At 40.7% G+C, this 144,179-nt stretch overlaps 3 protein-coding genes across 4 annotated transcripts; 2 read left to right on the top strand and 1 right to left on the bottom strand.

The window, feature by feature from the left end:
• Nucleotides 1-44,029: 44,029 nt before the first annotated feature.
• On the top strand, nucleotides 44,030-80,124 carry RANBP3L (RAN binding protein 3 like). Its single transcript, XM_082498007.1, is given in 16 exon segments — nucleotides 44,030-44,450; nucleotides 52,894-52,952; nucleotides 53,220-53,256; nucleotides 53,849-53,926; nucleotides 54,959-55,033; nucleotides 56,167-56,241; nucleotides 56,888-57,012; nucleotides 57,536-57,639; nucleotides 63,774-63,858; nucleotides 66,497-66,596; nucleotides 68,176-68,306; nucleotides 69,245-69,365; nucleotides 69,971-70,113; nucleotides 72,920-73,112; nucleotides 79,545-79,576; nucleotides 79,578-80,124. Coding segments are annotated over 16 exon segments (1,689 nt in total). The 5' UTR covers nucleotides 44,030-44,215; the 3' UTR covers nucleotides 79,674-80,124.
• A 5,964-nt stretch (nucleotides 80,125-86,088) lies between these two features.
• NADK2 (NAD kinase 2, mitochondrial) lies at nucleotides 86,089-120,194 on the top strand (the record flags this gene model as incomplete). 2 transcript variants are annotated; one of them, XM_082497824.1, is made up of 12 exons in its annotated part: nucleotides 86,089-86,469; nucleotides 102,564-102,652; nucleotides 103,006-103,094; nucleotides 104,604-104,685; nucleotides 106,027-106,110; nucleotides 110,695-110,831; nucleotides 111,846-111,924; nucleotides 114,241-114,384; nucleotides 116,561-116,616; nucleotides 116,700-116,753; nucleotides 117,221-117,344; nucleotides 120,056-120,194. In XM_082497824.1, the coding sequence occupies 12 exons, from the start codon at nucleotides 86,089-86,091 to the stop codon at nucleotides 120,192-120,194; spliced, it is 1,458 nt and encodes a 485-aa protein (XP_082353950.1). The 2 variants fall into 2 exon arrangements, with proteins under 2 accessions (XP_082353950.1, XP_082353951.1); XM_082497825.1 differs by lacking the exon at nucleotides 86,089-86,469 and having other exon boundaries at nucleotides 102,637-102,652; nucleotides 114,289-114,384.
• Nucleotides 120,195-120,200: 6 nt separating this feature from the next.
• Nucleotides 120,201-134,636, bottom strand: SKP2 (S-phase kinase associated protein 2; the record flags this gene model as incomplete). The annotated part of the gene is made up of 12 exons (XM_082498006.1): nucleotides 120,201-120,245; nucleotides 120,422-120,452; nucleotides 125,402-125,584; nucleotides 126,778-126,885; nucleotides 127,593-127,644; nucleotides 128,413-128,540; nucleotides 130,009-130,107; nucleotides 130,785-130,919; nucleotides 131,501-131,644; nucleotides 131,921-132,032; nucleotides 133,560-133,822; nucleotides 134,335-134,636. 12 exons carry the CDS (start codon nucleotides 134,634-134,636, stop codon nucleotides 120,201-120,203), a joined length of 1,602 nt encoding a protein of 533 aa, XP_082354132.1.
• Between the last annotated feature and the right edge of the window lie 9,543 nt (nucleotides 134,637-144,179).

Here is a 144,179-nt window from a genome sequence, read left to right as displayed (position 1 = left end):
CACAAAATGCTGCATGCAAATCTGAAATAATTATCTTTATACTGTACTAGGTCAGGCCAAAAGTCCATCTAGCCCAGAACCCTGTCTTTGCCAATGGTCAAAAGCGGCTGCTTAGGGGAAGAGTTTGCAAGCAAGACAGGAATATACTGGTGTTTCCTGTGATGTGCCCTTCCAGCTTCAGGCAATATGTGACTTTTCAACGGAATGTATAAATGTAACTTTGTGTTTGGAGGGTTCTAACTGATTTTTTTTTCTTCCATTATTTAGTCTTCTTGCTTTTTAAATTCCATGTATAACGTTTATGTTCAGAGAATCCTGTGGCAGTCATAGAATCATAGAATTATAGAACAGTTTAGGTTGGAAAGGACCTTGAAGATCATCGATTTCCAACCCCCCTGCCATAGGCAGGGACACCTCCCACTAGACCAGGCTGCCCAAGACCACGTCCAGCCTGGCCTTGAACACCTCCAGGGATGGGGCCTCAACAACCTCTCTGGGCAACCTGTTCCAGTGCCTTACCACCCTCAGAGTGAAAAACTTCTTCCTAATGTTTAATCTGAACCTGCCCTCTTCCAGTTCAAAGCCATTCCCCCTCGTCCTATCGCTACATGCCCTGGTAAAAAGTCCTTCCTCAGCTCTCCTGTAGGCCCCCTTTAGGTACTGGAAGGCCACAAGAAGATCTCCCCGGAGCCTTCTCTTCTTCAGGCTGAACAGCCCCAACTCTCTCAGCCTCTCCTTATAGGAGAGGTGCTCCAGCCCTTGGATCATCCTCGTGGCTCTCCTCTGGACACGCTCCAGCAGGTCCATGTCCTTCTTAAGTTGGGGACTCCAGAGCTGGATGCAATTTCGTAGACTGATTTTATTAAATCAAAGTCCCTAAAAATTATGTGAAATGAAATATTACAAAGAGAAAAAACAAAACTTAAACCAAAACCCCATACATATTAGATTTATCTTTATATATAGTCCAAGACTAAGCAGTTTAACATTTACACTCCTTGATCTGTAATGATTCTTTCATTCATGTATCCTTTCAGAGTACACAAAGGTGGTTCTTTATATGCTGCTGTAGATCTGGCTAGACACAGAAACCACCAAAGAGATAATTATTAACTATTACTAACCATAAAGTGATACAGACGGCTCATATGAGAGTTTTAAAATCACTCAGCATTCATTTAACTGTGCTTTTACTGATACCATTGGTAAAACCCTTTTGTTGCAAGATGAATAGAGCTAGATTGATCTCTCTCCTTTTGCATATTTTACACTATTAGCATCTTTGGGAATTCTCAGTATGTGACGAATAGGGTAGGGTAGGGCAGGGTAGAATAGAATAGAATAGAATAGAATAGAATAGAATAGAATAGAATAGAATAGAATAGAATAGAATAGAATAGAATAGAATAGAATAGAATAGAATCTTTCAGTTGGAAGCGACCTACAACAAGCATCTAGTCCTGCTGCCTGACCACTTCAGGGCTGACCAAAAGTTAAAGCATATTATTAAGGGCATTGTCTAAATGCCTCTGAAACACTGACAGGCTTGGGGCATCAACCGCCTCTCTAGGAAGCCTGTTCCAGTGTCTGACCCCCCTCTGGATAAAAAAATGTTTCCTAATGCCCAGTCTAAACCTCCCCTGAGCAGCTTTGAACCATTCCCACACGCCCTGGCACTGGGTACCAGGGAGAACTGCTCAGCACCTCCCGCTGCACGTCCCCTCCTCAGGAAGCTGTAAAGAGCAATGTGGTCGCCCTCAGCCTCCTTTTTTTTGATCTAGACAAGTCCAAAGTCCTCAGCCACTCTGACGTGCGGAAATGAAACTCCAGGGACTCCACAACCGAGAAGGTTGTAAAGTAGGTATATTTATTCAGCGCTGAGCAGCACGGGGGGTCGCCCCACCACAATCGTGCGCACCCAATGCAGTAGCCTTCTCAAATATATATAGTACTTAATTACATAATCATAAGATTTCCCAATACGCCTATACATATGTATAACCTGTCCCCACTTTGTATTAAAATTAGCTCTAAGAAGTCATTTTCATAAACTCCTCCCAACTGCACTTGCGCAATGCCTGCCGGTGGTGGTCGCTGAGGATCGTGATGATCAAGGCTGATGATTCCTCTTCATCACTGCAAGTAACTTTTTGTCCCTGCGCAGACTCAGTTCTTCTTTGGTCTTTGTCCAGACCGCAGGGTTGGTTTCAGCCACTTTTCAAGGCATACTCTTATTCGTTATCAGGAGCTGTCCTTGGCAATGTCTCAAGACTTCTTGCTTCATCCATTTTTTATCAGGCCTGTCCTTTAGGTTATGAATCACTACTAGTCAAGCAGTACACAATGTGTTATTGTCTCTATCATGTAGCCCTGACTCAGCTCTCCACAGCACGTTCCTTCCAGCCCTTTCACCAGCTTTGTTGCCATCCTCTGGATGCATCGAAGGATCTTCACATCCTTCTTAAACTGTGGGGCCCAGAACTACACACAGTGCTCAAGGTGAGGCCGCACCAACGCCGAATGCAGCGGGATAATCCCCTCTTTTGACCAGCGGGTTGTGCTGTGCTTGATGCACCGCAGGATGCAGTTTGCCCTCTCGGCTGCCAGGGCACACTGCTGGCTCACATGGAGCCTGCTGTCAACCAGCACCCCCAGATCCCTTTCAGCAGGGCTGCTCTCCAGCCACTCCTCTCCCCATCTATACTTATGTCTGGCATTACTCCATCCCCGGTGCAGAATCTGGTGTTTGTTCATGTTAAATTTCATGCCCTTAATGATTGCCCAATGCTCTGATCTATCTAGATCCCTCTACAAGGCCACTTGTCCCTCAGGAGAGTCACCTCCCAGATTGGTATCATCAGTAAACTTGCTAATGGCGCATTCAACTCCTGCATCCAGATTGTTGATAAATATATTGAACAGAACTGGCTCTAGAAATGAACCCTGAGGAACGCTGCTGGTGGCTGATCGCCAGCCAGATGAGCCCTGCTGTCCTGTAACTCATGTTACAAATATCTTTGTTTCACAGTTTTTAGGTGTTGCTATAAGGTTATTGTTAAAATTGGTGTTGTGTGCTTAGTGACAGGAACCTTTATTTGTCATGCTAGGACATCCCAAAGATTTGTCTCATCTCAGAGCCTGCCTCCTACTGCAGCTCCACAGCAGCTGCTTGGGGAAGACTCAATGAGAGAAGGCATACCTTCTGCTTGGGCATGCTCCATCTAAGTATTTCCTGAGTCAGAAGCTGTGGAGCTTCACCACTGCTCACTGGATTCACTGCATTTTGTCACTTTTCTTTTGCATCCCTTAAAATATTGACTACGACAACACTTTACAGCAAGAAATACCTCAGTCAACTGCGTTAGGCTGAAATAATACTCTCTTGAGATTATCAAATCTGCTGATGGGTGGTTTCCTTGTTGCCCTCTAGTGTTTAAATTGAGATAAATATTTAAAAAGTATTTTCTATTTACTTTCACTCAAATAATGATTTTGTATCATCTCTGAGATACTGCTTGTTTAAGATGAAAAGTCCTACTCTGCTCAGGATCTCTTCATGTGGAAACCATATCTCCCACCATCCTTGTCACTTAGTTCTTTTATGCCTTTTCTGTTTCCAGCATATTCTCTTTAGTAGTGAGAAAATGATTGTGAGCGGTATTCAGGATTCATTAAACCATAAAATGAATCTATAAGGAAGCATAACCATCTATGTTTTCTTTATTCCCTTCCTAATAACCCAGAGCATTGTGTAATGTTCTGATTCCCACTGAATTAATGCTTTCAGAAAACTATCCGCATTGACTAAGATTTTACTCCCCGAGTGCCAAAAGCTCAATTAAGCCCATATTTTTACATATACTTAGGGACTCTTTTTTACTTTTAACCCTTTCCCGTCTTGTGGTTGTAATTTCATTACCCAAACATGCATTTTTGCAGTTCCTTTGCAGCCAGCTTTACTCTTGACTATTGTGAATAACAATGCAGCCCATATTGTTGCTTCACTATGCGAGGCCTTTTCCAAATCACCGATAAATAAACTTAATACCTCAGATTCCAGTACTGAGCTTCTTGGGACTTTCTAGGTAATTTCTTTCTAAATATTCTTAACTTTCCTCTTGTACCCTGTAACCTTTTACTAGCTTGGAAGCATAGGAATTGCTTTTTTACAGACAGAAGAACAGTTCTTGTCTGCAAAACCATACAGTTTTTCCCATATCCTTAATTAAGTGTTGGTGGTATAGAATTAAAAAAAGGCAAACATTCAACAATAAAAAGGATGACTGACTGAATGGGTGACAGAGACTGGAGGATACTACAAAGAGTACAATGTGCCAGTATGAGAAAACTGTGGAGCAGGCTAAAATAGGATCCTGCAATTTGTTCTTAGGCAAATCATAGAATAGAATCATAGAATGGTTTAGGTTGGAAGGGACCTTGAAGATCATCGAGTTCCAACCCCCCTGCCGTAGGCAGGGACACCTCCCACTAGACCAGGGTGCCCAAGGCCACGTCCAGCCTGGCCTTGAACACCTCCAGGGATGGGGCCTCAACAACCGCTCTGGGCAACCTGTTCAAGTGCATTACCACCCTCAAAGTGAAAAACTTCTTCCTAATGTTTAATCTGAACCTGCCCTCTTCCAGTTTAAAGCCATTCCCCCTCGTCCTATCGCTACATGCCCTAGTAAGAAGTCCCACAAGTTTTAGAGGATCTGTGTATTGTGAGCCCAGAAAACTCAGGAAGACCAAAACCAAAAAGTGGTCAGAAGGCTGGAAGGAAAAATAATGTGACACAGCATTCCAGTGTGTTTATGAAGAGACCACACATTCCCTTCCCCCCCTCCCTCCTTACCATGGGTATGGCTCATTCCTCTGCCAATAAAGCACGCAGTGGAAATTTCCACTGCAAGTTACAGCACATTTCCACCCTTTAACCCTACACATACTGAAGTTTTGCAATTCTTTATGGTAGTTGAAATGTATAACCTTTACTTTACTAAAGATAACGAATCTTCTTTTTTAAATCTAATCTAGTCTTTCTTGTTTAATCAAAAACATCCTTTTTTACAGTTCTAGTGAGAAATATGTAGATTTAATAACTCGAATGATGAGCAGTCATCTTATCAAATAAACATTTGTTTTAAATTGAAATAATTTTAGATAGGTTAGCATTTTTATAGATAAAATTGGCGGTTATATGTATGGCAAACATGAGTATTTTTAGTTTTTAATAATTAATAGTTGTTAATATGTAGTAAGTTTTTTGTGTTATTCACAGAAAATCATTTCCATTCTGAGCATGCTGATCAGCAGGACATTTTGTGAACAGAAGCCAGCTCCGTTGCTGTGTTTGATGGGCAGAGTTTTTTAAACCTGTGCAGCTCAGTACTGCCACTAAATGCATACCCATAAGCCTAAATGTGCATTTGCGAACCACTGAATATGACCATTTTCTTATCCTAAAAGAGTTACTATTTAAAGCAGATAGGATTAAAAGAACATAGCAGATGGGCACAAAAAGGTAAGGAGAAATAATCAGAAAAAGAGCAGAAAGCATTTCTAGGAAAATGTTTTCTAGGTCAAGATATTGAGAAAGTAGAGAATAGAAGAACAAGAAATCAGAACAGGAAGGCAAACAAGGGTGTCCTGGAGCTGCTAAGATGGAAGAAAAAATGATATATGGCTTGTATGTATGAGACAAGAGAAAAGGAAGGAGTACATGTTTTCGAGATACAATGGAGGGATGATAAAACTTTCCGTGATTCTTTCACCTTGTTTGCCTTTTCCTCCACTATTTTGCTAAGAAAACTCCTGGGCCAGCTAAGCTTAACCCCCTCCCCATTTTGAAAAGCTTTCATGTCATGCTTTTGACTGTGTCTGCACTGCAACTTCTCTTGCTGTCTTTCTTTACTGTGCTGCATGAACACAAAGCATAGTAAGGGAGACAGGAGAAGGTGGCAAGGGTGGTAATGCAGGGTCTTACTGTTCCCAGACAAGAGTCCTTTTCCCTGGGGATCTTTGATAGCAGGATTAATTTAGTTCAGATCTAAACTATGCAGATTACATATTTGTAAGCTGCATCCTCCCCAGATGTAACCAATTTGTCTTTTATCTGAACACTAGGGATAGTATTATGTCTCTGCGCAGTGTTATGCATTCAGTGCTTAGTATTTGAAAAGATCTGCAGTTTGCTGGAAATATGATCTCAATTTTGACTCACCTTTGTAAGCCTTCTACACTTCAGCTTTTCTATTTTTGTGTAAACGAGGAGATTTATATTTCTTTTTCCTTGTCTCACATATTAAGGCCATTTGTTGCTGCTTCTGTGCCTTTAGCATCCTTTTTTCTTACCATTCTCAGCTGTATATCTTTAGAGCAAACCTCAATTACACTGTGCATTACCTACTGCAACATCCTTTTCTTGAGCTGATCCTTTGAAAATCCTGTCACTGAAAGCCATCTTCTTGTCCTTCTATTTGAACATGGTCTTCTCATCTTTGCAAACTTTCCACCTGCCATCTCATTAGATTCAAGCTTTTTGTCCTTCATAACTTCTTACAATGCGTCATTTTTTTTCTAGCATGAAGAGATTTCCCTATTTCCCCATGTCAGGAACAACTTTTAGGCACACGGAATTGTATGACCCATGAATTTGCCTCTCAAATCTTACAAAGACTTTGAACCTAGGCAGATTGTTCTTGTCCTTTTTGGGTATACTGAGGAAAATGGAGCTATCTGTGTATTGTGTTACTGTTAGGTTGCAGTGGAGTCGCAAGTCTGTGTTACTATTTGCAGCTTTTTTATTAGCTATCTGATGGCATAATACCAAAACTGGAACTCAAGGCTGTGGCTGGAATCTGACTCGTGCTGATTATCTTTCCCATGCCCAGCAGTTGAAAGAATGGTTTTCACTTGATGGTTTAATTTATAGGTCGTAAGATGAGAAAGTGCTCATTGTGGTAATGTAGTTTGATATACAGCTTCATGATTGGGTGTCTTAAATTGCATACTGTTTGAGTATATCCATTTTATTAAGTGAGCTCATTCTGTACCAGTGACCCATCTTTATCATTCCTTACCAGTCCTCCAAACTGTGTCATCTACAGGATTTAGCAATGATAATTTTACCTTTTCTTCCAGATAACTGATAATGGAAGTTAACAGTCATTAGAGAAAGAATTGATCTTATTCATGTTAAACATCACATTGTTCAAATTAACCAGTTCTTAACCTTTGCAATATTCCTAGTCTTGTATTAGCCAAAATGCTGCACAGTACAGAGTCAATTATCATACAGAAGTGTCAGAAAGAGTACTCCAATCTTGGAGTCAGCAAAACAATGGTCAGTTTGGGTTTTAGGCTCTATTTTCATTTTTTCTACTAATGGGCCATATTTTTAGTACCTTTTAAAAGTTCTGTATTAATTAAGCTGTGTCGGTAATTCATTTTGTTAGAATTAATCTTAAATTGATAAATGCGTAATTATCTGGACTGCTCACCTTTTAAATGTATGTTCAACATTAGCTTTGTTTCCAGTTTTCTGGAACTTTTACAGTGTTCCAACAGTTACTGAAAATCAACAGACATGGTTCAGATAGTTCTGGACTCTCTAGCTCTTTAAAACTTTAAAATGTGAATTACATTGACCTACTGACTTAAAAATTGTGTTTTTTTCTAGTATTTGTATGATATCCTTCTTTAGTTTTCACATGGAAATCGTATAGTTATTTTCCTGGAATATGTAAATCATCTGATTTTTTCCTCTACAGATACAGACCAGAATAACTGTGTGCTGTCTTTTAATAACATTCTACTGTATCTATGTGGCCATGGTCTATATCCAATATTAGGAACCTATTCATTGCTCCAAATGTATGGAAAATCTTGTTATTGTCCTTATCCCTACAGACCACAGATTTCTCCTTAAAGCTGTTGATTTCTTTACTGGTTTTCTAAAGTTTCCAGATTTTAATTTATTTTTCTTGCTGACAGTTTCCTGCTTCTTATTTGTGTATATATTTTTGTATATAGATCCAGACATACATACAGATCCTTGCTGCTCTCACATTCATCCAAAAATGTCTGTTTTTTAAATTTTTTTGGTATCCTCAAAATGTTTTCTACTGGCATTCACATTTTTCTCCCAGGCAGCTGATTAAATGATTTTTAGCAATATAAAATCAGCCTTTTAAAAATGCTGATAGATGTATAAATACATGCATGTATATTAGTGGCTTCAGTTTTGTTATGTTCGCCTATGGAAATCTGCTCAACTTAGAGTACCTTGCCATTTAACTACTCCTACTTTTTCTTTCAATGTCCAGGTCTTCTTTGTCTGTGCAGTGTTTTTAGAGTTACAAAATTGTTACTGATAATTGATGTTATAACAATTATTGTTATCACTATTTCATTAGTGATACTTAGAAATCAAAAAGTTGGAAAGATAAGCATGGATACATTCTGTTCACACTGGGAGCGGGTATACTCCATTACCTGCATTTAGACTTCATGACATTATTCATATTTTTCTCTGAATGAAGTCACCTGAGATAATTCAGCTTTCTAACCTACTCATTACGGACTTACAGTGATGATCATCATGTTCACCAGTGTGATAGGTATCAAGCCCCACACAGTATATTGCTTTGTTTATCCTATAGGACATTGGTCTGTAAGCATTTAATAACTTTTTTGTAACTTCTCAGTGACTTGGAAACAAGTAAAGCCATTTTTTACATAGACTGAGACTCTCCTTCCATTTTTTGCCCGCTCAATTCTTCCTAAATAGTTGACACTGAGTGTGAAGTGGAAAGTTACAGGTATGCCCGAGAGTAAACCTTCCAAATTGCAGGCTGAGGTCAGGCAAACTGTGGGCAGTATCCTAACAGTTCTTTCAAATGAGAGCAAACAAAGCTTCAGACCTTGTAAAATATTTAAAGCTGTGTGAAACTCAGCAGTTTTTGTTGGCAAGAGTTCTGACTTTGTTCTGGCTGCAGTTTGCATAAGGTTTGCATACACTGAGAATTCAAACAAAAATATAAGAGGAAACTCAGCTAAAAGCATCATGGTTTTGATAGAAACCTGAAAGCAAATATTGTTGATGACTTTCGCAAAAAATCCTATTTTGGTATAAAAATTATGCAGACCTTGGTCAGGTTTGTCAGAAAGTTGAGAGTTGTGTTTTCCTTGTCACAGATGTAAGGTCAAAATTCAAGTTGTAAGGAAAACAGAAGAATCCTATTGAACTGTATTAACTTAGAAAATTTGACAGCCCTGAAAATATTGTTGCCTTTTCCTTTGAAAACTGGGACTCCTCGATCACCCTTATGGCACCATGGCAGAGATTCTTCAGTCCCTTACCAGCTCTTAGTTTGATCTGTAGGAAACAGAATCATAGTATTAAATTCTTCTAAGAGTGAATTCATCTGAGAAGGGAATGTCATCTTCCTTTAACTCCTCAGTACAACAGCTTTAAATTGGTGAAGAGTTTAAGTTGAAGTATGTGTATTTAGATTTCAGTCCAAAGAGTTTCATTTATTACAGTAAATGTGGTGCATATAAGACCACTGAATTCAGCAATCTCTGAGACAGTAGAATTAATCATCTCAAGCTAATCCATGTACAACGGAGGGAATGCAAAGATATAATTTGTAAATGAGGTAAAAAATATAGCAGTATCCAAAGACAAAATTAATTGAAGCTTTTTGTCAGGTCTTGGAGCAGTATAAGGTTCTTTGTCATGTGCTTTCTTGCATTCTCAAATACAAATTGACATTTGCTGGGGATGAAACAATGTGGAAATCTGGAGGCATATATTGCATACAGCTTCTTTCTACATATACTAAAACACGTTATTATGATTCGGGGTTCTTTGGGTTCAGTAAACCAGAGCCTTAAAAAAGCTGTGTTTCAGAATGTCAGAATAATCATTATCACCTTCATAATGACAGGTGTAGGAGCAATACAGAATAGCTACCCTGCCTGCTCCAGTTGATGTCACAGTCAAAATTGACACTGACTTCAGTGGGAGCATAATATGTATCTTTAAATTAAAAAATAAGTTTATTATCTTGGCTTCTTTCAGCACAACTTTGCACTGCTCAGACTTTTTATAACATGTTCCTCTCCATGCAGTTGGAGCAACTAATCATCAGGTACAAGATCTACTGCTTACATATCTGAATGTTCTCTTCTTTCCCTTATACCAGCAGAAGGAAACTTTTAAAGGAATTTAAGTAGCAGTTACAGATTGATTGTGGTGTCTTTTTTTCAGGTTGAAGGTCTCTGGATGCTGGGGGGGGGTCACCAATCTCTTCTGGGTTTTTCAAATAAATTCTTGTTAAGACTGATTCAAAAAGCTCCACTGTGTCAATATAGTAGCAAAATGTCCCTTGCAGTATAGCAGATAAATTGTTCATTATTAAAAAAGATTCCATGTAAATTAGTAAAATATCCATAAATCAGAGATTAAAATGAGTGTTCCATTTATAAATCACTGCATACTCAACTTCCTGAAGGAAAACTGCATGGGAAAGCCAGGATGTTTTTCATACAAGAGCATGCTAATTCTTAATGTCAAGTAAAAGATGTATCACACCATGTTTCAGTGAAGCCCAGGAAGACTGTCCTTTATGGAAACTGTTAATATTAAAATAAATCAGTTTCTGTCATTGAACAGTTAAAAATCCAGTCAGTTCTTCACTTCACTCATGATTTTCCTGGCCACTTAACATTCTTTAACTAATCAGGACTTTGTAAATTTTAAAAGATATATGTGGAAGTTAGAATAACATCTGATTAAAACTGATCTTTCTGTAAAATGAGAGGTTCACAGTTGTCTAGCAGGTTGTTATTTGATTTTTTAAAATATTTTCTGATTTTAAGGGACAAGATTATGGTCAGATGAAGAAGGAAAATCAGACGGAGTAAATTATTACAGTTAGAAAGGCTGTTAGAAATCCTGTAATAATTGCAAGAGCAATTTTTTTTAAGGCTTTAAGTCATTTATAATGAAAATGTTGTATAGTTGGTCTTGAACTTTATCATTTTTAAGTCTTTTTAAAACAAAATTTGTAATAAGGGACAGATATCACTGTATTTAAATGTATACATTAAAATGGTATATAATTAATTACATCATATAGTTATGTTTATATTGATAGATTTAGTCTTTTAGTGAGACAAAACACCGCAAAGTGACAGAAGCATAAGGAGTAATTTATAAATAGATATTATGATGTTCAATAAAATAAAGCTTCCTTCTTGCAAGAGAATTTTAAAAGGTTCATCTTCTCAACAGGGCTATTAAAACAAAATGCAAGTAGAATTATTAATTACATGACATTTTAGAAAGACAGCGAACCAAAAGCTGTTTAAAAAAGCTTTACGTCATCAGAAAAAAAAAAACCAAAAAAACAACAACCACACAAGAAACCTAAAACTCTTCTAATATTTACAGCATTTTCAGGTGAAAAGTTTGTAAAAGTCACTATATTCACTGTGCCAAATTTCGGAGTTATGGCTTCATCTGGAGGTGCTCAGTTAGGAGGTATGTACTTAAAGACTGTGATTCTGATGCAGAATTGGCTTCATTCCTTACTCTTGTTGCTTCTTACTTTATGTTTATTGGAAATTGTCCTTACAGGTATCAAGCGACCATTGTCTTGTGAATTTTGGCTGTATTTTAACTGCTTTTCTCCTTTCTGAGCTCTAAAGGACAAAGGCAGTGAAGAAGTTTTTTACAAAGCCATGTTGACATTTCTGTGTTTATAACAATTACTGTAGAAAGGCTCTCCCTTCCCTTCTCCATAAATGTGCATCTGTCTTCATCACATTCTTCTTGCTGCTGGCATCATCTCCCAATTAGTTCTGTTGTCCACTTTGGTTGTGTGCTCAGTTGTACCCTCTCGCGGTATCTATCCATGGTTCAAGAGTTTTTCTAGCAACCACCATTGCATCCTAAGTCTTTTATTTCCCCTGTTGTAATACTCTTGTCTGCTGCTTAGTGACCTTGGACTTCCTGTAGTCAGGGGCTCTGGGCTACATTGCTGTTTTCCTCTCTTTTTTTAATCACCTATGTTGTGATGGCTGCCCAAATGCTCTTAACTTTCTCTTCTCCTTCCCACTCCTTCAGTCTATCCAAAACCACCCTTTCCTTCATATGCAGTATTCAAGTTCCTTTTCTTCTCTTTTCCTGACATCAGTGGATGGTTCACTTTCCATACCACTTTAGCTGATTTAAGCTGTTTTTTAAGCTCAAAGTTGTCTTCCTGCTCATTTGTATATGTGGATAAGTACAGGGCGTATAGATCCAAGCTGTTAAGCTGAGTATTCTCGATGTAGTGTTAAGAAAGAAGAAGCTGTTTTTCATCTAAGTAGAGATCAAACTCTTCAAATGTTATTTCAGTATGAGTGGGAGTTTTAGTCAAACACTTAAAAACAACTAAATATAGAACTATTATTTTAAATTGTGTAGACGAAGAAAATTATTTCACAACTATTGTTGGAGCCAATAGTGTTTTGAAACTTGTGCAAATGACAAACTGTGCAAAATGAAAATTGAACATACTTATTTCTGACAGCTAGCATTGTAAGTCATGTGCTGAAGTTGAAACCTCTGACATAAGTGTGTTGGAAGTGGAGAATCCTATTAAAGGATTGAAAGATTGAAGATTACCTGCTTATCTAGATGTCTTTTATGAATATTTTACAAGGAAACAATTCATCAACAATTGAAACGTAGGCAGTTAAGTTTTTTTCATATGTGCTAAAGCTTATTAATATGTAGTAATATTTTAGATAACTGATTTTTCTTTGTGGTATAACTTGCACCTTTTGACCTTGAAAAATTAGACATAAAATATACTTCAAACAGAGTCAAGGAAACTAAAGCAAATTGTGTAAAATGTCCATGAAACACAGCAAAGAGGTAAACTGAATCTCTCATAACTGTTGTAGACTCTAAAGCTAATATATTTGGAGGCCTGTAAAGCATTACACGTATAGGGTTAGCTATATTATATATAAGGGAGGCAGAAACCAGGAGTCATATTGTCCCAGAAATATCATCTAGTCTGCCAAAAAGCCCTTATGATGGGAACACAGGTAGGGCCTGACACTTTCAGGCAGAATTTAATGCACTACTTGTGATTTTAAGAGATGGTACTGCCAAATTGGACTGAGGCACGTGCAGCATAGTCCTGGTGCAAGCACTGATTCCAAGAGTCGATACTTCACAGTGGCAGACTGAATATTCATGTTTTTAACAAAAATTCCTTTTTAAATTGATCTAATTAAAGAGCAGACAGGAAATATCCAAGCTAACAAGTGCTACGTCACTTCTGAATCTTAAATATCAAATACAACAGGCTGTAGAAGATCAAAATAAACAGTTTGACCACATTTTGGCATTAGAGTTTTAGCAAGTAAATTTTTGGAGAAACTTTTCTTAAATTTTCTTTGAGCATACGATGATGTAAATTTTCCTCTACTTTGGATTCTTCCCTGTTTAAGGGGATGTAATGGTTCTTGCTTCTTTTTATCCTTTACTTTCAGACCTCCTCATGAAAGAACTTAGGTGAATTAAACCAATGGAATAAAAAGCCTTAAAAAAGTATTGAAGTAAAATCACAATCCTGAAAAAATCAAAGTAAAAATAATGCACTTAGCAGTTACACATAAAGAAGACATTTAGAAAATAAGTGTGCATGTGTATTATTACTTTTGAACTTTCTACATATGTAAATTTATCTGGGTATTATAATAAACAAGACGCTAAATTTTTAGCTGGATAAATGGATGTGACTTTACTAACTTCCAGGGGAATTCCCCTAGTAACATACAGCATGTGCGAGGTATGAAAACTTGAAAATTTAGCTAGATCAGAAAAACCTGCAAACCATTACTCTGTCTTGCACACTGCAGCAGAAAATACGAAGTACTCCAAAGAAACCTTGATTTAAAATACTCAACTAATATTGAGGATTTGACAGAAAGAAATTAGATTTCTATCTAGTCACTCAGGATCTCATGGTTTGTCATTTTATGAAACTTTTTAATCAGTTAGAGATGTGAACTTTTTTTCCTTTATGTCATCGCTCTTTATATTGCTGTTAGCAATAAATCTCGCAACAACTTAGTCACAAATGTCAGCAGAAAATTAGAGATTCCTGAGCCATCTTTAAAGATGAACTTTGGAAGCTCAAATTGATGAGGAAAGCTGAAGTTGTAATGTCAATTACTTTATATCATCCTAGATTTTGGCTTTACAAATCAGCTAAGTTAGGGCTGTAATTCAGCAAAGAACTTAAGCATATGCTTAGGCCTTATTCAAATAAATGAGATTTTGGGACAAGCTTATGCTGTGTATATAGAAAAATATGCATTTATAAGGTTTGTCACATAGGGATGATTTGTTGAACTAGAACTAAATCAGCATTCTTTTCTAATGTTCTCCAAATTTTCATTTACATTATATTTTTTCAGAATTAGGTTTTACAAATTATTTTTAGGATGGGTTAATTTTTCGAGCAGTCTTCTAGCAATAGGAGTTAGAATCTGGTATCTTTACTTGCACTGAATAATATCTTTCCTGTGTTATTTATTTTACATATTTTAGATGAAAAAAAGTCTGGCTAGACTAGAAATATTTTTGTATGGTTTAAGACTGCTGCATATTTATCCAAATGCATTCTATTATTCTCTTTCAAAAAAACCCTGTACAACCTATGCAAAATGATTTGTAATTTAAACCTGTTATATACAGAGCAAGAATTTTTTTTTTGCTTTATTAGGAAAAAAAAGAGAATGCCCATAGGAGGGGAAATATATGGCAACTGAACTGCAGTAATTTAGTAATGCAAACTACTTCCATCTTTCATTTTTGTGTTCTGTGGTCAGAAGGCATTTGATGAGGGCATTGACAAATCTTGTTTAGAACTATGACTTTTTATAATGTTAATAGATCATGCAAAGTTATATATTTGAGGGTGAGAAGGGGAGTAAGCCTCAAATATTTACTCCATAAGATGTCCTGTGTTTAGTATTGTTTGTGTAAGAAATGTTTCTGATCCTGTAAACCCTAAACCTGGATTTAAAAAAAAATAAAATACAGTCCCAGTAAATGAGAAAAATCTTTTCATTCCACAATGAGATTATAGCTTTAATTAGTAGTAGTAGAATTGACATTTATAACATATCAAACTACATTTTTGCATTAGACTGTATAAATAAAATATTTTCATCAACTTTACATTTGGCTGCATTGCAGATATGGTGATTATTCTGCACTTGTCTGGAAAAAAACTTCAGAAAGTTGATATGGAGCCAAAATATGCATGGAGACAAGTAAATTGCCATTTGCAACATTTTTTGCCAGCAGCTTCCTTAGTCAAGCAAATCAAGTAGCATTCTATCAGCACTAAAATCAGACAACTTGAGACTCTGCTGCCATTTTAAAACTTTCCTTAAGCAAAGACACTGTAGTGGAAAATCCCCAGCTCAGAGGTGGGGATAGAGAAAAACTAATCATTTACCTGTCACCATGTGTGCCTGTAACCAGCACCAGCTTTCCAGGTACTCCAGCACCCTCTTACAGAATTCAACTGTGGGAAAGGATCAGAAATACATAAAATAGATTAGCAATGAGACTGTTTTTCATAAAAGCTCATAGCTACAGCACAACTACATGGTAGATCTCAGCAAGCAAGGTTTTGTTAATTTTTGTGCAAGGAAAAGAATGATGAGGTTATTGTGCATTCCCCTTTCATTCCCCTCTGTGCTGTGGTCTTCGGGCCCTCTAAAACTATTGAGACAAAGAGAAAAAAACTTTTGGACAAACATCACATCGCATGGCTGACCTCCGTAGTACATTACTGTGACTATGTAGTCTAAATACTTAAAAGATCCATCCTGTTAATGCATTGATTCATTCAGATGAGGGTACACACTCCTCTCCCTTTCTAAGACCACTTTTTATGCTCAAGTGGTTGCCTTAACCTGTGATTCATGGGCTCACAGAACCATAGAGCAGGAAGCATTGCAATGCTACACTGAAGCCAAGGAGCGTTCCTCCAAGCAGGGCTCCATTTCACCATCCTACCCCAGCATTACAGTCCCTTCCCTGTTATCATAGAATCATAGAATGATTTAGGTTGGAAAGGACCTTGAAGATCATCGAGTTCCAACCCCACTGCCATAGGCAGGGACACCTCCCACTAGATCAGGTTGCCCAAGGCCACGTCCAGCCTGGCCTTGAATACCTCCAGGAACGGGGCCTCAACAACCTCTCTGGGAAACCAAGGTTATGTTCCTCCATATGTCATATAGGTACCTGCCCCGTGTTACCAGAAGTGTAGTTTCCACCTGGTGCAATACCTCAGGTCTATTAGTCTCTATGCTCTACTAAAATAAAGATAATATTGAACAAAAGGAGATCCTCAAGGGAAAATTTTTCATATCATCATGGTGTCTCTTATTTCCAGAATTAAATCCCAATATGTATTTTCTTGAGGGATGTTTTGCCTCACTGGGTTTATCTTCACTGCAAAGTTCATTGAAATCATAGTGAGTGTTGTCCCTGCCTTAAATCCATTCACCTAGAAATCCTATCTCTTCTTTCAGCTCAGGTTGGCTGTTTACTATGGGATGAACTGGCTAAGAGCTCAAACCTGTACAACTCACAACGTTCTGTGGAAGAACGCCAACACAACCGTTCTGTGGAAGAGTTACTGGCTCATTCCATTTACCATTGCTAGGCCTTCATCCGTAAGGGCACATGAGATCTTCCACAGTTCACTAGGAAGGATTGTATTGAGTGGTTTGCTTATCTGTAGTGCCGAGAACCTGGGGACTTGTTTCCTGAAAGATAATTTCTATACAAGGGAATGTAGCAGCAGCACAAACACAGCAGCTCAAGCCTTCCAACAATGGTCACAGCCAAACTCAGGTCTGGCAACTGAAGTGATGGGAGTTGCCAGTTTGGCTCTACTGGGCCACCAGAAATCACTGCCTCAGTAGCAGGACTGTTGTTTTTTGCCGAATGGAACTGTTCTATTTGTTTCTTAGCTGCATCAGTCCGTAGGCCACTGTATTAACTTATCACTGACTTAGTTATGCATTAATACATGAGCTCTAGACTGTGGTTGCTATGTTCTAATACCAATTAGTGGCTTCCTGCACGAGGCCTGGGCAGCTTGAAGGGGGTGTTAACCATAGCCGGTAAATCCCTCTGCAGTTATCTGCAGCGCACTTAAGGTGTGCCATCATTGATTTTAGTTTGTTGTAGAACACTGTAATGACATTTAAGTCAGCTGTTTTATGAAACAGTTGTTTCATTAACAGTTCAGGCACCATTGTATCAGGAATAGGCCAAACCAAGCACGGAGATAACTTTGTCAGCTGTCTTCGTTCATTGATTTGGGCCCAAAGGTAGATGAATTAACATGAGGAGATAATCTCATTCTTTTAGTCGTCCTTAATAAGACAGACACAGTGATTGATCTTTTCAAAATATGGACCCTATTAACTGTGTGAATTTGCAGACTTGATTGCTATCCTGAAGATAAGAGCTAAAGAACTGCCTGTATTTGCACTTGTGGCATTTGAAGTTTTGCATACACATGGGTACAGTCAGGATAAAGCCATTAGAAAATCAAAGTTATTAAGTTGGTACTGAGCAGGTGCTTTCCACATAAACCTATCCCATCATATGTTATGCAGGTGCACTATGGAACAAAAAGGGAACTTTCAGTAAGCCTGACTTGTTATCAGAAGTTTATATTAGCCATTTGTAAGTGATTTATCATATGACATTTCCTTCCCAGCTTTGCAGCATCTCAGTCATTTTAGCCTTACTGATGTGTACATCTGTTTAGTTAGTTAATGGCAGAGTGTAAATAAATGAGCATAAGATAGGCTTCACACCTTTCTCTTTATCTTTTTCTGATGCATGCTATGCAGTAGATGCTATAGTCAGTCAGAGAAGCCTGTTATTTCGTAGCAAGGAAGTTTCTCACGTTTCTCAGGCACAACCCACAGAAAGGTCCTATATAAAAAGAAGCCATACAGAAGTCATACAGAAAAGGAGAGGCTTTAGAAATGCTCTGTCAGTTGAATAGTACACAGTAGAACGGCATACATTTGAATTATCTATGTCTCATGGAACCCCTAGTGCTTTCTGTACTATTCACAAAGAATGACTGTGATGGTATGGGAAACGTGTCTAAGGCAGGTTGAAGAATAATAGAACCATTGCACATGAGAAGCTTGAATACATAAATAATAAAATCATTACAGAATCAATCATAGATTTTTTAAATTGCTTTTAACTTTTAGTCAGAACTGAGCACATTTCTATTGCTCCTCTATAGTTCAAGCAAATGTTAAAGCTTTCATGCAGAAATTGGCAGGTGCCATAATAATTTTTACGGCCATTATACAGCATGGCTGGCTATATTATTATAATCATACTGTCAGCATTATGATTCTGTGAAGTTAACAAAGCCTTTCCACCCTTTCTTAATATGGCAGTTTGAGTATGAAATTATGTAAAGAAAGTACATCAGCAAAGATTGCATTTCAAGCTATATATTAGTATTTTAAATATGTGGGTTGTGAATTATTTTGTGTCTGCATCATATACGTCCTCTCAGTTTATTTCTCCTTTGCAGAAACCTACATGGAAACATTATTTGTAACTGTAAATAGCATTATGGGACACTACTTCCACTTAGTCCTGTCTTTTGTTCTTTTAGCCCTGCAGAGAGATGAAGACTTCAGTGGGCAGAATGAAGTGCTGAAGGAAGCAGGTATCATTTTTCTAAAGAAAACAAATGAGGAAAAAGTCCTCAAAGATTATGACATTGAGCAGTTTGCAAGATGCACAATGTACGATGCACATGGGAGTGGCAAACACACACAACCTACCATGATGTCTCCAGCATGGCATGCAGGTAACACAATCATAAACATATTAGAAAGGCACAAAATAGGTCAGGTCAGATAATACTAGTGTAGTTAGATTAAATAATAGGAATAATGTTAAGTAGATCAAATTCCTGATTTGCAACTGCAAATTCATTAAGTTTAATATCTTTCTAGATGCTGTAATGATATGTATTACCCATTTGATATACATGCTGACTTCACTAATAAGATTGAATAAGCTAGTACTTGGCAACTTCTCACCCCCATAGTCAGGAAGACAAGCAATCAGCTAATCAGTTTAAATTGTATACTGCTCCTTTGATCTGCTTAGCAATTCTCAGTCAGGTATTCCTGCACACTTCTAAATACAGACTGTTCGTGTAACATAGTAAACATAGTCAGGAACAACTGTGTGAATTAAATATAATATTCTTTTTACTAAACAGAGTTACTGGCTTCACATATATAGTCACATGTTCATGTTACAGTGTTTTATACAACTCTGATCACACTTTAGAGCCTCTGTAGTAAAGTGAATTAGAAAAAATATTTATATAAAATTTCTTCTCTGTCTTTCATGTTGCAGAATTCTCTCTGAGATTTGGACATAGGGATCTTACATTTTGGAATGTTAGATCCTTCAGCAAAGCGTCATTGCAATGAAGTATCATTTTTCCTTAGTATGGGGGCTATCCTTCAAGCTTGCTAGCTTAATATACATTTATCTCAGAGGAAGCAAAATATACCTTCTCAGCAGCTTCTGGAAAGCAATACCTCACACCATTTTACAACCACTTGATTTAAAAGTGTCAATATGCTCCAAAAGAGTTGTAACCTAACTTTTCTGCCTGGAAAAAAAATCTACCTGTCTTCACAGGTTTTACCACTAAAATAGGTAGGCCAAAGGGCGTATCCCTTCAGTTCTATAAAGACAATCCTATTGCCCATTAGAAAGCAATGTTTGTTCATGAACTCTTTGTTAACAGATTAGATTTGTGTACATGTTTGAACAAGAACAACTGTCATAGGACTTTTACTTTGAATGAGCCCACTGGCTGTAATTGATGTTGTGCCTTATTATTTTTAATCACATGAATCTTTATTTTTCAGTATTTGAAGCAACACAAATAATCCATTGTTTCTAGTAACGTATATTCTGCCACAATATAGCTGTATCAACAGTCACCTATTTCTTTGCTTCTCTGTCTTTCATTTGAGAACACAATTTATTAAAGGAAAACATGGTGTTACAGATACCCAGGACTCTGGGAAGTGGAAGGCCACAAATCAATATGTTAAGTCAGTAGCAGCTAGAACGAGAACTGAGGCTGCTAATTCCCAGTTCTTAGCAAAAGAAAAGTAGTAAAAGAACATTATTAATAAAGATGCCTTTTGAGTTAAATGTATAGGGATATTATGTACCCAAAGTTATGCAATAATCTTGTTGTGAAACAGTGGATCATCCTGAATTCAAGCAAGACTTACAAGAAGTAGAGAAAAGTAAATCTGGTATCAGTTTCTCTTGGTCATTTGAGCACTTATATTTGAAAAATGAGCAATAGCCCAGAAGAAACAGGAAAACTTTGAAGACACTACCTTGGCTCTCTTTATGACTGACATTCTCTGGAATACACAAAGACACTGAAACTACTGATATCATTAAGGAATGTATATTATTCACATTTATAAAGCACTCCAGAACTGAAATCTGTTTCATCAAAAAAGCGAGATATTCCTGATAAATTTATGATTGACAATGAGAACGTACATTCAGCCTTCTAGTTAAACTTGGGCAATACTCACATTCACTCCCTTTAGAAAGGAAGCATAAGAGAGAAGGGGAACTGTGTACCTTAAAGTGATTGAATATGTCTCTGATAGTTGCTACTGAAGAACCCAAATGGACACGTAACATTTAGAACCCCATAAATCTGACTAAATGTGTATGACAGAGGAATGATTAAATGGATTGGAAAATATTAGCAAAGGCACCACAAATGTAAAACTAGTGAAACAGTAATAGTAGGGGAGGTGTATATGAAATCTATTCTCATCTTCCACATTGAAACATAATAAAAGGAAAAAATCGAGGGAATTTTTTAATGACCAAGATTTTTTAAACATATGTATAAAACTAGGTTCTAGAATTTTATCAGGCAACCTAAGTAGTGGTATTTCACAATTAACTGATAAATTGTGGTACCTGTTGATGTCATGATGGATTTTTTCATTGACATCAGGGAGACTTGGATTGCTCCCTAATGCCTAAAACTGCCAAACAAAATGGATGGTGCATATTACTGAATGGCAAAGCATAAAGGGTTGAGCCTAGTAACAATCTTTTTAATGCATGAAGCATAGTTTAGCAGTTGTTTTATAACATATACTTAGAGCAGGTGTTCTATAATAATTTTTTTTCTAATGATTAATGGTTTGGTTAATATCAGACTGCTTTGAAAGTACTAATTAATTAATTATTCAGGTGGTTGTGGAGAAAACTGAATATTCTTTGCATTTTATATATGAGATACTAAGACGGGAAGCTGATTCACAAGTGAAGGCCAAGAACAAATGTCAGAGAGGAGCAGAACATAAAATTGTTTAATTCTATGCAGAGATCTCACTCTATGGGAGTGAGCAAACAAACAAATCCATCCTTGTGGTTTAATCCCAGCCGGCAACTAAGCACCACACAGCCCATTGCTCACTTCCTGCCCCCGGCAGGGTAGGCAGAAGAGAATTGGAAGGGTAAAAGTGAGAAAACTTGTGGGTTGAGATAAAAACAGTTTAATAATTGAAATAAAATTATAATGATGATGATGACAATAATAACAATAAATAAAAAATTGTAAGGAAAAGGAAAATAAGGAGACATTGTGTGACTAACACGTCACAGTTCTTAACATCCTGTAGGGAAGTTACACAGCTTTCCAAATCAAAATGAGTCCACTGGTTCATAAAATGCTTCACACAAGTCTAAATGCAGGACTTTAAAGAAACCAGGCCCTTTTTTAAGGCTGTTACTTTTAGACAGATACGAGATGAATGGTTTGTTATGCTGTCCATGAAAGTAGCTTGAGTCAACTTGAGAGGAAGGTGCAATCCTCTAATACTTCAATGGGAAATTTCTTCACTTCTTGTAAATGCATGTGTGGCTTATGCCTTGGGTCATGAGAATTTATCCCTTACTCATTTACCAGTCTATATAATGTGTTATTCCTGTATATAGTACCTTTTACACTCTTATTACAATATTGCTAAAAATATGTCTTGTGGCAGAGAGTTCTGTTTGTCCATTCTGTAAAGAGTGTTTTTTCTCATTTTTAATGTTTTTATTTTGCAGTTTCAGGATGAGCAGCATCAGGTGCAGTTCCTGCACCTGAGATGGGCTTGGTGCAGGAATACTCAGCTCTGTATTATACATACAGGCAGCTATTCTTTCAACTCAGGACATTTTTGCATTTGGTTGAATAGTCAATTGATTGGTTGAACTACTTTAATGTAGTTGCACAATATGTGTAACACTGGCCAGTTCTCATTTCTCACTAGCTTTACACAAGTAAATTATCTCCGTCATTGTTTCCAATGAAGTTAAGTCTAGTTACGGGGAAGCAAAGGCATGTAGTTACTTGTGCTTTGACAGTATGAAAACACGTTCTATTTTATAGAAACACAAAGGGAGATGTCTGTTATTACATTTCCTGGGGAAAAAAACACAATTACATATTTTACAATGCTGTCTTTTGTTTATCCTCAGTAACTGTGTTTTCGATCATTTGCATTTTTCTGGCAGTTTACCTCCAGTCATACTGAGGAGCTCTGCGATCACTATTAATGAATTAAACTTTTCTGGACTATGGTGAAATCTGTCATTATCCACTATTCTTATTATCTGCATTTAACCAAGGAGGAAATGCATAAAGCATCTGTGAGAAGGAGAGACAAAACTACTTGCCTTTCCATGCTGAACTTGTTCTGCCTCATTTCCTCTCAAAAGAACATATACGCTGCTGTCTTTCTCCCTGATTTTCTTTGAACTTGCTGATCTCTTACACAAAATCCCAAACATTCTTGCAATCCCCGCATTTGCCATCAGTCCCAGGGACTCACTTCAGGCTTTCAGAATTTCTGTTTACTCTAACCTTGAGCAGGAACTTTTGTTTTCGTCCCTTACTCTCTATATTCCCCTGCTTGGCTCTCTGATTTTCCTGGAATAAAGGATAATAAAAAAACAGCATTTATAACTTAGCTCCTGTTTGCTGTTTGTGTTTGTCTAATGATGAAAAACTCACCTGATAACAAGTTAATAGTTTCCACTGAAGCAATGTTAATTATAGTAATTTTAATATGCTGTATAACAAACTATCACACAAAAACTTATTCATGCAAAGCTACTTCCTCTGGGGTCTTGTTTACTCTAAAATAATATGAACTGGCAACTGTGAGTAGTTAGCTACTTGGTCAACTATGTACTAGTACAAACAAAGGTAAAGTAATATAGAGAGGTTGACACTAAAACCAAAACGAAAACCAAAACAAATTACTCATTGATGGGGAGATTATAGTAGCTTTTGTGGGGCTTGATGAAGTTTCTCTGCCCAGTAAAAGACAGTTTATTAAGAAGTTCAAAATGCAGCCTTGATGTGTCTCTTTGTTGGCAAGGTTCATAAGCCACTGTAGGATGCGGGAAGTGACCTTCTTTCTCTCTTTTGTGCTGAACATTATGAAACCCTTCACAGGCAGGCAGAGGAGCCTGGACTCACATGTTGGGGGCTGCAAAGGAAGGAAGACTTCTCATGTTTAGTCCCTGCCAGTATGGTACAGCACTGACTGAAATTCAGTTTCCTTTTTCTGGGAGCTGCCCATTTGTTCAGTGTACACACTGCCGTAGCATACAACACACTCTTGAATTTATCCCAAAACAGGAAGAACATGGGTAGTATCAGTATTTATCAGTGATGTGTAAAATATGACATATTCCACAGGGCTTGTTCAGGCTGTTTTTAGAATTTCACTTGATTTTGGCTTAAACAGACCAAGTTTTACTGTGAGTATCAGCTTCAAATGAACTCCAAAGGGCTTGGACTCCAAAAACATGGAAATATGAATTCCATATAAGGATATCTAGTCCACAGGATAAGTCTGGGGAATTTCATGCTTAAGGAAGTCATCAAAAACAGTGTCTGGATTGTGTATATATGTTTTATTTTTAAAGGACTAGGTAATTAAACTGTATTTCAGCAAGGTAAAAAAGGAATATAAATGAAACCCCATGTTTCACATCACAAAGTAGGCTCATTACCTGCTGAAAGGAAGTGGAGTTTAATACATTTAATAGAATTTAATAAGGGTTTGAACTGGCTCTTGTTGAAATCAAAAGTGTTTCCTTGACTTTAATAGAACTTACATGCTTCTGGCTCCTAGATGCCTACAGTCCAAGTCTAAATTTCTGTGAGGCAGCAGCTGTTGACCATGGCTAGCTACCTGATTTCATGTACAGTGTTACTGACAGACAATTCTTGTGCTTGTCAGTGACAAAAGGAAGACTAGGGAAAATGTGGGTCCACTCAGGAAGGAAATAGAAGACCTGGTCACCAAGGAGATGGAGAAGGCTGAGATACTCAATGACTTCCTTGCCTCGGTCTTCACTGGGAAGCGCTCTAACCATACTACCCAAGTTGCAGAAAGGAAAGGCAGGGATAAGGTATGAATGAAGTACCGCCCACTTTAGGAGAAGACCAGGTGCAAGCCCATCTGAGGAACCTGAAGGTGCACAAGTCCATGGGACCTGATGAGATCTATTCATGGGTCCTGAGGGAACTGGCAGATGAAGTTGCCAAGCCACTATCCATCATATTTGAGAAGTCGTGACAGTCTGGTGAAGTTCCCACTGACTGGAAAAGGGGAAACATTTTTAAAAAGGATGAGAAATAAGACCCGGGGAACTACAGGCCACTCAATCTCACCTCTGTGGCTGGCAAGATCATGGAGCAGATCCTCCTGGAAACTGTGCTAAGGCACATGGAAAACAAGGAGGTGGTTGGTGGCAGCCAACGTGGCTTCACTAACGGCAAATTGTGCCTGAAAAACTTGGCACTGTGCCACACAACATCCTTGTCTCTAAATTGGAGAGACATGGATTTGATCAATGGACCACTTGGTGGATAAAGGACTGGCTGGATGGCCACACTCAAAGAGTTGCGGTCAACAGCTCCATGATGATGAGTGGTGTTCCTCAGGGGTCAGTACTGGGACCAGTGCTGTTTAACGTCTTTGTTGGCAACGTGGACAGTGGGATGGAGTGCACCCTCAGCAAGTTTGCCGATGACACCAAGCTGTGTGGAGTGGTCAGCAAGCTGGAGGGAAGGGATGCCATCTGGAGGGACCTGGACAGGCCTGAGAGGTGGGCCTGTGCAAACTTCATGAAGTCCAACAAGGCCAAGTACAAGGTCCTGCACCTGGATCTGGGCAATGCCATGCATAAATACAGCCTGGGCCGAGAATGGATTGAGGACAGCCCTGAGGAGAAGGACTTGGGGGGTGTTGGTTGATGAGAAACTCAACATGAGCTGGTAATGTGTGCTCGCAGCCCAGAAAGCCAACAGCATTCTTTGAAGATGGAAAGTTCTACAGTTTAATAGAACTAGAGGCTTGTTTGGTGAGCCTCTCATTTCTGTTTTCCAGGATGCCCAAGGAAGGTGGATAACCTGGAGTGAATGCTTTCTTTCAGAAAACAGTTTCTTCAGCTTTAAAAAGCTGACCAAGATAGGTATCTGAAAACAGAAGCTGTGAAATAACAAAAGACATGCTTTGTTTTGTCGTCTTATTTTCAAAGTATCAACATCAATTACATTTACCACTGTCATCCATCAACTGGTAGAACTGCTATTATATTCAATGTCAGTCAGCTTTGGAAGTGTCTCCTTGAATCTTGATAGGGTGTGGGAACTGGGGCATGGTGATGAACAGCCTACGTTTTCCAGGGATGTTCTGGGAGACAAACACCTGTAGAGTGGAAGCATTTTTGGAGTTCAGCTGATAAACAAAAAACCCCTACTTTCACTCAAGATAAAGGTTGCAGAGTTCAAATCAGAAAAGCTAGGAAATGAAAACGTGATGTTTCTAACAAGACCAACAGTACAACTGATTTGCACTTTCTGTTCCTGTTTCCCTGGCTAAATACATAGATTACTGCCTGGGTATACCTTGTTTAATAAATGCCACAAAACATTTAATATGGCCTCTTTTACTTCCTACTCAAGCGTAGATGTTGTTTTTCTAACATAAATGCTACAAAATTAAGGCTGTGGTGAAATAGCTTCTACATGTAATATCTACACCATTTTGAAAGTTGCTTAGGTAAACAGGATTGAAATTATGTCATCAATAACAATACAATTTAAACGGTTTAAATCAGGTGTGAAAGTGCCTGTAGTGTACTAAGAGCATTGAGGGAGGAGCTATAAGAATTTTCACTCTGAAGCAGTTTAGATTTTCTGGACTAGAGTAAGGGAAGGGAAAAAATCATTTTAATTCAAAATTTAAAAAAAAAAAAAAGGCATAACTTGTCTGAAGACTTAAGGGTTTCACTTCTGGCCTTTAGTATTGTTCATTTTCAAATCATCTGCAAAAGCCTCCAAAATTGTTATCTGGATCAGAAGAGAAGACACAAACCTACAGCAAACACTGTTATGGTTTCACTTTAAGACACATTATTCATAATACTCATTATTAAACATAAGTGGCCTGTTAAATTAATGAAGTTCCTGCTACTCAAAAGCAACTTTACATAAATTTCAAAACTTTATAGACATCTAAAATACTCTACAAATTACAGCATAAAAATGAGATTTACATGTGACTCGCAGCATCTTTATTTGATTAGAGGCTTGACAGTAACGAGCCCATTTCCTACCCCAGGAGGAAAGAGAGTATAATACAGAGAAGAGAATGAAAACTCAGTGAAAGAGGGGTGTATTAAGCAGACTCAGACACCAACAGAGAACACAGTGCTTATTAACAGCAAGGCAAAAAATGGATATTTCTAACAAAACACAGCCTTTTATAATCAGTTTCAAGGGCTTAAGCTTCTGTTAAGCTTCTAGCTGGGGAAGGACTTTTTACTAGGACATGTAGTGATAGGACGAGGGGGAAACGCTTTAAACTGGAAGAGGGCAGGTTCATATTAAACATTAGGAAGAAATTTTTCACTTTGAGGGTGGTAAGGCACTGGAACAAGTTGCCCACAGAAGTTGTGGATGCCCCATCCCTGGAGGTGTTCAAGGCCAGGCTGGACGTGGCATTGGGCAACCTGGTCTAGTGGGAGGTGTCCCTGCCTATGGCAGGGGGGTTGGAACTCGATGATCTTCAAGGTCCCTTCGGATCTAAACCATTCTATGATTCTATGACTCTATGATTCTGTTCACTACTAGGCTTATAACATAATTCATTTAACTTCTCTTGGCTTCCTAAATGTTTCTTCTTTACTGCTTTTTGTTCTTTTAGTTCTATCTCTGGACTAGCTTCTACAGAAATCTTTGAGGTGGCTGTTAGCATGGCTTGAGGTCAGCTGACAGAGCAGACAGAGGACCTTTTCAAGTCCTCTTTTTCCCTGGAAGAGCAAACAAGACAGCCCATGCTCTGTTCCTGTCCCATGGAGCACAGCAGAAGTTTTTTTCTCCCATTTCTCCTTCAATTTTCTTTCAATAATTACTGGAGGCAGGTTAATTAAAACTAAGCCTCTTGTACGTAGCATTAAGTAATGTTAACAATGTCCTAGAATATCTATTACAGAAACACTGGAAAGTTGCCAGGGCATTGAATGGAGCTAATTTTGTCATGTGACCTAGAGCAGAACATACAGTATTGTAATAACGACAATGCAGCACAGTATCAGTCAGTCAGATATTACTTTGTAATGCCATGATGCTGTTAACATATTGTAAAATAAATGAGTTGGATGAGGTAGGTAGATAAAGAATAACAATAAATGAACCTTTATACCTTATATTTGCACACAAAGTTATTCCAGTGGTAAATGACTAGCAAATAAAATAAAACAAAACCATAAGAAGGCGGCCTGTTGTAATCTACCTCATTTTATAATGAGAAGGAATGGAAAGCATTTTAATGCATATAAAAGTAGGTATGATTCTACAAATACTTAAAACTCTTGGCTTTTCATGTATTTACATTTATGCATAAGCTATGGCAAAATGTTCCACAGACTTCAGAGGGACAGTTCCCTGAGCGTGGACTACTCAAGATGGTAAAGATTTTCAAGATTTGCGTAGTTTACTATACATCAGCAAAAGAGGACACAAAGAGGACAATCTTTGCAGAGAGAGTCACCTACTAGTTTCAGAATTCTTTTTAAAGAGACCTGACACACACATTCTCCTTGTACCTTAATTCAAACGCTTTTCCAAGTGAGCTGGTTGTTCCTCGTGATGTTACAATGAAGCTTTCTAAAGTTTGGAAACAAAAGATGTTGGCTTGATTTTCATTAACAAGTCTTGGAGATATTACTTGCTAATCAGTTTCCTAAACTGATTTTGAAATGTGTTCTACATAGTGAAATTTTCATGTAGAGGATGGGATCCATTCAACCTAACTGCAGTTGGAGGGCATCTACATTTGGGCAATGTCCCTTCGTTTCTTTTACAGTCACTGCAGGCAAATTTACAACTGTAGGGCATGAGTAATCTGACCTTTTTCAAACCTCTCCCTTTAAATTACTATACACACAGTGCCACCTTTCCTTATTTTGAGTGAGAGCTACCACCGTGGGGCTTTGGTAAGTCTTTATATAATGGCTTTAGAATGCACTGCTCCCAGTAAAGCTACTAACCCTATAGGTACACTTTTTATGTTTTCACTCATCGCAGTTCAGAGTCTGGCATTAAACTCACAGCACTGGCCACCTAAACCAACACACACGAGCCTATTGACTGCCATGCAAGTACAAATTTCCTTCTATTGCAGGACAGTAAACCCTGATGGGTAAAAAGCTGGTAAAACATGAAATTGCCTTCTGAACTAATTTGAAAATACAAGAGCCAAAACTCTAGCTAGCAAAGCAGTTAGCAGCACAGTCATGTCCGCTCTTACAAGCAATGGAATTTTCTTTACCTCTATTATTGTTATGTACAACAATAAAGCCCTGCGCATGCTCTGCTTTCAACACCTGACATTTGGCTCACAGGAAAGGTGTTCACAAGACAAATTCTCAGAGATGGTTTGCTGGAGAGGAGGAGGACAGTAAAGAGAAAGAGAGAAAGTTAACAAACCTTCCTTTCCCTGACATTGCAGGGTATACCTACTGAATTGCTTTTAACTAAGCTTCATCTTATTTTTATCTTTTCATAGATGTGACTTCACCTATCTCACTTTGGAGGTACCCGATGGAAAACCTTGAGAGTCCAGGCTGCTTCTGGAGTCAGTGGAGGGAGAGTGTCTGTCCAGAGGCAGTTCAGATCACAGGAATAAATCACCCTCTCTTAGGTACAATGTAGAAGTGGAGCAACGAGGCTCTTGATTTAGATGCCTTACTTAAGTGCCTAAAATTAGATAGGTGTAATTTCAGGCAATAATGCTTTGGATACAGAGAACTTGAATGTGCTTCCCTTGAGTAACTACAAACATTGACAGTTCTCACAATATTTGTTAAGAATTATTTTCATGATTCCTGTTTGAAACCCAGAAATGTCAGGAGTATTTTGCTAGGTTTTCTACTGTATCGAATGCTTTGTTGGATACTTACTCATGATGTACTCTAAAATGTTAGATCAAAATAAGTATTGTTCTCCTGCAAATTATCACAAGTGATTTAAAATAAAGGTCCGAATATTTAGACTTCAATCATAAAACCAGGCTCTGGAATAAAAGTTTAGTACATCTTTGTTTAGATTAATGATACGGCCCTTATATATTTTCAAATAAAGTTTCGCAATACTTTTGGTTTAGTACTGCATCATATCATGATTAAAAACTTGTACTCTACAATATAAATAGAGCACATATAGAATGAATTAAAAATTGGCTGGTGTTGCTCAAAAAGTAGCTGTCTTTGGGGAATGACCAGTGAACATGTGTGGGTTTTTCTAGAGACTGGAAGCCTGCAGCTGTTCTACATTTGTATCAACAGCACATGGATGGCATAATGATTTTGGTGGGGGTTGTCTAGATGGCTTTGTAACTCAGGCCTATTTAAAGAAAGAACGCTTTAATACGGCAAAATATAAAGTGAAAAGTCTAGCAGTGGGTATGTGTGCATCTGCACAGAGTGGGGAAATGAATTGTGAACAGCCCTAACTCCAGAAGGACTAGAGGTCATACAGGGTGCACTTGTGATGTGGTGTTAAAAGCAGTCCTGCTCTCCTGCCCTGTGTGTTCAGAGGATGTGCTGGAGGGAGATACAGGTCTGTGTCTTAGATGTTCCTGGTATGAAAACAGAGCATATTGGGGGTAGAGAGTGGGAAGAAAGGCATTTCAAGAACAATGCAAATCATCAGGCACTATCAACACAGGTTCACAAAGGGAGAGTCCTGTTCAAATAATTTTATATCCTTCTATGATAAGGTCACCTGCCTAGTGGGTGAAGGGAAGGTGGTGGATGTAGTTTTTCTGGATTTTAGGAAGGCTTTCAATACTGTCCCTCACAGCATCCTTCAGGACAAGTTGCCCAACTATGAGATGAGTGGGTACACAGTGCACTGGGTGAAGAACTGGCATAAGGGCAGGGCTCAAAGTGTTATAGTGAATTTGGCTACATCTGGCTGGTGACCAGCCACCAGCAGCATTCCTCAGGGTTCATTTCTAGAGCCAGTTCTGTTCAACATTTTTATCAACAATCTGGATGCAGGAGTTGAATGCGCCATTAGCAAGTTTACTGATGATACCAAACTGGGAGGTGCTGGTGACTCTCTTGAGGGACAAGAGGCCTTGTAGAGGGATCTAGATAGATCAGAGCATTGGGCAATCATCAAGGGCATGAAATTTAACATGAACAAACACCAGATTCTGCACCGGGGATGGAGTAATGCCAGACATAAGTATAGATTGGGAGAGGAGTGGCTGGAGAGCAGCCCCACTGAAAGGGATCTGGGGGTGCTGGTTGACAGCAGGCTCCATGTGAGCCAGCAGTGTGCCCTGGCAGCCGAGAGGGCAAACTGCATCCTGCGGTGCATCAAGCACAGCACAGCCCGCCGGTCAAAAGAGGGGATTATCCCGCTGCATTCAGCGTTGGTGCAGCCTCACCTTGAGCACTGTGTGCAGTTCTGGGCCCCACAGTTTAAGAAGGATGTGAAGATCCTTCGATGCATCCCGAGGACGGCAACAAAGCTGGTGAGAGTTGGAAGGAATGTCCAGTGGAGAGCGGCTGAGCACTTTGGGCTTGTCTAGTTTGGAGGAAAGGAGGCTGAGGGGTGATCTCATTGCTCTCTGCAGCTTCCTGAGGAGGGGATGTGCAGAGGGAGGTGCCGAGCAGTTCTCCCTGGTACCCAGTGCCAGGGTGTGTGGGAATGGTTCACAGCTGCTCAGGGGATGTTTAGAACTGGACATTAGGAAGCAGTTTTTAACCAGAGGGTGGTCAGACACTGGAACAGGCTTCCTAGAGAGGTGGTCGATGCCCCAAGCCTGTCACTGTTTCAGAGGCATTTGGACAATGCCCTTAATAATATGCTTTAACTTTTGGTCAGCCCTGAAGTGGTCAGGCAGCAGAACTAGATGCTCATTGTAGGTCCCTTCCAACGGAAAGATTCTATTCTGTTCTGTTCTATTCTATTCTAAAGAATAAGGGAAAGAAAGTAAAGACAACAATGATCTTCCAGGTTTTATCAAGACAGGAAGTCAGCATGCAGCCAGAACACACTCACAGCAACTCAAGAGTTTGGTACCACAACATAAATGTAACAGAACTGCTCAGGAAACAGTTTGTAAGCTTGCAGGTTGAAGCTAATAGGTGTTGCAGGCTAAAAAGGCTGCACTTATTTCTTCATAAAATATGGATGACCAGATACTAGATAGTACATATTATTTCATGCATTATTTTATATATTCATAGCATATGAAGAAGAAGATGATTGGCCTAGATAACATAGATGATTATTGCCCCTTACTCAGCATTTGTTAGACTGCATATAGAATATTGCCTTCAGTTTGGGGCCCCACAGTACAAGAAAGACATTGATAAACTGGAGCAAGTTCAGCACAGGCCCAAGAAGGTGATCAGGGGCCTGGAGCACTTGCCCTGTCGTAAGGAGCTGAGGGAGCTGGGCTTGTTCAGCCTGGAGAAACAGCTTTAAGATCTTGTAGCAGCGTTCCAAAACCTCAGAGGAGCTTATTAAGAACTCTTAAGAGTCCTCTCCCAACTCTTGAAGAGCCAAACTCTTCACTGAGGTGCACAGCAAGACAACAAGACAGAGTGGTCATAAATTGAAATGGAGGAGGATCTTACTGAATATAAAGAAAAAAGAACAGGTTGTTCAGAGAAGCTGTGTGATCTCTGTTCATGGAGGTTTTCAAAACTCAACTGAATAAAGCCCTGAGCAATCTGGTCTAATTTCAGTGTCCACCCTGCTTTGAGCAGGAGGTTGGACTAGATGATTCCCCGAGGTCCCTTCTAATCTGAATCGTTCTGTTATTCCATGATTTTGATACATAATTTTTGAGGTGGAAAAACAAAAGAATTTAAAAATCCAAGCTGAGGATTTAAAAACTGAAAAAAAAAGACTTTAACATATATATAGTTCCAGTTCTTTAGTGCAAAATATGTACTATAGATAGATTCAGTAGCGCATATATTGCTTTCACAACTAAGTACACAGGAAGCACTGCATGTGCACATTCACACAAACATCTGTGGAAAATGTATTCTTTTAATAAAATGCATTTGACCAAATCATACATAGCACTGCTTGTAATAATACATTTTATTTTTATAATGTCTTTTATTTTGGACTTCAAAGTACTTGGAGGATGATATAACAATTGTAGAGTTAATTCTAAACTGGTTGGTGTCTCAGTCTTTAATAAGTTTGATTTGGCAGCTCTGGGGATAAAAAAATTAATGTGTATGCCCTGATGAGCAGTATGTCTGGGAAGTCAGTTAATTTTCCTGAGCTGTTGGTTAGCAGACCACCACATGGCCTCAAATTGTTAAAAATACTCGTTTTGCACTGCATGTTTGTTCTGGAATACTATAGTGGAAATTTAAGTAGCAACTTGCTGCCAAACACATCCCTCTCTAGTTTCAACAGTCTTCAGCAAGCTTTGTACCTACTCCTAATCCCTAGTCAGGCAGCTGTGCTAAGTGACCCAGCAGGGCTCAGAGACTTTTCCTTTTCCTTCTGCATGACTCTGCCCAGGTTAGGAGCTAGATCTCACCCACCCTGAGGCTGCCGTAAACTTCTCATCAATAGCTCTCCCCATCTGCACAAGTGTCCTGGTTTGAGAGACACAGGACTAATTTCTCTTCTAATGCTTGGGAAAACTGCACTTTCAGAAGACTCCAGTGTCTGAATTTGTGAAAATATTTACTTTACAGCCAGCTATGGTGTGTGGATCTCAAGGTCTCAGTGTTTTTTGAGCTAGCCAGGTGCAGGGGTGAGGAGGAGAGAGACCCGGGCACTTGACCCAAGCTGGCCAACAGGATTATTTCATACCATCAACGTCACACTCATTATAAATTAGAAAGTTTGCTGCGAAGTTGGCTCTCTCCCTTGATGGCTGCCATCCTGAGAACTTCGTGCCCTGGTGCCGGACCCCTGAGGCCTTCCCTTCCTCCTGAAGCCGTAGCACTCGCAGTGTCCGATATTTGCTGTCCACTGCTGGGAGTGCACAGCTTCCTACTGATATAACTGGCTGAGTATAATCTTTGCATATTCCGTATTGGTGTTGGGATCAATATCAGTTCTTTAGTGCTGTTAATGTTAATTATCTAATCTTATTTCATTAAATCTGTTTATGCTTCAGCTCTCGGGTTTTCTTGTTTTTCCCGATTTCCCTTTCCCAGGTGGGGAGGGGTCATCGGGTGATAGAATGATTGTCTAAATGACAACAAATTGTTATGGGTCTCTCAAACCATAACAACAAGCAGTAACTAGAGCTGGCAGCAACATGGACTCTCTCACTACCTTCATGCCTCCTTCCCATTCAAAGGCCGAGCGTGTTGCAACCCTAGCTCTATCTGTCGTCACCTTTGGGGCAGGAGAAAGGAGAACATCCTGCGAGAACTCACAGAGTAACAAGCATATACTCAGTTACCTCACTGAGCTCCCCTCTGTCCAGCTGTTTTACCCCACAACAGAACAGACAGGCAAGCCAGAAATTCTGGCACACAGACACGTCTGAAAACCAGCATTGGAACAGATCTGAGAAAATAAATGTGGGAAGGGGTTAAAAATCAATAAAATGCACTGCTGCACTAGGCCAAACTGAGCAGACTGTAAATTCTGTGTTATGGGAAATCAGTAAAGGACAATGAATAAATTAGCAAGAAAATAGAGGGTGGAAGCAAGGACAGGTTCAATAAGGGCAAGTGTAAAGTCTGGCACCTCAGAAAACATAATTCAGGAGTGCAGCACAGACTGGGACTTACACGCCTGGGGAGAAGCTTTGTGAAAAGGGAGCTGGGGGTCCTGGTGGACAACAAGCTCACCAGGAGTGAAGAGTGTGCTGCTGCTGCAGCAAAGAAAGCCAACAGGATGCTGGGTTGCATCAACAAGGGTATATCACCAGCAGAGATAAAGAAGACCCAGGGATGGGGAGAATGAAGAACTGCCCACTGTAGGAGAAGACCAGGTGCGAGCCCATCTGCGGAACTTGAAGGTACACAAGTCCATGGGACTTGATGAGATCCATTCATGGATCCTGAGGGAACTGGCAGATGAAGTTGCCAAGCCACTATCCATCATATTTGAAAAGTCGTGGCAGTCTGGTGAAGTTCCCACTGACTGGAAAAGGGGAAACATAAGCCCCATTTTTAAAAAGGGTAAAAAGGAAGACCTGGGGAACTACAGACCACTCAATCTCACCCCTGTGGCCGGCAAGATCATGGAGGAGATCCTCCTGGAATCTGTGCTAAGGCACATGGAAAACAAGGAGGTGGTTGGTGGCAGCCAACGTGGCTTCACTAAGGGCAAATTGTGCCTGAAAAACTTGGTGGCCTTCTACAACGGGGTTACAGTGTTGGTGGATAAGGGAAGAGGAACTGACATCATCTAGCTGGACTTGTGCAAGGCATTTGGCACTGTCCCACATGACATCCTAGTCGCTAAATTGGGGAGACATGGATTTGATCAATGGACCATTTGGTGGATAAGGAATTGGCTAGATGGTTGCACTGAGAGTTGCAGTCAACAGCTTGATGGCCAAGTGGTGAGCAGTGATGAGTGGTGTTCCTCAGGGGTCAGTACTGGGACCAGTGCTGTTTAACTTCTTTGTGAGCCACATGGACAGTGAGATTGAGGGCACCCTCAGCAAGTTTGCCGATGACACCAAGCTGTGTGGAGTGGTCAGCAAGCTGGAGGGAAGGGATGCCATCCGGAGGGACCTGGACAGGCCTGAGAGGTGGGCCTGTGCAAACTTCATGAAGTCCAACAAGGCCAAGTGCAAGGTCCTGCACGTGGGTCAGGGCAATGCCAGGAACAAATACAGGCTGAGGGGTGAAGGGGTAGAGAGCAGCCCTACCCAGGACTTTGGGGTACTGGTGGTTGAAAAGCTGGACGTGAGCTGGCAATGAGTGCTCACAGCCCAGAAAGCCAACTGTATCCTGGGCTGCATCAAAAGAAGCGTGGCCAGCAGGTTGAGGGAGGTGATTCTGCACCTCTACCCCGCTTTCACTGAAAAGACAGAAGGCCATGGCAGAAGAAGGATATGGACATGTTGGATCGAGTCCAGAGGAGGGCCACGAAGATGATCAGAGGGCTGGAGCACTTCTCCTGTGAGGACAGGCTGAGAGAGTTGGGGTTGTTCAGCCTGCAGAAGAGAAGGCTCTGGGAACACCTTTTAGCAGCCTTCCAGTAGTTCAAGGGGGCCTATAGGAAAGATGGGGAGGGACTATTTATCTGGGCATGTAGTGATAGGATGAGGGATAATGGTTTTAAACTGAAAAAGGATAGATTTAGATTAGGTATTAGGAAGAAATTCTCTACTGTGACCATGGTGAGGCACTGTAACAGGTTCCCCAGAGAAGTTATGGGTGCCCCATCCCTGGAAGCGCTCACAGCTAGATGATCTAGTTGAAGATGTCCTCGCTGATTGCAGTGGGCTTGGACTAGATGATTTAAAGGTCCCTTCCAACCTAAAGCATTCCGTGATTCTATGAAAACTGCTTTTTATGTATGCTTGAAACTAGATGTCAGCTGTTACCAAAATCTCAAGTACATTCTTTTGCTCTTTAGATGTGGAGAACAGAACATAACAGTGGCAGCTGCAGGGTGCCATTGTAGACTGTATTTGTTCATCAGGGTCAGGGTCAAGGTGACAGATACTGTGATATGAATAATATTCCCTCCTAAATTTTTAACAAGTGGAGAGTGCTTAGAGCATGGGATACTTGTGGTTGGTTGAGGGATTAATATATCTGAAAATTAAAATGAATGTACTGTGCTTTCTTTATTCATGTTAAACAAGGAATTCTCAGAGGTTATCTTTGGATAAATAGGAGTCTTGTGAGTGAATCATGCTGACATTCACAAAATCTGTGCTATCCTTGGAGGTTCTGTTTAATGAGAGGAACAGTCTGCAGGGGAGAGTGCCAGTGCTGCCAATGACAGCAGGACACATGCAGGCGTTTTCAGGACTTTGACTGAACACTAATTGCAAACACTTGGTTTTGCTTGTTATAATTGAGTGTTCACAAATCTGTTAGACTCATAATTAGATAATAATGCCTTTGGTCTGGACTTCATAGTTACTTTGTCTATAAAAGAACTTTGCACCATTTGGAGGCTTGAAGAAATAAGGAATTTATCTTGTGACATAACTAAGCCTGCAGCACAGATAACTTATCTGCTTTTTATTTTTTTCTCTCTTAATCCAAAAAGAATTTCATCATGATGTGATGGAAAACTACTTACGGAGAAGCTGTTTGTTAATTTACATTTTCATAAATTAAATGTCAAAAGTACAGGATATGTGCATTATGATTTCCAAACAAATTATTTTGCCTTTTTTTTACTTTTAGTTTACAGTTTCAGATGATGTTCTGCACTCACTTGGCTGTCACAGTATATTAAAGACTTTATTATTTGAAGTAGTTCTGCAAGTAAAATGAATATGGTATTAGCACAAGGATATGAGAATGGTGATGCTGGCTTGTACCACAGTATCTTGTCTTCAGCAGTGGCTGGGCCAGCAATGAATGCTGAAGCTGAGAACAGGACAAGGCGATGCAATGCAATGCTTCCCCAGAATACTCTCTCCTTCTCCAGCAATTGTAGTGAGGGACAACTAATGATCCCAAAGAATTCTATAAAATCTGTCATAGGGAATCATAGAGATTCATTTAAAATATCTATATACATCTACATGTGTTGATTATCGGCTGATGCAGCTGGTTTCCCTGCAGACTTTCTGTTGCTGTCAGGGCTGGTGCTTTTTGCAGGCTGAGCTCAGTGCGCTTAATAATCACATGGCTGATGCAGCTGTTCTTTATAGGTTTTATTTCAAAGGTGTCCCTAGATAGTAATAATTGCTTGCATAAAACAGATAAGAATCATGTGTTCTTTGTGACCATTCAAACCCACTGATTTTGGAGGGACTCCTGTCAGTGATACAAAATAGGACACAGGTTCCACGCTGGTCCAACAGGCAATGCCAGGGAAGGTGTAGCAGTGGCGGCAACATGCAGAGCGGGACAGCAGCGCAGGCTGTGGCATGCTTTGCTCTGCTTCCTTTCTCTACACCAACCACATCACTTGGCAGGCAGAAGGACTCTGGCCCTTAGCATTTTTTTTTCTGAATGTTCAATTTAACTGACAAAAATAAGACCTCTAGAAACAAAGCATTCTTCTACCACAGTGGAATGAGACATTGTCATGGTTTTGGCTGGGATGGAGTTGACTTTCTTACTAGCGGCTGGTATAGTGCTCTGTTTTGGATTTGGGATCAGAAATAATTTTGATAATGCACTGGTGGTTTTAGTTGTTGCTAGGCAGTCAAGGCTTTTTCTGCCTTTTTTTATGTTTGTTGTTTCTGTGATTCTAAGGAAGAAACTTAAATATTACATTTGTTGTGCATTTTTTTAACTACTATATAAGTTGTGTTATTTTACATTTTGAAATATCCTGAGCTTTTTGGGATCACTACCTGGAGATATATAAACAAACATACTGACAATTAAACATAGCACCATGTAAATCTTGCCTCTTCTGCAGTTTTACAACATTTTAAACTCATCTAAGTTCATCTAATGCATTATAACATTTGTAATTGTTTTGAACAAGTGTGGGGCAAAAGTTAAGCTAAGCTGGAGCAATGCATAATTTCTAAATTAAGTTAGTAAAACAGAAGTCAAGAAAATGTTTGTGAATTCAGTCATTAAATTATTTAGATTTTTCAGATCTAAATATAAAAATTTAATGTGATCCAACATAGATCACAGAATCACAGAATCTCCTAGATTGGAACAGACCTGTAAGATCATCTAGTCCAAACATTAACCTAACACTGATAAGCCCACCACTAAACCATGTCCCTGAGCACTATATCTACAGGACCCTTAAATACCTCCAGGGATGGGGACTCCACCACTGCCCTGGGTAACACATTCCAATGCCTGATGACTCTTTCAGTAAAGAAATTTTTCCTAATGTCCAATCTAAACTTCCCTTGGCACAACTTGAAGCCATTTCCTCTTGTTCTATCAACTGTTACTTGACAGAACAGGTCAACTCCCACCTCTGTGCAACCTCCTTTCAGATAGTTGTGGAGAGTGATAAGGTCTCCCCTCAGCCTCCTTTTCTCCAGGGTGAAAACCCCCAGTTCCCTCAGCCGCTCCTCATAAGACATGTGCTCCAGACACCACACCAGTTTCGTTACCCTTCTTTGGACGTGCTCCACCACTTCAATGTCCTTCTTGTGGTGAGGGGCCCAAAATTGAACACAGTACTCGAGGTGGGGCCTCACCAGTGCAGAGTACAGGTCACCTCCCTGGTCCTACTGGCTACACTATTCCTGATACAGGCCAGGATACTGACCCTTCCATCCTTACTGGCCCGTGTATCTCCAGCCCCTACTTCCACTGAGACAGAACAACAAGGGCCCTCGCTAGCTCATCATCCTGCAAACCCTGGCGTGCTCCCCCCGGGCTTATTTCTAGCAGGCCCAGTTACATCCCCTTCCCCCTTCCAATGTAGTTTAAAGCTCTTTCAATGAGCCCTGCTAATTCTTGCCCCAGGATCCTTTTCCCCTTCTGAGACAGTTGTACCCCATCTGTTGCCAGTAGGCCCGGTGCTGTATAGACGTCCCCGTGATCAAAAAAAACCAAAACTCCACTGATGGCACCAGCCTCTGAGCCACGTGTTAATCAGTTCTATCTTCCTGTTCCTTTCTCTCCTTACCCCTGAAGGTATTGAGGAAGAAACTACCTGTACACCAGAACCTTCGAGCAGTCATCCCAGTGCCATGAAGTCCTTTTTAATTGCCTTAAGACTTCTGTCCACAACGTCATCACTTCCAAGTTGCATAACCAGTAGCGGGTAATAATCAGTGCATCATACCAGACCAGGGAGTTTCCTGGTGATGTCCCTGACACCAGCCCCAGGGAAGCAGCAGGTGTCCCTGTGGGATGGATCTGGTTGGCATATGGGGCCCTCTGTTCCCCTTAGAAGGGAATCACCTACGACAATTACCCTCCTTTTCTTTTTAACAGTAGAAGTCCTAATGCATGGGGTTGGCTGGCTCGCTCTTGGCAACACCCTAGATGGGCCTTCCTCTATGTCCTCATTCGCCTGCCCCTCAAGTTCCAGAACCTCATACCTGTTGTATAAGGGCAACTGGGAAGGTGAGGGAGGCTGGGGAGGGTTTCACCTGCCTCCCTGAGCAGGGACCTGTTTCCATTCCTCCCCATCTCTTAGATCCCCTTCTTCTGCCTGGTGGCAAGAGTGGAGGGGATCTTCTGCTACTTGTAGAGCCTCAGTCGGCTCCCTTGGCCTCAGGCTGTGGCTTGACCAATCTATCTCTGTCTCACACTCCCTGATAGTCCTCAACCTTTCCACCTCCTCTTTCAGTTCTGCCACCATGCTGAGCAGATCATTCACCTGCTCAAAGGGCACACAGGTGTTGTCTTTGCTGCCCTCCAGTAGGAGGGACAGGCTCAGGCACTCCCTGCAGCCAGAGACCTGCACAGCTGCAGGTTTGTGTGGCAGCTGTGTTTGGGTCGCAACATGCCTGCTAGCAACAGCTTTGGGCCGAGCTGTAACCATGGTTGGGTCCTCCTCTGGGAGGACAATGACTACTGGTTTGCCTCTCAAAACAGGAGGGGTACCAGTTACTACCAGTTGGTCTTACCTCTTGAGCTGGCAGCACTCTCAGCACCCTGCCCACACGCCCTTCTACAGAACAGACGCCTGTTTGCTGCTCTGGCTCTGTGGGCTCTCTCCTGAGGGCTCCCAGGTGACCCTCTGGGTGATGCACACTCGCTGAGTGCTTGCTGAGTGCTTGCTGAGATCATATATGAAGAAAACATTCAGCTGGAAACAAGTCCCATCTGCAAAGCTGAGACCACAATCTGCCTCTGGATCCACGTTTTTAAAATGTTCTGGGATACTAGGGCTTTAGATTACAAATCAAGCTCATGTTTGATATAAAAAAAATCACATTTAATTTCATAAACCTCTAAACTCAGACGTTCGTTTTACTTGGCCACACTTGGTGTTTAAATACACTTGTTTACAGTATTTTAAATTGGTTTTACAGTAATAAGTTGCCATGGGGAAGGTTGATTACACGCTGATCACAACAGAACCCAAAACAATGCTCAACAAGAACAGAATGTTCAGAACCATTAGGTTGGTTTCAGTACATTTTCAGACTCTTGCAAGTTGTTGCTAACCTCTATGACCTTTTATGGATTTTTTAACATAAAGAGGTATCAGTCCCCTCATTTTAAGAGCAAACCCATTTTTTTACACTTAATTTTGATGTCAAATTACAATGTCCTAATTTTCAGATGTACTAAGCAACTGCAATTCAAGTTGAATTCAGAAGTAGCTTGCTCAAAAAAAACCAAGAAAGAAGCTTTTAAAATCACTGCACTCAAAATAAATTAGTTTACCTTTGCTTAGAATTGACCTTCTAAATTGCCCCATAGAATTAAGATTTTGAACTCAGCCAAGTCAGCAATACAACATATGAACCCTTCTCTTTCTAAGCTGTATTAGACACGTTGATTGGGAACAGAAAGTGCTCAGCATCTTCCAACATACGAACAGTCTGTTGATTTATGTCTTTATTCACCATATTATTCAGAATTTTCACCGAAAACATACAGGTCTCGATCCTGTAGTAGAGTACACAGTAAGATTATATGGTACAGCATGCATATATGTAAGCACATTTAAAAATTCTGAGTACCTAGAAAAACTGTAGATCATTATGTATGAATACACAAAAAGAAAATTTATCACCAAATTATTAGCATTCCATTTCTAAGAATTCATTTATTTGGCAGAAATCAATATGTAGTAGATTAAAAAAAGCAGTTATGTTAAGTATTTAGCCATTTGTAAGTCTAAAGCTAGCCCACAACTAAATATTCTTGGGATCAGACCAAGTATTAACATGACTCAAAAGCTACCTAATAGATAGGGAGAGAAGATAGAAAGAAATTATTAGTTTTATTGAGCAGAGTTGAAAATCAGATTTCATATTAAGGCCGGTAGTATAGATGAATCAGAAAGGGGCCAACAACCCAGCAGCACCATATTTAAGTCAGTTAGTTGAGAGATGTTGAAGCAGTTGAGAAGTCTTCCACCCTACTAAATGAATAGTCACTAAAATGGCAAATACTATGACTAATGACATAATACTAATGACAAATAACTGTCTTGAAGAAAAAATCCTTTACAAATACATGTTACAGGACTCTAAATCAATGCTTTGATAATCTCAAAAAATGGGCTTTACTCCAAACAGTCTGATAACAGCCCTGTTCAATCTGTAATAAGACAGAAAAATGACTGAGATGTTAGGAAACACATGGAAGAGAATGCAAAATAATTCTGGAGAAATCAGGCATAGCCCTGTGCCATTGCCTTTTCCACAGTAATGACTCTGGGGCACCTCAGTCTGAAGAAGGATGTTCTGGAATTTGAGGCTCGAGAGCTGCAATGAAAGTAGGAGCAATTCTCAGAGGAATAATGATTTGAACAGTTTTGAACAGTTTATCTCAGAAGATAAATGGAATATGCGATAAAAGTATAAGACAATGAAATGTTGTTCAGAAGCTAGAATAGGACTGTTGCACATACCAGTAACAAGGCAGTATTCAACTTAAACTGAAAATTTGCAAAATCAAGAAAGGCAAACTTCCTTCACACAATACAGTGACTGTGGAATTTGCTGACATGATGCACTCATGAAGTCAAGGGTTTAGTGAGGTTTAGATAGAGGCTGAATATTTGAGTTCACAAAAATAGCTGGTACTAACACTTAAGGCTGAGGGCACCGCACATTGAATACTATGTTCAGTTTTGGGCCTCTCACTACAAGAAAGACATTGAGGTGCTGGAGCGTGTCCAAAAAAGGAGAATGAAGCTGGCGAAGAGTCTGGAGAACAAGCCTTATGAGGAGCAGCTGAGGGAACTGGGGTTGGTCAGCCTGGAGGAGACTGAGGGGAGACCTTATCGCTCCCTACAACTACCTGAAAGGAGGTTGTAGCAAGGTGGGGGTCAGTCTCTTCTCCCAGGTAGCAAGTGATAGGACAGGAGGAAATGGCCTCAAGTTGCACCACGGGAAGTTTAGGGTGGTATTAGGAAAAATTTCTTCACCTTTATCAAGTGTTGGAAAAGGCTGCCCAGGGAAGTTGTAGAGTCACCATCCCTGCAGGCATTTACAAGACATGTAGACATAGTGCTTAGGGACACATTTAAGTGAACAACCAGAGACACAGGCTAGGCTTTATAAACTTGCTGCACAGCGCATCTGCAAGGAGGGGAACTGTAACACCATTTTTTAAGGACATGCATTTGGTTCATGTCAGCATGGGAATAACCATGGTGCTTGGCTGCTTTGCTTGATGTTTTGTCTTCTTTTTGAAAACAAAAAGCCCCCAAAATCAATAGCAGGCGCAGCATCAAAGGAGACAGCTACGAAGCAAAACCTCCAATTCCATTAGACAGAAAAATACAGGTCTTTCGTGATGAAACCACCGATTACAGCAGCAGCACCGCTGTTTCTCAAGGGGCTCGGCTTTACGGGGCGCATTTTAACGCAGCCGGTGTTCCGCCCGTCCGCCCGCCGCCCCTCACCGCAGGCCTCCGTCCGCCGGGCCGCCTCCGAGCCGCCGGCTGCCGGGCCCGCCTTCCCCGCGACATGGCCATCAGAGGCGGCTGCCAGCCTCCCGCCGCCTCCTTCCCGGGCTGGAGGCGGTGGTGGGTAGTTCACCGCGTCGGGAACCCAGCCAGCCCCGGCGGTGCTGCCCCTCCGCCGCCACGGCTGCGCCCGCCGGCAGCCCAGCCCAGCCCACTGCCTCAGCCGCCAACGGGCACTAACGACCCCGTCAGCCGCCACCCGGGGCCCCCGCTCCACAGAGGGGGTGGCGGGCGGCCCCGGCCCTCCCCGCCCGGCACACCCGCGACTGAACCGCCCCCACTTCAGCCTTCGGCCTTCCCTCAGCCGTTGCCGGTACGCCCCACGAACAACCGCTGCGGCCGCTTCCCCGCCCGCCCTCTTATGTTAATCTACCGGGCTTTACATATCCCCTCCCAACGGCCGGCCCCCGCCAAGAGCTTGCCCCGAGCTGTCACTGTGGCACCGGCGCTCCCTCACTCCCCCGCCGGCCGCCGCCGCCGCTGCCGCTCGCTCCGGTGCAGCGCGGCCCGCGGGCGGCGACCCGCAGCGCCCCGGCCGTTGGCCGTTACGGCCCGGCCGTTACCATCCGCTGGCGGCGGCGAGGGCGGCTCCGCGCGGGGCCTCGCCTGACTAGTTTTGAGGGGGGGGGGGTGGCCTAAGGATCAGCTAAGACGCCTAAATTCAAAGTTACAGACCCAACTACGGCCTATATACGTATTTTATATATATATGGTTACATATATATATATAGAAAGGTACTTCAGAGGACCTCATAATGAGAGACCAGCCAACTTCTGCTCGCAAAGGGAATGTTTTATATACAGGTGTGTGGCGCTCTTACGACGTTTCAGTCAGCTCCGGGCACGGTGGGAAGGCGAAGCCTGACCTCCCCAAAAGAGGAGACTGGGCTGGTGACCCTGGGGCTGCTGGCCGGCCAGAACAGATGGCCCGCAGGCCCTGCCACGGCTCCGGTGGTGGCAAGTTAAGTCCCCAGGAGGAATGCCGTACAGGTAGGTTTTGTTGGCAAATGACTTGTGCATGTCTCCTGTGTGCCCCCTGCAAGGAGGGTTCTGGGGAATGGGATGAACATGGAGAATGTGCCTGGTTGGTGATGAGTCGTGGGTGGTGCAAAACAAGAGCTTGGCTGGCTGGGGTTTCTTTATTGCAAGTTTTTAGTGGTAATCTGTCAAGAATCTCCAGTTTGTATTTCAGTTGAAGAAGAAGACGCTAACAGATGGTGTGTGGTTGGGGTTTTGCTTGTAGAGCACCCCACACTGGTCCCTCGGTGTTTCTCCCGTCATTTAAACTTTCTGCAGCTTTCTAAAATGCTGGGCCTGACAGTGAGTGGGAGCAGCGCTGGCTTTGCCGGCTGTCCCTGCCCTGCCTGCCCTGCGCACCCGGGCGCTGACGGCACAACGGGCCCGGTCCCTCTCTGCAGTGAGATGCCTGACTACAGGAGGAACAGCAAAATCCTCTATCATCTAGGTAGTGAGGAGGGCCAAGAACTGAGAATGATTCATACGAAATTGTAATAGTAACATTTTTTAATAGGATGCATAAAGAAACAAGTGCTAATATTAAGGCCATTCTGCAGATGATGCCACCAACCATTTTTTTACCATGCAGGTTCATGAATGAACCCAAAACAGCAAAAGGAACCATGCACTTTCAAGGTCTAAACCTGATGCTATGACTGACGCAGTTTAGAGTGCTTGGGCTAATTTATGAGTCAGCCAGCCTTTCAGTTTGTGCTTAGTGTTGAGCACACACAGTCCAATTTACTTACGTGCCTAAAATTTAAAGGATGTGTGAGTGTTGTTGGATCATGGCCTTAATACCTGTATCATTCAATCTCTACATGAGTGTTACTTCTGTGCTACTTCTGTGCTACTAAAAATGAAATTTAATATTGGTACAATGCCCTAAAAATGGTAAAGCTTTATACACCTATGAATGTTATTGCCCTTGCATTGAGTATTTTACAGGCTTTTATGATAGATTAAAAATGCTGAGCACTGGTGTATTGGAAGTTTCAGTGTTTGTAAAACAATTTTTGGTTACATGCTTTGGCACAGTCCTGCTGGTATAGTGACACAGTTACTGCTGTCATTGCATTACTGCTAGAATTACATTGTAGTGATGAGACTCCCAAAAATATTTTCTTCACTCTAAAGTTTGAAATAAAGCCAACAGGGTTTCATTTCTCTCAGAAACTGTGTTAAAGTATTGCTAGGGTAGGGATTTTTTTTTTGTTATTTTAATGCCTGTTTACGTCTTGCCCATATAAAGATGAAGACTGTGCTCTACAGAGATGAATGGTGTGACATATGCTGTATTTATAAACACTTTTGCAAGCTGTCAGCTGAGTTTCCACGACTAAAGAGAAGTGTGTTAATTTTTAAATCTCATATGGCATGCTTCCACAGTGGAAGCTAGGAGTAGTTAAAGGAACTGTTTGGGTAAAAGAATCCTTTCCACACCGATCAAGAAAACTATATTTAGAATCTGTAGCATTGAGATGAGTGACTGAAGAGAGGTGGAGATGCCTTAAAAAGTTGGGGCCTGATTCTGCACAACTGTGCCTGGATGAAGCATCCTTGCTCTCATAATTGGTCTCAGTGATGACAGTGAAATTATTTATGTGGGTTATCATTTATTTGTATGACAAAGAACGTGCAAGATTGCAGTCTTTAACAGTACAGTAAAGTTGTCCCAGGACAGATCCTTGCAGAAGTTTTATTTTGCAATAGGCAGTTGGATGAACTTTTCCTTTCCTCTTTCTGAGTATGATGAAGTGGAAACTCACTTCTTTGACGATGTACTCCCTGTCTATTCAAACAGGGGTGTGTGAAGTTATTTATCAGTTCCCCGAACTGTATTTACGGGATGCAATCTGAACCCAAGATAAGCAACATACACTTCGCATTTAATATAGAGTGTTTGAACAGCATGTAGTGCTGTGCTGAGCAATCTCTTCATGGGCCACGGAAGAACAGTAACTTCTGCAGCAGGCACAGCCAGGTGGCCAAATATCTGTTCTATATGTTTAAGTTCTCTAGAAATAAAATTCTTAACAATGTTTTCCAAAAAATGAAAGGCGTTGTCCAAAATTTCATCGCAATATGTTTCAAGTACTTTATTTTAATAATGCTGAAAATATTTCTTCTCATAAAACACTTCAGCATGGTTTTGGACCAATTACTTAGAACAATTTGTATTGAACATTTTCCAAAAATCAGGACTCATGAGAACTTGTGGCAAATTTATTGAATCACTGACACTCTTCAATAGAAGAGTAGTCTAAAATAAAAAATTGAATTAGCTTACAAGTCTGGAAGTATGACTGAGATACTGAACTTGAAAATTTGTTGCCTGTATAGCAACATTTGTCTCTGTTACTTCTGAATATAGAAAACTCTTCTGATTATCATTGGAGATTTGACCAGATTTGAATTTCATTTGATTTATGACCCTGTTTTATTTTCCCATTTTGTTTTTAGTGGTTACTGATTAAAAAAAACGCACCACATACATATAATGAATTTAGATGTAAATGAATTAATCAATCTTGTCTTACAATGTCTTAGCAAAAAAAAACCCAAGTAAATTTCCTTAGAAAATTCTGACATCTTGGCATTAAAACTGATGTTAATTTTTACGGGAGTTGTCCTAGAAAGTACTGAATATGCTTCATAAGCAGAAATCAAAAGTGTGAAGGGTAATAAACGAGAATCTGAAAGTAGGCTTCCAGGTCCATATTTAGAGTCTTAAATAAGTGACCTGATTTTTCAAAGGTGCTGAGCAGCCAGCTGTGCGTGTGAATTGCACTGGAGTTCTCAGCTGCTTAGTGAGGTCACTGAGGGACCTGAGATGTTGGCTGGCAGCCTTGTTGCACTCTTGATTGGCTGTGAACTGACTCTATTTTATGTTGGAAAGTTCAGTGAGTATTTATAAAACAGAAGCTGTGGTTCTACTGCAGGTTTGGCAAAACTTAGCTAGCAGGTTTTTACTACTTTTTCACCTCTTTTTAGATGAAAAAACGGACAGATGCCTTTTTGTATCAACAACCAGAAACAATATTTAAATATGAGTCCAAGCTTGGATAGCAAAGTATTTTGTTAATTTATCCTACTGCATGTTTTCACTATATATATTTCTATTCTGCCTGTTATTGCAGTTGTATTATCTGAAGTACAGGTAGTTTTCTGTGGTTTTTTTGTATTAGTAGATAGTTTAACCCGGATGTTCCTTGAGGCAACATGCTAATGGTCAGATCATCAGCTAGCATAGTCAAAATAATTCCTTTTTTTTTTTTTTTAAATGGAACTCTACTAATTTATGGATCCATGTCTCCCACTTACATGCTAGTCCATTGTTGCTTTCTTCTTCTTCACTATATTGCCACAAAATACCAGGCACAATATTTTGCCTTAGTGTTTTTTTCAAGTAATAGCTGTAAACAGCATATATTCATAAATGGCAGAGGCAAAGCTCTCCCGTAGTTTTTTTTTTTTTTGTAGTATTTTAGTAATGTAAAACTATATCTGGGGATGCTGCAACTAAAGTCACAGTAAATCTCTTCTTAACATCTTTGCCAATTACATGTTTCTGTTGAGCTAATTTGCATGTGAAACAAACAAAACGGCAATGTTATGTGCAAGAATTTGTTGTTATTGTTTAACTTCATTTGATTTGAGTTCTATGACTTGGGAACCAGCAATCTAAGCTGTAACATCAAAATGCAGAAGTGTTTCTGCTTTTATTTTTGCAAATTATAGCAGTAACATGCAAAGCTAGTGAAATTCATGCTATAGTGTATCAGAGCGCATAAACTTGCTAATACTATGTCATAGCCTTATCTTTTGATAGGATAAAGTTAGAATCTGGTTATAAATTTTCACGTCATAGTTTTTGTGTGTTGTGTAACATTTACTAGGATGTTGTGAGGGAAAGCTGGATGATTAAAGGTTTTGAAGTCAGTGACATTATTTGGAGATTATACAATTTTCCAGGATCTTATTCTATTTGAGAAAATTACCTTTGATTAAGAGGTTATTTTCTTTTTCTTTACTGTATAAAGTAAAAATTGTAGTTTCTATTTTAGAATTAAAAGTTTTCCTATGAGGTGCAAATGGGATTGCTACTAAAACCAAAAAGGTACAAGTTGTTATCTCAATTTAAGGAATCATGAAAAAAATGTTGTTTTTTACAAGTCAGCTTTTGTTTCCAGTGTTACATCTTTGTTGGCAGTTATGAACTACTGGGTGGGTTTTTTCAGGTTTTGTTTGAAGGATTCTGTTTTGTAGCTAAGCCAATCTGAAATAACTGATTGCAGGATTGGTAGTTATTTGTGAAGAGCTACACATATAATATATAAAGTTGTGGGAACAGTAGAAACTCAGGCAAAATCCAGTGGATTGGCATTAGGCCTTTAAAGAAATTTGCTGCATGAAACTGTTGAAAGAAACAACAGAGACATGAGAATCCTGCCACATAACTGGTCAATGGCACTCAATTGACAAATAGAATAAAAAACACCTATTGCCTGCTTACTGCCAGTTTGATTATTATTTGATGGACACTCACAGTTTCACTGGAGTCAGCCATCCGGAGTGATATAAAACCTTAGAGATTTAAGTTCCTAACTTTAGATACAAAAATGTGAAAGTGTTTGGTATGAATATGAATTAAAATGTTTTCAGACTTCTGGCAAATTTGGTAATGAAGGTACAATAGAAAGTATTTTCTTTGGAATCTGAAAATGTAAAAATTAACTGTTTAAAAGTCAGAAAAAAACTTTTATTGAGATTACAAGTCCCTATCTTACCCTCTTAAAGATTTGAGGGTTTTTTTGCTTCACTTTGGGAGGAACAGAGCAACAGCACTGTCAGCCACTTTTGACGTATGACTTCAGGCATATGACTGCCAGAAAATTGGAGACAGATTTGGGCTCATGTTCTGTCCTCTGTCTTCTTAGCCCTCAAAGGTTAAGGATCATTTATCTGTTCTCTGGGCACGATGGAGCAACAATAATAACACCTCTAATTTTTTTTTAATGCATATATTTTGTGAAGTTTCTACAGCTTTAGGAAAAGCAATAGCAATAAAAGTGAAGAGTGGAATGTCACAGCAAAGGCTGAAGGACCCATATGCTTCAGGGACAATGCTGGCTTTTGGGATACAAACTAAGTTGGTGAAAGCAATTTACATTATTTCTTGAATGTCATCCTGACTTCCTAGGCCTAGGCAGCAGCCAGCAATCATTTTTGCCAAAATGCATCTCTGTATTTTCTTTCAAACGGAATTCTGTAAGTGCAGCCTCCATCTGGGCATGTGAACGATCGTGATTTGTCAGTTGCCTGCTCATACTGTGCTAGGCAGAGCGCCCAGCAGGGTGATGGAGTGGGGGATGCCTATGCTGGAGGAGTGGAGAAGAGCAGAGCAGGCACCATGCCAGAGACCCCGGGTGCCTTCCATGTCAGGGACAGAGCACATCTGATAGTGCTTCTGCGCAGGACAGGAGGCTGGAGCCAGGAGGCTGTGCAGATAAGATCTCAAACAAGGGAACTGGACATTTCTGATTTTGGACTCCGAATGCAGTAAATATTAGGCCAAGACCTTTCTAATTCAGCAGCTTCAGGGGAACTGTAGTGAGGAAAAGAGAGCCCAGTCTGTGGTGATTATTCATGGGCAAGCAGACAGGGTCTGTGTCTGGACTCTTGGCTGAGGCTGGTGGATTATTCCAGTCCCTGCAGCCAGAGGCAGCCCATTTGGCAGTTTTTTCTGGTAACTTTTTCAACAGCCTCTGTTATCTTCAAGTGCCAAGCTGCTGAGGACCGGAGTGGCCCAGTCTTAACAGGCATTAGCCAGCCTGTGTCTGTCTGGGTCTTGTAGGTGCTTAGGAGGAGGGGTGGCTCCAGCCCACCCTGTTCCCATCCCTTCACCTCCACCTGCACCCGGCCTTGGGTGCTGCTGCCTCTTCCCAGGGACAGCCAGGCACTGCTTGGCTGGATGCCCCCCACTGCTGATGAGAGAGGAGGGTGCAGAGGGCTTATCCTTCACCCAGTACATAGCCACCACCCTAGCAGTGGCAACCTTAGTGTAGAAAATGAAGAACAGAAATGCAACGTTGCTCACCAGTGTTAAAATTGGCATGTTGACACAATTGTGGTAGTTCCCCAATGACCTTGTGTTACATCCATGAGTAATTCTGCCTTGCCTTTTCTGTGGGGATCAGCTGCAGATGATTTGTGCTTGAGTATCTGAGAAATTTAAAATGTAACTGGAAATTGATGCATAGGATACATACATAGTTAACACAAATATATTTTTAAAACTGTTATGAATGACCTGATTGAAGAGTGAACATCTTATTGATGAGCTGCATGGAATACTTTTCAGTGATTGCAAAAAGGTTTTCTTGATTTAGGTAGAAGCAATACAGAACCATAAAAATGATAAATAAATGTGGCAGCATCAGCAACCTCTGACTAAATCTATGGACAGCAAGAAAGTTTTCTCTTTGGCTTAAAAGCAGTTGATAGGATATATCTTTTATATTTACTGCAATATCAAAATACACATATTTATCTTTCAGAAGTACCGTTATACCCTAGCTTCACATTTCTGTTGGTAATGAACCAGTTACAAATTTTTCTTCAGGAACTTCTGGGTTTTAAACTATTACTCTAATTTTGTTGTTTAAATTGTAGTGAATGTTCCTAATACCTTCAAACTCCCTACAACCTTTTAGCTCCAGCAAAATTTAACTCTGTGATAGAAAGTCAGTTCCTATTTCACAGCAATTCACTCTGCTAATTCCATGCTTTGGATTTTTAAAGATACATAATACTGCTAGCTTCTGAGTTTGAGAGGTACTGTGGAGAATATGAAGGTTTCTGTAGTCATGGTTTAGTTCTTATATTTTTTCTTCATTCAGTAAACATACAAGACCTGCTTTTTTAAAAAAAGGAGACAGGAAAAAAGCCTATTATATTGAAGAAACCATATTTTAGTAAAATTCTATTGTTTATGTGTGCCACTCCCCTCTAGTGAATAGAAGTGGAATTGCTCCATCTCATGCCATGCTATGGACCCCCAGCTGCAACCAGATTATGGAGATTTTCTTCAACTTTCAACGACAGAGAATTATCTTTTTTGGAGTTAAACAATGTGAACTTTTTTCTGCTTTTTCTATTAAGGACAAACCAGGCCTTCATTGCAAAGCATTCCAAGTTTGCTAAATTCAGTCATTTGCACACACATAATGCCCAAGCAAATAACAAAATTAACTTCAACAACAGCAAGACAGTATTAGTTATTACTGCTGTGTCTGTGTATCACTGGATTTGAGTAATAGGATCATGCTTCTTGCCCCAGTTTACATACACACAGCATTAATTTTAACAATGTTTACTTTTTTCTTGATTGTTGAATATATACTTACTAAGTATTTTTAAAACTTCCATGATAGGTTGATATTTGCTTTATTAAACCTTTAAGTATCTGATACCAATGCTGGAGTGGTTTGGTCACAAATGGGTGTGCAAGGCAAGATAAAGATATCAATCCATATATTTTCACATGGACATTTTTATGTGTGTCTGCTCCTTTGCTCTTTAATTGTGCTGTCTGTTGGCATAATAAATGTGTCATTAATTGGTGGTACTGGTGAAAACAACTGCTTCACACTGACAACCAAAGTTAGTTCATTGGAGTTGCACAGGCTGTGAAGGTCTCATTCTTAGCAAAGTAAATATCCTGAGGAAGTCATGTAAGATGTAGAAGTAGTGAACCCTAAATCAACATTAAATTTGATGTGAGGCAACCGTATGCTGAAATTTGTTCCATTAAAAAAGAAAAAACACACACAACCCCAAAACCCCAAAATATGGATCCAAAGTTTTTCTCAGTCATACCTAAGAAATGCAGAGGTATGCCTGAGAGTAGAATTTGTTCTATAGAACTTCATAGGTTTATATATCATATTCACACATTAAAACTAACACTAGGCATTCACTTACCTGAAGCCTAAAGAATGGGAAGTAGCTGAGAGGCCAAGTGTAACACATTTCCTTTGCTTTCCTTTTGGGATCATTTTTCATTTCACATCCTTGCACTTCTTTGAGAACCAAAGCTGCAGTTCACCCTTGTTCTTGAAGGATGGCAGAAGTTACAAACAAGTCTAAAAGCACTTTTTTTTGTTCTTTTTAACTAAAATAATTGTAAAAAAAAATATGAGGCTAAATCCTGTGGCAAAACTCACTCTGGGATTTGTGGACTCTAGCTTTTTTTTTATTCACAGATTGTGCTGTGCGTCACTGCAGCTCTGTATTTTCTTCCTTTGTGACAAAAAGATAAGGTCCTGTTTGTTATTGCACAGCACTTTGAGAACTGTGGTTGAGAAGTGCTATTATGGAATTGTTAATAAAAATGGTCTCTTCTTTTTTCCAGAGCGACCAGTGCTTGCCCAGCCGATATTTGTTTTTGAAAAGAAGGACCGTCCTTTGAAGGTAAAAAGCTTTTTTTTTTTTTTTTGTAATTGATATAAAAATGCTGAGAAGTGAGGATTATGTAGACAATGATGCTAGCAGTAATAAAAGATTTTAGCCCAGGTTAAGACTTGTAATAAATGGTCTCAAAATAGAACAAGGAAAAGTAGAAACTAGAAACAAGACTGCTTTTAATGCATATATGCTGGATTGATACACTTTGTGTACTGTTCTAGAAAATGGCTGTTCTATTCTCCTTGACCTTTCCACGCTTATATTTTTTTCCAGCGGCCTGCAGAAGATCCAGTTTGCAAAGCTGAAAATGGTAATAACCACCTTATTGAAACAGTATAATAATACACTGGGTTATTCATAGGTCTGACTATTGCCTGTGAAAATAGTGTTTGGACCGCAGGGACAAATCCCTGTTAGTAGACTTAAGACTATGTGAATTGTAGAGCCACCTACTATGTCCCAATATATATGTCTTACCTCAAGAATTCTTCCATCTTACCTCTCATATTTAGCAGAAAGCTGAACTCCAGAAGCTCTGAAAAGTGGCCAAATCCATTCATCATCTGTATGAGCTCCTAGCTGCCCGTTTCTATTTCTTTAAGCTACATTATAATGTAACTTTGCATTCTTAATGTCTTCTGAGCCTGTGGGCTCTTAACTGATACAAAGTGCTTGATTTAGGTTCCCTGAACTTAGTAGAAATAAAGAAGGCTCCCTAGGGATTTGTGCCAGGGGTTGACTGAGATTCCAAAGCCCTCATGCTTTTAGGTACTGCCTTAAAGCTGTTCCTGTAAGTCATTCCTAGAATTTACTGTGTTCATGTTTTAATTCCATATCATAACATTGTGCTGAAATCTCCTGCCAGTCTATCCCTGCAGAACATTATGTTTACTTTTCTCTAGATTTCATTAGTTGTTCCCAAAAGCGTGCAAGATCATCATCTTTTACTTTCCAGAAGTCTGATTCTCAGTCTAACACAGGTATGACGTTTAGCTCCAGTCATGTTTTAATTACTATAGTTCTGTGTTCTCATCTGGTAAAGAGAAGGAATTTTCCTGTACCATAAACATTTCTGCAGTGTAGAGATGCTGCAAGTCATGAAAACCTGAACATTGATATAAACTTGCTGGTAATTTCCAAGAAATCATATTCATATTCCATATTTCCATAGTATTACATAAAGTAGTGAAAAATCTGTATATTTCGTATTGTTTCCTTGAATTACTTGCACAAGGGAGGAGGACGGCTGGAAAGGAATGAGATGCCCTGGTTTGTGGAATAGGTGAGTTCCTTGGGCAATCCCTGAAAATGTAAAGCAGTTTCCAGATGGGCCTCTGCTGACCAGCCAGCTGACATGGAAGTCCCTTTAAGGACTGTGTATTACTTCCATGGGAAATGCATGCAAGTCACTAAGTATAATGTGCGGAAGGACTGATCTGTTTTTTACAGTGTTTATTTAATATACGGACAGGACCAGAAAAATATTTCTGAATTCAGACATTAATACGTGTACACTGTATTTTGTTTTATCTACTCCTGTGACAAACCTGCATGTAGCTAAGAGGATTTAAGATTAGCTAAGTTTGGTTTACTCTGAAAATTATGGTGAGATCATACACAAAATCAGAGATATAGTAGAAATTTTAGGGTATGCCTATACCAAGGAGGAAGCTTGAATATTTGACATCTTGATTGTCCACATTGTTTAACTGGTAGCTCACCCCCTGCTTCTGTTTTGAACCTCTCCAATTGTTGGTCTCCAAGACAGAACTGTTACAGAGTGGACTAGCTGTAAGCAGTGTGCCTGAGACAGGCTGTGCCAGTTGGCCTCAAAGACCTCTCCAATTCAGCAGTATAGGTGAAACCTAACAGTCTACTTCAGAAAACTGGTGGTTAGCAGATAATAATTTATTCTATCACCAATGAAGGCATGACATCAAATTGGCTAACCTTAAAATTAATCTTTTTTTTTTCTCCAAACAAGTGATAATTTCAGTCTCTTATCCTTTCAGATACAACTTTTGCTCAGAAAAGAGGGAGATCATTTTCCTTTACCATCCTTCCTACCTTCCCTCCCTCCCAGCCAGGTAATTAAAAAAAGAAGAAAACAAAACCAGTAAATATTTATACAGAAAACCAGGTATTAGCTAAAATAAAGAGGTGCACAGAAATGCTTTTTCTGCAGGACAGAGCTGGAGTGCATTGGACTAGGCTGGTATTTGAACAGGAGAAAGGAGTGTTTCAGGAGGGGTACTGGCAGTTCAACAGAAGAAATGTTTTTTGCATTTATTGTTAGGGAACCCTGTAGTGCTGGCGAGGAATCTTTGAATAATTTGCAAATAGGCATTTACACAGTGTGGTACAAATTAAACTTGAAAAAACAGAATGGAGTTAAAGTAATTACATTAATTGGTTTGCTTGCAATTTAATGGTCATGGTTCCTGTAGGAATATAATTTTTTATCCTAGAAACCCGTCTTCAACCTAACCAGTGACACTAGGAGTATTCTCCCACTTACCACTAATGGGAACAGAGTGGTCTTAAATCTTAGTCTAAGTCTCTTACCAGAAACAAGTCCTCGAGAGACATTGGCATAAAGGATTTCTAAACAATCTAAACAAAGGACGCAACATTGTTATAGCAACAAACCACACTCTTTCTGCAATGAAAAAGTAGTGATTGTGTGTAGAGTATCAGTTGTGTCGTTTTACATGATTTGGGACACTGTTGCCATGACTTTCTGGCTGATGTTTGGTATCATTATCAAAACAGTGAAAGCATTAGTAGTGCACTGCCATCATTATAGTAAGTTATGAAAATCTTTTTACCAGAACAGCACAGAGCACATTTATTTATTCCAATGTTCTTGGGCCTCATTTACTCATCTTAAAAATGGCCAACACTGGACCAGATAGCATTGCCATTTCAATAGCTTTTGCAAATCAGCAGCACCTGGTTTTCAAAGCTGAAGAAGGATTCTATGAGTTTAAAACATCTGTTAATATCAAAAAGTCTTCTGTCTGACATAGCCAGAAAAACCAAGGTGCTTTCTCCACATGTAAAATGGAGACAGTAACAGTTATCTCAGAGATCTTTTTTAGATGGATAGCTTGAAATATTGCTCAGGTACTAGCAAAATAGGGAGAGGTTACAGAAACATGAATCAATAATTAAAATTTGTTGTTACTCATTATTAAAGTTTAAATTCCTTGTTCTGTAGTAAAGAAGAATAATATATTCATGAGCCCAGCTCTTCTTCAAAGAAACCCTGACTTGATCAAAACCACAAAAGAAGGTAACTCTCATTGCAATATTTGTTCACTGTAGTTCCACAAAGGCATTCTTGACAGATACAGAAGACATAAAAATGACCACTCTTCTCTATGCTGAGTGATAGGCTAAGTATTATTATAAGGTTCAGGAGTTATTTGTTTGACAGTGTAAACATCCTGTGACCTCTGTTGTGAGCCTCTGCTCTGACTACTGAATTCATGAACGGACTGAATATAACCTTGAATAGTGAAATTCCACATTTCTAACTTAATAACTCTGCTACTGGAGAAGGCAATGAGAATGCAAAGAACCTTCTTTGGCATCTGCAGGTGCAGGATTAAATTTGAAATACAGAAGACAGATCTAACAGAAAGTGGTAAATATAAAGATATATTTAAATACATAAATACAAATATATTTTAGAAATATAAATATATGTATTTTTGTATATAACACTTATTCTGATAGGATAACAGGAGTTGGTGTCACTGCAGAGTTGTGTATTTCAGAAGGGATTACATTTTTTCAAAATGTGTAACAAGTAAACAACAATAAATATTATTTAAATATACTTTGAAGCTTTCAGTTAAAGAGGCAAGACACATAGGTATGAATTAGATGTGAAGAAAAAGTCTCCATTTAAATATTTTGTCTTTGTATTTTGCAAGGATCCTCGTCACAAAGTCAATTGCGGAATGTCATTAGACCTGCCGTTTTACAACTCCCACAAGCCCTGACCTGTCCTGAAGATGCTGTAGTATCTCTACTAACTAAGAAAGAAGCACATGTTCAGGTAAAAATAAAAGTAATTTTACTGGCTAATATATGTTTGCAGCTCAACTTAACCTCCCTCCCCCCTTCCTCCCCCCCCCCCCCCCCCCCCCCCCGTGCTGTTTTAAAACATTTAATTATACCACTGCATGATTTTCTAGAAAGTTCCCATATCAGTTTCAGTGGAATTGATGGATCACTGACATGGTGTGAACTGTTAAACTCGTGCTGACTGTGTTTGAAACAACATCTCTTCTCTGCCGGCTGCCTCAGCTGTCAGATATCAGGGTTCTGTAGGCAAATCAGCTTTGGGGATTTTTTGGATTTTGTTCATTTAGGAAGCAACATTTTGGCATTTTGATTAAGGGCATTGGCTTAATACACAGCTGGAGGAAGCTCTGCCGACTACCACATATATATGTGTGTATGTGTATGTGTGTGTACATATATGTGTGTATATATATAGACTCTGGACTTCTAGCAGATCTATTTATAGCAGAAAATAAGCTTGGTCTAATTAATTCATCTGGCTGTATTACTCCTAGCTATCTGAAGACAACTCTTATTCCTCAGCTGAGAGTTCAGTAAGTTCCAAAACAGCAGTGAGGTCATCTACTACCATGAGTCTTTCTAGCTCTAAAACAACACAGTAAGTTTTTATTTATTATATTTCTACACCATTTTGTCACTTGATCTTTGGCCTACCCTTTTGTCCCATGTGTCTACCATGGTACTAAGCCCACACTGTCTACACTCTACACAGTGCTCACTGGTGTTTGTGTGTGGTGCCAGGATTTGTGGGTACTGACATAAGCTCCATATGCTGTAAGAAATGGACTCCTGCCGGGAATTAGTATCTGTGAGACAGTTTGCTTCTCATTAGCAACTCCCAAGCCAGAAACGATTTTGGTTTGACATGTCATGCAGCTTTGGCAGTTCAAAATATGTCCTGGTTTTGAATGTTTACAGTCATGTTTATGTCCCTTTGGAGAACTCTCTTCTGTAGGCATAGCTGCTGCATCTTACAAACAGATACAGAGAAACTCAGGCATTACCAGGCATTACCAGGCTCCTTCTCCCATTCTTCCTTGTTAGCTGTCATTCCCTGAATTCAGTGCCTGTGGTTTGCATCTCCATGGCAATGTCATCCCTGGCACACTGTTCTTGTCCTGCAGCAACATAAGGGTATTGAGGTTTTAATAGGACTTTAAGGCTGGCACTTCCAGTTAACTGTCTGAAAAAAGAAAGATCATGCACTGATTATTTTTCCCTTACATTTCTGAAAATAAGTTAAATCCACTTCCCACATTATTTCTTTGAGACAAGGCTCTAGTTTCTGTTTTTTAGCTTTTTTGGAGTGCTGTCCTTACTAAGTTGCTGCTGGAGCAGCCTAGAAGTAGCAGATGAAATTTCAGTGTGAAAATTGCTCATAATTCAGTGAATTTCAGTAAGGAGTTTTCTTAAGGATAAGAAACTCATTAGTTTAAACACGCTTCAGATTCCCTGTTCATGGCCCAAAGAACGTATGAAAGGCTTCAAGGCTGAAGAGAGACACATTTTCTGATTTCTTCTTATTTGGTCTTAGTCTTAGCAACATATCAAGCATAAGGATGTTAAGGAGTATTTTTTTCCTTAAGTGTAAAATGGAGATAACTTGTACTTGGGAATTCCATCATCCTATGTGAAGAGATTACAAGCACACTGTAGTTGTGAACACAGAAACTAAGTTTTAGAGACAGTCATCAAAGTTCTGGCAGCAAACCCAGCTTAATAACAGGAATATCCTCTGCATGACATGTGCTGTTAAGCCCTCCCAGGGGTGATAAATGATCTGGAAGAGCAGATAAGTGGTGCTGAAGTATGCAGTTTGTGACAGAACGTCAGATTGTCTTCCTGCCAAGTTGTCCTTCTGGAACAGAAAGAGACAAGAACTTGGATGGTTTTGCCTTTGCCAGCAAGAGATGTAGTGATTAAGCTCTACAGAAAGCATGAACAACCTATAAGCCTTTTGTAAAAAACCAACCAAACAAACAAAAACCAGCAGCAGGGATAACTTCCACACAAAGACATTTACAAGGTCTTTTCTAGACACTTGTATAAAAAATGGATCTTGTTAATTTAAAGTGGCTATGTGAAATCACAACTCTCCTTATATTAGAATGTTCTTGAATGTAATCCACAAGTAATGTACATTTTATAACTTGTGACTATGTCACTATTTAAAAACACATTCACCTTCTTCTCTTAAAACCTCCTGAGAGGTAAAGGGCTAACTGAGACAAGTTAAACTCAGGATGGCAATGCAAAAAATAAATTAATGTTTTTTATCTGGAAGCCCTGAGACACTAAGAAGGAAAATGGGACAGACAAGAAGAAGGACAAGTGTTGTTTTAATGTAGCTTCTGACCAAACCAGTCACACTCCAGATCCTAAACGTAAAGTGATTTACCTACTGTATGAAATTTTCTCCCAGATCTCTTTCCCCAACCTATAGTTGGCCAGTATCAAGGGATTGCAAGTATTTAGCTTTCTTTGCTTCTCATTTTAAGTATATCTATGGAACAGGTCATTGAAAAATGGAAAGAAGATCTTTCTTTCCTGTTTTAGCTATGGCTCATCATAAGCCATCTGCTATCTAACCTCTACATTTTTGCAATATTTATGTGAATTGAAAGTGTGTGCATTAGAATACACTGCCTCTGCCTCTTTCCTTCTTGGAAAGCCAAGATGTTAGGTGGATGACCAAGGAGTGCCTGTAAGGCCCTGGGGAGTACGTTATTCTGAAGGGTACCACAGCTGCACCAACACAAAGGGACAATTGTTAATTGTTGGTAGTCTTTTGGTGGAGCAAAAGAAAACAGGTAAACTGTCACAGAAAGAGTGAAGCACTTCACTCATAAAAGAGAAGCACCAATATATTTATTGATATAAACCAGCAATTTAACAAAGTTTCATAGTAAATGCGACAGTGGTTTAACAAGATTCAATGGCAAGGCACACTTGGTTATTTACTGTATAGAGGACAAGGTCAGAAGGGAGACCCTCCCATTGATTCACAAGGTGTGGAAAGGACCCCCTTACTTTCTAAACTCCTTCTCAGAGAGGAGTCTAGGTGCGGCTGGCTCCAATCCTATTCCCAGATTTTGTCAATGGTTTATCTCTAAAGGATTATATCATGGAATCATAGAATCATAAGGGACGTTAAAGATCATCTAGTCCCAAACCTCCTGCCACAGGCAAAGACACCTCCCACTAGCCCAGGTTGCTCAAAGCCACATCCAACCTTGCCTTGAACACTTCCAGGGATGGGGCAGCCACAACTTCCCTGTGCAGTTTGTTCCAGTGCCTCACCACCTTCATCGTGAAAAATTTCTTCCCGATATCTAATCTAAATCTACCCTGTTCCAGTTTGAAGCCATTACCCCTCGTCCTATCAGTACATGCCCTTGTAAAAAGTCCCTCTCCAGCTTTCCTGTAGGCCCCAGTCAGATACTGGAGAGCTGCTATAAGGTCTCTTCAGAGTCTTCTCTTCTCCAGGCTGAACAACTCCAGCTCTCTCAGCCTGTCTTCATATGAGCAGTGCTCCAGCCCTCTGATCATCTTCATCACCATCCTCTGGACACGCTCCAACATGTCCATGTCGTTCTTATGTTGGGGACCCCAGAGTTGGATGTGGTAGTCCAGGTGGGGTCTCAATGAAAGTGGGGTAGAGGGGCAGAATCACTTCCCTCAGCCTGCTGGCCACACTTCTTTTGACGCAGCCCGGGATACAGTTGGCCTTCTGGGCTGCGAGTGCATATTGTGGGCTCATGTTGAGCTTCTCATCAACCAGCACCCCCAAGTCCTTCTCCTTAGGGCTGCTCTCAATCCATTCTCCGCCCAGCGTGTATTTGTGCTTGGGATTGCCCTGACCCATGTGCAGGACCTTGCACTTGGCCGTGTTGAACTTCATGAGGTTTGCATGGGCCTACCTCTCAAGCCTGTCCAGGTCTCTTTGGATGGCATCCCTTCCCTCCAGCATGTCAACCACTCCACACAGCTTGCTGTCATCGGCAAACTTGCAGAGGGTGTACTCAATCCCACTGTGCATGACACCAACAAAGATGTTAAACAGCACCGGTGCCAGTACCGAGCCCGGAGGAATGCCAATTGTCACTGGTTGCCACTTGGACATGGAGCCGTTGACCGCAACCCTTTGAGTGCGACCGTCCAGCCAGCTCCTTATCCTCTGAGTGGTCCATTAATCAAATCTATGTCTCCCCAATTTAGAGACAGGATGTCGTGTGGAACGGTGTGAAATGCTTTGCACAAGTCCACGTAGATGTCATCTGTTACTCTCCCCTTATCCACCATTGATCTAACCCTGTCATAGAAGGCTACCAAGTTTGTCAGACACAATATGCCCGTAATGAAGCCATACTGGCTGTTACCAATCACATCCTTATTTTCCATGTGCCATAGCAGAGTTTCCAGGATGATCTGATCTATGATCTTGGCGGGCATAGAGGTGAGACTGAGTGGCCTGTAGTTCCCTGGGTCTTCCTTTTTTCCCATTTTAAAAATGGGGCTTATGTTTCCCCTTTTCCAGTCAGTGGGAACTTCACCAGACTGTCACGACTTCTCAAATATGATGGATAGTGGCTTGGCAACTTCATCTGCCAGTTCCCTCAGGACCCATGAATGCATCTCATCAGGTCCTATGGACTTGTGCACCTCCAGGTTCCTTAGATGGTCTTGAACCTGATCTTCTCCTACAGTGGTTGGTACCTCATTCTCCCAGTCCCTGGCTTTGCCTTCTGCAACTTGGGTGGTGTGGTTAGAGCCCTTGCCAGTGAAGACTGAGGCAAGAAAGTTGCTGAGTATCTCAGCCTCCTCCATGTCCCAGGTGACCAGGTCTCCCGTTTCCTTCCTGAGTGGGCCCACATTTTCCTTGGTCTTCCTTTTGTCACTGACATACCTATAGAAGCTTTTCTTGTTGCCCCTGTCTTCCCTGGCCAGATTTAACTCTACCTGGGCTTTAGCTTTCCTAACCGGATTCTTCTCTGCTTGGGCAATTTCTGTGTATTCCTCCCAGGGTACCTGTCAGTGCTTCCACCCTCTGTAGGCTTCCTTTTTCTGTATGAGATTGTCCAGGAGCTCCTTGTTCATCCATGCAGGCCTCCTGGCATTTTTGCCTGACTTCCTCTTTGTCGGGGTGCATAGCTCCGGAGCTTGGCGGAGGCAGTCCTTGAATATTTGCCAGCATTCTTGGGCCCCTCTTCCCTCCAGGTGTTTATCCCACAATACTCCACCAAGCATATCCTTGAAGAGGCCAAAGTCTGCTCTCCTGAAGTTCAGGGTAGCGAGCTTACTATGTGTCCTCCTTGCTGCCCTAAGGATCTCGAACTCCACCGCCTCATGGTCACTGCAGCCAAGGCTGCCCTTAAGCATGACATTCCCCACCAGCCCCTCCTTGTTAGTGAGAACAAGGTCCAGCATGGCACCTCTCCTCATTGACTCCACTATCACTTGGAGAAGGAAGTTATTGTCGATGCATTCCAGGAACTTCTTGGGTTGTGATATGTGCACAATGAATCAATCTAAGGTATAATCTTAGTGAAGCTTCAAAGTTTAGCATGCTATTAGTCACTTACCAAGGATCTGTTGTGGCAAGGAATCTCTCAGCCTCGAGGTGTAACCTTGAGAGGCATCCTTATCCAAGGGGACATCCTGGTGTGCAGCCCGCTGCCGCTACCATTCAGGAGAGTTCAAAGGGCTTGTCATGGTTTAACTGCAGCTGGCAACAAAGAACCACATGGCCACTTGCTCACCCTCCTCCCTCTCCAACTGTGGGCTGGGGGGGAGAATCAGAAAAAAAAGGCAAAACTTGTGGTTTGAGTTAAAGGGGGTTTAACAGAATAGCGAAGGAAAGAGGGAAACAACAACAATAATACTGATAGAGGAATGTACAAACACAATTATGGTACGACCAATAACACCTGGACCTGGGAAGCCCAAGCCCCCTCCCAAGCAGTGATTTCCTGCACCCTCCCCCTGGCCAGCTCCAGCTTTAGACTGGCATAGCTCACATAGTATGGAATACCTGTGTGCCAGGCCAGCTCCTTGGGAGAATTAACCCTATCCCTGCCAGAACCGGGACAGGGCTCTTGGGCTGTTTTATGGGGGAAGATGATTGACTTATAATCATATTTGCATCCTGAAAACAAATGTTAGTTTCTTCCAGTCATATTTGCAAACCAACCACAGATGTTAGTTTCTTCTAAATCTGGCTTGAGTACCATTACTGTGGTTAGGTGGATGCATTGCTCAAGTTAGCCCTTGGCTATTGTCTCCCTGGAATTCACATTGATGGATGCAGCCATCATGACCAGACACACCCATTATGACTGCTACTGGTGGTTATGGCTTAGGCAGGGTTACGGGAAATCAAGGTCAGGTTGGGGAGGGGGGGAGCACACCATCACAGAAACAAATAGAACTCATTACAATTTCTGGAGTGAGACACTTCCCTGAGGAGGATGAGGAGGCATGTTGTTTTGCTTGTTTTTAAGGAACATCCTCAATAATCTTCATGAAATGCAGTGTGATACTCTCTGTTCCTTTTGTGAAATGTTATGTAGAGAATAATTTCAGATTCTCTTAAAGAATTTGTCTGATTACTTGGTCATTTATTGTTTGTCTTTAATGTAAGTTGTGGTAAAGTAAATGCATGAACTTACTTATATTTTTTACAAGGTTATAAATAGTTGTAAATCACATTCTTATGTTATTTTATTCCCACAGAAGTCAGCTGTTTGAAGACAGAACTGTACAAAACAGCAGCAATTCTGATTTTGTATTTGGAGAAAACATGGTTGAGAGAGTTTTGGTAAGATCTGTGAATGCTGCCAGTCTTTTTATCCAGGTTAATGTACTTAGATTTTTTTCAGAGATTGATTGTTTTTAGTTCCTCTTGTTCTTTTAAAGATGTGAGTAAATATGATTCCAATGACTGTTGAGGAGAAAATATCTAAATATTTGCTGCAGGAGGGGTAGGCGTTCCTATCTTCCCCATCCTAGATAAGTACTCTAATTACTAACCCATACCAGTATGCACTTCTCTTTTGCTCATTTTTTGACCTGAAAAAGGGGTTTTTGTGTATTCTGTGTAAAGTGGGACAGCCACAATATGAGACAAAAGAATGTGGTCCCCAATGCTCTAACAGTTTCCATCATAACTGTTGAGAGATGGAAGAAATTAGTATGAGGGGAAAATTGAACACCCATCCTAGATAGCGTCCAAATTAAACTATATTGAACATGCTGTGAGACAGCTTAATGGATCAAGCCCTGAAGGAAACTCAGGCAAAAAGGTGGTTCTCAAGCTGAGGACTGCACCATTTCAAATGGAATTGAAATTCAGTATCTAGTAGAAGTAGAATGAGAACAGTATGCATATCTGTCAGTGAAAAAGCTTGGCAACCATAGGTCTGGGTTATGACTTCTGACCAGGATTTAGTTACATGGTAGGAGTTGAGCCACTGAGCATTGTCAGGAGCCGGAAGCATTTATTTAGACCTGCCAAAGAAAGTTTATCAGAAAAAACTGAAGGTCATGGAAGTCTTCAGTTCCTCTGAGGTTAAGTTTGTGGTATCTGGGAATTTTAAACTATTCTTCTCTGGCTTAAGTGCTTAAACTGAAAATTAGCTGGTACTTAAACATCTAAGTCTTTCAGTGGATTTAAAACCTAGCCCAGGATCCATACAAAGAGGCTATTCTTCTTGGGGGAAGAATGATGTATTGATATTATGATAATAAAATGAGATACATCCGTGGGTCCTGAGGGAGCTAGCAGATGAGGTTGCTAAGCCACTAGCCATCATATTTGAGAAGTTGTGGCGGTCTGGTGAGATTCCTGCTGATGGAAAAGGGGAAACATAACCCCTATTTTCAAAAAGGGAAACAAGGAAGACCCAGGAACTACAGGCCTGTCGGTCTCACCTCTGTGCCTGGCAAGATCATGGAGCAGATCGTCCTGGAAACTCTGCTGAGGCACATAGAAAACAAAGAGGTGATTAGTGACAGCCAGCATGGCTTCACCAAGGGCAAGTCATGCCTGACAAATTTGATGGCCTTCTATGAAGGGGTTACAGCGGCAGTGGACAAGGGAAGACCAACTGATGCCATGTACTTGAACTGTGCAAAGCGTTTGACACTGTCCCACACGATATCCTGGTCTCTAAATTGAAGAGACATGGATTCAACAAATGGACCACTCAGTGGATAAAGAACTGGCTGGACGGTCACACTCAAAGAGTTGCGGTCAACGGCTCGATGTCCAAGTGGAGAGCAGTGACGAGTGGCGTTCCTCAGGGGTCGGTACTGGGGCCTGTACTGTTCAACATCTTTGTCGGCGACATGGACAGTGGGGTCGAGTGCACCCTCAGCAAGTTTGCCGATGATACCAAGCTGTTTGGTGAAGTAGACACGCTGGAGGGGAGGGATGCCATCCAGAGGGACCTGGACAGGCTGCAGAGGTGGGCCCAAGCCAACCTCATGCAGTTCAACAAGGCTGAGTGCAAGCTCTTATGTCTGGGTCAGGGCAATCCCACAGACAAATACAGGCTTGGCGGGGAATGGCTGGAGAGCAGCCCTGAGGAGAAGGACCTGGGTGTGCTCATTGATGAGAAGCTCAACATGAGCCAGCAATGTGCGATCGCAGCCTAGAAGGCCAACCGTATCCTGGGCTGCATCAGAAGAAGCGTGGCCAGCAGGTCAGAGGAGGTGATTCGGCCCCTCTACTCTACTCGTGTGAGACCCCACCTGGAGTACTGCATCCAGCTCTGGAGTCACCAACATAAGAAGGACATGGACCTGCTGGAGCGTGTCCAGAGGAGAGCCATAAGGATGATCCGAGGGCTGGAGCACCTCTCCTATGAGGAGAGGCTGAAAGAGTTGGGGCTGTTCAGCCTGGAGAAGAGAAGGCTCTGGGGAGATCTCCTTGCGGCCTTCCAGTACCTAAAGGGGGCCTACAGGAGAGCTGGGGAAGGACTTTTTATTCAGGCATGTAGTGATAGGGCAAGGGGGAATGGCTTTAAACTGGAAGAGGGCAGGTTCCGATTGAACATTAGGAAGAAGTTTTTCACTTTAAGGGTAGTAAGGCACTGGAACAGGTTGCCCAGAGAGGTTGTTGAGGCCCCATTCCTGGACATGTTCAAGGCCAGGCTGGACGTGGCCTTGGGCAGCCTGGTCTAGTGGGAGGTGTCCCTTCCTATGGCAGGGGGGTTGGAACTTGATGATCTTCAAGGTCCTTTCCAGCCTAAACCATTCTATGATTCTATGATTCTATAAAGTTAATTTCACTAGTGACTGGAATTGTATTATCTGAGTCAGTTTTTCCTCTTAAAGTATTACAATTGCTAATGTTCAGCCTGGCATGCATTAAATAATTCTATGTTCTGTTTGATATGAAGTAGCATAGCCATTTTATTTAAATATGAATTCTTATTTGCCCTGTTTTTTTCTAGAGTCCAGAAAAGCCTCCCGTGTCATGTAAGGAAGCTGATTCATACAAAGGAGAAATAACATCCATGTACATAGAATCTTTTCATGTCAGCCCACAAACAAGTAAGCATACTCCACAAACAGATACAGTTAGCTTTTTTATTATATGTTTCTCTGTATCTTAAAGGATTTCAAATAAGCGGTGGTCAGTAATATTTATCTATTCTCAAGTTATCCAGTCACTAGTACACTTGCAGTATGTACCAAAATCTGTGTTCAGAAAGCAGCTACAGTTTCCTTTATGACATTAGAACTGGACTAACTTCAGAATGAATTATCTAAGTTGCTCAGCAAAGGATAGAGTTTTACAGATTATTGTTGTTATTATTGTTATTATTTATTACACATTATTATTATATATTATTTGAAAAAAATGTAATTAACTTTGTGAATGCCTTTTGGACTGCAATTGTGAACTACAGTTTTAAGCTGTTGGCTGCTTGTATTTTGTGACGCTCATATAAATTACTTTGCCATATTTGTATCCTAATTGTAGGACTGAAACTTCTATACAGACAGATTTCAGGGGTTGTTTGTGACTCTGGTGAGGGGTCTGGAGGACAAGTCTTTTGAGGAACGACTGAGGGAACTAGGGTTGTTTAGCCTGGAGAAGAGGAGGCTGAAGGGAGACCTTATTACTCTCTACAACTACCTGAAAGGAGGCTGCAGAGAGGTGGGGGCTGACATCTCCCTGGTGACAAGTGATAGGACAAGAGGAAATGGGTTCAAGTTATGCCAGGTGAGGTTTAGATTGGATATTAGGAAAATTTTTTTCACTGAAAGGGTTATCAAACATTGGAATAGGCTGCCCAGGGAGGTGGTGGATTCACCAACCCTGGAGGTGTTTAAAAAAAGGGTAGACATGGTACTTGGGGACATGGTTTGGAAGTGGTATAGAAGTGGTTTTGTCAGGGTAGGTTAATGGTTGGACTTGATGATCTTAAAGGTCCCTTCCACCCTCAACAATTCTATGATTCTATGATTCTGGTGTGAGCTTTTCTACCAGGCAAGCCACCTAAACTTAGGCTGTGAGGAAATCCCAAGTAGGCTCCTGTCTTGATCCCTCTTGTCAAATTTTGCACCCCTCTTTACTAATGGATGTATTGGATCCTCTTATTTTGTATGAACATTCTTACAAGTAAAAAAAAAAATCCTATGGAACACATATATAGATTATGCAAATACAAATATACAAAATTTTGTAATGATATTGTTCCTTTCAAATCTTGTCCTTTCATATTCCTGTCAAATATTCACTGTATATGTGTTACAATTCTGAATAATGGGACATGTGTCTTTCATTATTTATTAATCTGCACAGCAATATGACAGACCAGTTTAATTTGGAAAATCAGCTTCTAATTATTTAGGGCTTGTTTCTGCAAGTTGTCCCTTGGGGCAAACCTCTGCAAATGCAGAGAGCCATGTTCGATTCAAAATTAAACTAACAAGGTGAGATATTTTGCAGTATCCCAGCCTTTTTCTTTTTCTCTTCCATTTACTACTTTAGCCAAAAAATTATTAATAACGCTAAATAATACCAGATGCCACAGGGATTACTGAGGCCATCCTATGTGCTAGTTTTTTTGTCCTGAAAATATTCCCTGTACAGAAGGGATTTCCTTTTTTTTCCCCCCTACAGGAACAGCTTTGTTGAGGAATGCAACGCTAATTGAATCAGCAGCTGCTGGTATTTCCAAGCCAGTGGAGAAAATTCTGTTAAATAAAGTTGAAGTTATAACTGGAGAAGAAGCAGAACAAAATGTGTTGCAGGTGTGTATTTCATAAAGCCTTTGATGGTGAGCAGTTTTGTTGTTGAAGAGAATGTCCAGGTCTAATACAGATTGCAACAATCTGAAAATTACTTCAGTTTATATTTTAAATTTTCACTTTTTTAAGATATGCCTCTGCTAACACATTTTTCTGTAGGCTGATATTTTATTTTTCATATTATATTTGTTTATTTTGTAGTCCCTTTCAGTAAGTCACTGCTTCAGTACTTCATTCTACAGTTGTATTTTATAAGCATCTACACAGGATACCAGCAGTAACTAAAACTTCAAAATTGGAAGTGATTTGAGTAAATATTTTTTTATGACAAAACTTTCTTGGGAAAAAAGCAATGTGTTGTCAAAGTAGTTTTATAGTTCATCTAAAATATCAATTATCTTTCTGGCCCAGCAGGACATATCTTGCTATTCTTCATCTTCTAACTGTTATTTTCTCAGAAAACAGCAATGATGTATATGATTTTAAAAATCTTAACATTGAAAGTTACATTATTTTATCATTGATTAAATCTTCTGTCTTGTCAGAACATGGAATTTTTACTGTCTTTGGAGTAGTAGTCTCTTAGTTATGGTACTGGGCTGCATAATGTTTCTAATGAGTGAGGGGATAAGATTATAAAATACTTGTAACAAATTCATCTGTGTTAGTGGATATCACAGATGAAGAGTTAATGAAGATGAACTAATTGAAAAAGTAAACTGGGATTCATGCTGAAAGTTTTCCATGACTAGCAGAAAGTTTATCACAGATCCAGGAGCCATTTCATTTTATGTAATAATGGTGATATATCTATGTATCTATCTTTGTACACATGCATATGGATATATTAAAAGCTGTATCAAAAGGTTTAAAAACATAAAGTTTTAGAATCAATAAAATGAACATTGGCTGGCAATTTCCATCATGTGTTTTTCTTTCAGATCAACTGCAAGCTCTTTGTATTTAATAAACTTTCTTTAACCTGGATTGAAAGAGGCAGAGGATCACTGAGGCTTAATGACACTTCCAGCAATAAGCACGGAATGTTGCAGTCAAGGCTAAGTAAGAATTAAATAACCAAATAGCATATACACAAAACACTAAATAACTTGTACTATTTCTGGGCAGAATAAGTTTATTTCAGAACATTTAAAACTGAGTAGCTAGTTTCATTTAAGTCAAGTTGATGAGAATCTTTTTAACATTGCCTGATAAAGTTGTGTTACGGACTGAGGCATTGGGCATTTTTCACTCACAGTTGTACATTCACGCTTGCATATGTTGTTAGGTTCTGTGTATTTCTACTGCAGCATATCTTTAGCACAGTCACCAGTCTGACAGTTTGCTCTTTGTTGACTCTGCTTTTTCAGGGGCACCGTTTCAAGTCACTTCAGGAATGTTGTTTTTACTCTGTTGTCATTTTTTGTACTGTATTGCACAGTTTCAGCAGATTATTTGCATTGGATGTCAGATGTATTGAAAGAAATGAGTATATTTTTGTATTTAAAAACATAATAAAAATAGTAAATCTTACCATGTAAGGTTTAGACCATATTAAAAAGAGTAATTAATAAAAATATTAGTTTTGTATACAAGTGGTAGAGAAAAATGTTGCAGTAAAAATGGTTCTGATGACTTGACTTATCATATTAACCTTCTTATTTTAGTTATGCGAAATCAAGGGAGCTTGAGACTGATTCTCAACACCCGACTCTGGGATCAAATGGTTATACAAAGATCAAACAGAACAAGCCTGTGCTTCACTGCAACAGACCAAGAGAATCACTCCATTCAAGTATTTCTAATTCAGGTAAGTGAGAGAAAAAAAATCACCCAAATTCCCATTTCATCTAGGATTCTGAAGAGTTGCTGAGGCTTTGGTTTTAGCAAATGGCCTTTTCTGCCCTGTCAGGCTATGCTTAGCTTAGCTGTTATATGGCTTTTATTATGAAATTAGTTAGAAGTGCTATCCCTTGGTATTTAAAAAAAAAAGGTGTGAAGATGGGATACAGCCTTAGGAGACATTTCCAGGTTGTTTCTTATTACACTGATAGAATGGATATCATCCCAGAGTCATATGCAGCAATTACTCTTTCTTACGGTAGCAACATTGTAAGAATTTCTGCACAGGTGGTTGCATATTCATAAGTTACGTTGGTACAAAGCAGCAGCTTTCTGCCATGGTTGTCAACACAGTGCTTGCAATAATCCATCCAGTGTAGGACCTCCATTTCTCAGTTGAGGAGAACATAGATTTGTCACCTTAGGTAAGACAATAGTCTTGGGAATCCTGGTTTTCTCTAGCAAGGGCTGAGAAGTTGTGGGTAGAAAAATGGTGGACTTATTTGCAAATAAATAGCACATATTTCCTAGGCTGGGAAGTGAGAGCATCCACGTGAGTTTAAGGATGGCTCTGGTTTCCCCAGTAGACCTTTCTGGGAAGGGTTCAGCCTCCCCAGCAAGAAAAATAAATCACCACTTCCAGGAAGTGTCACATATCATCCACAAGCAAAGAAACGTGCACTGTATATGCAAGCATTGTAAGTCTGTCACTTTCCAAACAGTGATTGACTTAACTATGGCTGTGCTGCACAGCTGGTCTGCATTTGAGAATTAGAAATGTCCTAGATTTCCACACGTGCTGTAGTTTTTCTAGCATATATAGATGTAAACATTCCTGAAATTGTGTCCTCGCACTTGTGGAGAGTAAAAAAGACATGGATTAGGAAACCAAGATAGCTGTATGCATGTGGCAAGGGTTGCAGGAAGCTGCTTCTGCAGTCGTCACTGAAGTGGCTCGTATCCATCCCTATAGCTGGTATCTATCCAAACTAACACGGGGACTCGAGTGTGGAAGGCAAATTGGTCAATGCGTGAGACACCCAGCAGGCATCACCAAAGCCTTGGCAGGTAAATCAGGCTGGTCTAGTAGTCAGTGATGCCCACTCCTCCAAGGCACCAGCAGATATTTTTATCTGCCATTTAAAATTGTTTTTCCTGTGTCACATGAATGATTGATACATTTGGTTCACTGATATTATCCAAAGGACTTCTCATGAGTGAGGGAAAAGAGTCATGTGATGGTGAGTACAAAGGAGGCAGTCCACAAGACTCCATTAAGTTGGTCCTGTAGTACTCACCCAGGTTTGCACAAAGGGCTGACCCTGCCCTCTACCCCCATGCTTGTTTCTCCCTCCTCGCTTTTGGTGGCATTGAAATTAGCTATAAGTGAGGCAGATCAGAGAACTAATCTGTGTGGTTTTGTTCATTTTTGCCAAATTAGTTTTTTTAGCTTGATTTTGTTCACCTGTGACTGCCCTAATGGTGGTACTGGCCCAATGGAGAGGTAGGAATGAAGAGTCAGAGGATGCATGGAGGTGAGTCCACCCCTCTTGGCAGAAGCTGGAGTTCACATTAAAGTGACAGAGGAGCTCTGGCTTTTGAATGAATAAGTAGAAAACTACAGACAGAAATGATAGGACTGAATAGCTGCTTTTTTCATATTTATGACCCTATGTTTTGTGAAAAGTTGCATTATCTTGAGAGCTCAGATTTGTCCACTGAGACTTCCATTTGTAGTTGAGGCATCTGAACAACTGTGAATTGCTTTCTTCTTTGTCTGACTGTAGGGAGAGAATTGTTTGCTGCTGCAAGTCTGGGTACTACAGAAGGCAACCCTGATCTGCTGCTATTTCCTAATTCACATAGCTTTTCCACCTGTACACACTGAAATGTGCCATTCCAATCCAAATAAGAAATATTTCTTCTGTTGCCAAGTGATACAGATAGAAATTACTCCACATTCATTTACCCTCTGGTGGATGATTTGTGTCATAAGAACAAAATAAGTACTCAACTGGCACTTCTGGCAATGCCCAAATGCAGTGCTGTTAGGAAGCACAAGCAAGTATGGCCACATTGTATGGTCTGTTGACCTCATTGACCTCCATCGTCCTTAAGTGTTGTATTAGGCATGTGAGGCCATGGATCCTTACCGTTTCCTTTGCTATCTATTTTATGTGGTGACCAGAACAGACCACAGTGCTCAGGACATGGCTGCTTGAAGGTTTTATGTACTGGCAAAATGCTGCCATGTCTAGTTCTCAATACCCTTCTTGATGATGCTCATCTTCTGTTCTACAGTAGCAGTAGAATTCATAGTATCTTTACATTTTATAATAACAATTAATTTTTCTAGTTATGTTTTAAAATTCTTATTTATTCTGTAAACCAAAACGCAATACATATATTAACATTTCAGTGCTTTATTACTTTTAGAGTCATATTCAGGAATTGTCTGGAATATCAAGTACTTAGTACAAAGCGAGCCATTCTTCAGGAGAAATAATTTTTTAGCTTGTATTTCTTGTAACTACAGAGAAAATAAGCAACAGCTACGTATTAGAAAACTCAAATTACTTCAAAAAACTTGACATTATTTGTATTTAAATTTATTTTCTGAAATTAATTATTAAGTGTGAATCTTAAATGGATTTTTTTTATTAAGAAGGACAAAATACAGCTTTTCCATTACTTTTGAAAATTTCTCAGTGAGATTCTCTGTGAAAAATAGAGATTTTTCTCAGTTTGGACTGTATGCATTTTATGTTCTGCAGGCAAGCTCAAAAGACACTGGATACCTGTATGCAGCAATACATCACCGCCTTGTGGCATTGCGAAGCTTTGCTGAGCAAGAGCCAGATGCTAATCAAGTAGACACAGAGTCAGAAATAACTTTTTGGCCATTAAACTGTGATAGCGATGATGAAGATGATGGAAAAATAACTCAAGTGAGCACCAGTGGATCTGGTAAGCAGAAATTTTCCTGGGAATGCTGTAAACCTTTCAGGGTATTTTCTTGTAGGCACTGAATATAGTACCTTTTATTTTTTTTCTTTTCATGCTGACTATAACTTCCATCTGCTATATATAGCCCTTTTCAGGTAGAAGAAGGTAATTCCTTTTAGTATTTTGACTTACAACTCTTAAAATACAAAGTTTTGCCAGATGTAGTATCTACACGTCTTTGTAGCAGTGGAACACTCTTTTGACAGAAGAAATTTTGACGTAAGAATCTTTTGACATAAGAAATTTCAATATTGTCAGGCTTTACCTAAAGCTTTCTTCAGTATATTTAAGTAGAAATGACTAGAGGGATTGAGATACTAGTTGTTGCATGAGTAAGTGAAAGTTGATACCATTCACATCAGTGGTTAGGTAGTTACTAATGTCTTCAAGCATAATGTGTTTACTAAGATATTTATTACGTAGTGGGTAACTTCACTAAAAACACCAATTCTTGATCAGCTGTAACAACTACTTCACTAGGAAATTTGCAGGTCAAGATTTACACATCATTTCTGCCAGCTTTCTTCAACATAACAAAAATGTAGGCTCCTGAAAGTGAAGCATGCAACTAAAACAAGATATAAGGGGCAAGCTGCTGACTTAATTCTACTGAGAAAGCAAGGCAGAAACAGCTGTCGGACTTCAAAGCTCTTCTATCTTAGCAAAACACAAGTCACATTTCTGGGGCAAATTCACTTGCTTGTGGCAAACTGCTACAGTGGGTACAGAACCTGGTAATTATGTTGTTTTCTAATAGGACTACAGCAGACATGTTTGAGTTGTTGCTCATAGCATTAGTTTCCTTCTTCAACTGAGTAATGTACTGTCCTTATATTATAAAATCTTCCTTTTAACAACTATTCAACAAAAATCAAGTCATGTAGGAGTAACAGCTATGAGTGACGGTTTGCTTAAGGAAACAAGTCTTTTTTCCCCTTTGGGCAAATAGATTGCAGTTTACAGTGCTTGTTTCCATTATTAATTGTTGTTTAACTACATTTCAGTAGCATTCAGTGCTCTAAACAAAGCATGATGTTCTTATACAACATTTTCTCACAAATACCTTTTTTCTGTTTAGGAAATGGGAAAATTGTTAGCTCTGAGAACTCCCTAGATTGCTCCCAGATAATCAAACATTCCCTCTGTAATTCCTAAATAGTCTCTATTGACTTCACAGAGAGTTTCTGGTAACTTGAATACTCTGGATGGAGCTTGATTCCTTTCCAGAACTATTGCTGATAAGAACTCTTTGTTCTTGGGGGGGGGGGGGGGAGGGAGGGCTGGGGAAAGACAGGAAGGGGAATGTCAAAGCAGTGTAGGAGCACAGATTTACAAATTAAATATTTATTTTGATTTGCAGAGACTTGTGATACAAATATTCAGATGGCAGCCAGCAAACAGATTCTGAGATATGAGTGTCAGGTGCTGTTTTTTCTTAACCTTTCGGTTTAAGCATCTTTCTTTTATGTCCAGTTACTAACAGCAGTTCTAACAATCCCTTTCAAGTGCTTTTTAGATGACTTCTAGCATGTCCTACTTATCTTAATCTCTTCTATTATTCTGAGAGTCCTGAGGGTTTAATTTTGCTTAGACTTCAGTTACTGGTATCCAAGTCCCACTTCACATGCAGACATTCACATCTTACACATGCCTGTCCCTGGAACTCCCATTTCCAAACCAGGAAGAAAAATATGCCTCATGGGTTTTGAATGGGGCGAGGTCAGTTTTAAACATCAGCATAGAAACGTCCATTTGGATGCAAGAGATCATATCCTGCGTATTTAAGAGCATTTGTGTAAAGCTTTCATTTTCATGCTTTCATTTTCATTGAAGGACGTGCATGAATAAGTCGTGTTATTTTTATTGTTGTAACTGTTTCAGAGATTACCTCTCCTTAACACTACTATAAAAGTTAAGTTCTCGGTGACTGTTTCATTACAAGAAATATAATTAGAAAGTATGTCTGCATTTTATTTCATTCCATTCTACCTGCTTTGTCTCAAAGAAAACAATAGTTCTTTTCTTAATATAGACAATTTCCTTCTTGTTAAACTGAACTAACACAGTTCCCTAGATTATGCTATATATTTCATGATACTGTTAAAGACATGAAAAAATAGATGAGAATTATCTTTAGTGCTAGAGACTGAAGAAGAAAGCAAATATGATATACAAAGTAAGTGACGCATTATGAACATTAAAGTGATTCTGTATGTTTCCAACACATTTTTGTAAGAAATTTTTACACAGAATTCTTCACTATAACATCCACAGGATGTTAATGCTGTATAAGGACAGTGTTTAAGGTGGTAGAGATATTTCTTCCATTTTACAAATTCAGTATAGTCATTTATTCCATTTTTTTAAAAACTTTTAATTGAATTGCTTTACTTTCAAGTAGAGATACTAATTTCATAAAGTCCATAAAGAATAAGTTGCTGTACCTGATATTTTTATCAGATCATATTTCACCAGTTACAGCTTGGATATTTTTACCAACAAATTACTCTGTAAATCTAAGTGGAGGGAAAGAGAACAATTCATCTTTAAACAGACTTTGAGAGTGATGAGATCAGTATCTCTCTGGGAAGTATTGACCTTTTCCCACTGACTACAAAGTGATCTGAGGAGATGAGGTTAGACTAGACAGCAAACTTCTAGGCTGACCAAAGTCAAGCAAATCTCTTCTTCCATTTCTTTCATTGCTAATTCATTTCTCTGCCAAGTATTGTAACTACATTTGCCTCCAGTTGTCTTTGCAGTATCTAGCTGGGGAAAGATCAGCAGCATTCTTTATTACACATAAGAAAAATTTTCTCACTAAATAATTTAACAAATAAAACAATGAAAAATGCTAATATGGCAATGTGTGAATGATCGGACCAAGAACGCTCTCTTCTGAGGGAAATGCCACTGGCCTCAGACAGTTGCATGACTCTCCCCTTTTGTTTTTCCTCTCCTTGGACTTGTAAACCTTACATTCTTTGCTGTGTGGTAGACCTGCTTCACCAAACAGAAGAGCAAATTACCCTTAGCCAGGCATATAGGATAGCCTAGTAAGGGAGCATGGTCTACTGGTTGGCAACAAGTTGTACCTGACCCCTGTGGATAAAGAGGACCCAGCACCTTATAGGTCTGTCTGGGCGTGTTCTGCAAGGAGTAGCATAATGACAAGCTGTTGCCACTACATCCTCCTGCTTTTCTAATCAATCTCAACCATCAATTTGGGACTTCCCTATATGTTGGCACACCCGTGTTAGGTGTCTGTGCAGACAAAGTCTTCTGACTCCTGTTTTTTAAGCACTTTGATTACAGGCAGTTACAAATTCAGCACATGGGAGTACTGAGTTGCGCTGCTAATACGCATAAATTCCATGTGTAGTTATTGGACAGACAGTTCTCTAATGTAGACACTGTGAAGCTCTTGCAGGGTGCCCCTCTCCTTCCACTGATGGCACAATCAAACAAGGTACCTATTTCAGGCTCAAAAAATCATCCTGCCAGAACATGGATGTGTAGAGCCCCAACACCTAAGCTTGCCATTCGTAGCAGGTGATCTGAAGTCACTACTTAGACACATAACTGACTAAGATGTCTCTGAAAATGTTTCTCCTTGCTTCTGACACTTCTAAGAGATTTTTCCATGTTTGCTTAATAGCCATAAGGAGATTCTGTCCTTGCTGCAAAAGAATGCATTTTGTTTACATTTAGAAACAGGTGCTGTTTCCATCGTGGTCATCAGAAATAGCAGAAGGTCTTTAAAGTGTTGTAACCCCATTAGTATTTAGAAAGAACTGTTATTCCTTAGAGGCATAAGGCATTTCTTTCACAGGGGGTATGAAATGTCAAGTCATAGTAGTAGAATAGTATGGGGGTAAGACTGTTCCTATAATTTCCATCCTTTTCCCTTTTCTGATTTTGCAGGAATTTTTTTATTTTTATCTCTGAGGGGGAACAGAGAAGCTGGAAAAGTACATGTGAGGGACAAGAAAAACAGTATCTTTAGGCAAGGAATGTTTTATGCATTACTTCTTAGACTGCACCTCACCAATCACTCTTTTAAATCTCCTAACTTCATCCTGATAGAGGGAGCTTCTCTTTTGATTGAGGTGTTCTCTCTTTCCTGGCATGGAATTTTCTTTTAGAAGCTATTAGGGTGAATTCAAAGACCCTGGAGTCTAGGACTAGGTAAGTCCCAAGAAGTCTCTCCATACATAGTGATAGGTCTTAAGAGAGAACCATAGTGTGTGAAGACATAGTGTGTCCTATATGGGTCCACCAAGGATTGCATGGATTTTGGAAGCTACTGGTGTTGAGAACTGGACAGTATCATATCACAGAAGTGCAAACTTTGTTTTATTTTAGACACGTTTTCTAGTCCACTATACAGGTACTTCCAATATGGGCCTCATTAGGAATCTGTCATCTGCTGGTGTTTATCAAAATTTAAAATGTTACAAGAGCTTTTTTTATTTTTAAGGTCTTAAAGGAACTACTGTTCAGCAACACCATAGGAACTCCTGAAAAACTGCTTTGTTTGATGTTTATTGTCAATTTAATGTAAATTCTTGCCAGTTGTTAAGGATTCTAAATCATAAATATAACGTGCTCACCTACCCAATAGTGATTAAAACTGAGGTAAAGTTTAACTTCTTTGTTGGACTCCAAGTTTCTGTATTCTTTGCAGCAGATACCAGTAACATCTAAAGCAGAGAATAAAAGACAAGTCTCTGATTGACTTTAAATGCTGACATATCAGGAAAGAAAGGGGGCAAAATCAGATCTAATATTCTGACAAACTCAAGGCCTTTCATTTCACCTGCAAGAAGTTTAAAACTTTTATTAAGTATTTAATGATTGCCAGATGGTAGCAGCAATTTTAAAGCAGATACTGAGATAGTGATATTGTGTCTGCCGTTAGTCAGCTATATCTACTTTTTGCAGATTACTCATAGTCATAGAGATTACACACCAAAACCACCCCTGGGTACTTTATCATGACCAATGAGTTATTTGAAGATATGTTGGATTTCTCAGTTTACTAAGCATCTATTATGAAGTGTTAAAACAGTGTTCCCTTTACAGAGTGGGACGATTTGCAGACACATTGTCCTATCTAGACATCTGAATCCTTAGGGTTACGTGCTTGTCTTTGTTGACATGGGGGGGTCACAGGCTTCATTCACTACTCACATGCTCAAATATTTGTGAATAATCCTGTGTTATCTAGTTAGATATTTACCTTAACCAGGAACTGATCATATCCAGACTTTAACCTACTGCTTTGGTATTATGAAATGCCAGATTGTTTCAAAACATGAATACACTCAAATAAGCAAGATTTTTAAAAATTCTTTTTCAGATCATTCTAGGTGGAACCACAGGCAGTCTGTAGTCTGCTCATGACACCTACCAGAGGTTGAAACAGCATGGCTGGAACTCATCTTCCGAAAGTGTCTAAGCTGACTCATCAGTCCCTGGAGGGAGGAAATCAGATGCATTTTGCTTTATGACTTGTAAGCAAAGATTAATTTTAGGGACAGCTTAAGTTTAATACACTGAGAAATAACTTGAGATGCACTTTTGAGGATTCCAGTCAGCCTGCTTTGCACTGAGATAGGAATGATACAATGGCTTCCAATATTCAAGAAGTGTTCCAAAGGCTTCAGATTTTAGAATTATATTTAGATGCATTATTAAAGTAAGGAATTTTATAGGGAATGTTTATTCATCATATTGATGGATGAAACCACATAACCATGAACTAATAATATACATGAAGAGGTATTTGTTACTTTTCATCTGTTATTTAAAAGATACATTTGGAAAGCTTTAAATTGGGCTTCACTGAAAACATTTATTTAAAATTCTGTGTTAGCGTTCAGCTATCTGTTTGTAAGTAGAATTGGGAGGGGCAGTTAAGCATGACCAAGGCCTACAGAAACCAGCCTTGATAACAATTTTTTTTTTCTGTTTGTTTTGAAAATATCTGGAGTTGTATACTGGTTGTAGAATTTTGTTAAAGGGCAAAGAATCACTATCAGCCTTCACAGCCGTAAGCACCAAGAGAACCCATTATGAAGATCTGCAAGCCAATTCTAGAGAGCATATGAGCTTTAAGATCTAAAAGTGTATCTGCTTGGACTCATGAACACCTTTTCAGTTGCACAAAACAAGCACTTGTACTGTTAATTGCCCATTTGATGCACACAGATAAATGCATGAACAGTGCAACTGGCTATCTGCATAAAAATTTCTCTTAAAAGCATGAGATTATCTGAGATTACTTCAGGTAGCTATCCCTAAACAACACCATTCCTTGAAATAGATGTTACACATGTATGTTGTATAGATGTATGTTACACATCCTAATATATGCAAAAATCCCAACAGTGACAAAGATCCAGTCACTCTGTAAAAGTGATTTCCACAAACTTCTGCCTTCTACCTAACCATTCTCATGAGTTAGAAAAATCAATTCTAATGACACCTGTGAATGAAGACTTACCAGATCGTTCATAAGCCCATGCACAGTACAGACACCATTTATGTTCTGTTTTCCATTCATTCTGTCAAAAGATAAAGAAAATATGCCTGTAATCATTCTGCTGCAACTCTCTGCTGCTTTGTATATTGTTGGTTACCAAATATGGTTTCATTGTCATCCTCAGAGCTGAAACAATGTTCTGAAATATCTGAAATCCTTTTAATGAAACTAATTGTAATGATTTCTCAATCTTTAAAGCAGCATCACATGTGAAGAGTCAAATTACAATTTCATTTTCCTATCTGAACGTATGTATGAAATTGGAGGGATACCAGGTTCTTCCCGAATTCTCAGTGCTCTGTCAACATTAGCATCCACGTGAATCTAAACTAGCATGTGGGTTATGCTGAATCCTAAATAGCTTGCCAAAATTAGCACTTGTCTGGCATTGATTTAGCATCCAGTGGGACTGGATTTTTGCCTTCAGGAAAGGGGGGGGGGGGGGGGGGAAGGGCTTCACCACAGAGCATCTGTGTCAAATAGTGAAGCATGGGGGATTCCCTTGGACTCTTCAATCTGCCAATAACAAAAATGTTCTTTCCATAACTAGCTGTACATTGTGTCCTTTTCTATCAGCCTCACTCCTGACTACAACAATATTTGCACCACCGACCTTCATATTTCATTGCTGCAACTCACGCTCAAGAACAAAGCTCCATGTTATAAAAACTTCAGCAGTTGTAAAACACAGCAGCCCTATGTATTTAGCAACAGGTCATGGTGATAACTTTGCCCTGGAGTTCAACTGGCTATGCACTGAATGCAGAGTTTGATTTCAAAGTCTGTCCTGATAATCAAAGCCTTCTGTGAAACAGGATTTAAGCACCCAAGTGTCACGATATCCCTCTAAATTCTACTACAGCTGTAAAATCCTTGGCAAATGAAGGAGTGTTCTAAGGGAGGCACAACAACTTTTGCAGACACAGGACTTCAACTTTGTCATTTGCTCCCACAGCATAAGGAACAAGGCTTATGATCTTTCACAAATAAACAAACTCTCTTTTGATCTGCCTCTTCCCAAGATTGTTACATATATACAAAAGTATATACACAAACACACACGCTTATGCCAGCACACACACTCTTAAACATGAAGCTACCTCTCCTGAAAGCTGAGGAGGAAAAGAGTTGTTTAACTATTTTGAAGAGTTGGGATACTGTGGTAATAGAGGACATAAATACATATATGTGCAGACATATTTATGGTATGACCTTTTACTCTTGAGATCCTAATTATTTATTCTATTTAGTTTCATTGCACTAAAATGCATTGTTTCTCAAGACTGAAGGTATGCTAATATTTAATATATTAAGCTGGTTTTAAAAATGTAAAGTTTGTCATTTTATGACAGTTGGAGTTGGAGCAACAATTTCTTTGCCTCAACAATAAACAATTTTCTTACTGCTTTAATTTCTGTCTAACCTAGTTGCTTTATATTGTGTCACAGAGCTTCCTGTAGACAGTTCCTTTCCATGCTGCAGAATTTCAAGCCTGTTTTCCTAAGGAAACAAGATTTAAACTCTTAGGAATCAAGATTTAAACTGTTGTGTACTCCATCTATCTATCTGTCAGACCCACTTCAAGCCCATTGTTCAGTTTAAGAATAATTGGATAGGAGGTAGAAAGCTCAAAGACTTAATGAAAAGCTCGAAGTTCTTCATGAAAATTGGCAGTTGTTGAGTGACAGAACTCAGAGGAAAGTATTCTTTGAGGAAGAAGTTTCAGGGTAAGCTTGGTATTTTCTGTGAGGTTTGTGGGGCTGAGTGGTGCATTCCTGCTGCAGAACACACTGCAACATTTGCTGGGAGGGAGGAGAAAGGAAAACCATGGAAGGACGGATACCTGGGACTACTGTGGCCTGAAGAGGGGTGTAGGGTTGTGACCCAAATCCATGTGCAACTAGATATCACTAATTTTGCTGTTTGTGGAGCAACCTGTTCTTCTATGTTTTATTCCAGATGAATGTTATTTATTTATTTATTTCTAATAAATCCCAGTGATTAATTTAAATACATAAGGGATGCAGAGCTGGAAGCTCATATATTGGTGCAGTACTAATTTTCAAAAAGGAGGGAAAACTAACAATTCCTAATATAAGGATGCATATGCAGATATCTGCCACTAAGACGATGAGTTTCTGGCAAAATCTACTTGAAGGGGATAGCCTAAATGGCTTATTTTATGTTCTGGAATTGTTCATATCCCTTCCTAAATCTTGTCACTCAGGTTTTTATGCCACGATCTTTAGTGACCTCTGAATTAGTTTAGGCAAACTGTATGAAGTTAAGTCTCTACTGAATGAATGAATACCAGGAAAACCTTTAGCAAATTTGATACTGCTTTCAGTGCTACTGACAGCCTGTACAACACGGGCAGGGAGGGAAAGAGCATCCTCTTTTCCCTAGGTGGTTTTAGAGGGCCTACCACTGGGGCATGCTGGCATACATTGCCTGTTCTACAGCAGTTGTCTGTCTAAAAAGTGGAGTTCAAATTCAAGCTGTCTTTCACAAACACTAAACTTATTCCTATAAAACAATGTGTCTGCAGCTGTTTGTGCATATTCAAATTGCTTCTGAAATGTTGAAGTCAGTTGTATAAGTCAACTTCAGGGATGGTGTAGTTTGCTTTGCATAAACAAAGATTGGGAAGAAAAGTAGAAAAGTAAATTTCTGTTAATTAAAACATGTTCTAATGAAAGTGTGTTGGCTTTATATGAAAAAAATTCAATAATTTGCATTCAGAAGAATAACTGCATTTATTTGGCTTTTTCTGAATCATTCTCTATTTTGGAATTTAAGTGACTTATATCACCCAACTATGTAATCACAGAATGGCAGGGGTTGGAAGAGACCTTCAGAGATAATCTAGTCCAATGCCCCTGCCAAAGCAGGTTCACCTAGAGCAGGTTGGACAGCAATGCATCCAGGTGGGTTTTGAATATCTCCAGTGAAGGAGAGTCCACAGCCTCTTTGGGCAGCCTGTGCCAGTCCTCTGCCACCCTCAAAGTAAAGAAGTTTTTCCTCATGTTCGGATGGAATTTCCTGATGAGGGTACATATATTGCAAGCAAAATGCACGCACACACAGGTAGAATCTGGGATCAGAAATTCAATCAGACTACACCTGCTAGTGTGTTCATCTTGCTGCTTTTTAAGCATGTTACATGGGTGAGGTGTTCTCCAAGCATTAGTCTGGAGTTTTCCTCTGAATAATCAATTAACAGCTGTGGTCAGCAGGGCTCAGAATCTGCGGACTCAGTTTTGTGAAATGTTACCGTGATGGTCTGTTTACCTCATCTGTGAATGCAACTAACACTGATAGCATTACTGTTTTCAACACAAAGATAGCACTATCATTTTCAAGTACCAGTAGTACTTAGAGGTTTATAAAGAAAGTCTAGAGAATGTAAATGATTGGGATAGTTAATTATATAACTAGTTATTAATTAAATGATCACAAGAATGCACTACTCAGATCTCAATAAGGAGCAGAAATGAACAGTTGTCCTAGATTGTAACTGCACTAGAAGCAATATGTACATTCTTTTGGATGAAAAAAAGCTACATTTGGAGACCTTCTTATGTAAAACTGATGGTACAGTCATGCATTGCCAGTTTTGCTGCTAGTGTAATGACTTAGGAATAATTCAGTTTTTACATAGAAATTTTTCCAGTTACATTGTTTTGTAACACAGAATAGACTATTTTATTACACAGGTTGTTTTTTTTCTTTTTTTTTTAAGTTCACTACATAACTTGAAGAATGTAGAGCTAAGGATGCCTGGTTTTCTATGGATGCGTGTCTTGAAATTTACTTCATGTATTATAACTCCTTGGTGTCTAAGATGGGCATTACGCTGCAGCATTTTCCATACCGCAGGAAGAATTGAGGTGTCAATTTCCAGGAGGAATTGTTTAGTACTCTGTGCCCAAAACAAATCTGGTTGTGCTCAGTCAAGGGTTTAAAAAGTTATTACAGTGGGAATTCACCCCTGCTCCATACTCATATCCTCTAAGAATACCAGACTAAAATGCCTGTGCTTATTAATTTAATTCCGTATGAACAAATCTGTCCCTTAATGCACTGGGTATATAGCCCTGAAGTCACTGAAGATGGGACAAGAAGACACGTCATATTCACAGTTTGTGACATACATCTCAAAATAAGTGTCATTTGACAGATACCTGTGCCTTGTTCCTGTGTACCAGGTGTATGTTCAAATCAAAAGGTTAAGTAAAGGAGAGGTTAAGTAGTGTCTATTGAACATTTTGTAAGTAGGTGCACTTACAAAGTAAAATGCAAAGTATAAGTAACATTCCACAAACTCTCTTTTATGTGTTACTGAAAGTTTAAGCCTTTTTCCACATAGACAATCATGTGTCAGAGGCTCCGAGTAACCTCCAGCTAGTCTGTCAGAGACTTCGTTCTGGGAACCCTGGATGAATCACTTCATGCTCCATGCCTCGGCTCTTCTTCCAGAACATTAAGATATCATCTACTGGTTTGAATTTACATTTTAAAATACATATTTCATATTTTATACTTATAATGCTTGCTTTAGCCATTAATTCACAAGACTGTAACATGATAATTGCATGGCCTCAGAGTAAAATATTGTTCCACATTCAAGCTTGCTTCAGTGGTTGAAGCTGATTTGTTTTTCAAAGATCAAAACAGTTCAGTATAAATAGATAATACACAAAGCACAGAATCCTAGAGGAGCAGCTTAATGGTCAAATAAGTTATAAAATAGATACCATACAGACCACAGCTGTAAATTTTCAAAATCTCTTAAATCCTTTCGGTCTCCAGGATCTTGTATTACCTACTGCTTTGTACAATCCAAAAGTTAATAGTTACACAGAATGAGGCATTTTCTGGTTAGCAAGGGAATTAGTTATGTTTAATTACTCTCTTGGTAACCTGGGTTGTGGTTATTTTCCTTCAAGGCTAAGCTAATCAGCAGATAAAAAATCCTCCTACCCGTCAGTTAAAACTGGCTGGAGCTTTTGTATTGTTACACAAGAGCAGGGAAGGGCTGAATGGCTTTAGCTACTCTCATTTTCTAAGACTCTCGCAGCAAAGCACTGTAGAAGGGTGCTGCACTGACAGGTAAAAGCTGCTGCTTCAATCCCTCCCCACAGTGAGACAACGTGACTTCCCCCAGGGAAAGAACAGGTACAAGGTGAGTAATGAGAAAAACGTGCATAAACGAGGCGGTCAGTGCAGAAGTACTGGCTGTGAGTCAACGCCAGAGAAGGCAGTTAATAATAACGTAAAAACCCCACAGTATTTCCAGATAGCTTGCTTACAATATTACAAAGTAACTCTGGATCGATTCTTTCTTTTTTTTTTTTTTTACCGGACTTGCAAAACACACTCCTAGCGCTGCTGCACAGGTCTTTGCCCGAGCCCGCTGCTGCACACCATGTTGTTTTTTTCTGTGCTTCCTCAGACATGAAGACCAGAATACTCATAAGAGATGGACTTCGCAGAACTACAGTTCTCATCAGGTCCTCACAAAATGCAGCACGTAGACCTTTTAAAACACAGACCCTGTCGTGTTTTTTTAACTCCCAACGTCCTTTTCCTCAGACAAGCTTAACAAGGAAGCAAAGCCAGCTCCCCGGAGAGGCACCTCACCGAGGTCCAGCTCGGGATTTCCACAGTCCGCTCAGCACCAACTCCCGTCTCCACCAGATAACGCTAAGGACACCACTGCCTTTATTTTACAAACCGTCACGGCAGAAGGAAGCTGAGCGAGAGGCGGCAGAAGGGATCCCTTTGGGGCGGGGGAGCCGGGGCGGCCCGCCTGAGGGCACCCGGCCGCTCACGGCGACCGGCGCCGACAGGAGCGCGCGCGCAGACCTACGTGCCTGCAGCCCCGTCCCGCCCGCCGAGCCCGCGAGGAAGCAGGCGGGGGGGGGCGGGCGGGCGAATGAAATCGAGAGCGACCGCGCGCCAGGCGCATGCGCGACTCCTGCTCCGGAGCCGTGGGAGGGCGAGCGCTCGACACCCGCTGTCTCCGCCTTCCCTTCCTCCCTCGGGCCGGCGCGGTTGGTGGAGAAAGGCGCATGCGCAGGCGCCGCCGGGCCCGGCCGGGGAGCGCTCCCGGCCGGGGAGCGCTCCCCGCCTCTCCTGCCCCGCCCCCGCGACCGGTGGGTGTCTCGCGGCCCTCTTCCGTATTGGTGGAGGCGGCGCCTGCGCGCGGGGAGGGGAGGGACGGGGCGGGGCGCCGCGTCGCGGCCGTGCCATGTGTGCCGAGCGCTGCCGGGGCGCGGAGGGTGCCTCAGAGCGGGGGCAGCCGCCGCCGGGCAGCGCCGTACCGCTCCCTTCCGCCCGCCCGCCGGCCGGCTCCCACCCCGTGGGGGGAGCGAGCGAGCCCGGGCCATGTCCTCCGCGCGGGGCTTCCTCTACGGCTACTTCTGCCTCGCCGGCCGGGCGGCCGCCCGCCGTTCCCTGCTGCTCTGCCAGCGGGCGGCGGCAGCTTCCTCCGCCCTGCTGGGGCTGCCGCTGCTCGGCGGTGCCCGCCGCGCCCTCCGCGGGCCAAGCCCCGCCGCCCGCTGCGCGGCCGCAGGGCGGGAGGCGGCGGCGGCGGCGGGGGGGGCCGGGCCGTGCTCGCCGCGGCGGCGGGGCTGCGGCGGGCTGGGGTCGGCGGGCGGCGGGTTCCGGCCGTCGCGGGTGGCGGTGGTGGTGAAGACAACGCGGTACGAGTTCGAGCAGCAGCGGTACCGCTACGCCGGGCTCTCCGAGGAGGACCTCAAGCAGCTGGTGAGCGGCAGGAGGGGGCGGCGGTACCGGCCTCCCCGGGCGCCGCCGGCTGGGCTGTGGGACCGGGACCGGGCGCGGGGAGGCGATGCCCAGGCTCCGGAGGGGCCCGCTGGGCCGGGGTGGCCGCAGTGGGCCGGGGGCTTCCCCTCGCCCTGTTGCGTGGGGCGGCGCCGTGGGCCGGTGCCGGCGGCTGAGGGGGCGCGGTCGCTGTCCCCGCGCTCGGCCGCCGCCCGCCCGACGGTGCCCGTCCCGTCCTGCCGCCCGCCCGCGGTGCCCGTGAGCGGTGCCGGCCGCCGCGGTAGCCTGGCAGAGGAGGTACGGGCAGCGCCGCTGAACCGCCCTTCGTTCATCTGCTGCTGATGGCCGAAGGATTTGCGTAGTAAGCGTGTTTGGGTTTTATCCTGGGAGTGATTCCTGCAGCCTTCAGCAAGCTGCAGGTTTTCCCTTGCAGTGTGTAATATAAAGGCTGTATTTAGAGAAGTGCGTGCTGAGGAAAACACTATGTTGTGAAAATCCCACCCGAGACTTAGAGAGGACTTACTCTCGTTTCTTCCTCCTTTGCTCCATGTCCTTGCCTCGCATTCTCACTTCATCCTTACGCTATTTTTCTAACTCCTCTAGCTAAACACCCAGATCTGTCGTTAACATCCATCTGTCTTGCTGTGGTTTTTAGAAAAGCCTTTTTCTTAGGTCTTTAAGAAACATTCAGTACAAAAGCAGGTGGCTGTTCCATTAATGAAGGCATACTAAGGAAAGCAGGTATCTTTGAGAGTTGATATGTGCACCCAGCATCTAGTGGCTTCATCTCCACCAAGCTTAGTGACCCCGTCCTGTCCTCCACATAACCTGTGACTGTCTGCATCCTGTGCTCATGTGCCACCCGTGGGCTAAAGGGTGGCACCTGCTGGAGTTACTTTGGTTGCCAGCACTGTGCAGACCAGGTCATGAGCTCGTATTACTGTCTTTATTCTGAATAGGGCTATTAATTTCAGTCTGTCTAGTCTTTGGTCTTTTACAACTGGAAATATTTTAGACCTCTCTTCATTTGAAAATTTTGGATTAAACTTGCAAATATGCATAACAGCAGGGACAAATGCTATGGTTGCATAGCCTTGCTTTGTAAAGTGCTAGGACAAAAAGTACATTATCTAGAGCAAGATGGTTCTTATATTTTTCTGATACTTCAGTTGGTCATCCACCTCCTGTGGAATTCCTGTCCAAATATTTTTGCGTTTTTTTGTGAAGTGCTCTAGTCAAATTTCATATGGCACCAACTTTAGCGTGGAAACATAAGTCTGTGTTCTTATTCTCACCCTCTTGTAGGTTCCTGTTGCTGAGTTGTCCCTCTGCTTCCCTTCGTATGGTGGCTATGGAAAAGCAATGTCTCTCACAGCTCATCTGTAAGACTGCTTCTCTCTCTTTGTTTAAGCTTCTCTTGAGGAAGCTTTTCTTGCTGTTAAGTGTCGAGAATCGGGTTGTCCTCTGTGCAGCTAAACCCAAGAAAAGCAAAATGGTGTGTTTGGTCACCTTTCCCTCTAACTGCTTGTGTTCAGGCAGGACTGGGACAGTGAATCAGCTAATGAGCTGTGTCTGTAGTGTTGCACGTCCCTACAGGCACTCTTGACCGAATGTAGTGATAGCTGCCATTTCTCATCTCATGAGAATGCATGTCTTGCATACAGGTAACCTGTATCAGTCTGAAGATGCACTTTAAACAAAGTAAGTGTGAACGCGCAGCGTCTGATTGTAGTTGTTGCAGAAACACCTTAGAGTTTGTTCTTTTGGAGAAGCTTACAGGTGTAAGGCAATTCTCCATGTTTGGGAGAACTCTAGAATTTATATTCTAGGACTGGTGCTTTTTTAATCTAGCTTTCCCCTGAAAGTACCTCCATGTGAGGAATTGCAGCAAAAAGCCTCATAGTGTCGCCAGGTAAACAAGGCTAACTTGCCTAACTATGTGTCTAGAAATATTAAGTTAGGCTCTTGCTGTATGGGTGAGAATAGAAAGATTTGTGCAAGGACGTGCTGAAAAGCTCTTCCAGAATTATATTTTTGAAGTAGGAGGGTGAAGGAATTCTCCTTACTGCCTGTTCCTCAGGTTTTTTAGCTGACCTGTAAGAATTTCTGTATTTATGTTCTGCTGTGACTCTGGTCTCAGATTTCTTCTGAAAGCTTTCTGATCTTATGTCAGCCTCAGTAACTATGTTAGGTGAAGGTTCAGGAGACTCTCCCCCTCTCTGTTGTGGACAGAGATCACTTCTTAGCAGCGTGATTGCTGCAAAGTGTCCTTCTCCACTCTGTGCTGCGTCCTTTGTGGGGCAATTTGGGAATTTGGTGTGTTTTGCTTCCTGAGGTTAGCTGCACTCTGGTTCCAGTGTCCCCGCTTCTCCTGGGGAGACTTCAGAAGCTGGTCCCAAGGCTGCTGGTCTCTGAGAAACGAGACCAGATGCTGCTCTGGAGCGTGCAATGAGTCCCTAGTGCTGCTAACCAAGGGTAATAATGCTCAGTTTATCTTGAAGGTTGTGATTTGAAGCGGTCTTGAGTCTGGCATGGGAGCTCTGTCCTGCCCAGTAGCTGCCCAGAGGGAGCTGGGAGCCAGGGCTGGGGTAGCTACAAATAGTGAAAGCAAAAGTGCACAGGAAAGGTTTGGCTCATCTGATGCTGTAACCTGTTAGATAACCTGGGCAAGGGAGTGGTGGTGAGGGGGATTGCGTTATGTTGCAGGGGCTCAAGCTCAGGTGACCCTGGAGCTGGCTTGTGGTGTGGCAGCGTCCCTGTGTGAGGGAGCCCGTGGACCAGCGGAGGAGCGCAGTGCTGCTGTCATCCATCATGGACCTTCAGACATCCAGACACTGGCTGGCTGAAATACAGAAATTCCATTTCAAGGCAATGTTGGAGGCTTACATTTGAGAAGCTGTACCTGGGCTTGTTGCTTACTGGTTGTGGGTGGAAGAGAAGTTTGCACATTCTTAGAAGATAACTGACATCCCTACTTGTAAGCTTCAGATTTTAGTATAGCACAACTAATGATCTTTGTGAGCTTAAGCAGTTGTGGCTGATGCCCAAGACAGGAGAGCAGACCTGAACTTGCCTGTTGCAATCAGTGTGTTTATGTAGTAAAGCAGAAAATGCAGTAAGTTGCTTAGTACCGAAGTGACACTGTGTGTCAATGTGTGCCCAAAGGCACACATGCTCATTAAGTGGGATTTGTTCCATATTTAAGGAGGCTGAAGATGAGTCATTGGCATATACCAATAGATATTAAATATCATACAGTTCATCATGTGTATCATATATGTGATATACTATATAAATCACGGTATACTCCAGGAAGCAGAATATCTCGGTATTGAAGCTGGCTGTCTGGCACATCCAGTGGGCAATAGAGGCCCTGAGCAGCTGTGGCCTAAATACTTCTGTGGCCTTTCTTTTGGACACATCAAATGAGTTGTACTATACAAACACTGTTAAACGTTGCAAAGTCAAAGCTGCAAGGTCACGATTCCTGAATTCTTTCTCTGTGCAAACAGAGACGGGAGAGGTGAAGCAGCAGTCCAGACAGCAGAAGAGCAGAACAGATCGGGGAGAGGTGGAGAGCAAGGGCAAACACTTGGAAGTGTTCAGTAGGTCTGTGAAAGATTAAAATCTTTCATTGCATCTCTGTGTATGTGTGATGCATGCTTATTCCAGGTAGTTGTTCATACGTATCTTGTGGCAGATGCTCTTACACACTTACAAATGAGTCTTTTAAATCTGTTTATAACTACCTAAACACAGCTGACTATCATAATTACTATTTTTATTCTGAACTGTTCTGAAAATCATAATTAAGTACTCTGAATGCTGTTGTGCGGGGGAGGTTTTCAGAGTCTTTAGTTCAGAAAGGAAATTAGAGACCTATAAAAATGAGAAATTTCTCTTCTAATACCGTAAAAGAAGAATGGCCCCAAATGACCCAGCACTTTAAAAAAAAAAAAAAAAAAAAAAAAAAAGGCGTTGCATCAGTAAATTCTGTGCATCAAATCATACAAGGAATAATTTTGTTTGCCTTCATGAGATTTAAAGAGACTATTGGATTTCCAACACTTGCAGTTACCAGCTTGAAGTTAAATAAAATTACTAGTAATTTTCCTAAGTCCGTACAAACAGTTTGCTTATCACAAATGGCAGCAATTTGAATTTCCTCTGACCTGGTTATTGGGATTGGCATCTAAATATGGCTGGTTATAAAAATGAATGATCCAGTCAACTAATACTGAAGGCTACTGTATGTCGTGACTCTTCATTTCACTCTCAGCAAACCCATGCAGAGCTAGTTTACATAAGGACAACAGCGCTCGGAGAACTTAATATCCCAATAGCAGATAAAGCTCATTTCCTGAGTTCTGTTGTTTTGTTTCATAGCATGATTGAGATGCAGCTGCTGACTTCTCACTGCTGGAAGGTATTTAGAGGAAGATCAACGATTTAGCTGTCCAAACACACTTCATATGCAGTTTTAATTACCTTTGAAAATGTCTTGTTACATCAAAAGTTATATTCTTTTTGGTCTCAACTGGAGGAAAATGATTCAGTGTGGACCAGAGCTGATACTCTGTTGTGGCTGGTTTACGTGTCTTTATTTGGAGCGGGGGGAGGTGGGGAGAGAGCAAGGAGTTGGAGTTTTGGAAGAAGTTTTGCCTGTTTTGGACCACTGCAACAAATTGGCAGGGGTGCTCATCTCAGAAAAGTAAAGTTCATATCGCTTTCTTGAAAACTGGTATCTGGGTAGAGAAAAGGTAACCTGCTAGCAGCATATTACTTCCCCTCAAAGAGGCACAGTGTGAACTCATCTTCAGCACGGGGCACGAAGAACGGACTGAACAGGGCTGGTCAGGAAGGGAGGGAGTGTCTCCCAGCAGGTAGGAGAGCTTCAGTTGGATCTCTTATGTTCTTGTGCACCAAAACAAAACCCACAGAACTGTGGAAGGTGAGTGGTGTGTGCGTGTGTAGAAGAACACCCCCTCCCCAATTCCTAATTTAGATGCTTACAGCACCAGCACTAGGTGTAACTAATCTACGTGTTAAAGTTTTCATGTTTCTTAGAAATTTTTTTTCTGTAATTAAAAAAGATCAATCATTTATCAAGTCACAGGTGAAATAGCACATTTCCCCCAAGAGAGAATGGTTTACCTTCTTTTACATTAAATTGTAGAATAATTTGGGTTGGAAGGGACCTTTAATCTAGTCCATCCGCCCTGTAATGGGCAGGGACAGCTTCAACTAGACCAGGTTGCTCAGAGCCCCATCTAACCTGACCTTGAATGTTTCCAGGGATGGGGCATCTACCACCCCTCTGGGCAACATGTGCCAGTGTTTCACCATACTCATGGTAAAATTCATAGTTTAAAACCATTACCCCTCATCCTATCACTACATGCCCTTGTAAAAAGTCTGTCCCCATCTTTCTTATAAGCCCCCCTTAAGTTCTGAAAGGCCGCAATAAGGTCTCCCCAGAGCTTTCTCTTCTCCAGGCTGAACAACCCCAACTCTCAGCCTGTCCTCATAGCAGAGGTGCTCTAGCCTTCTGACCGTTTTTGTGTCCCTCCACTGGACCCACTCCACCAGGTCCAGGGGAAAGGTGCATTTTTGTATCACTTTTGAATTACCTTTCCTAAGTAGTAGCGTTTCAGGTTTGTGCATTTCACAGCCCCACCCCAAGGTAGGCTTTTGGAAACTAGCCAGGTGTTTAGTTCTTACCTTTCTGTTTTAGAGATCTGCACTTCAGTTCAGATGCCTGTGATCCACTAGAACTGTTTAGGAAATGTTACTCAAATATTTTCAGAATACTAGGATTTTTACAGATGCATGGAAGATAGCAAAAGAAAAAGTAGTATGCTAACTTCAAAGTTCAAATGGTTTCTAATTTTGAAATCATGTAATTCATCAGTCTTTTTTTTCTTCAAAAATTGTGTTTAGTTGTCTAAAGAAAGTTGAGCTATTCTGAAAAGCAGTAAGTATTAAGGGATTATATATGTATGTGTATATGTATGCAGTAAAGTGTGTGTATATACATTATATGTGTTCTCTTGTGGGTCCAAATATACAGTGGTACATTTGAAGGTCGTATCATTAAATGTAAAATTATTTAATGAATGAAGTGGTACTGTGAAGCTTTTCATTGTTCTGATGAATTCAGAGTACCCACCTCTGCCTATTTTTTTATGTGAATTATTTCAGTAGATGTTCTTCTAGGGACCACATAAAGTGGTTAAAAACCTGATAGGACTGCAGTTGGCTCTACCTCACCCTGAAAAGGGGGGGGGTGGGGGGGGGAAATATCATCTCAAGTCTACTGAATTTGAAGCATACAGAATTCAAGACACAGTAACGTTATAGTACATCAAGATTATATAAAGCTAAAGACACTTTTCTCAGAAATAAAATTTTTGAGCTATTCCACTGGAAACTGAGATGGGTGTAAATGTTTTTCAAGTTACACAACCACAGTGTGCATTTGTTTATCTTTACCTTTGAAATTTGATGTACTTGCATCAATGTTAGGTAACTTGAGTTGCATCTGCTTTATAAAAAGTTCCTTCTAGGTGGTTGTTCTGTCAGGAGTGTGCAAAATGATGGAAATAAATAAATGGGACGTAGAAATTCCTTTTTCCGTAGCATTTGTTATTTCCAGCACACTATTCAAGTATACTCAGTCATATGTAGCCAAAACATGCAAAAGTAGGGCATTTTGGTGTACCTAAATTAACCTTCATGGACTATCTTACCAAGCATTTGATACTTTATACAACTGAAAAAGGCTGCTTTTTGGAAGTGACTTTAATAATTGTTTTTACATGCTTATGTCGTTGTGATTTATGACATCATGTTGGTGTCCTGCAGAATAAATGAGAGACTGAATGATTGAATCACCTGGATTGCATTGGGTTTGTAGAAACCTGTTAGTGCTGAAAGTAGTTACTGCTCTGTTTGTAGTTAACAATTTGCTCTGCATTAGCCTTTGAATTATAAACCACTATATGTATTCCTCAGTTGTGGTTAAAATAATACTTCAATGTGGTAGATGAAGAATTGGAAAACAGTTTATGGCATTGTTACTTTTGTTCATGTATAAATCAAACTCTTGCCCCAAAAGAGCATTTCTGTAAAGTTTCAGGAACATAATGTTGCCAGTTTCACTTACCAAGTGAAAAAATTCTTGCAGTCAGCTACTGCAGAAGAAATGGCATACAAAATGCTACAATATGCAAAACACTTCATAATCATTGCTCTATAGCAGATACAAAGGCAGCATTTGAGAGCGTGTCATGACTATGTAACAGAAGTCAGGGGATTAAGTCGCTGAAGAAAACAGTCAGTAACATATAAGGAAAAAAAAATTCCTAGCTAAAGTAGCCCACTGGGCTTCTCCAGCAGAAATGCTGATGTAGGAAACTGGTAGAAACTGAGCAAATGACCAGGAACAATATTAGAAACAATTCTGAGCAATTGACAGCTTGTTAGTACATCAGTCAACAGTAGACAGATCACGTAGGACCAGCCTACTACCTTTCTTTTATGGTTGGTATTGACCTGCTGCATCGGTTAACCTGCCATGTTTTTTTATAAGCAAGAAGTTAATGGCCTGTATAATATCTATAACCCAGACTGGGGAGGGAGGAGGAACTGGGCTTAAAGCCCGTGGCTTGCAACTCAGCAGTAGTTTGTAATTGAAGGTTTGATTAGTGTTTAAAGCTTTATAGGGAGCTTAAACCTGAGCCTATGTATCGCCAATTCTCAGTAGGACTTTGATTTCAGAAGCTGTGTGGTTTCTCTGCTGCTTTAGCTAAGGCAAATGCTCGTTAGTAATGTTGTCCTGTTAACAATACATTGAGTTTGTGGATTGCATTTTTTAACTATTAAATTGCCTGAAACCACTGCAGTTAATGCAGGACCTGCAGATACTTGGTGAAACTGGTTCTCAGGTTCACTTCAGAGAGGGCTTCATAGCATTCCTGATAGTCTGACTGAGCTGGACAGCAGGTCCCGGAAAGAGCTGGGTGTCCCAAAATGTAACACTAGTACCACCAGCATGATTCTGCTGAAACCTGTGCTGTTGTTAGCAAAATGTTGAGCCAGAGACTTACCAAACAAAGTGTCGATTCAATGAGCCTGGAATTTTTCAGTAAAGACTTAAATTTGACTATTTTTCTTTCCAAATGTGGTGACCCTACCACCTCATGTTTTTCTCTAGCAAAACCATGTAAGATGCGGCTTGTTGCATTTAGTGACTCTAGTGCAAAAGCAAGTAGGAGAACACATTTCCCCTTTTAAGAAGTTTGAGAAGTTTAAGTCAAGCAACTTCTGTGAAAGCAGAGCCACAGAATCATAGAATGGTTTGGGTTGGAAGGGACCTTAAAGATCATCTAGTTCCAACGCCCTTGCCATGGGCAGGGACATCTTCCACTAGACCAGGTTGCTCAAATCTGCTTCCAACCTGGCTGAACGCTTCCAGGGATGGGGCATCCACAATTTCTCTGTGCAACCTATTCCAATATCTCACTGCCCTTACAGTAAAGAATTTCTTCCTAATATCTAATTAAATCTACTTTCTTCTAGTTTAAAACTGTTACCCCTCATCCTATCACTACATTCCCTGATAAAGAGTCCCTTCCATCTTTCTTATAGGCCCCCTTTAATTACTGGAAGGCTGCTGTAAGGTATCTCTCGAGCCTTCTCCAGGCTGAACAACCCCAACTCTCTCAGCCTGTCCTCATAGGAGTGGTGCTCCAGCCCTCTGGCCCTCTTGTGGACTCATTCCAACAGGTCCATATCCTTCTTTTGTTGGAGGCCTCAGAGCTGCATGGTGGGTTTCAGTGGGGCAGAGGTGCAGAATCACCCCCGCTCGACCTGCTGGCCACACTTCTTTTGATGCAGCCCAGGATACAGTTGGCTTTTTGGGCTGTGAGCACACATCGCTGGCTCATGTCCACCTTTTCAACCACCAGTACCCCCAAGTCCTTGGCAGGGCTGCTCTCTGTCCCTTCATCCCTCAGCCTGTATTTGTGCATGGGATTGCCGCAATGCATGTGCAGGACCTTGTACTTGGCCTTGTTGGACTTCATGACGTTTACAAAGGCCCACCTCTCCAGCCTATCCAGGTCCCTCTGGATGGCATCCTTTTCCTCCAGTGTGTCAGCCATGCCATGCAACTTGGTGTCATCCACAGACCTACTGTCATTAGTATAAATACAGCAATTGAAGCTCATAAGTGATACTTGTCTTGATAATTCTCCTCTAGTTGGAAGAAGCTGAGGGTGGGCATGCTGTCCTATACTTACTGTGAAAGTTGGCGTCATCCAGACCTGACCATCTGTTGTACACAACCACCAAATTCATCTCCCCCATCGGTTCCAGCTGATGCTAGAAAATCCATTGAAGGTTCAGGATTGTGGTTCAGGATTGCTGTGGCTGTCCTTCCAGCAGACCCTTTTCTGTGGAACACTTGAAATGTGTCTCCAAGATGCAGATTTCTACTGGGCCAGTTCTGCCATGGCTAACTGCTCAGTTTATTTTTATCTCTTTTGTCTTACACAGTTTATTATCTAAGATTGAGAAGATGACTCATGCTTTAATCCTGCTTATTTGTATGTGGATTATTTTTACATTATGAAATAGGAAAGCTTAATACATGATTAGAGTTTTTAAGAAATCAGAAAATTCAGTGTTTGCCTGACCTGTGAGGAAGACTGGGCTTGTTTTTAGTATGACAGATGAAGATTTAACATAACTAGTAGTTAATACTAGAACATAGGGAAGTGACTTGCATGCAGCTATAGATTGCCAGTTGGTACTTAAACAGATTTTGAGTCAGTGTTCCTTATTTGTCACGGAAGCTAAGAGGAGTATATTATTTGAAGCATGTGCTCTATTCAAAGCTGTTTCTAGTCAAAAACTTTTGACACTTTTGGATTATTTTTTTTCCACATTCGTGTCTAAATAAATGTTTATTTCATTTAAAACTGAGAGCAAACCCAAGAGCACTTTGTCTATACCTGTAGATGTGGTTAATCTAGACAGACAATTTCTGAAAATAGAGGACTTTTAATAGTGCTGTGTTCTGCTGAGAAATGGTTAGATGATTATACCCATAGTGGTCATAGTATTTTCCTCTTTGGGTTAAAATTCAAACTCCTCCGTTTAGCTGTTGCTGTTTAAATCCATTTGTTTGGTGGTTCTTCCTGTAGAAATCAAATCAGGTGGATTGGAAAACAGTGATCTGTTCTTGTGTTCCTGCTGGGGTGCATGTGTGGGCAAGTCCATTGTGGAAATTTGAGAGAGTAATCATTTCTAGATTTATGTGGGGTTTTTGGGTTGTTTTTTTTTTGGTTTGTTTAATTCTAGTCAGACATTTAGTTTAACTCCTGAATGAGCAACAGTCATAAAACAACTGACTGGTACACCAAGGCATTAGCTCCACCCCAGTGCAGTGGCAGTTTAAGGCAACGTGAAGGTTATTGCTGTGAATTCAGGATAAGCCTAATAATGAGAATATGGATGTATGTCAGTAGGACTTGTCTATGGCTTTTCTTTTCCCCATTCTCTAAATCAAGGATCGTAATCCACATATGTACACAACAGTGGATATTTGGATGTCGCTTGGCTTCATGTTGCTTCTGTATTTGTGGCTAGAAGCCATGTCCTTGTTGCACAGCGTTGTTCCTGGAGGGCCAGCACTACTCAGGGACAGCAGACCCATGGTTCAGACCAAGTGGGGTGACACTTGCCAGAAGTGAGAGCTAAGACTCTGGAAGGAAGGCAATCAAGCAAATATCTCTTGACTGTAGGTCCTGTTAAAGGACCTCTGTGAAAAATTATCCTTTCATTAAAAAAGGATCAGGCCAAGATGCAAGAACAGCTTTTTTTAGGCATTTTGTCTTGACCTTTTCTCTTTCAGGCTCCAAAGGAAAAATAACTCCATCATAGAACACGTTCTGTGCACCTGAGTGTGTTTTCCAGTGCAAGCTCTTCTGGCAGCCTGCTTTGCATTGCATCTCTGCTGTGAGGTTTAAGAACACTACTGAAGCTCTGCCTGAATGTATTTTTGGCCAGTTTGTCCCCGTTTTCATATGCTAATGCACTTTTAGCTGGAATAGCTCTCATGTATATATTTATGCATTTTATTTTGCAGTCTTGCATGCTGTTGAGGTCAGATTAACAGGCCTAGACAGTTGTACTTGTTTCTTCCCACTGTCCATGAATACTTCTGCTTTTGGGTACTTCTGCTAATGCCACCCGCAGCTGACTACCCTTGTGCTCTGATGTGACATTTCCTGTATGTTTTGCCCTTATTTTTTTCCTGTTCCAGGAGCCTCAGCAAGTGGGACTCAGCAAATGCTGTGTTTCCTGTGTGTTTGTACACCCATAGCCGATAACGTCTATTCATCAGTACTTTTCAATTTCCCTCGCTCTTATTGATCTTTCTAGATAACCGCTGGAAGAAACTACTTAACCTGCAGTGCAGGGCTCCAGACCTGTGTGTGGCCCCTCACGTAGGCTTTTACAACTTCAACACCAAGAAATCCCAAGCAAACTCCAGTTTGAAAGTCCTGAGCTCTGTAGGAACAGTGGTTTTATTTTCTAGCCCGTGTCTAGAAAGTCAGTCCACAGCTTGGCAATTTCTGGACGAATATTGCTACGTTTAAATGTTTTCTGTTTTACAGTATATTCCTTGTACTGTACCAGCAGGCTTCTTAGTATTCTTTGTAATTTTTTAGGGTTTTTTTTGTGTTAGTATGGGTAAGTCTTACAGGAGTATATATTATTACCCCATGACACTTAGTTTAGTTTTTTTAATTTTTTTGATGTTTTCTTCAGTTTCATGGTCCAAATATAGCTGCTTATCCCATGGAAGGAAGTGACTTCATAAAAAGTTAGTGGTGAAATGAAGTAGGATTACTTTGGATGAAAATTTTTCCTGTGAAACATCAGAGCTCTGTTATTTTACTTCATTTAAGTCTTAATGAGGATTTTAAAAAAGAAAACCTGAAGAAACTGCCTTATACAAATTTACTTGCATAAATGTTATCGGGAGTTTGGTATAACTCCGTTTTTCTTCAGGTAGACTTGATACTCAGACCAAATTACTACTCAGTACAGCTTGAAATACCAAATAAAGTCTGGATCTGTCATAGTAGTAATTTTTTTCAAATTTTAGCCAAGAATGTCAATACTTGGCATAGAGATGTCTGCTCTTCAGGGCTGTCACAGTTGCTCTTGGATGTTGAAAGTGGAGAGTGGCCTGCCAAACCCTTTTCTTTTGGAAGGATGACTGTGACAATTGTAAATCAGAGCTTCCTCTGAAGGAATAAGATTTTGCAAGTTGTCTTCATGCAGAAGCTAAAACTTGTGAGCCTTTTTGAGGGATCGGTTGGTAAAACCCAAGCCTGGTGTGGGTTGGTGGGCCTGTCTGATCGGTGGGCTCGGGAGCCAAGCTGTCCTGCAGTCTGGGGTTTTCTGTACAGTGCAAGTTCCTCCCAGGCTCTTCGGGGAGGTGATCATGCACACAGCAACTGGACTGTCTGATCTTTGCCTTCAGCTCTTTTAAAGTAAAAAGGAGGTGGTCTCGGTTTGTCTTGTTCTTTATCCTCGGTGCAGAGCTCTTTTAAGAAGCAGCATTTGACATAGTTTTAGTATGGCGTTAAGGTGCTGGATATAAGGCAGGACCAGAGGCAGTGGGCACAAACTGAAATATGTGGAGGTCTGTCTGAACATTGAGAGACACTTTTTCACTGTGAGGGTGACTGAGCACAGGGACAGGTTGCCCAGGGAGGTGGCGGAGGCTGCATTTGTGAAGATCTTTTGGTCATGGTCCTGGGCAAGAAGGTCCAGGTGGCCCTGCTTGAGCAGGGGTGTTGGACCAGGTGATCTCCAGAGGTCCCTTCCCACTTCAACCACTCTGTGATTCTGTGGCCTCTGACCACAAGTGCTGTAGGCACTTCCCTGGTTCTTTGGAGTAGTTAAATGAACAGCAGCTGATGATAAGCATTTCTGTTTGATATACTTGACTGTTGTTTGGCTCAGGCAGGCTGACCCTCTGTGAGTTCTTAGATGAATGAACTTGTTATTTACCTCTGAGCTAGAGGGATGAGGCTAGAGGTGAGCAGACTGTTTCAATCTCTGGAGCCTTTTGCAAATTGAGATGATTCATTAACTCTGTAGATGTGGCTTAGCCATTTAAATTCAAGGCCCTAACTTTTCATTTGTCTTGTTGCGTGGTGATACCTACTTACTTGTTATAGAGCTAAATTCAAAGAGGAGGCATCTACGTATTACATACCTGTTCTGCAGTGCTGCTTTTAGCAAGAGTAGAAGTATCCATGGAAATTGTTCAGCCAGTCATCAGCATACTGGCAGCTTATTTACCGAGCATCCTCTGCTTTCTGAAGCTGTTGATGAAATATTTTAGCACACCTTTAAGTTACAGAACAAACTGATAAGTTTAACACTTAACTTTAAATTACAGAACAGACTGTATTCCACAGCAATGACATTGCCCGTACTTCTCCTTACTGGTAATGCCAGTGCAATGTTAGCTGTAGGCTCACCACTGATGGTGGCTCAAAAAGCCTGCAAATGGTCGAACAGAGATTCATCGAGCTGTAATTATTCTGACAGAAAGGCTTTCTTCGACCAAGTTGAAAGATTGCATCCTGATAAATAAGCCAAATAAATGAGACGCATGAAATCGCAGGGTGGAGTTGGCAGTTTCTCTTGTGTGTAGAAGTAATAGCCTGTGGAAACAGCAGCCTGAAAAACGTACGCTGCAGCAGCAGTCTGCTCGTCAGGTGCTTGTGTTTCATTCACAGCAGATATTTCGAGAGGATGCATGAATGGGAAACCTGATTTCGGTAACACAGTTGTTTTTTTGAGGTTATTTGCTGTGGATTTCTTGTTCTTTCTGGTGGTAAACCAAGGTCAGTTTGTGCTTCAAACGTGCAATTGAAAATTCCTCATCTAGCAAATTGGACCTGTGGTGCTCAGCAGCAGATGTTGTCTGTGGGAGGCGAATACCTTCTTTTCTCCTTTCCACTTTCTCCTTTCTGCTCCAAATGGATCACGAGGGGCGAACAGCAGACCCTGCAATGGGCAGTGCTGTAACTGGCCATAGGCTTGCATGCTCCTTCCCTCCCCACAGCAGCACCGTTCGGGTTCCCAGTGCAACACCGCGGGCTCTGGAGGAGCAAGGGGAGCGCGGGGGTACGCATTCTAGCTGGGGAGTAGAAAGAAAGGGTTTAAGTGTGTGAGGCAATTAATGGGACGTAACACCTCGTATCCCGGTAAACCACTACTAAGAAGCTTTGTAAAGATGACCTGAAAGGTTTGTTTGGATGTTTCCTGATCACCCACGTGCTTATCTGTGTGTGTGACCAAGCTCAGCTGGTAGCTGCTGCTGCTGTCTGCTGCTGCTGTCTGCTGGTTGGTGGCAACCAGGCAAAGTCCAGGAGCCCCTCTGTTGGAGGTGGTTTCCTGATCTCAGCTGTAAGACCACTTGGAGATTTCGTTCCCACAAGTTAATCACAGATTGTAAATACACAGAGCAGGACAGTGATGCAGTTCTGGAGCAGCCAATTCCATTCTTTTCTGCAGTTTCTTCAGCACCGAGGCTGTCTTTGTACTTAGCTCATGCTTGGATTTCTTGACATCAACAGGTGTCAGATGCAGGAAGATTGTATTTGTTGGGTATTGGATTGCAGTTAACTGTAATTGTCAGACCCTGCCCGTCCTCTCCCCTTTGCTGTGGAGTTCTGTGGTGTGTGAGTCTCTATGGAAATGGGATTGGATGTGGCTGGCTGGCACCACTGTCTCTTGGAAGGGTGTGCAACTTTGAGTAAAGGCACTTGAATAAATTGCTGGAAGTGCCTGTTCAAAGCTTCTGGCACAGATGAATTTCTCTACACAAACTAGGAGAAGTTCTGTTTCTGGGATGGTAATTAGTTTTTAACTGATGGGGGAAAAGGAAGCAATGGCAGAGTAATTGCAGAATAATTCAGGCTAGAAGGAGCCTCAGGAGGTCATCTAATCTAGCCTGCTGCTCAAAGCAGGATCACTTTCGTTATGACTGTATTTATAAACCCCTTCTGCTTAACATCCTTTTTACCCTCTTTCTTCTGCTTGCCATGCAGACACTTATTTGGCAGTACCAGCTCCAGATGAGCACACTAAGTGCAGTGAAGAATGAAAGCATACAGATGGTGACTGAATTACTTGCACAGAAACCTGTTGCAAAAAAATCTAATCTTCAGCCAGCGGCCTCACCTGCCTGTTTATAAGAGTCTGTCTATATGAACTGCAAAATGTTTCCATGGTCTAAAGAGTGTCAAGATTAAGTATTTAAATTCTCCAGCTTCCAAGAAGAATTATGCTAGAATGCAACTGCTAAGTACTGTTTGTCTTGTTATTGGTGTGAATTTATTTGAAAAATCTGGTCTGCAATCCAGGGCACAGTATCAAAGGTAGTAGATAGATTGTCCTTAAGCTTTTTTTGACGCAGGGGAAATGTCACCTTTGTCAACACTTGGCAGTCTTCCATTCTAACTCAAATACAATTTGAAGGTTAATGCTCTAGATATTTCAAAGATCCCTGTTTTATTAGTTATGATTCCTCTTGCTTTTTCTGTTGTCCCCTTCCTCTATAGCACAATAGTTGTAACCCTTAAGGTAATTAGCTAACTGTCTGGGTGCTTTTAGCACATGACAGGTGCATAGTTAGTATAACTTTTATGTAGATTTACCTAGAGTTTAAATTACTTAGCAGATTCAGGGAAAGCAACGTGTCTGAAGTGGCATAGAAGTCAGTGTAGCATACATGTTTGCATATTTGTGTAGAGCCCTTAACAGGTCCGTGATTCTTGGCTGCTGTGGCCATGTAAGTCATTTAATGAACTAGTCAATGTAAGCTGACTGCTATGTATCTAGAGATGTAATTAATGGAATGCTTATAAAAGTGTGTGTCTCTACTGAGATAAAGGACATGGTTTTTTATAGCTTCTATTTGTATTACTCAGAGCACTTACTGTAGTGATTAACTTCTACAAAATCAATTTGTCTTACAGCTTGCCTTGAAGGGATCTAACTATGCTGGTCTGCTGGAACGGCATCGCATTCATACAAAAAACGTGGAGCATGTTGTAGACAGTTTACGGTAAGAATATATGGCTGTTGAGAATTTCAGACACAGTGCAAATATCCATGGATTAGAACAAAAGGAAGCTTTGTGTTACAAGCTGTAATAATATAGGAATACTGAAAACAGGATGGTGCAAATGAACAGTCATTCCTGAAACAATCGTAATGTGGACTAGCTCAGTTCAGTTAACTAACACACTGCGTTATTATCATGAAAACAAAAGAAAAAGTTGTAAAGGATTTGTGTGAGTGTCAAATGACTATAAGCCAAATATCACTGTAATTATTCCTTAATTGCACGTCAGTTTTTCAGAAGGCTGTGACAAGAAGCATTATAGGACACATTCAGGCTTTTTCTGCACTTTATAGGAGTGAGAAGATAGAAGTTCGTCTTGTTAAACGTCGAGAATATAATGAAGAGACAGTTCGGTGGGCAGATGCTGTTATATCAGCAGGAGGTACGACTTTATGGAAGGGAAGTATTTGTTTCAGTATGTTTTCATAGATAACATTTTTCAAAAATATTTTGCAGTGTGTGGAGCATCTGGAGGTGTGCATATTTTGAAAACAAGCTGCTTATCTAATTGTCAGAAAATATGACAAAATGCAATGGTTGTGACCACCCCTTCTACCTCCAGTATCTAAAACTGTAGCACTAGGAAGTGAATCCTGGTGCATGGACACTTTGGAAATGTTTAATTGTCTTGTGTAAAACAGTATAAACTGTTGAATTTACTATAGTTCTCAATTAAAGAGGATGAAGTGCTGTCATGTGATTATACATAGCCCTAAACCTTATTCTTTGTTTTTTGGTATGTGAGGTAGTGGAGATTACTGTACTACCTTTTTCTCCCCTTGCTCAAACTGTCTTTCTTGCTTTCACACTTAATTTCAGTGACTGGTGAGTCTAGGTGGACACTACAGGTAAAAGTGTGCAACTTTAGAGCAGCCTGTGCCACTGATTAGAGCTTTTTAAATGAACCAACAGAGCAACTAACCTGTTTTTTTTTAACATTGGATTGCAGCAGTTCATTCAGTGTTATTTTTTGTGATTTGCTGCAAGTACTGCAGTGTGTTGCTGGGCTCTGACACAATGTTCAATCATGTGGCAGTTAAGGACCACTGCTCTGCCTTTCTCTCCTCCCCACTTGTCTGCTTTACCCTTAGCCCCTGGATACCATGCAATGTGGGTAGAAAGGGATATGTGTACTTTCTGAAGCACCCTAATACACTCTGTAGATTTCAAAGAATTCCTCTAAGCTGAAGATTAAACCACCACTTTGGTTGTGGCAACGTTTGTCATGGTTATGAGGCAAGCAGCTGGGTTTTCAGACCTTATATCTTGGTGCAAAGACTGATCCAGGTCATAGTTGTCCTTCTGTTTAACAGACAGGAAAGAATATCAGTATCTGAAGAAACCAGTGACGCTTAAAAATTTCTACTTCAGCAGTTTTAATCTCGGACTTCTTTTCCAAGCATGCCTATTTGGGGCCAAATAAGACTTAAATTGTGCCTTCTAGGAGAACAACTGAGATGGAATGAAAGTATTTGTTTTCATGTGATTCCCAGTAGAATTTGGTATTGTTTCCTGTCTTCTGTGGCTTTGATTAGCGATACTTTCTAAATTTATTTTCTTAAAGAGTTTCTCTTACCAGCTCATAAACATACAGGAATTTCCATAAATTTCTTTTCAAACTTGCTTCGGCCAAATTCGGTTGCCTCAACATCTATAGCTCTCAGATAAGTCGTATTTTTTCCAATCACATTTGCCATCTTTAATTCACTTGTCACTACTCTGCTTTGAAAGGTGTCATAGTTTTGTGGTCCCATTTTATTTTTGTGCAGCTTACCTCATCGGTTGTTAAGAAAAAAGCAGGTAGAGGTAATGCTGCAGTACACGTGAGATTATTTTGTTTGGGATACTAGAATGTGTAGCGAAACTAACTTTTGGTTTGCTTTTTCTGTAGGTGATGGTACAATGTTGTTGGCAGCCAGTAAGGTCTTTGATAAGTTTAAACCAGTTATTGGAGTGAATACTGATCCAGAAAGGTAAAAACACATTTGGGAAAGCAATGCTTTATTTAATATCAGGCACAATACACATCTGTTTTCATGATACATGAGGCATGCCTGTAGCATTTGGCAGTGTTAATGTCTGTTTTAGTGGATTGTAGATATCAAGCGAACCTGTAGTTTTATTGGAAAAGCTTCCATGTTGAGTTATGCTGTCTCAACTGAGAAGACGTTGAGTAGTATTGGATAAGCGTGGCTGTGTTAAACTGCCACAGCTGTTTTCACACACCAGTGTAACAGCACTTGCAGTTAGTTAACTTGTGTTACTAACCAGAAGTTTGAGGCTAGAGATGGCGGTATAGAACAGAGTTAGGAAAAGAGACTTGCCAAAAGCAACTGAGTGTGGTGCCAGAACACACAGAAGCTTGGTTTCGTTGTGAAGAAGGTGAGTCCTATTGGAAATCCAGTAGGGCCTCAGATGAACAAGTTTGTTCTGGTTTCTTCATGTAAACCACGTCATACCTCAGAGGACGCAGTCTCCTCAGCCAATTAATGGCATTTAGTTGTCCTATTATAAACTCCACACAAGTTGCATCCACCTAGTCATAAGATTGATTTGGGCAGGTGGATACAGTGTATTAGTACTGCCTGGTTGGTATAACCTTCAAATGGATGGCAAGTAAAACTCAGAATTCCCCAAGGATCTTGTCTGCTGAGATTTCCAGATTTAGGTTTCTGCTTTTGATATGACCATTTGCTTTAATGTTGGTGGGTAAGAAAGTGGTGGCTAAAAGTTTTAATTCCTTCCATACCTCACTCCTCTTCCAAAACTTTTCAAATGCTGTGAACAGATATTCTACAGTATGAAGCCTGAATAGCAGGGTTCGAATAACAAGTGCCTTCAAGTTATCAAATATCACTCATGAAAGGGGAGCAGTGTTTAGTCTTCTGGCTTTGACATGAGATTCTTTTGATCTTTGGCATGTTGCTTACCTGTCTCATATCACGAACTTGTGTGTAAATGGAAGAAATTTTCTTTCTAACTTGCAAGGTTTATTAAGCTTGAAATCCTTGCCTAGAACTATGGTGACGGGAATTATATTAGTACCTACATATTCCTGCAGGATTACTAGCTGAACAGCCAGTTTTTAGGGGGAATGTGGGAGAAACATGCTATGTATCACACACATACACCCCAGGAGCTGAAAGGCGTGTATTGTGGTGATGTGCTATTATGTAAGAATAGTATACGTCCATAAAGGTCAAAGTGTAGCTTTGCTTGTGTAACAGAAAGAGATGTTTGTTTTGTTTTGTTTTTTAGAGGTACCAAATCCTAATAGTTATACTGTCATTTTCATTGTCCTTTTTTGCTGCCAGATCGGAGGGTCATTTATGCTTGCCTGTGAGATACACACACTCTTTTCCTGAAGCACTACAGAAGCTTTATCGTGGTGAGTTCAGGTAGGATTCACTGATCTTTGGTTTTCCAAAACATATTTTGGTTGGAAAATACTTACTGATGTATCTTAATGCCTCAAATCATGAATTCTGTGTAGATGTTTACCATGTTGAAATAAGGGTTTGTGGTCAAGAGTGAGATTGGAACACAAAGGATAAAGTTGACTGCAAGTTCCAGCAAAAAGACTTTTGTTAAGACCTTCAGTAGTTTATTTTCTTTTCTGACTTAGCAAATTCATAAATGAGGAACTGCATTCTTGTAAAGGGTGTATTGGTTTACATGTTTTAACACTCGAAAGCATACGTAGTATAGTAATGGGCCATACTAATAGAAACTAATGAAGCCTATACAGTTAGGAAATGGTCACTCTGTTGCATCTAGGGGTTTGGTGATTAAGGTAAAGTGGCTAAAATTTTGTTAACAGATTAGTGTAAGACAAAGCTTTTCTTTATGCTGAAGATAGCTTAATGTTTTCAATACTCGATATTCTTAAAATAGAGGAATCTCACTTGAATTAAGAAGGAAGCAAGCTGAATTTTAAAGGACAGACTAGGGAGGAGTTCTTTAATAACTTTTTAAAAAGAGACATTGTTCTTTGGTGTATTAACATTCCAGAATGCTTTTGTGGTGGTAAACCATCAGACAGAAATGAGTCATCACATGCAAATATATTGTGATCGTGTTTTGTTTATACTTCCAGCATATTTAATTTGTAGCTTGAAGTGTAAGCGTATTTGTGCTGTAGAAAAATTCTGAAATGAGGTGAATATGGTCATTAGGATTGATTAGAAATAACTGGAGGGGTTTCAATAGGTATTGCTAAATTAAAAGGTACTTTCAACTCACATATTCTGAGACTTAGAAAACAGTAGCTTTTGACTCTTCGTCATGCTAAGTTGCTTAGGTAAAGCTTGATAATCTAGGCACTTCTAGTGTTTTGTTGGATGCCACGTCATATTTTTGTTGCTGACACTCCTGTTGTTGCTCATTATGGAGCTGAAGCCTTACCAGAGTGAGAAAGGATCTCCCTGGTAATTTTTCCAGAATAATAGGAACTGATATTCCTAAGCAAGGACCTGAGCAGGTGTTCCACTTGGCAGTTCTTAGATTTATTTGGCCCTAAGGCCAAACTTTAAAATAGGTGGGTAACTGGATCAGCCCATTTGTGATAGCTTCTCGTTCTTTTGGATTTGCATATGGATGGTGTGGTGCCAGAGACTGGAAAAGGGGGATTGTCTTTTCTCCTTATCCTTGAAGCGTCAGCCATTTTAGTGCAACAATCTGTGTAAGCCCTTACCTTGTAGACCCATGAAACAACAACATTACTGATTTACAAAGGACAGACTACATCAGCCTACCCATGTTTCTTTTTTGATGGTCAGTGGTGTAACAGGATCTCAGAATAAGGGTACAATAGAGGTACAGTCCCATTTTCTAATTTTTTAGGGGTTTTGACATGTTGTAGCATGAGTATTGTTAGGAGCGAAGCATAGTGATATTCATTGCATGCTGTCTGCCTGACTAACTAAAATCATACTTGGAATTTAAGGGCAGATAGGGAATTGTACTAAGGATGTGTTGAATCACAGAATCATAGAATCATAGGGTTGGAAGGGACCTCTGGAGATCATCTAGTCCAACCCCCCTGCCAGAGCAGGGACACCTTAGAGCAGGTTGCACAGGAACGTGTCCAGGCGGGTTTTGAATGTCTCCAGAGATGGAGACTCCACCACCTCCCTGGGCAGCCTGTTCCAGTGCTCTGCCACCCTCAAGGTAAAGAAGTTCCTCCTCATGTTTAGGTGGAACTTCCTATACTCGAGTTTGTGCCCGTTACCTCTTGTCCTGTCACTGGGCACCACCAAAAAGAGCCTGGCCCTATCCTCCTGGCACCCACTCTTTCAGTATTTATACGCATGGATCAGGTCCCCCCTCAACCGTCTTTTTTCCAGACTAAAGAGACCCAATTCCCTCAGCCTTTCTTCATAAGAGAGGTGTTCCAGTCCCCTAATCCTCTTGGTAGCCCTATGCTGCACCCTCTCCAGCAGTTCCCTGTCCTTCTTGAGCTTGGGAGCCCAGAACTGGACACAGTACTCCAGGTGCAGCCTCACCAAGGCAGAGTAGAGGGGGAGAATGACCTCCCTCGGCCTGCTGGCCACACTCTTCTTGATGCACCCCAGGATGCCATTGGCCTTCTTGGCCACAAGGGCACATTGCTGGCTCATGGTCATCCTGTTGTCCACCAGGACTCCCAGGTCTCTTTCTACAGAGCTGCTCTCCAGCAGGTCAGCCCCCAACCTGTACTGCTGCATGGGGTTATTCCTCCCCAGGTGCAGTACCCTACACTTACCCTTATTGAATTTCATAAGATTCCTCTCCACCCAACTCTCCAACCTGTCCAGGTCTCTCTGTATGGCAGCACAGCCTTCTGGTGTGTCAGCCACCCCTCCCAGCTTTGTATCATCAGCAAACTTGCTGAGGGTGCACTCTATCCCCTCATCCAAGTCGTTGATGAACGTATTGAACAGGACTGGACCCAGTACTGACCCCTGGGGAACACCACTCGTCACTGACCTCCAACTAGACTCTGCACCCCTAACCACAACCCTCTGAGCTCTGTCTTGCAACCAGTTTTCTATCCACCTTGCTGTCCATTCATCTAACCCACTTTTCCTAAGCTTCCCTATGAGGATGCTGTGGGAGACCGTGTCGAACGCCTTGCTGAAGTCAAGGCAGACCACATCTACTGCTCTTCCCTCATTTATCCATCCAGTCACACCATCATAGAAGGCTATCAGATTAGTCAGGCATGATTTCCCCTTGGTGAATCCATGCTGAGTACTTCTGATAGCCTTCTCTTCCTCCACGTGCCTTGAGATGACACCCAGAAGAAGCTGTTCCATCATCTTTCCAGGGATGGAGGTAAGGCTGACCAGCCTGTAGTTCCCCGGGTCCTTCTTCTTGCCCTTTTTGAAGACCAGAGTGACACTGGCTTTCCTCCAGTCCTCAGGCACCTCACCTGTTCTCCAGGACCTTTCAAAGATGGTGGAGAGTGGCCCAGCAATGACCTCTGCCAGCTCCCTCAGCACTCTTGGGTGCATCCCATCAGGACCCATGGACTTGTGAATATCTAATTGACCTAATTGGTGCCTCACTTGATCCTCCTTAACCCAGGGGAAGTCTTCCTCTTTCCCCGTTACTTTCTCCAAGGCCTGGGACTCCTGAGGGCTCGGCCAGGTAGTAAAGACCGACGCAAAGAAGGCATTCAATAACTCCGCCTTCTCCGCATCCTCCGTCACCATGGCTCCTGTCTCATTCAACAGTGGGCCCACAGCTTCTCTGGTCATCCTTTTGCCTCCAGTATACCTGAAGAAGGCCTTGCTGTTGAGCTTGATATTCCTTGCCAGGTTTAGTTCCAAGGCAGCCTTGGCTTTCCTTGTTTCATCCCTGCACACTCGGGCAGCATTCTTGTAATCTTCCCAAGGGGTTAGGCCATTCTTCCACTGAGTGTAAACTTCCTTCTTCCACTTGAGCTTTTTCAGAAGCTCCCTGCTCAACCAGGCAGGCCTCCTGCATCCCTTGGCCAATTTCTTGCTCTTTGTGATGCATCGATCCTGAGCTTGGAGGAAGTGGTCTTTGAATACCAACCAGCTTTCTTGAGCCCTTTTGCCTTCCAGACCTCTAGTCCACGGGATCTCCGCAAGCAGTTTCTTGAAGACATCAAAGTTGGGGCTCTACAAGGATGACAATGGGGAAAAATTAGTAATGTACTCATATAAAGAGTAAATCTTCCTTGCTGTAATTTCAGGAAACGTAAGTTGGTTACTGCCACCAAGATATCAACAATATGAACTGGGAAAAGATGTGCTCGTAACAATCCATTGTGATTTGCTTTCTTAATCAAAACTACTATTACTGTTTTGTTTTATGTAATCTCTAAATTGTAAGAGGAAAAAGGAATTGATACCTCCTCTTGCAAAAAATAAAAAATCTGAATCTTGTAACAGCTTAAAGACGAATGCCTTCACTTCTTTCTTCATTTGAATTCTACTTAAGCACCCTAAAGTTTCTAGGCTAGGAGAGATTCATAAAATGAGAGGATACTTGTGGCCCTTATGTATAAAGGGGTGGACAGAGCTGCTTTTCTGGACATGTACAAATACAAACAAAAGGTGGTAAAAATACAGCGTGTATTGCTGTATAAATTCCTGAGAGCTTGTTGTTCTCCAAATCATTGCATCAGTCATGAATTCGGAAGTTAGGATCACATGCCAGAAAAGATGAGTTGTTATTATTATAGATAACATTATAGATGTTTGTAGATTACTTTTGGCTGGTGTCCTCTTATTTTACACTTACAAAAAACATTAGATAGCAAATTGGCAAGTGTAAAGTATTTACATTTTAGTATGATTAGCTTGCAAAATTTAGAAATTATAGTGGAAGCTATAAAACTTGAAATGTGTCTTTGAATATATTTAACTTTTAATCTTAAAATGCTCTGCTTTGAGAGTGAAGACTCTCTGATCCTATCTAATTCTGTAATGAATATTTCAGCTACTGATACCAATTTCTTTCTCCTCTCTAAGGTGGCAGTGGCGGCAAAGAATCCGACTGTATCTTGAAGGAACCGGTATCAACCCAACCCCTGTAGATTTACACGAACAGCAGCTAAGCCAAGAGCAACACAGCAGGGCTCACATAAATGAAAGATTCCAGGATCAAAGTAGGTTAAAATCTGACAAGAATGTAATCACTTTGCTATAACTTGGAGGAGCAGATAAAGATTTGTAACACTTGAAGTATTTGAAGTCTGGTTGCTGTATTTAAGAGGCAGGAAGAGACAGGTCTCATTATCTGAAAAGCTGGATTAAGGTTTTTTAGAAGGTAGTATTTTTTGTTTCTGTATGTTTATTCTGGACTGTACACTTTGAACCAGTTTTCAGTATTAACAGTAAATTTGGAGATGTTTTAAATAGTATTATCTGCTGATAAAATACCTGAGCTCTTTTAAAATGCGGTCTCTTAGGGTTACTGTAGACACTTGGGGTTACCACATGAACATTTTTCTATTGTTTAGCTGCTCCATGCTAAATGTGCATGTGTGTGTGCATGCCCTTGTGGTAGGTTACTTCCTGACTGAAAAAGCTGGTCACAGACTGCCAACAAGCAAATGAGAAATTAGAAGTGAGAATCTCTCCCTGGGTAATTCTTTAGTCATCAGACACCTTCAACTGTTTTCTTTATGATGGATTGAAGGTGCATGATTCTATCCTTAAACTGCATCTAGCACTGCATTTCCTCGCTGAGAAGTCCTTAGTTAACGTGAACAATTTGTTAATCCCTCTTAATTACTCTGTGGTATAAAGTCTAATTCTTTGAACTTTATTCAAATTATCTGTTAAGTCACTGTCAGTGAATTTAACTGGGCTGGAAGAGTGACTGACTGAATAGAAGACTTCAATCTGTTTGGTTGCCCATGAGTTTTCAGGGAAAGCAATGTCTGAACATAGGTGTCATTGCTTTATTGACCTTGGTTCAAATATTTGTAATCTCCAGTAAAGGACAGTGACTGGCTACAGACTAAATCAGTAAAAAATTGAGTCCTTGAACAAAATGGGGAACTAGGTCTGGAATACCAACTGAGGCAGCAGAGTATGTCCTCCAATGAGTTGTGAATTGTTTTTGAAACTTGGGTTCTCAGGCCATGATTCAAGTTTGTTATATTCAATATCTGCAGGATCTGACATTTCTGGTCCACATCTTTTACCAGTGAGAGCACTCAATGAGGTCTTCATTGGGGAATCTCTTTCATCCAGGTATGTTTAATTGTTTGTTGCTGTAGCAAGGCGCAATTGACTTAATTTCTTTTTGTGACGTTAGAATGGACAATCATTGATGACATATCTTTCTTGTCAGATTTCAGTTCTAGTCCATGAATGTATAACGCTAATTGTATTATTGCTGATTACAAAGTGTATTTTCAGAGATGTAAGTGCAGTGATGTTAATTTCTGGTTTTCCACATTCCTGTCTGACCATTCTTTCACCTTTCATTATTCCTGGCTGTTTTCTTTCCTCTTCATTGTTTTACTTCTTTCCCAGTTAGTTCTGACGTAACCAAATGCCTTCAGTTGCCAACTTTACAGCAGGTTGAAGGTTTAAATGCCTGTCCTTAAACAGCCTCCTCCCCTGCATCTCTTCTTAAGTATCTTTTCATAAGCTTTTAGCATGACCAAGCAGAAATAGCATTTAGCATGACCAAGTACTCCTTTCCCTGCCACTCCGTCATTAGAGACAAAGGTATCAGCCTGCCTTTGGCAGAAGCTTTGTTATTGTAGGAAAACACTTATTTCCTTGTTTTAAGAAACAGGTTTGTATCAAATTCTAGTACTGCATTTTCCAGGATACCTTTGACTGTCCTTTCTGTCCTGGAGATCAATGCATTTCTGCCAGCCAAATGATAACAAGAAGGGTGTGGGGAATGTGATTGGGGCTGTAGGAAAGGAGTTAAGGCGTGATCCTTAGTCAGGATTTGGCCAAACTTTTACTTGTATTTTACGTCCCTTTTCCTTTTATTCTGTATCTTAAAAAAAAAACCAAACAAACACCACCAAAACCCAACAAACACTTTAGTGTGTACCATCTTCTTGTGTTTGTACAGTGCCTGGGACACTGTGATTGCTGCTGGAAACAGTATATATGTTCCATGTGCGCTTTATCTTCCATCTAGGCTGCAACCTCAGACTGCCAGAAGGAATTAGTCTCAAAGAGATATAAACTTTGCTCTCTACTAAAGCAAACCTAATTTAATCAAGATTCTAAGAAGTTTCTTTAACATACCGTGATAGAGGAACACAAAGCTGCTTTGCAACACTTTATAATAGCCCTCTACTTCTGAGTGTCACAAATACATTGTGCTCTTTGGTTCTAGCATATTTGAGAAGCATTGAGGAACACAACCCCTGTAGGAACAAATCTCTAGTAATAAATATTGTGTAAACAGGGCCTTACACTTTAAGACTTAAATAATGATGTCACACAAATGAATCTTCTGTGAGCTTCAGATGCACGAGTCTGCTGTATATTAAAACAAAATGACTCTAGGTACTTCTTCCAAGGTCTTATTGTGTGTGTAAAGAAGGAAATTGAAGAGAAAAAAAAAAACCTTTCATACCCAACTTGCAAAAATTATCTTAAACTGAATCAAGCTGTGCACCTGTGTTCTTAATTTGCTTCCAGTTCTTTCATCTTCCCATCTTCTCAAAGAGTGAATATACAAAATGCCCTCAGTTGCTAAGAGTCTAAACTCTTTGACACCAAATATTCGAGGTGTATTCCTAGTCGATTCATGCTGAAACATTCATCACCTAAAACAGCTCAGTAAGCTCCTTGTACTAAGAAAGGTGAAACTCAGTCATGCTGAACACAGTGAATGTGCTGTTTTTCTGTTAATCTGAAGACTGTATGTTTGAATATGAACATGAACAACTTTAGTTCATAAATATACCCCTGGATGTTCTGAAGCTTACAGAGAGAGACTGGCTGGTCACTCGACACCTAACATTAGGAATTCCCTGATACATGAATAATCGGATTCATCATGCAGAATGGTGGTTGTGCCCCGAGAGTTACTACATTTGAGTTGTGGGAAGAGTTTGCCCTGGACAGAAACATAAGCTTGCTGACTGTTGTAGAATTAAAACTGTTAGTGAAGCATCACAGTGGATTGGACTGCCTTACCTCTTAGTGTTCCCTAATGTAATTTTATGAGACCAAATCACAGAGTAAACACAGTTTTTTTGTAGGTCAACAATTATGCAAGGAGGGTAATGTATTTGTAGTTTTGTTTGTGAGTCCAGCAAACCCTGCTTGTATATGAAGCTATTCCCAGATGAACCACAGAGTTGTTCTTTGTGCGTAATTTAATATGAAAAGTGGCTGCAGAAAAACTGCCTAAAAGTTCATGCTGCAAATTACCGTTGTCCATTATAAAAACTGCTATAAAACAGTGAATCAAAAGTGGTGCCAAATCAGAAGCATTGTGCAAAGCCTGTGAAATTGTCATCCAGATTTGAAACTAGCCCTTCTAAATTTTTATGTGCCTGATAAGGCTGTGTGTTCTGTCTTATTCAGGGAGAACTTTAAGTCCTGCAAACCCAGTTTTAAATTCTCGCTTCATAGGGCCTCCTATTATGAGATATCAGTTGATGATGGTCCTTGGGAAAAACAGAAGAGTTCAGGGCTTAATGTGTGTACTGGAACAGGATCAAAAGCCTGGTAAGTACATGTTGCTGGTTTGATATAAAATACTGCTTCAGATAAGCTAAATGGACCTATTTTATTTGAACATTTTGTCCATACTGGGACTGTCTTGGGCTATGGGTAAGTCAATGCATGACAGTTGTGTCCAAATATTCTCACGGTCGATATGGTTCAAAGCTGTCTCAGGTGTATGAGGAGAACAGAGCACCCCTCACTTGTGGGTATGGAGAAGAGTTGAAAGAGTGAGGAACTGAGGCACTGAGAGAAAAGTTTACCTTAGGTGTAATTTTGGTGAATGAGGTTGCATGCCACATGAGGAGATGAATGGTTGGGGGTGATAGAAGGAGATTCTGCTCTGACTTGTGGAGCGTATTGCGGGGTGAATTGAACTACTTGTTGGCTAAAATTGAAATGCTTAGATGAAGTACCTCAGAAAACTTAGAAAAATCTAAGCTCTAATAAGAATGGGAATACATGTACTTGGAAACAGTGTTAAGTTTCTCTGGCACATCTACTGTCCATTCTCCTTCCAAGCCTCTTGCCTCTTTCAAACTTAATTGAAAGGGCACAGTCTCTTTGCCAAAATATTCCTCTTAATCAAAGATGGGCATATCTAAGCAGAGCTGTGCTAGCTTAATCAAAGGGGTAAATTCTCTTAGCTTCAGTTTAAACAAGCTGCAGTACTGCATGTAACTCTAATCAATTTAGTTTTGAGATGTGTACAGCGAGAGCCTCTTTCATTTGGAAATGTGGCTGTGCTTATAGTTTAAAGTTGTACAACAGGCCTTGGATTTATGTGGCAGGCTAAGATGAACTAAAAGTGAAGCTTTTAATGAAATTCAGAAATGAATATTCATGCTGCTACCATGGTTACTGGGTTTTACTCTTCATTGTAATTCAGAATTTTGTATTCAGTCAGCATAACTTGGTCCTGGAGGCTGCCAAGGATGAAATTGGCAGACTGCTAGGGAAGCTTTCCTAGCGTTCAGTACCTTGGGAATGTACAGTCTTAGTTCAAAGCTGTTCTCATGAATTTCATTTGCTTATACACTCTGTACTGAGCAATCCCAGAACCAGGGACAAAACTCCAGGATTGCCTGTCTCCATTGCTTAAATCAGTGTGTACTGCTGGACTTCTCTAAACTGAGGCCAAGCCTCAGTGGAGTGATCTTCCTCAGCCTGTGGTTTAGGGGCTCTCCTGGGATTTCAGACCTCCTTGGACTGAGAGGCATTTAAATGACCAAGTGCTTCCTTCAGCTGCCAAAACTTGCATAAAATCATATCTAGTTGAGAGAGAGAACAATTTCAAACTATGCATGTCAGTTTCTTGGTACCATCTACTCAGGCTTGCAGGTACGCAATATGTATAAGAGAAGGAGTCTTGAACAACCACCCTCAACAGCTCTGTAGCCTGTTAGATGTATAGTGGATGCCTGTTGCGGTCTGAGGTGTTTTACTGCCGTGACAGAAGTGCTGGACTGAGGATTTCATGCTATATTGAGACCTGGGCAACTGAGATGTTCACAATACTGCTGCACAGAGGCTGTGATTAGTACCTAATCCCTTTTGATCCTGGGCACAGGATGGAGACTTTTATTGGAGTTAGGCTTGTTTCAGACTGATGCTTTATGCTGACTTGTCATGCATCTAAATCTGGCAAATGCAAAACTGTCTGATCTGAGTGTTCCTTTTCTGTATACTTTGATTCTTGTGAGATTCAAGCACAAACCTTAGGGTATGGACAAAGAGACATAATACTTGTAAAGAAAGTATTGGGAGAGAACAGAAGGAATTAATTAGCAAGAGGTGGATAGAAGGGATAAGAACACACACAATCTGTAGAACTGTCATGCTTCAGTTTTTTTAATGCAGACTTAAATCAGCAATTATTGGGGTTTAAAGGCAGAAGGGTTATTGATAAGGAGACTACAAACTGTATCGTGCTCTTCTTTCCTGAAGCCTTCACTTAATGGATTACTAAAGTTTACAAAGCCACAGGTAGATTTCAAACCAAGAGTTTATTTAAGACATTTTTTTAGGAAACTAATGTCAGCTCACACTTAATAGCATTCCTTATTTTTTTTTCTTCCTGTTGTTGAACATAGTTCTTTATCTGTATGCAAGATTTTTTGTTTTGTTTTTCTCTCAAGTTGTATTGCTTAGCAAACAAGACTTCTGCTTCTCTGCCTAGGTCCTATAATATTAACAAGGTAGCACATCAAGCTGTTGAAGAGATCCTTAAGATTGGTGAGTGAACAAGGTGTCATTAACTGGCCAAGTTTATATAAAGATACACCTTTCTAATTGGGCTCTTTCTCTTGGCTCAACAGCTAAAAAGCATGGAAGTTTGAATATGCCATTGAACACGGAACTAGTACAAAAAGGTTAGTGAAAAAGGCAAGATTTCTTTAAGGTATGTTAGCTTTGACCAGTTCATTTTGTTTGTACTCTTAATATTCAGTGCTGCTTTAAGTATTTTAGCACTCTTGGAATGTTAGTCTTTCTTATAAACATGATTTAGGCACATTTGGTGAAAAGTGTCCAACTTGATATGAAAGCACTTACTTAGACTTTTGTATCTATATCTTCAGGAGAATTTCAGTTCTCCTAAGATTTGAGACACTTAATATTTAATCACCTGAAGAGAGCTGTTGAGTGTTCATCATGCAATAGAACTGAAAGGAATATTCTGTAAAATTAATTTTTTTTCGCAAGTGAAGGCTATTAAACATCTGGCAAGACTTAATATTCCCTCTCAGTAGGGAAGCTGCTCTTTCCTGGAGGAATGTATGTTTCCGAGAGTAACTAATTTCCTCCAGAAAAAACTAATCAATAATTTTTCTGTTTACAGTAACAAATGATTACAATGAGTCCCTGCTCTACAGTCCAGAAGAACCAAAAATGTTTTTCAGTATTCGAGAACCTATTGTAAACAGAGTTTTCTCAAGTAGCCGGCAGCGTGGCTTCTCTTCAAAGTAAGTGTTGGCTGTAGCAGTCACTGAAGAGTTATCTCATTCTGTGTATTTGTCAAAGTATGAGTAATCCAGGAGTTTCCCTTGAAGTATTTCAACATCCAGTTTGTGTTTTGAGGGGCTTGAGTATTGTTCTCATAACAACAGGAAGAAAATGTTTCCAAGTTGTGTTATGCCTTTTTAATGTTTGATCAATGCACAATCTTACAGAATAAAAGAATCTCACTGTGCCCAGTTTTGGGTATGTGCCATTTCCTTCAATATGAGATGCAGGCATTGACAAACTGCAGTGAAATCAGGAAGGGGCCACTGAGATGATTACGGGGCCAAAACACGTGGTGTATAAAGGAGAGATTCAAACGGTGCCTTTGTTTAGCCCAGAGGGGACAAGACTAAGCAGGGTGGATCCAGTTGCCAGTCAGCAACCGATGGATGGTTACAGAAGACACCGAGTTAAACTCTTTTCAGAGCAGAATATGAGGCAACAGCCATGACTTTATAGGATGTAAGATACCCATAAAAAAAGGAAAAGATTTTCACAGTGAGAATGATCAGGCAGTAGAACAGGTTGCTCAGAGATTGTGCTATCACTGTCCTTGGAGGTACTCAGAACTTGACTGGGCAAGGCCCTAAGCAACTGCATCTGTCTTTGAAGTAAGGCCTGCTTTGAGTGGAAGGTTGGCCTAGATGCCTTTCCAAACGAAATTATTTGGTAATTCAGTCATTTTAACTTTGAGTACTTGTGCCAGGGGAGTTTTAGATTAGATACTATGAAAAATTGCTTCACCAAAAGGGTTGGTCAAGCATTGGAACAGGCTGTCCAGGCAAGCGGTGGAGTCACGAGCCCTGGAGGTATTTAAAAGACATGTAGACGTGGTGCTTAGGGACACAGTTTAATGCTGGACTTGGCAGTGTTAGGTTAATGATTGGACTCGATGATCTTAAAGGTCCTTTCCAAAAGATTCTGTGATTTTTCTGGAGCTTGCCACAATTAAATATAAATACATGCAACTGGTAGTTATATGTTCAGAATAACTGTTGAGAACAGTACAATATCTCATCAATTAAATGTTAATTCAACCTTTTTTAGCAAAACAAATATATAAAGGAGCTCTGACTTGAAAGAGATCCAAATTCTGCTCCTTTTGAGCCACATCAATGTTACAGCAACATTTAATGACCTAGTAATAAAGGACATCTCTGGCTACTGGGAATAAATATTACGATACTATATGCCCACTGTGTACATGTCATGTCTTTTAAACGTATATTGCTTCTTAGTCATTTGGATCTGGGAGTTCTCAAGGGTGAGTAAATCTTAAGAGATGGTAAGAGGAAAGGTTAAAAAAGGAGCAAAACACTGCATTTACATCCATGGGTTCTACAGGACTTGGTCTTGTCTTATTTGGAGTCCTCAGCATGGGATATACTATAAAGACTATACTGGAGCCACAAATGTCTGCATACCTCTGAGATATCTGCCCATTTTTCCTTTTTTAAGTAGAATTTGCTGCCTGTCGCTGTTATCTTTAGCTCTTGATACCGGACATCTTCCCATTGCTCTTCTTTATCTTTTTCGACATAGTAGCTGCCCAGCGTGAAATGGAGGAGTGGGAAATGTCTGCACGTTCTTCTCCAGTGTCCAGAATTGTCTGTGTTTTAGTGATGCACAGGCCAATTAAGCTTTTACACTGTGACTGTGCATCCAAGCTTTTCATATTTGTGAAAGATGTGTCTTCCTGAAAATTTAAGTCACTGGATAATGTTGATTAAATTTTGGATATCAGGACATTGTCTACACCAAGGCCTAAGTCAGAAACAATGAAGGACATGCATGTAAGACTGCAGTCTTGCAGCTGCTCTGGCATAACTATTAGTTCCCATCTAGCAATATGAAGAAAGTTTGGAGAACTCTTTATTTAATGGTGTTCTCGCTTTCTACATATGTGGAGGGATAAATTCCAATAGTTGAGTTAATTTTCCTTTGTAAGTGAAGAGGAAGATGATTAGTAGCTGTATTCAGTCTTGTCCAGCTCTAAAAGAGCTGCCTTAAATCTTACAAGCTTAAATTTAAATTTATTTGCTAAAGATGTAGTAGTCGAATTCTAATATTGGCAGTAATATCCTGCAATACCTATTTATGCTGTTGCCTGGCAAGTATTCTGACCTTGTGTTTAAAATTACTTTCCATTTGCTCTGTGAATGATTCATGTAACAAAATAGACTATGTTCATATCAAAACTATTTGAATCTCAAGGATTGCTAGTTGAAACTGCATATTCCACTTAACATGAACACCATGCATTAGAGTCATAAATTAATTGAAAACTTCTCTGTGAAAGATTTAGTAAAGTGCTATTAAATGGGATCATCAGTAGCTTTCTTTAAAAAATATACCTAAACTGGCAGCTTTTGATATCGAGGATCATGTTATAGGCTGTTCTCAGACTTTTGGGGCAATGGTTTCCATTTGAACAAGTCCTTCATTCCTCTCTGGACTCTTTCCTATGTCTATCCAAAGTACTGGGGTATTCTAGTGCTTAGTACTATGCTATGTTCTTCTCTAAGTATGCTCCTGTGTGATTAAGCATTTACTGACCCATGCAAAAGAATGTCCAAGAACCAGTTTTATTGTTCAGATAAGTGCTTGTGTGAACTACTTAATTTTTTTAAGCTATTTTGTGAAAACTTATTTTTTGGCTTTTTTTTCGCAGAGTCTGTGTCCGTTCCCGTTGTTGGGATGCATGTATGGTTGTAGATGGAGGAACATCTTTTGAGTTCAATGATGGGGCGATAGCTTCAATAATGATCGATACAGAGGATGCACTGTGCACTGTTCTGCTGGAAGAATGAAGGACCCTAGTGTCTTCTGCTGAAACAATTCTGGATCCAGAGAGGGAACTCCTGGGGATAGACAGCACATCACAATGCTGCATTATATTGGAAGTTGGCCTTTCTGGATGCAAGAGCATTTGGAGGAAGCTTGAGATGCTTTTCATTCCTTTGGGTTGGGGAAACCTTAGCCTGATATTTAAGTTCTTTTTGCATCTGGTGTAAAAGAAATACATCTGAAGTCTTACCTCTAACTTCAGTGAAAATTGACATTTTAACCTGTAAAGCAAACATGAAAGAACGTCTTTTTAAACACAGGTAGATGGGTTCAAGTACTAAGTCAGTAGCATTAAATATTCAGATGTACAGTTTTTTAGTAAGAGTTTGCAAATGATGACACTAAATACCTTCATATATATACTTTTGTAGAAAGTATAACTGTCAATCTAGCAATTTCATGCAAGGATATATAGATTTTGGTAAATCCCGATGTTGGCATAATAGAAATGGAAATACAAACTTTTTTTATGTTTTTCAAAAATTTTGCAACTTTGTAGTTTCATACAAATTGTCACAGGTTGTTTTTTTGCTCTTCCAGTATTTTTTCTACTTTGTAGATTTACATCAGAAGTAAAAGTCTGGTTTAATCACATCTTGAATGAGGTAGCTGTTAACCCTTTCTCTTTGGCTAGAGAGGTACTTGAAACCCAAGGGTTTTCTTGAGCCTTTTAAGAGGAATATACAAACTACAGGAAAAGTTGAAGTAAGATATACTCCTTCACTGAATGGATTAGCTGGTTAGCAGGTGTCCCATCACAGTAGCGTATGTAGGTGGGTATCATTAAGAAAGATATTTGGCCTTATTAAGTTGAATGGTTTGAAATTTTAGGTTCTGGGATTCTTTATAATTGAAGAAGAATGAGATGTGCTGGGTGCTAATAGTTGGAGTACAAGTTAATACTTATATGCCTCCCAGTTTTCCAAGTGTGTGTTTTTAACTTCCCCAGAAAGTTTAAATTTCCAATCCTACGCTGAATTCTAATGATACTTAATTGACAACAAATTAATTTTAATTTTACATGCCTCTGATCGTGTAAGGAAGTTGATAATAGGAAAAAAGGTCTGATTATAGAAGAGGAAGTGACTTTTTAGATAATGTTTTAGAGAAACTGTGAACTGTGACTGCCTTTGAAAGTCTGTGCATTACATAGATGAAAGGGCAGAATTTGACAAAATGAAGATTCCTCCAGCAGGAACTCTTCTGCTAAGTGACTTGAAACAAATGTGTATTGTCCTGTCTACTACAGATCTATTTCCAAAAATGTGTTTTCTTCAAACTACTTTTGAATTAAGAGACTTCTGTAACAGATGTTCTCAGGTCTAATGGAAATGTTCTCCACTGTGGCCAATCAGTGTATTTATTGCCAATTACAAAATGTAAACTGATCTTTATAGGTGGAGGAAGTAGATAAGGGACTTGTTCCTTCTACTACTTAGTGTTTGTATTCACTCTAACCCAGAATTTAGAGGAAATTGATTTGCCCAGACCATTCAATTCTAGGAAAATGTGATACTAATGGAGCCTTTTGAATAAGCTATCACTGTATACATTTCACCTTTTAAGTATGCTGCAGATTGAGTTATTTACACTGTCTTCTTGAGTTATCAGGATTGGAGACCAGAAGGGAAAAAATCAAAGTAGCCAAATACTCTTTCAAAACTTGGCAAGTTCAGGAACTATGAGAGTAGAGCTCTTCATGTCTAAAACAATCTGCGAAAGTGTTCTAAAGAAAGATGCAAAAGACTAATCTTTCTTTAGAAAGCCGGCTGCACAGAGACTAGGGTGTTTTAGTTATTCTTAATCCATCTGTAACCAGTTAAGGACAGTTTATGTGCCTCTGTCTCATATACTAGTCACTATGCTGTTAAGATTTAAAAAAAAAAAAAAAAAAACAAAACCAAAACACCACAACCCACCAATGCCATTAATACCAATTTATTACTTCGTAGGACTGTACCACTGCATTAAATCGGAGATTTAGGTATTAAAAGTGTCCTTGAATACCTGCATAGACAAATTACTAGCAGAAACCCTGTCCCCTACTTACTTGAGGCATTTGTGTGCTGTAATGTTTCAGTGAATACAGATTAGTCTGATCAGGGTGATTACCTCTTAAAGATGCCTGTCATTCCTCATTATGAATGCTGAGACTAAAAGGCAGTGTTTTCTAGGCCTTGAAGATCCACAGTATGATCTGTCTTAAGGCTTAGAGATTTCACAGTCAAATTCCTAATTTACTTGGCAAAATGGAAACCTGACCTACTCATGAGCGGCCTCTACTGGTTTTGTCTGTATTTAATTGCACTTCCGTTGAAGCATTTACTGGTGAATGCTTGATTTCCATAACTAGGATGATTCAGAGATCTATAATAAACAGTAAGCAGCTACCTTTTTTTTTTTATTAAAGAAATGTAGAATCTTTTTTAACGATTCTTTATTACAGGGGATTACCATACAGACAACTCACCTGGTAGACAGTATTCTGTGACAGGACTGAGTATTGGTTTAACACGGATTTAATCTGCCTGGACTGGCAGCAAACTCTGCACCTCTTCCACCTGCTGAATCAGACCCATGGTCTTTTCATTTAGTGCCAGTCCACACTGTGTTCTGCTAAACTAGACCTGTCATTCTTTGCTTTTTTAAGAAGTGGTGTTTATACATTATGTAATAAAAATTAATAGATACTTGAAGCTGTCCTGTGCCTTCTTTCAACTTTGAAAAGTGCTTCCTGTGCTCAGCTGCTTCTTACTGTGCAGTTTGTTTTGAATAATGGCTTCTAAGCCTTCATGCTTTAGGTAAAATTCAGACTTACACATGTAGCAGTTTTTGGTATGGATCGCTTGGAGCTACCAAATAACTCTTTTCAGTTAGGAAAAGGTCAGGGGTGCACCTTACCCAGAGGACTCCCATGTGTCTGCTACAGCTGCCATCATAACCAATAAACCTGCAATAGAAATGTTTGTCCTCTTCCAACACTGAAGCTGGTACCTAAAGAAGTTCAGGACTACTCCTTCTAGCTACAGCCATACTACTATCCCAATTCTGTACAAGGTTTTTAAGCATAGTCTACTAAATGCAAAATAACACCCTGTCATTTAAACCACCATTATTTAGACATTGCTGGAGAAAATTTCTCCTTTTATTTTAACCCATGACACAAAGTTGTTGGCAAGTCTGGGAAAGCATTCTCCCATCCATCAGTCATTTTGTACAATATAGAAATTCCTTAGATCTTTATTAAATGCAAGAGAAATTGTATGGGATTACATTGTGAATAGGGAGAAGAATTTACAATAATACTGTGCTGCAAAGATTTACTTTCTTTCTTGAAGTAATTTAAGGCATAAACCTCAGGCTGCAAGCTGTGAAGTAGTACAGTATTGAGTATCTTCCATCCAACATCCAACTTTCACAAGGTATGTTGCTCATTAACTCCTTTGTAAGGGGCACAAGCCCATTAGTGACTCAAGTGTTACTTACACTCTGGTAAATGTAATAAAAATCAAAACAACTTAGAACATATTAACAATTCTGTATTTGCTATACTATAGAAAATAAAGATAAATATAAGATTTTAGTACTCACACAATCTTCCCACAGTAATTAATCTGTTCTGTACTACCAGGTATTCCTGAAATCTTTTCTTCAGATTGAGATGGAAAATCCTATACCTATGCAACAGCCCAACAGTACTGCTGTAGGCTAAGCTTAGACATCCATGAATAAATTCACTACCTGCTTGCTTATTGCCTTCATTGGAACAGCAGCAGCATATCCATACCCTACACAGAGCGCAAGTTTTGCCCTAGTACTATTCAATTAATACTTATACCTGCTGAAACATTCCAGGCTTATGCATGAGGACCCAGATGATCGACCCAGATCAAAGTTTTTTTAAAGTCATTACCTGTCCCCATCCTTATTTTGGTTTGGGTTTGGTTTTTTTTTTTTTTGACACTAAGCTTTTCATATGACTTTAAAAAAACAACACTAGACAGTAGTGGTTAGTGTTACAGATACAAGAAGTGAAATGATACTACAAACATAAGCTATTATCAAAGAGAAATTGATGTCTTAATAACAGCAAAGCATCTCTTCCTTTCAGCATTCTTATGCTGCTGTCCCAGGTTGGTTTTGGTCCATGATCTACAACAATTTGAGCCCTCCTCCTGCAAGATCTCTGCCATTTTATCAGTTTAAGCTGAAAGATCTTATTCTTTAAAGGAATGAAGAGAACAGTTTTAAGAAGTTTTATCTGAGATCAAGCTTACAGGAGGTACATTAAGGTTCTGTAATATTTAATCAGAAAACCTAGTACCGCAGCATGAAACAATTTATAACCAGCATCTACTTTTACAGATGCTTATTCTGAATAGGCTTTTCACACTATATTTTGTGAACAATGAAGAACACTAAAAAAAACAGATGTTGCTTTATGGCCTGCTAAAGAAAAACTTTACTGTAGCTCCTTTATAGTGCTTCTTAACTTGTACAGTATTGAGCTCTTAGCTGCTTTTGTGTAGACATCCCTTCCCCTATTTACGGTTTTCAGTTTTGGTGAATTCAGACTCAGTCCTCTCTCTCACAAACAGTGGGTAGCTTATCATCTTACTGTACATCTTGTTCAATTAAGGATTTGAAAAGATTGAATACCATTATTCATTCTGAGTTCTGCAAACTCAAAGACAATTCCTTAATAAGCCTTAATAAGGTATCTAGCACCTCTACAAGCTGTTTCAGGAGTTGAAGAGCTGGGGGGGTTAACTAAAAGCACCTTCAGAACACTTTAGAGCAACAAAAGCTGCATCAGAACCTGCAACAGTTGCTACCGGCTGACACTGTTTAATTACAATGATTGTGTCATAATTTTTTTTTTAAAAAAAGCTCCCCCACAAGAAAAAAAAAAAAAAAAGAGACTGAAGAAAAATTCTACAATTGCTTATGGATCATCAGGTTTCTAAGACTTGAAGTAAAAATACTGTAAATATTTATGAAACTACATTAAGGCATAAGACGAAGTTAGAATGCTTTTTTACAATAACAGTACTATGATTAAAGGTGCTCCAGCACTCTGCTTCTTAAGGAGCTTCACTACACACAGTGTGTCCGTTGCACCCAGTGCATTGTACATGATCATAAGCCACTAGGATTTTTCAGCATTAGTCTGCATTTGATGCCCCAAATCTCATGGTTTGTTTCACTGCCAACAGTTGGCCTTGCGATATTTGTAAAGCGTGAACAATTGATCTTCACATCAGGAAGTGTTTCCTTGAGGAGCTGTAGGGACCTATCAGTAACTATTCCAAATACCTGAAGAGTCTTTAAAGTTGGAATTTCACCAAGTTCTCTAGAAAGAGAAAAACAGAAAATTAATCATGAACCTGAAAACTCTTTTTTCAGTCTGTACCCAAACTACGTAACTACATTTCTACTGAATTTTTTTTTTTTTTTTTTTTAAGAAGGTAACTACTTGAGCTATTCCCCTTCCTACTTTTTAAAAGCACATATTTGATTGGAACTAGTTCCTCCTATAGTGGTGATTCAGGAAACCAGCTGAATAAATTGCTTCTTGCTTTTCCCTCTCACACAGAGCAAAAACAAAACCAAACTGGTTCCTCCCCTTTCATTTCTCTGGACTTAAATGTTTAGAACAAGTGGAAGGAATTGGCCCTGATGAAGTTTCAGTACATGGCTCAGAGGACAAGGGCCCCTAGGTACTATCAGTCTCCCAGTTTGTTATGATGTTTTGGTGAGTAGCCAGCCCTGGCTTCTTGATTGCTTCAGTCATTTGCCCAGTCACCATGTGAACTGTATATCGGACAAAACTGAAAGGCAGAGACACACAAGCTATCATCAGGACAGCACACACTGCTACAGAACAGGTTCTGCAGATTCCCATTTTGGTAGTACTGTTCCTCTCAACCTTTTTCTTGTTGTTGATCATTACCTTAGGATCGACATCGTTCCTAAGAGGATTATGATGGATAGCTGCTACACTAATAAAAGGCAGAAAAAACCCACAAGCAAGTAACTGAGCTGTGTTTCAGTGGCAACCAATAACTGATACAGGTGCACACAAAAGCAAAGGAATATAATCAGATTAGCTAGTCAACAAGTTCTGTCAACTCTTAACTTTTCCAAAGGACTATGACTTCCTTGCTGCATAATTGAAAGCTTAATATTGTCACTGATACTAGTCATTGACAGGACTGGAACCTCTAGCTGTACTTCACAGTAATGAGTACCAGTAGTATAATGCCATTAAGGGAAGACACAATGCATGCACTGAGCAGCAAGTTCCATGAGTACAGACTGACATCATGAAAAGATTCTCTCAAGATACCTTTGGTTCCAGTCTGGATTCTCAGAGGTACATGTTCTAGCAGTCAAATTATTTTATCTTGGTTCCTTATTCCTAATTCCTCATACCATTAAGTTTTTCAAAGCAGTACTTACAATTCTAAACCTAAAATAATGCAAGTTTAAATTAACTTATCCTCTGTTTGAATAGCAAACCAAAGCCATTTAGAGATTACTTACACTAAGGCAGCAGGTGATATCTGATAACACCTGCTAAGACACAGATGTTCTAGAAAGAAGAGTTGATGAAAATACTGGAAGCACTCAGGTTTCAACATGATGCTGTCACTGTACACGAGAGCACATGAAATAGAGGTTTAAGTATAAAGCAGCAGTACATTTGGTATTTCCAAAATTCAGGCTGAGAAATGTAATAAATATCAACTTCTTTTTCTACCACTGAAGTATTTTTTTTTGCTCAGTATGGAAGTAACCCATTTCTAGTGTGTGTGTGTGTTGTGGGGGAAGGATTTTGATTTTCACTGAAGGGCAAGAGAAGCAGAAGCTTCTCTGCAGGCAGATATTCTGCAGGAGAACTCATGCCATGAAAAGGCAATAACTTTACACATCAAGATTTCAAAATATTTTAATTGACTAAGTCAAAACCAAAATAAACTTTTTTTTTTTTTTTTTACAGTTCTATGATGAAGTAACAAGTTTATATCAGAGCTGAACTAAACCCTTTCTAGGATGCTAGGCTCACAAACCACATGCATCTAAATGCTCCCTTCAACTCTACCTATCAACTACGATTATTTGTTGTTAGATAACAAATCCTGTATGTAACATTTATGCTGCCGTAAAAAAGAAGTCTTCAACTAGTTAGCTGCTCCAGATTAGGTCATGCCAGATAGCAAATCTTTTGTAGAAAGTATTTTCTGGTTGTGCAATCATATACAATCATGCATTATTGCTATATAAATACTGCACCACAATAGAATTAGCAATCCCCTGAACCATAAGGATTTAAGGACTAGCTGCACAGGTCTTCTTACCTTAGATCTAAATGGACGAGAAAAGGACATCTTTCCACCAGTGTTTTAACATCTGAAAAGAGGTCAGAGTCAGTCCACTTCTCAGTAACAGGACGAACATGCTTTGTACAGCCTACTCACTTCCACATATGTTCACTTATATCTACTCTACTGGAACCCCACAATTGAAACACAACTTTTTGTTAAGAAGATACACACTGAAAACTTACAGGATATAGTCTGCCTCACAAGATACCTTACAGGGACTTTTTTCAATCCTCAGCAAAATAGATCCATTTAGTCCAAAGAAGTGTCCCTAAAAGTCAGTTACGCCAGCAACTTCGCAAGTCAATAATTTAAGTGATATTGCTGTAGAAATCTACTGAGACATGGTAATGGTGAGATGCCTGAAATTCTTACATGTAGTGAAAAAATACCAAAAATTTTCCACACATCAAAAGCCCTTTCAGAGCATCAAGTTCTTCAGACATCTCCATTTTTACCCTCAGCAAGTTCTTTCCTCATGACAGAAAGTTATGGTTTTCCTGACTTAAATTGTAAATTCATGAGACCATCTTTATATTGTCTGCAAATAGCACAGAATCACTGAAGATGAAATGAGCTATTTTTAAATTCAGAAGACAAATCATGTCACCCCTTGTGGCTGAGCCAGAGACATGAGTAAGATTCTCTGCCCATGAGAATATCAAGCTCTACAGAGCACAAAATCAGCATTAGTGCATAGTTTTTCTATACACACAGTGGATGCCAACCAGAAGAAAATATAAAGCCTGCTGCTTTATCCCATAGTGGGATAAAGGTTTGCCATGATGTTATTTACCTGGTATTTGTAGATTATGTCTGTATCCACTTAAATTTAATTTGGTTACTTTTGAAGTAACATGATTGACTGCTGCTTTGACATGGGTGGATGTGAAGTCACACCAGGACAAGTTCAGCTCCTCCAACCTACATACAAACAGAGTTGTTTGGAAGAATGATTGAAATACAGTTTGAGTCCTGATATTATCTATTATAGTTGACTTTTAAGGCAAAAGCTTGTAACACACTACCAACTTTCTGTATTCATGACTACAAATTTCACTATGACAATAATTAAGCACTGGAACAGGTTGCCCAGCAAGGCTGTTGAATTTGTCTTTGGAGGTTTTCAAGATCCAACCAGAGAAAGTCCTCATGAATGGAATGATTAAATAATATGTTAGAAAGTCAAATTATATACTCTGGGGATTGCCATGGGGAGACACTGTCTTTTCATCTTGTTTCTGGGTTTGTGATCTGAATCTGTTGCTACTAACAGATGTTCACATTGAGTAGAAAAAAGGCTATCCGTTATTAGCATTGGTCAGATGACCAATTAATCCTAATTATCATAAAATTATTCATAGTTTTATATAAGCATTGGCCACACTGTGACCTTAACTCTCTTTACATGCTTGATTACCTATAGCCTATCACTATTTGGGGCTGGGACAAAGTGTTTTGTGTGCAGGTGTTATAGATGTAACCAGAGGACAAAGACACAGTGAACAGCACAACTAGAGCTTTTAGCTGGCAATCTCTAAGTAAGTGAAAAAAACAGTTAAATTGTCACTAGCGTTCCTAGGATCACGTTTGCCATCTGCTATTCACTGTGCACTGAACAGACTGCCATTCTCTGAGGAGCTCATGATCCAAGTAATCAGACCAAGCAATAGAAAGCATTATCCAGCCATGAGAGAGAAAAAATGATTAAGGCTTTGTCTGTACACTAGCTTGCAGTTTGATTAAAAACATGCTTTTGCAGAAGCAAAGATTAAGTAGATTGTCCAGCATCTCACACATAGGAAGTCAGCAGAAAGATCACAATATAAATGCCAGGCTGACTGGGGCTCAGTTCAGCAACTTCCTGCCAGCAGATGGTTTAATCACTGGAGCTGTCAATCTGAACACAGTGCTTCATAAAGTAGAAGGTTACTGAAGGATTAGTCTATCGTGGATGGAAAAGCACAATGTTTTCTGCCATTCATGCTGTACTCCAATTGCAAACGGAGCTCTGGGACTCCACCTTTCAGTTTCAAAACACACACTTTCACTTTGTGAGGATTACATACTGCTTTCATTAAGAAAATCAAATTGACATGATAATCAAAGGAACATAAATGGCATTGACCCACCAAGACAGCCTCCTTTAAGGATGATTAAGGAAACTCATGGAAGACTACTGAAGTACACCTTTGCTACTAGAGAAGAAAATAGCTTGACGGAAAGAAACTATCTGACTATTCAGCTAATTATCAACTGTTAGTCATTTAGAAACAGAAACAGGCTCATAAACAGATATTAGAAACAAGTACAATTGGGATGCAAATAAAAAAAGATTCTTTTTCTCAGGAATAGCAATAAACAGGTGTAGCAAAGAGTATTTTTGTCTTACATAGAACAGCTGCTCAACATCAGCTCCAAGGCTCCCGCAGAAAACCCTGAGCACCCACAGAGATTCAGTCGCACCAAACTGGGATTCTTCGCAATGTTTCTGTAAAGAAAAAAGAAGAGTCTGATAAAATTTAAATGTTGGAACATTGCTTGCATTGCCAGGATGTGTGATTATTTTTAATAGCTAACATCCCGGGAACAGAATTATTTAATAAATGTGCAGCACTGCATCTTTAGTAAACCGACCAAGCTAAGAGTCACTAAGGATCTCAACTCTGTACTGGCTGTATCACAGCACAACTTTAAAAGGGATACTTGCCTATTCACGTGACATTCTGGACAAGTCTGCATATTTATGAACTGCTAAGTTTAAAAGGAAACAATCGATTTTCACCTTCTGTTGTATGCCATTAAAAACACACCATGGCTTATTAGAGAAGACTATACCTCTACAAAAGGCAAAGCAAACATTTCTGAAGTCAGCCCTCTGCAAGATAGAGGTTATTTCTCCAGGATCCCCTTACTCTGGAGAATGAAATAAAGCCACCAAGAAACACTCTTCCAAAGGGGTGTTTCCTCCTCACCTCATCTCTTAGAGGACAGAAAGGAAAAAGGCAGCTCAACTAGCCTGTCAGTTAGCTGTTAGGTGCCTAAACCTGGCCATTTCAAAAGACTCCCACAATGAACAACTCTCAACTGCATTCTTTCGCTAGCCAGCACAAAATGATAGCACCATACAGAAGGTATTTATTGAATATTCCCAGACATGTCACTCACTTGATGATGTTGTCAGAAAGCACTAGTCCCTCCAGGCTGAGGTTCTGCAGCCTTTCACATAGACAAAGAATACTCTGCAAATCTGCAACAGACACTGTACAGTTTGACAAATCCATATGTTGAACTCTGAGAGGTCTAAAAAGAATAAAGGCAGGTTACCAAAATTGCATTAAAACCTGCTACACAAATTCCCCATACCATGAATACACCCCGTGCACTAAAATGGTGCAAAGCTTGCAGAAAATAATTATACCGCTGTATTCACCTGCACACTGGACGTACTACTAAGATCACTAGGCCTACTGCTAAGCTACCCCCCCAAACTGTGGAACTTTAAGGCATTTACAGGATTCATCACAACACCCAAAAGTCTATCCTGCAGGGCTTAAATAATTTTTTCTTTTTTTTTTTCCTCTCCAGTTTCCCATATGAAAATGCTGGAGGTGCTGACAATTCTTGGTTCTACAAGATACAAGTGGTTGATGGTGCTTGATACTTTCAAAAATCACATTAACTTGGTTTTAAGTAACTGACATGTGAATGCAGATCCTCTTATTTCAACACATGCCTAACAATTGCTCTTCCTGTCTCTTCCATGCTCCAGAGACAGCACATATGCTACTACTGGTGGAGATCTTAAAACAAAAAATACACAGAGAAACTATGAATACTTAAGATGACATTTCAGGATCCAAAACATGCAGAAAAAGCCTTACTTGCTTGTTTTAAACAATGGATTCCCAATACAAGATCTTGGGCAGCGGAATACAGTAACACCTGCAGGCAGCAACTGTCCAATCACTCCTGGCAGCAGATTTCTACCAGTCAGATCAAGAGTCTGCCAAAGAGATTCATCAAACCTAAGGCACAGAATTTTACTTGTTAATGAGTTAGAAAGGGTCAGAACTGTGACTAGAACCACAGAACATCAGTGTCACAAAAGACAGAGGAGGGAAAGCTATTTCATAGAATTTACTGATGTTAATATGTGAACCATCCTTTGATTATAAATACATAAAACCCACATAGAGCATAAATTGAATTATATATGAATAAACAAGATGAGAACCAGATTACTTAACAGTCTATGGAAGCAAACATTTTCTTAGTACTAAACGATGAGAAGTAATACTTACGAAAGACGATGCCACCTCTTGCAAATCAGGGAAGCTTTTAGCAAGTCGTTTAGGGGCAAATATGCAAAGATCGCCAAAAGTAATTCATCTGGAAGTGCATCCCAAGAAACATCTTTAGGGAAAAAGCAAACGTGTTTTAGTTAAAGCTTGTTCATTTTTGCCTGCTGATCAGATGCTTTGTGTGTCTTGGTTGTTAAAAAGCACCTCTACAGCCTCTCTCTAGGCTATACACGCATCAGCCCACTACTCACTCCCCTCCTTTCAGCTCTTCATTATAGGAAGATACGATTACCATTTTTGCCTAGGTATGATTGGCAAATACAAAGCTTTCCATAGCATCAACTTAGTATACAAACTAAAACTATGGAAAAACAATTTCCCTTAAAAAAATGACAATAGTCTTATTCACATACTCGTTTTGGAAACAAAAGCATCTCAGTTACTTCCTTTGTATTATTAGGCTTGCACAGCCCTTTTTTTTTTAAACCTGCTGAAATGCCCATCTTTTCTATGCATGTCAAGCTCCCAGAAGGGGGCCCAAGGTGAGCTATGCTTTTGCATGGGACACAGAGAAAAGCAGGTACTGCAAACAGCTCCTTAAAACATGAGATCTCAACTTCTCACAGGTAGATACAGGGCTCCAGAAGGTGTTGCCATTCACTGGGGAGATTTCTGGGTGGTGGCACTCAAGAACAGCCTCCTATGACCCAGCACTCCATCTTACTTAAAAGCAGGCTTGTCTGAGGGCATTCCCACCTTTCATATGACAGCCTAGTGTCTGGAAAGAGTGGTTTCTTTATTTTGCATTCCATAATCACTGCAGACTGAAAACACATTTTGATACCAGGGAAAGGAACCCAGCATCCTATAACCCCTTCTTCAGGTGCCCCAGGTTGTCAACTTACAGCCCTGCTCTTTCCCTTGCAGTCCCATTCCAGCCCAGGAGCCTTAAGCCCTTGATGAGCCTTCCCTGTAATTCTCTGGCAGGGTCACTTGAATTACTCACAGCTCAGCTATAACCAGAGTAACCCTCTAGCATACTTCAGCCTGCACTGCGCAAGATGCGGATCTGGATCCCTTTGGTCTTAAGGACCAAGTATCTTACTTCTTAAGTGTTTAAGTTAAAGAAAAAAGTCCCCCTTGGTTTCAAAATTATATTGGGGACAGCAATGCCAATAGTCCATATTCATCTGGCAGCCACAGCTGTATTTTGTGACAAGTCTAGCCCTGCTTGGTATGTGGCAAAACATCTTCTGGAACAGGTCCCTTAGGCAGAGCAACAGATGCAGTTCAGGACTGTACTGGGCCAAGGTGCCTCTCAAGTCCTAAGCAGCAAGAGCAGACAGACACAGGAACATGCAGCACAAACCCCTGGTACACAGGACAAGAGTTGGTGGGGCTTGGCAGGAGCCAACAATGGCTTATGCAGGCCCCAGTTCTAGAGCCAGACACACCACCTCTGCTTAAAGGCTTACATAAAACAGAACTTAACCACCCAAGCTTGAAAGCCACTATATCTAGAAGTGATATTCCGCTGGGAAAGAGCAAAAAAAGCAAAGAATATAGTACTAATGTCTTGTCATGCCCACTCTCCATCTCTACAGAAGGGCAAACAAAACCTGGACCAGGGTGACGGTACCTGACTCTGCCTCTTGAAGCAACCGAGGTCGGCGCACAATGACAAAGTCCTTTTCATTCTCCTTCACCTTCTGCCGCTTCAGAGGAGGACTGGACGATGACACCAGCAGGTCCTGCGGTGTATTTTCATTGCCCAGCTGGTCTTTCTTAAGGACAGACACTCCCACACCCGAGAGAAACTCTGAGGTCTTGCTGACTTCCCAGTCCCAGGTGAAGCCGGTGGAAACATTGCTGCTGGAGGATGGGATCTCTTGGAGGTGTTTTCTGCAGACACAGCAAAACCCACAGGCTCTGAAGGTACCACCAGACACACATGGGCCTCCTCGTACAGAAGCATCTCACAGTCACGCATTACCCGCATCCCCACGCAGGGCAGTAACTCGAAATACACTGGAAGCGCAAGCAGCAGCCACAGCGAAGGCCATGTGCTCGGTCAGGCACATTCACACTAACAACCCAACGGGAACTGAAAGCACCCCATTAAATTAATTAAATTAAAAGCACCCAAGGAGCGAGAGGCGGGGCGCGGATGGAATTGGCGATAGAAGCCGATCAAGGCGGACAGCAGGAGCCCCTCACATCGGCAGGGCCGTCCCAGGCGCTGAGGTGCGCGGCTGGCGCCCAACAGCCGTTTCGGCCGTTGGGCGCCAGCCGCGCACCTCAGCGCCTGGGCGGGAAAAAAGCAGTTCAGGAACCCCCATCTACACCCCTCAGCAGCCATTTTATGACGACAAAATGCTTTTCCCCCCACTGTACAGCGCCCACCCCTCCCGTACCTGTGCATGCTGGCGGGACTGAATCGACCGGCGGCAGCTCCGCGCTTTTCAGCGTCCCGCCGACCGGAAGTCGGTGGGCGTCGCCGCAAAGCCTGTCGGGAGCTGTAGTCCACCCGCCCGCCCATTTCCGTACCCACAGTACTTTGCGCCTGCCTCCGGGGCGGTGGCGATGACGACGTCAGCGGTTGGCGAGGGTCAAATGGCGGCGGCGGCCCCGGTCGCCCCGAGGCGGAAGGAGGCGGGTGCGGTTGCTGTTGCTTTCTGCGCGGCGATTTGAGCCCTCGTCCTGAGACTGGCGGCATGGAGTGCGGCGGAGCCCCACGAGGAGTTGGTTGCTGAGCACGGGGGGGGGGAGAAGCGCTGCCGGCGGTGAGGGAGCGGCGCGGTCAGGTGGGGCGGGGGGATGAAGAGGAGGCGCGGAGGTGCCGCAGCGCCGAGTCATGGCGGGGTGCGGGTCTGGCTGGGCGCCGTCGGGAAGGATGGGTGCGGCCGCGTCCCGCTGCCCGCGGGGGGAGCTCCCTCTGAGTCGGGGCCTGGGCACGACCTGGGCTGCCTTTGGCGGGGAAGTGGAGGGAGAAGGGGGGGGGGCGGGGGGACAGTGTTCCGGAGGGGTGAGGGGGGTGGGAGGGATCGGCGTGTTCGTTTTTCTGCCCCAAATTTTTCCCTTTCTTCAGGGACGCCAAGCACGTACGTTGAAGATGTGCATGTTGATGTTTGTTAAGCGCCGGTAGACTTTGATTCTGTGCGCCCTCCAGGCCAGTGGGTATACAGCCTTCAGCTTTAACGTGCAGTGGCTGTGTCTGGTGTGGAAGATCAGAATAGCGCTGACGGTGACATTTCGCTGTGAAAGGTTTTTCCTGCATTTTGGGGATGCGTTCACTGTGAAGGCCTGAAATTGAGGGACTGCAAGTGTATTCTGGTCCTATCCCTAACGATGCTAGTTTAAACTGCAGTCTTTTCACATGGTGTTTCAGACTTACGCCAGGATTTCTTTCAGTAGTGCAGCTCTTCATGCTTTCTTTCCAAACTACTTGTTTTGAAAGTGGTGAGGATGGAAAACAAATTCTGAACACACCTGCTACTCTGCTGTTAGTCAGCCACTTGCTAGTAAATGCTGTCCTTTGTTTACTGCATAACAGTGGAGATAACGTGCCTATGAAATTGAAGATGGTAATGGATCACATGGCAAATTGTACACAACTATTAAGTCAGATACAGACAGTGATGTGAATCAAATTGGTATTTGTATAATCCTAAAAAAGAAGTTGTGTTAACCATTTCTAGCTTTAACTGAAGTTATGGAACAGTTGTTTAAAAGATTATTTAAGCGGATAGCGAAGGGAAGGGAAGAAAGGGAAGTGATTTTTTTAAACTAAAAAAATAAGCTGATTATATTTAACCTGTTCAGTAGCCCCTTTTATTTTTGTCAATCTTCTCACTTTTCTCTGTTAATGCATGGGAATTTGAAAGAAGAATTTGTTGAAAGGGGTTAAATTAAAATTATTTTTTTAAAAAGGTCTGAATTACCAAATAGTTTAAGTTTGTCTTAATGAAATGTTAGGGTTGTAATTCACTACCTTACTGACACCTGTTTTCTGTGAGTGCATTAGTCTGGCACCCGAGGTAGCAATTTCTATTCTTTTTCTAAATTCTTTTTGCAACTGTACAGCTTTTGTATCTGATTCTATTTTAGTTCCTCCAAATAAGTTGTTTTCTTCAATGGGTTATTTCCAGGGTATTTCCCCTAAACCCTATGAAAGCATCAGACTCTGGTACTTAATAACCTTTATCAGAGGACAAGCCAGCGCCATGTAAAGCAAATAAACTTCCTGTGGTTTTGTACAGATGGTCCCTCTTTGCTTTTGAACACAAAAATCTCTATATTCCTTGGTAAAGCATTTGTCTTTTGTTTAGTGCTTCTTTGGAGAACCTAGTCTCCCATCAAATCAGAGAATACTGCTCTTTTGAATGGAGGCAGCGCATCATTTTATTATTTTTTCTCTTGTCATTAGCATTCCCTAAATATTGCTATATATGCAATTAAATGTTTAATCAATTTAAAGTCTTTTCTTTATATTGCATTATAGTTGAAACTACAGGTAATAATGTAATATCAATCAGTACATAGACTGAATAATGTTTCTTAGAAAAACAAAGGTATGCAAATTATGTTTTCTTGATTCATCTTGGAGGTTATTTCTCCCAAATAGTGCAATTGGGTAACTTCTCTCATTAGTTTTCTCAGGCAGTTCATGGCTACTTTCTTTCTTTAGGTAGTTTTCTCACTGTGCTGAGATTAAGAAGCTCTTTGTCTGTTTGTTATCTGCTTATAAATACTTACTATTGCCCCGAGCTGCAAGGGTCAATGTGTAATAAGGAAGTAAAAAAAAAAAAGAAACAAACAAACAAAAAAACCCAACCAAACAAATCCAAAACCAAACAAAAGAAGAAACCCCAACAACACACTAAGTAGACTTGGATATGAAACTTGCTGAAGGGATTATTTTTATTGTTACTTGACCTCCTGGTCTCTTTTTAAGATTTCTGAAATGCAAGGTTAGCTCATTTTGTTGTTTAAAGTCGAAGTGGCAAGGGCTCTTTGTGTGGGGCAGTTATATCAGTCCAAAAGGTTTAGTCATGTCTGTACAGTGAAGTCTTACTTTAGGATTCTTAACAGCATAGTCTTGCAGTGTGGCGCAGGCTTCAGAAACCTGTCACAGGTATTGTGGCATACTATTTTTCTTTTACCAAGTGGAATATGCTAGAAGAAATTCCATAGGAACTAGCAAATTATTCTGTGACAGAAAGGCAAAAGTTCTTAATTGAACTGGCCATGGATATTTTGCTGGAGATGGCAGCTTTCAGTTTATACTTGCCATCAAGTTGTGAATTCAGCTTGAGGTGGGAGATGCTGTCACACAGATGTTTTGTTTGGTATGGTGTGGCTCTCACTCAGTTTTGTCTGTTACTGTCTTTGATAGCTCTTGGTAATTTTCTTGGTGACATCTGTTTTTTTCAGATGTAATTATGGTGTTTAAAATACAGAGTAAGGCAAGGAAATCCCTAGCTGCTTGGTTTCTTCAAGTGTTTTAACTGAAATATCCAAGATCTGTAGAAATGTAACCTTTTCAAATCTGTTTGATGATCTTTACCCAGGAACAACAACAAAAACAATGTGGTAGTCTAAAAATGACTGAGGTACCAGAGGTGTGAAAAACAGAAGCATGGTGGCTGTCTTTATTACTAATTTTTGAAGGACAGGGAGAACTATGGATCGGCAGACTGCTCTGCTTCCTTTTGAATTCCTGAAAGGAATTCTGGAACAAAGCATTAAAGGAGAAGCCGTTGCCCAAGCATTCACACACCATTCAAGGAGTCACATACACGCTCCCTTTGCAGCGTGCCTGTTTCTACTCCATGCTCACTCACTCACACGCTCTCTCTCAGGCACGCTTCCTCCTCCTTCAGGCTGGACCCTAGGTTTCCTACAGCAGTGCCGCAGGCATCAGTTTTTATAAAAATAAGTAATTTAATTGAAAGGTACAGAAGCAGGGTCAGCCCGTGCTGGGTGCCTCAAGAGAGGGACGTTAAACAAAGAAATACCTGAGTAATTATACCCTCGTGATCTAAACACCCGCTGCTCACATATTTTTCATGCATCGTTTAGTCCAATGGTGATTTTTGGTCTGGGGTCTTCCAGCACCTTATTGGATTCTTTCTCAGTGTCCAGGCGGGCAGGCTGTTGACTGCTCTCACCGTGGTGTTTGCAGTCTCTGCTGATGGTTGTCGCCTCTTTACCTTCTGGTTTACACTTCTTGTGCACCTGCTCTCACTGGCAGAACATGGGAAACTGAAAACTCCCAAACTTAGGGAAAACACTACCAAAACATCAGAAATTTTCTTGATACTAAGAGACTAAGCACAGGACTGTACCAGCTGCTAGGAAAACTCCTAAGAAAATTGACTGTATTGCAGCCTAAAGGCTTCAGCAAATCTAGCTACTCGTGCTAAGTAAAGCTGAGCAAACAGCATACATCACATTATATTATAACCCTAAGTAATTTGTTCTAATTAAAACTTACTTATTTAAGCTAAACAACTAATATTGCTCAACAAAAAGCTATTTGTAAGCATCTAGAATATCATAGCTGAGTAAAAGCATCAGTTTGTCAAAGACAAATTGTTGAAGTAGTCTAATTTACACCGCTGATAGGCCTACTGTATACGAGAGGATTTTGATTCTGTTTCTCAGGATGTTTTTGCTGGGGAAGAACAGTTGGGAACAGCTACAGTTGTGATTAAGGAGGCCAGTCCCTTGTCAACTACTCTTCAGTATTTTTACAAAGAGTTTCCAAAGTGAAATAAGGTGATTATTAAAACTTAAGAAGGCACAAAGCTAGGAGGGATTGCAGACCTTTTTGAGTGTGGTAGTGGAAATCAAACTGCCTTGAAGATTCGGAAGCCTGTGGGAGAGGAAAGGGTACAAATGAGTACAGTTTTGTGCCTGCGCTTTAGCGGGAGCCATCAACTACACAAATACAGGCTCGAGAACAGTATTGTGTTTCTTAGAGGGAAAGAATTTGGAGGGCATAATAGGATGAATACCTGAAAGGAACGTCATGCAGGTTCTACTGCTATATATACATTTCAGTAAGGCATGTGAAATAATGTTTTCAATGTTCAGGCCTTCTCAGGCATTAGCTGGGATACTGCTGGCATTCCAGCTCAGTGCAAAAGGGCGTAGGTAAGCTGGGGAGAGTATCAAGGGTAGCAATGAGAAATCTGCAGAAAGTGTGATATTAGACTGACTGGGAAGGGTTGAAGCACCAATTGCATTAGTTTGCAGAATGAACAATCTGCTGGTAAAACGCTTTCCCACAAAGTTTGAAAAGAGTGAAATTGTGGTATAGTCTCATCTGAGATTTCTGATTAAAGGGATGTTGGAGTCCACTTTAATGAGACCAAAATACTTTCTTCACAGGTATGCTCTGCTCTTTTCAGCCCTTTAAGAATATAATATTGGAGTGTTGGTGTTGTTAAATTTGGTTCTATATAAAAGCTCTAAGAAAGTGTTCTTTTTTTTTCATTCTCTGCTGTTTCATTTAGTAACTTGAGTGTTTCTGTACCAGGCAGAGTAGTTAGTTCATTTGTAATGTAGATGGTCACGAGCGTGGTTAGTCTTGAGGTTGGCAAGGTAATTTAATACTGTTGATAGTAGGGAATAAAGTGTGAACTGAGCCCTTTACAGTGCTTTCAAAGAGTTATTGGCTGGGTTTGGACTCCAGAGGATTTCATGTCAGAATTTTGAAATATATGTCCTATAAGAGGGTAACCAAACTCTTCCATTGACAATATTAAAAACTTACTGATTTTGTCTATGTCTGAAACAAAGCAAGAAAATCCGAAGCCTACACAAGAGCATGTCCTTGTCTTTTATGGGTTAAGTTGCACTTCCAGTGCCAGTGTTTCAGTGCTTGATCTTATTTGTATTAATCTGTAGCTGCCTTACTCTCCAGAAACAGAGTATGCCAGTAGATACTCTTCCCATCAGAGTTAGGAATGTCATTACTTTTTGTCATTGCTGAACAGGAGCATCTTCTAAGCAGTTGAAGGTTGTGCAGTACAAGATAACTCTTCCAAAGTAGTTTATTGATCTCGGGAGAACATTTTTTAAGGATTCAGGAATTTCAGCCAGTTGATACTAGGGAGCTATGTGCTGCTAGTGAGAAGAAGCCTGTTGAAATAAAATGAAGAAGCAGAATTATGGATAAGGAACTTAACTTTCTTTGAGTTAACAACTAGCTTCAGGAAGACATGGCTTTATAGCCTGCAGTAATTTATTTTAAGGTCTGTGTCGTGATTGCAGGATCTCATCTCAGGGCAGGAAAGATGGTACGAAATTCATTCTGGTTTGTGCCCATGGGTAGCATGTTCATCTTGAAGAGCTTGCTGGACGCCACTTGATGAAGCTAGCTCAGGTTTCATCACCACTGTATTATCCGGAAAAACTCTTATTGAACGCTGTTAGTATTATGTAGTGATCAGCATCATACAGCTCAGGATTGAGTGTTCTCACCAAGGGTTAAATTCCCTTGAGGTATACATTGAACTTCTCCATCCTTCAGCATCACCCACCAGTACATCCAGGTCCTTGGGCAAAAACAGTCCCACGAATGGGTTTGCTTTTGCCTGAAGCAGGAAAAACCCAAACAGGTTTCCCTAACAAATTCCTTTCATGCACCACAGGGACTTTATCCCCTTCTACAGGTGTGTAAAAGGTCTGATTGAGCAGGACCAGCTCGGTTGATGGATCCTCTGGTGTTAGCTAGCCGGGTAGCTTGCTCTAAATGCTTGTCCCAATTTTTAAAGGTTCCACCTGCTATAGCTTTTAGGGTGGTTTTTAACAGTCCATTGTATCGCTCAATCTTCCCAGAAGCTGGTGCGTGATAGGGGATATGATATATCCGCTCTATGCCATGTTCTTTTGCCCAATTACTTATACGATTGTTTTTAAAATGAGTCCCTTTGTCTGACTCAATTCTTTCTGGGGTGCCACGTCGCCACAAGACTTGCTTTTCAAGGCCCAGGATGGTATTCCGGGCAGTGGCATGAGGTACGGCATAGGTTTCCAACCATCCCATACTTGCTTCCACCATTGTAAGCACACAGCACTTACCCTGGCGAGTTTGAGGGAGTGTGATGTAATCAATTTGCCAGGCTTCCCCATACTTATATTTCAGCCGTTGTCCCCCATACCACAAAGGTTTTAACCATTTGGCTTGCTTGATTTCGGCGCATGTTTCACAGTCATTGATAACTGCGCAATAGCGTCCATGGTTAAATCCACCCCTCGGTCACGGGCCCATTTATATGTTGCATCTCTTCCTTGATGACTGGAAGTGTCATGGGCCCACTGAGCTAAGACTAGTTCACCTTTATGTTCCCAGTCCAAGTCTGTCTGGAAAATTTTAGTAGCCTGATCCGCTTGCTGATTGTTTTGATGTTCCTCCATGGCCTGACTCATGGGTATGTGGGCATCTACGTGACATACCTTTATGACTAGGTTCGCTAGCCGGTCTGCAATGTCTTGCCACAGTTCAGCAGCCCAGATGGGTTTACCTCTGCGCTGCCAGTTGCTCTGCTTCCATTGCTTAATCACCCCCACAGGGCATTTGCCACCATCCATGAGTCAGTATAGAGATAGAGTATTGGCTGCTTTTCTTGTTCAGCAACATCTAACGCCAGCTGGATGGCTTTTACCTCTGCAAATTGACTCAATTCACCTTGTCCTTCAGCAGCTTCTGCGACTCGTCGTGTAGGACTCCACACAGCAGCTTTCCACCTTCGATGTTTTCCTACAATACAACAAGATCCATCAGTAAACAGAGCATACTGTTTCTCATTATCTGAGAGTTCATTATATGGTGGAGCTTCCTCAGCACGTGTTACCACCTCCTCTGGTGGCATCCCAAAGTCTTTGCCTTCAGGCCAATTTGTGATCACTTCTATGATTCCTGGGTGATTTGGGCTTCCTATTTGAGCTTGCTGCGTGACTCCAGTTCGTACTGAACCCACTTACTCCAGGTAGCGTTGGTGGCATGATGAGTAGAAGGAACTTTACCCTTGAACATCCAGCCCAGTACTGTTAATGGGGGTGCCAGGAGGAGCTGTGCCTCATTACCAATTACTTCTGAAGCAGCTCTAACTCCTTCATATGCTGCCAAGATTTCTTTCTCAGTTGGAGTATAGTTGGCCTCGGAGCCTTTATATCCTTGACTCCAGAATCCCAGGGGTCGACCTCAAGTCTCCCCTGGTGCTTTTTGCCAGAGGCTCCAGGTAGGGCCATTGTCCCAGGCTGCGGTGTAGAGCACATTTCTTATGTCCTGTCCAGTTTGGACTGGTCCAAGGGATACTGCAAGCACAATCTCTTGTTTAATTTGCTCAAAGGCTTGTCGTTGCTCAGGGCCCCACATAAACTCATTTTTCTTTCGAGTCACTTCATAGAGAGGTTTCACAATCTGGCTATAACCTGGAATATGCATTCTCCAGAAACCCACAACACCTAAAAAGGCTTGTGTTTCCTTTTTGTTAGTAGGTGGGGACATAGATGTTGTTTGGTTAATCGTATCCATTGGGATCTGGCGACGGCCATCTTGCCACTTAATTCCCCAAAACTGGATTTCTTGTGCAGGTCCCTTGACCTTACCTCTTTTACTGGCAAAACCTGCTTTCAGAAGAACCTTAATTATTTTCCTACCTTTGTGGAAAACTTCTTCTGCTGAATTACCCCACACAATGATGTCATCGATGTATTGTAGGTGTTCTGGAGCTCCACCCTTCTCCGGTGTGGTCTGGATCAGTCCATGGCAAACAGTAGGGCTGTGTTTCCACCCCTGGGGCAGTCGATTCCAGGTGTACTGGACACCCCTCCAGGTGAAAGCAAACTGTGGCCTGCACTCTGCTGCTAAAGGAATAGAGAAAATGGCATTAGCAATGTCAATTGTAGCGTACCATTGGGTTGCCTTTGACTCCAGTTCATACTGAAGTTGTAGCATGTTTGACACAGCAGCACTCAGTGGTGGTGTGACTTCATTCAGGCCACGATAGTCTACTGTTAATCTCCAGTCCTCATCAGACTTTTGCACTGGCCGTATAGGGCTGTTAAAGGGTGACTGAGTTTTGCTGATCACTCCTTGGCTCTCTAGCCGGCGAATCAGGGTATGGATGGGAATCAGGGAGTCTCGGTTGGTGCAATACTGTCGTCGATGCACCGTGGCAGTAGCAATTGTCACCTGCTGATCTTCAACCCTCAGCAGTCCCACAACAGAGGGGGCATCTGAAAGACCGGGTAGGGTAGACAGCTGTCTAACATCCTCAGTCTCTGCAGCTGCTATATCAAAAGCCCACCGATACCCTTTTGGTTCTTTAAAATAACCTCTCTTGAGATAGTCTATGCCAAGGATGCACGGAGCATGTGGAGCAGTAACAATGGGGTGTTTCTCCCATTTATTCCCAGTTAGGCTCACTTCAGCCTCTAATACAGTCAGTTCTTGAGATCTGCCTGTCACTCCAGAAATAGTCACGGTTTCTGCCCCTTTATGATTTGATGGCAATGGGGTACACTGTGCACCAGTGTCCACCAGGGCTTTATACTTTTGTGGCTCTCATGTGCCAGGCCATCGAATCCACACAGTCCAATAAATTCGGTTGTCCCTCTCCTCCTCCTGGCTGGAGGCAGGGCACCTCTAACATTGACTGCAGTATCTACGATTATCACATCGGTTCCTACCTGGTCTGTAGGATCGCCTACCATAGGTTGGAGCAGCCTTCCTCCTAGAAGAAAGGATTCTTACATCGGCTTTACTTAGCAACTCAAGCACCCGTGCCTATAGGGCTGAGGTAGGTTCTCCATCCCACTTCTTCATGTCTTCTCCATATTCACAGAAGCAGAACCACAGGATATCTCGTATCGGGTTTGATTTGTCTTGAGTCAGAGGGTGTTTTTTCTCTTGAGTAGGAGGGCGTTTCTTCTTAGCATCTGCAACATGGGTCTGTGCAGGGAAAGAATGGAGTTTTTCTTCCCCCTTGGTTAGTTTATCAAACAGTTTATTGGTTTGCTCAAGTATTTTCTGGGTCATTTGCTCTATTTTCTCAGTCATTTTCTCGGTGGTCGCAGTCAGCTTTTCTGTGGCTGCCACAGAGAAGGGACAAGAGAGACTGTCTTCATACTGTTGTACCTTATTAACCACTTCATTTACAGTTGGTGTGTCAGTATCAGATCCTCCCCAGACCGTTGTTGACAATGCGTGGGAATATGTTGATGGTGCACTTTGTACAAACTTTTT

The sequence above is a fragment of the Vanellus vanellus genome (genome assembly GCF_965231255.1).
Source record: "Vanellus vanellus genome assembly, chromosome: Z".
Taxonomy (NCBI): Eukaryota; Metazoa; Chordata; class Aves; order Charadriiformes; family Charadriidae; genus Vanellus; species Vanellus vanellus.
This window is presented reverse-complemented; position numbering and strand designations above follow the sequence as displayed.